General features: G+C 40.2%; 10 protein-coding genes across 17 annotated transcripts; 4 read left to right on the forward strand and 6 right to left on the reverse strand.

Moving 5' to 3' along the window:
• Window positions 1–8,678: 8,678 nt before the first annotated feature.
• LOC133125750 (protein shisa-like-2A) lies at window positions 8,679–11,595 on the forward strand. Its single transcript, XM_061237324.1, has 3 exons — window positions 8,679–8,860; window positions 9,759–9,895; window positions 11,411–11,595. Exons 1-3 carry the CDS (start codon window positions 8,679–8,681, stop codon window positions 11,593–11,595), a joined length of 504 nt encoding a protein of 167 aa, XP_061093308.1.
• A 6,459-nt stretch (window positions 11,596–18,054) lies between these two features.
• On the reverse strand, window positions 18,055–21,864 carry gpx7 (glutathione peroxidase 7). The gene is made up of 3 exons (XM_061238736.1): window positions 21,500–21,864; window positions 19,458–19,719; window positions 18,055–18,337 (listed from the first exon to the last, which is right to left on the reverse strand). The coding sequence occupies exons 1-3, from the start codon at window positions 21,629–21,631 to the stop codon at window positions 18,174–18,176; spliced, it is 558 nt and encodes a 185-aa protein (XP_061094720.1). The 5' UTR covers window positions 21,632–21,864; the 3' UTR covers window positions 18,055–18,173.
• A 2,572-nt stretch (window positions 21,865–24,436) lies between these two features.
• Window positions 24,437–27,895, reverse strand: prpf38a (pre-mRNA processing factor 38A). Of its 2 annotated transcripts, none has more exons than XM_061238735.1 (10): window positions 27,699–27,895; window positions 27,287–27,446; window positions 27,031–27,152; window positions 26,440–26,525; window positions 26,208–26,318; window positions 26,020–26,126; window positions 25,884–25,910; window positions 25,546–25,637; window positions 25,147–25,195; window positions 24,437–24,661 (listed from the first exon to the last, which is right to left on the reverse strand). In XM_061238735.1, exons 1-10 carry the CDS (start codon window positions 27,826–27,828, stop codon window positions 24,619–24,621), a joined length of 927 nt encoding a protein of 308 aa, XP_061094719.1. In that variant the 5' UTR covers window positions 27,829–27,895; the 3' UTR covers window positions 24,437–24,618. The 2 variants fall into 2 exon arrangements, with proteins under 2 accessions (XP_061094719.1, XP_061094718.1); XM_061238734.1 differs by having other exon boundaries at window positions 24,437–24,664.
• Window positions 27,896–28,105: 210 nt separating this feature from the next.
• On the forward strand, window positions 28,106–36,665 carry orc1 (origin recognition complex, subunit 1). Of its 4 annotated transcripts, none has more exons than XM_061239848.1 (19): window positions 28,106–28,471; window positions 28,814–28,924; window positions 29,107–29,234; window positions 29,369–29,538; window positions 29,630–29,996; window positions 30,393–30,639; window positions 30,967–31,080; window positions 31,531–31,596; window positions 31,685–31,774; window positions 32,397–32,637; window positions 32,764–32,870; window positions 33,179–33,280; window positions 33,439–33,610; window positions 33,937–34,044; window positions 34,211–34,360; window positions 34,770–34,889; window positions 35,020–35,189; window positions 35,299–35,386; window positions 35,563–36,665. In XM_061239848.1, the coding sequence occupies exons 2-19, from the start codon at window positions 28,827–28,829 to the stop codon at window positions 35,755–35,757; spliced, it is 2,733 nt and encodes a 910-aa protein (XP_061095832.1). In that variant the 5' UTR covers window positions 28,106–28,471; window positions 28,814–28,826; the 3' UTR covers window positions 35,758–36,665. The 4 variants fall into 4 exon arrangements, with proteins under 4 accessions (XP_061095832.1, XP_061095829.1, XP_061095833.1 ...); XM_061239845.1 differs by having other exon boundaries at window positions 28,107–28,471; window positions 29,366–29,538; XM_061239849.1 differs by lacking the exon at window positions 30,967–31,080 and having other exon boundaries at window positions 28,107–28,471; window positions 29,366–29,538.
• A 144-nt stretch (window positions 36,666–36,809) lies between these two features.
• Window positions 36,810–48,192, reverse strand: mpl (MPL proto-oncogene, thrombopoietin receptor). The gene is made up of 12 exons (XM_061239740.1): window positions 47,936–48,192; window positions 46,872–46,992; window positions 45,633–45,805; window positions 43,214–43,365; window positions 42,963–43,119; window positions 42,463–42,583; window positions 41,988–42,136; window positions 40,703–40,845; window positions 39,941–40,100; window positions 39,124–39,205; window positions 38,861–38,948; window positions 36,810–38,654 (listed from the first exon to the last, which is right to left on the reverse strand). Exons 1-12 carry the CDS (start codon window positions 48,045–48,047, stop codon window positions 38,181–38,183), a joined length of 1,932 nt encoding a protein of 643 aa, XP_061095724.1. The 5' UTR covers window positions 48,048–48,192; the 3' UTR covers window positions 36,810–38,180.
• A 3,077-nt stretch (window positions 48,193–51,269) lies between these two features.
• tie1 (tyrosine kinase with immunoglobulin-like and EGF-like domains 1) lies at window positions 51,270–70,546 on the reverse strand. 2 transcript variants are annotated; one of them, XM_061238607.1, is made up of 23 exons: window positions 70,349–70,546; window positions 69,316–69,606; window positions 68,830–68,940; window positions 67,972–68,127; window positions 67,755–67,886; window positions 67,444–67,584; window positions 65,571–65,699; window positions 65,336–65,481; window positions 65,062–65,206; window positions 64,790–64,948; window positions 63,268–63,408; window positions 62,700–62,984; window positions 61,998–62,288; window positions 61,435–61,628; window positions 60,888–61,098; window positions 60,663–60,773; window positions 58,427–58,617; window positions 58,022–58,135; window positions 55,209–55,279; window positions 53,661–53,701; window positions 53,052–53,148; window positions 52,696–52,795; window positions 51,270–52,556 (listed from the first exon to the last, which is right to left on the reverse strand). In XM_061238607.1, exons 1-23 carry the CDS (start codon window positions 70,389–70,391, stop codon window positions 52,485–52,487), a joined length of 3,372 nt encoding a protein of 1,123 aa, XP_061094591.1. In that variant the 5' UTR covers window positions 70,392–70,546; the 3' UTR covers window positions 51,270–52,484. The 2 variants fall into 2 exon arrangements, with proteins under 2 accessions (XP_061094591.1, XP_061094592.1); XM_061238608.1 differs by lacking the exon at window positions 62,700–62,984.
• A 7,791-nt stretch (window positions 70,547–78,337) lies between these two features.
• Window positions 78,338–84,143, forward strand: c4h1orf210 (chromosome 4 C1orf210 homolog). Its single transcript, XM_061238601.1, has 5 exons — window positions 78,338–78,435; window positions 81,569–81,685; window positions 82,035–82,494; window positions 83,033–83,110; window positions 83,471–84,143. The coding sequence occupies exons 2-5, from the start codon at window positions 81,584–81,586 to the stop codon at window positions 83,854–83,856; spliced, it is 1,026 nt and encodes a 341-aa protein (XP_061094585.1). The 5' UTR covers window positions 78,338–78,435; window positions 81,569–81,583; the 3' UTR covers window positions 83,857–84,143.
• A 513-nt stretch (window positions 84,144–84,656) lies between these two features.
• Window positions 84,657–99,627, forward strand: ap1m3 (adaptor related protein complex 1 subunit mu 3). The gene is made up of 12 exons (XM_061238600.1): window positions 84,657–84,862; window positions 87,406–87,562; window positions 87,828–87,895; window positions 88,110–88,240; window positions 89,414–89,561; window positions 90,564–90,690; window positions 93,480–93,622; window positions 94,156–94,227; window positions 94,615–94,773; window positions 95,779–95,904; window positions 97,483–97,558; window positions 98,243–99,627. Exons 1-12 carry the CDS (start codon window positions 84,821–84,823, stop codon window positions 98,263–98,265), a joined length of 1,272 nt encoding a protein of 423 aa, XP_061094584.1. The 5' UTR covers window positions 84,657–84,820; the 3' UTR covers window positions 98,266–99,627.
• Window positions 99,628–100,749: 1,122 nt separating this feature from the next.
• LOC133126407 (transmembrane protein 125) lies at window positions 100,750–105,067 on the reverse strand. 2 transcript variants are annotated; one of them, XM_061238602.1, is made up of 3 exons: window positions 104,939–105,067; window positions 103,151–104,320; window positions 100,750–102,262 (listed from the first exon to the last, which is right to left on the reverse strand). In XM_061238602.1, exon 3 carries the CDS (start codon window positions 102,221–102,223, stop codon window positions 101,558–101,560), a length of 666 nt encoding a protein of 221 aa, XP_061094586.1. In that variant the 5' UTR covers window positions 102,224–102,262; window positions 103,151–104,320; window positions 104,939–105,067; the 3' UTR covers window positions 100,750–101,557. The 2 variants fall into 2 exon arrangements, with proteins under 2 accessions (XP_061094586.1, XP_061094587.1); XM_061238603.1 differs by having other exon boundaries at window positions 103,151–104,475; window positions 104,939–104,973.
• A 16,459-nt stretch (window positions 105,068–121,526) lies between these two features.
• cfap144 (cilia and flagella associated protein 144) lies at window positions 121,527–123,972 on the reverse strand. Of its 2 annotated transcripts, XM_061237243.1 has the most exons (5): window positions 123,844–123,972; window positions 123,179–123,324; window positions 123,008–123,067; window positions 122,529–122,632; window positions 121,527–121,665 (listed from the first exon to the last, which is right to left on the reverse strand). In XM_061237243.1, the coding sequence occupies exons 2-5, from the start codon at window positions 123,306–123,308 to the stop codon at window positions 121,552–121,554; spliced, it is 408 nt and encodes a 135-aa protein (XP_061093227.1). In that variant the 5' UTR covers window positions 123,309–123,324; window positions 123,844–123,972; the 3' UTR covers window positions 121,527–121,551. The 2 variants fall into 2 exon arrangements, with proteins under 2 accessions (XP_061093227.1, XP_061093226.1); XM_061237242.1 differs by lacking the exon at window positions 123,844–123,972 and having other exon boundaries at window positions 123,179–123,475.
• Window positions 123,973–124,746: the final 774 nt, after the last annotated feature.

A 124,746-nucleotide genomic window follows, 5' to 3' on the forward strand; every position in this document is an offset into this window, starting at 1 on the left:
TCATTGGAGGGAATTTATTCTAATACTGCTTGCTTAACCAGTGCTGCCATTTTTTTTCTTTCCTAATATACATTGTTAATGCTTTATATGCAGTGCAAACAGGAAAATATCGCCTTTTGCATTAGAGTCAAAGGGTTAAATACTAAAATAGACAATTATTAATAGTGCTTAAATTTGCAAAGCGGTTGGGACGGATGGTGCAGTGGGTAGCACTGCCGCCTCACAGCAAGGACGTCCTGGGTTCGAATCCCCGTCAGCCGTGGCCTCTCTGTGCATGTTCTCCCCATGTCTGCCTGGGTTTCCTCCGGGTACTCCAGTTTCCTCCCACAGTCCAAAGACATGCGTGTTAGGCTGATTGGAGAGTCTAAATTGCCCGTAGGTATGAGTGTATGAGTGTATGAGTGTGTGAGTGTGTGAGTGAGTGAATGGTGTGTGTGCCCTGTGATGGACTGGCGACCTGTCCAGGGTGTATTTCTGCATTTCGCCCAATGTATGCTGGGATAGGCTCCAGCCCTCCTGCGACCCTGTTCAGGATAAGCGGGTTAGGATAATGAATGAATGAATGAAATTTGCAAACGCCCATCTCCTGATATGTAACAATGGAACATACTGTAAGCTTTTATAATGTTTTCATGGGAGTTAAATGTATCATTAAGGGTGCCGTATGATAATACAGTAAAAATAACGTAAAATCTAAAAAGTACAGTAATTGGCACTGCAATAACCAATGTTGTGAATGAGAATGGGGGGCAACCTATAGCTCCATTCACAAAACAGCACTTTTAGGAAGGTATAAGGAGAAAGGGCAGGACGGCAGGGCAGCAAATTAAATATACGTTGCTATGGTGATGTTGCTCTGCAACTGTCCTATGATACAATATAATATCATAATATATAATACAGCCAGTTTCCAACATAGATAGGAAAAGGAGGATTTTTTTGGTTAAGTTCTTTATCTATGTTGGGGAAAAAATCCCGAAGAATGATACGATCTGTGCAGCTGTTAGGCCATTGAAGGGAGGGTCACAAGTCCATACTGTATGTATTACAGTATGTTTTTCCCAAAGAAATGTAGGACAACTGTCACGTTTCATGCTTGTCATGTCATGTTTTATGTTTAGTTATTGTCTTGGTTATGTTATTGTCATGTCATGTATTATGTTAGTCTAGCATCACCATGTTTTTATGTTTCATGTCATGTTATGTTTCATGTTTAGTTGTTGTTGCGATTTCATTGTTAGTCTTGCCATGTCCTGTTATTTAGTTTATTGTCATATTTCGCACACTTGTTATGTCACAATTTATGTTTCATGTTACGTTGTACTGGTCATTGATTAGCATACACCTTTTCATGTCTTTCTGCAAATCTTGCATTCCTGCTTTCTCTCTCTCCCTTTCTGTCACTGACACCCTAATTGTTTCAATTTTCAATTGTTTCAACTTGTCTACTTACTAATCTACTAATGCTAGATCAGGATTGGGTAATACTAACATTCTAATCATGTGTTCATGTTACCTTATTTTCTTGTGCATGTCATTTACTAATTTACTAATGCTAGGGCAGGATAGATTTACTACTAACGATTACTAATTACCTCTTTAACTTGTCAATCCTCCACACCTAATTTCCATTCTCTTGCTGCTCTCAGGCTAATTGTCTACACCTGTCTTCACCTGCATATAAAGCTCAGTTTCATGTCTTTGCGAAATTGATTGCCTCCTGTTCGTCAGTGCAGCGCTTGAGCGGTTATACCAAGCCATTGTCTACCTGTTACGAGCCAAGCCTGTTTACCGACCAAAGATTATTGACTTCTGTTTTTTTGACCATTGCCTGCCTGTACCGTTACTTTGCCTGCTGTTTTTTTGTACTTTTCCCCCGCGGAGCAGATTTTGGTCTTGACTCTTGCGCCGTCATCGCCCCTAAGCCTGCCTACGGTCCACCTGTACTTCTGCCCCGCTGACAGCTTTCCTGGTTACCGAACTTCTTGCATGTGTACCGATTACGAGACTGCCTTCTCCCTCGGTACTGCGCTTTCGTTTTTTGGCTGGATATTACGTGTACGAACATTGCTTGTTTTTTGACTACGCTCTCTGGATTTCCCCGAATAAAGCCCTGACGGGACTTAACTACACCATTGTTTTAGAGTCGTGCATTTTGGGTCCAAACCCCCCACGCACCCGTCTCAACAACACTGTTTATCCCTCCCCCTTCTCTGTAAATGTGCTGACGTTGAAACGCCATTGGCTGTGCCAATTAAAACAAATTTTCGACCAATGAGTTTGAATTATTGTTCAGCAATACAATGTTTTGGTACAGAGTGTTGGCCTGTCAACTGTATATGTTGAAACCCAAATTTAAGGACTATAAGCACAGGCAGAGGGTGAGTGAACATGTCAGTGAGCCTTTTTCAATGATATTTTTTTCAAGGGATTCACAATGGTCTTGTAACAATGTTTTCACATGAAAATCTTACCTATTGTACCTTTAAGTGCTCAAAGTATAAGCACGCCAAGAAAAGATCATATAAATTCAGCCGCTCATCAAAAACCTGTGGATATCATACAAAAATAAAAAATGAAATGCATTGACTAAGCAATAGAATCAATATGGATTCACCCAAATTGGATTAAGCTAATGTTAGCTACCTAGCTAATTGATTTAGTTTACCAGTACAGCATTGCTCAACTTTGTAGTACAAGTCAAGTTTGTTGATAGTGACAGGGGAATTTGGGCTGTTTTTATTACCATAAGCACACAAATATGATACACTTCTCTCAATTCATGGCACACTTTTAAATTATACAAATACAGTACATGTTAAAACTAATTAAAATTACAATACAAAGTATCAAACATGATTTTGCAATGTAATGCTTTGATGCTTATATCTCGGCACAGGGCTATAGTACATTATTTTGCTTTTCTTGCCGTTAAGGTCCCACACACCCCTCAGCCATGAGAGAAGAGCTAAACCTTAGGACCTGCACCCATCAGCTAGTTTTATCTTCCCATGCTGAGGAGCTACTGAGAGATTCACCTGGAATTCCCTCGCTCTCAGAACTAATCAGAATGGATTGAGTGGAATGGAGTCAGGGAGCCATGGACTCTGACAGGGATAACCACACTCTCAGTAATAAAGTGACAGTGGAGTTAAATATTTGTTCTTCAAGGATCACATTTCCCAAATGTACCCTGAAAGTACAGTAATGTTCTCTTAGGGTACAAATGAAAATGTTCTCCAAGGAAAAAAAATGTACAAACGAGTATTGCTGGCTATGGGTGTTACGCACCTATAGGGCACTGCCTCAGTGACAAACATTTGTACCTGTTAAGGTACTTTCTGTAGCTTTAAAAAGCCATTAAAGAGCCTGGGCTTCTGCAAATCATAAACATACATTATTTGAAATGAATCATGGGAAATGTAATATATTGACCCTGCCACTCTGTATTTCAAGGTGGTGTCTTAAGGGTTTTGTTTTCCATTACCCCTGGAAGTCTTTCAGCACACTTGTTCCTGGTTATGGGTATGCACTTTTCTGTACGTCACTCTGGATAAGAGTGTCTGACAAATGGCAATAATGTTTAAAAAATTGTCATGTATTTAGATTTCAACAAGTTTAACACAGTATTTTGTGTTCTGCCCAGACCTGGGTTCAAATAGTATTTGTTTTGGATTCATATCATTTTCTGTGCTCTATTTATCTTGCCTGGTGCATGTTCATTTGAGCCTACAAGGTGTACTTTTGGGAATATGGAGCTAGGCAAGGTTAGCTAAATGCAGAAAGGTATTTGAATCCAAAACACATGCTATTTGAACCCAGGTCTGCTCCTGCCCTCATTGGCCAATAGAAACCATGCAATAAATACATTATTGGGCCATGTAATATTTGACTGATCAGTCACTTCCTCTGTTCACATTTCCTTCAACGTATCCTCCAAGGGAGGGTCCTGCCCTTTCTAAATGTCGAAAGGTTACTGTGAATTCCTTTTTCTCTGCCATTAATTCCACATCCTCTCACTCAAACTGTAATGTTTCTGTATCTGTCCTGTTTGTATTTATGTTTATTCTTGTTATTTATTCATTTTTCAACCTTGGTTATTGTTTTCCATTACAGTTCTCATTTGTTATCCCCTGTTATGTCTGCGTCTGAATGTTTACCAGCCGAGTCACTCCCCTGTCTGTGTGTCCCACTATTCAGGTGTTTATGGTAGTTTTGGGTTTTCAACATTCCTTCCAACCTCGCAATTCTTACTTCCTGCTTCTCTTGGTAGTTAAATGTTGTAAAGCACTATTCTTACTAACTACGACTAATCTGGATATTGTACAGTACTAATCCGATTAATACACTTACTGGGTCTCATTCATGAAACGTTAATAAGTCTATGTGCAGATTTGCACATAAACGTCCACGCTACTAAAAACCTACTCCGGATTCATGAACGCCGCGGGAAACTCGGATCTGATCGTAAACTCGTGTGTATGATCATGAATGCCAATCCATCGTAAAGTGAAAGCGCGCTCCCGGTAATCAGCAATTAGCATAAATCCCCGCCCATGAATAGACAATGATTGCCATATAAGGAGGTGTAGACGCATCCAGTCGACCTGTCAGTCATCATGGCGCAAACAAGGAAAGAGAGAGAAAGAAAGAAAAAAAATAAGAATAAAAATAAAATAAAATTTCCGAAATAATCTTGGGTGAAATATATTTTATTGAGTAAAAAATGTTTTATTTTCTTCTATCAGTAGTGGTGTTGTGACAGGGACAGGCAAAGCGAAGGCCTGGAAGGAGGTGACAGATGCTGTTAATGTTGCCTCTGTAGACAATAGAACCATATCCGAGGTTAAACGTAAATGGTTTGACATGAAACTGAAGGCAAAGAAACGCATAAGCGCACAAAAAAAACATGCATCAGCCACAGGAGGAGGAGGCTCACAGGCACAAATATCACCTGCTGACGAGCGCATCGCTGGCATTATTGGGGAGACCTCTCTGTTAGGAATTATACCGGACGGAGACACCGACATGCCTCCACTGGAGACAACATCAAACCCAGATGGTAAGGTGATAATTGTTGTGTCATAATACATTCTGAATACCATCACTGATAGCTTAGTGGTTAGTGTAGTTTAACCTAGGTCGTACAGTCCCACCAAACAAACAGAACATTTGTGGGGGTTTCTCTTCGGATTGAATGAAGTGGAAACGGGAAACCAGTAATGTTATATTGTGCGATATGGTGCGTAATGGATATCAGTGTCGGAATGTAGAGCTATTTAACATTCATTTCAAGAAAGGATACGGATAGCGTATAGCCCACTGCAGTTTTGTATGCATCGTCTTCAAATTATTTGAATCTTAATAGCCTAAAGCTCTGTTTTATACTCTACAGCTCCAAACAACTCTTCAAGGGTTCTGAATTTCTGTATGTTTACACTAGGACTCGGAACTGTACTGTCCTCTCAGGTCCATTTTTGCACGTGTTCTTGTGTTTGATTTGCACTTTGTTGTACGTCGCTCTGGATAAGAGCGTCTGCTAAATGCCACGTAATGTAACGTAATGTAATGTAAAAATAAGTCAGTCTGCAGCCAACGTAAATTAAAGATTTTTCAAATAAGATTTATTTAATGTTTCTTTCAAATTAAAAAAGAGCCACACATAAAATGAAAAAAAACAAACGTTGTGTCATATTTCTAGCTGGCGAGTGCTCCTCCCATGATGTGGCTCCACCACCTGCTGCCGCCGCTGCTGCTCCTGCTGCACCCAGGTACCGACGCCGAAGAGGTGATCCGGCTGTCCTTACGGATGAGGTCCTGAGGAATCAAGAAAGTCTACTTACAGCAGTCAACCAAATCAACACGTCCCTCCAAGAAATTAACACCAGCTTGAAGGAAATCTGCAAGGCACTTTTGCGTTCTCAACAATAAAGTGTTATGTTGTCAGTATTGTGTGATGTCTGTGTTTATCCTGGGAAAACACTTATTTACGACAAGATAATCAAGCTACTCTCTTTTACTCTGATAATTAAATATAGCCTATTTGTATACATTTTAAAGAGCATGACCTGAAAATGAACTGAGGTAGCCTACTGAAACAGGATGTTGTATATAAATATAAAACAAAATACAAATGAAACTAACTTTTTGCAAAGCTTGTCGGCCTGAAATGTGCACAGCTTATTCAGTCTTAGCAACACTTACCTTAAAATTGCTCTACAAGTCGCTGGCGTGTCTGTATAGCAGCCGCATTTCGAGGCCCAAGAGCTGGTTCCGGAGGCAGTCGTTCGTCTGCATTGGGGACTTCAGGCAGGGGAAGGCCCTGTTTAATGGCCACATTGTGCAGGACACAGCAGGCTAATATTATTTTGCACACCTTCACGGGTGCATAAAGAAGGGTACCACCTTTATTGTCCAGGCAGATCTATCTTGCCTTCAAGACCCCGTTTGTGCGCTCCACAACGGCCTGAGTAGCAGCATGTGCTTCACAGATCAGTTGCACATTAACGGAATTAAAGTTTTTCCGGTTTATGTAAGCAAATGCATCACGAAGAATGTGTAATCTATTGAGTTGATTTTCATAGATAATTCACAATCATGAACCTAATCTGGATCTTAAACCTGCTAATTGCCAACTAATTTAACTAAATGTATTATATTTTTAATTGTCATGTTCATATCACGTGTTTCAAAGGCATTTGCGTATTGTTTACATAACAGAGCACAATATGAATAAAAACGTAAATTTCCAATAGTGACAAGCATTATTTATGTGCATTCTTGAATTTACACAAGCACTACGCGTGGTCAGCAGCAGGTGTAGATTTTGTTAGTAGCTACGAAAAGATCGGAGCTACTAAAATATTGATGAATACCAAAAACCCGTAAATTTCCCTCTACTCGCATTTTACACACAAATTCGTTCAGCTCACGTTTCATGAATGAGACCCACTGTCTGTCTAACTAACTAACATTCACTTTTATTGGGTAGTAACTAATTCACTAACGCAATCTCTTAGTGTTTCTGCACTGTTCTATAACTCCGCCTCCCTATGCTATCCCTGATTACTCGCTTAGTTTCAGCGAAGTGTTCGCACCTGTCTCTGACTATCACTACGTCTTCAATCTATGCAAATGTCTACTCCCTAATCCGGAGCAGTATGTTTTACATGTTTGGTTACGTGCATCCAATCCGCGTTTTCGTCTCCCTCCTGTTATGATGTTCCTAAAGACACCCCTTTGACTTTGATTTTCAAACGTGCCTTGTCCTCTTGTTTTGTTTGTCCTTCTGCTTTCCTGGTTTTTGATTATCTGCTTTGTTTTAGTGACTTCGGTTTTTGCCCTCGCCCTTTTTTACTTTCGCCTTCTGATTTACTGGATTTTTGACCTTTTTGCCTGTTTTCTTGACTATTCTTTCGCTTTCTGTTTTTGTCTTTGTCTTGGATCTCCTGGCTTACGAATTCTGAATAAATAACTACGTTTTTGGATTATCCCCTGGTCTGCATCTGGGTTCTCAGTGCCGTACATAACACAAACACCACTTCCCCTCCTACTGCCTCTAATTTCTACAGTTCAGATTCTTGTAACTACTGACCATTTCAATTTCAAGTGTATGCATTGCCACTAAAGGAATAAGGAATGAGAGAGGAATGTTCCCTCAGTAATGTCTGAAAATTTCATCCTCTAATATACACAAAATACATTAAAAAAACAAAAATCTTTTTTTGCTCAATATCCACAGTATGTTAACAATACAAACTTTCAAAAAAAGAGGTACAAAATGAATTTATCTAATTAGGTGAATGTGGATCAATAGGCTCATAATTGGTGAAATTGTGAACAAATGACCTAAAACAAAATTTGCTAGAAAGTTTCGTTTCGCAATCTAGCGCAATAAGCATAATGTAAAAATTCTTCATGGCATGCTATTCCTGGCATAGTGTGGTTTGTGGTTGTAATAAAAACAAGCATTTTCTTTTTACAACGCTGCAGTTCCCCAGGACCGAGTTTGAAAACCATTGATCTAGACCGATTCAGGTGTTCAACTTACTGAAAGAACCTTTCTACAAATTTCAGCAGAACAACCGCAAATGTAATGCATAAAGAATGCTTAACCTATGGACATTGAAATAACTCGAAATCTGGGCTGAGTTAGATCAGAACCTTCAACAGCACTAAGACTTCTGGAGCATGTTATAATTAAGTTGATTAAATCTGTCAGTGCAACCCCGCCCTTTGTGTGTGTATATGTGTGTGTGTGAGAGAGAGAGAGAGAGAGAGAGAGAGAGAGAGAGAGAGAGAGAGAGAGAGAGAGAGAGAGAGCGAGCGAGCGAGAGAGAGAGAGAGAGAGAGAGAGAGAGAGAGAGAGACGCATCTTGGCTTTGAGGGAAAGCGGCGTGTTCTTCTTTTTGTGTTCAGAAAAAGCATGAGAATTCTGCAAAATAAGAATAATATACAGCATACCTACTTTGAAACACATGGCAATCCTGTGCTTGCATTAGCAAGCAGTTCCATGTGCTCGACATAATTTCAGCATTGAGGGAGAATGGAATATGAGAACTGCACCCGTGAAACTTTTTTCAACATGCAATGGGAAATTAAACTGCAGTACAGATGAATATTATTGGAGTGCGCTTGGTACATTTGCTTCGCTTCAGATCTTGGCCAGTTTTCTCAATATGACCGCGGACTGCACGAGTTACTACAATCCTGAGAAACTGTTTGTGAATGGGTTTACGTGTCCTAAACAAGATAGCGATGCCAGAGCGGTTTTTTGTTGTGGCTTTAACGATATGAAATATTGCTGCGATGACCCCAACAGCTTCTTTCCATATGAATATGGGTACATGTGGTGGCTGAGGTAAGACTTATTTATATATAACTATGGACATTGATTTGCTAACAAACCATAAATACTATGAATAATTTCTGTATAGTCAAAATGATCAATAGTTGATACTGGTGTTCAAGATGCAGCAGGTGCTGCCATTAATTCGGAGCGCAGAGAAAGGGCACGTTATTATTTAATTTATGTCATGATTATCAAAGAAAGGACCAGCTTAGTATACTGTTGGTATACTGCAGTAGGCTATAGCCTACTAAGCAAGGTAGACAATCAGCAAATATTCAGGAGTTGATAGCCTACCTACTTCCATTTAAATTTTTATGAGCTAAATTGTGTTTTGAGATTGAAACTTAATTTTACTGCATGGAAAGAGGCAACTGAACTTGGGAACAGTTAGCCTTCTATTGTAATGGAGGCAGCATGTGGTAAATGGCTTCCACACTTTCCTTCTGGACTTGATCGTTGATTCAATCTTCCAAGCAAATATTGAATAATAAAGATTCTTTATTATATTGAATTTGGACTGTGTAAATATTTTGGGAGGGAGCTGCTCCAATGCTGGTAAATTGTGTTGTGGTCTGTTGTGTCTTTAGTGGTCTGTAAAAATACAGCATTAATATATTGAGATCTTCTGCCAATCTTGTAGAATAAATTATATTCTGACTATATAAGCAACAATGGAATGCAATGAGTTGACTATAGCATCATTTTTACTTAGTCACACATCTAAACATTTTTATAAAAGAAAATGTGGTAGTAATGTAGATTTTTGCATTGATTGCACATTTTTGTGCATCGTAAAGTAAGTCAAGTGAAGTACTTAAGTCTTAACTACAAATGCATTGCTCTGAGGTAATATTAGGTAACATCTGAATTCTCTCTCTCCCTCTTTTTCTCTCTCTCTCACTCACAGTATGGGGGCACTGGTTGGCCTGTCCATTGCAGCTGTTGTTCTCTTGGCTTTCATCATTACCCTTTGTGTCCTCTGCTATCTTTTCATTGCCACCAAGCCCAATCAGCCGGACAATGGTTTACCACTACGAACACCAGGTATGTAGCCCCTAATATAGTGATCTTTGTACGCTGACCCACCAAAATAGGTTGGAAAATTGACAGATGCTGTGGCAGGACTGGAATCAAGCAGTTCATTCTCAAAAACATACTAATTGTAGTGTGGCGGTAGCGCACGGCTAAAGCAATGGTTCATTGCAGTTGCACACCGAGGACTGTTGCATCCACACCAACATGAATAGATAGATAGATAGATAGATAGATAGATAGATAGATAGATAGGGTACAATTGGCTACCAAATTGGGAGAAAACTTATAGAAGTTCTGCAAAGAAGAGATAACATTCCAAGGCGGTGCAACCAGTTATTACTTTCCCATGGTTGTTTCCATTAGATAAATGTTTGTGTTTACTCAGGTTTCTTTTGTCTGATATTGCATTTTCTCTAAAGATCTGAAACAATTTAGTGTGACAAATATGCAATAATACTACAGGAAATCAGGAAGAGACATAACTGTATAATACAGTATTATTCATACAGCCACTATAAGCAGAAAGTGACATAAAAAAAGAAAGAAGATTTTCCATTATTCAAACAATCATAATTCCTGCCATTTTGACCTAGGGACTTGAATCTTACCTCAACTAAAATGCTTTGGGTCATAATCTTAAATCTCAAACAAAGAATTTGTTGAAAAACCTTTAAAAGGCATCTCCTCAAACAGCATTTGATGTATCAACATCATCAAGAAAGTTGATGTTCCAGAAAACGTCAGCAGTAAACCAATAAAAATTCATTTGGCAATAATTTCCTCAAGGTTCAAAGGAAATTGATTAAATTTAGTATGTATATTGTCACTGTTTTACCCTAGATTTAAAACTTGCTGTATTAATTTCCCCATCTGGAACATACAGGGCTCTTTCCAATTGCATATTTTCTACCTCATTGCTTCCTTTCCTTTCTCCTAGCTCCACCCAACAGAGAAGGCAAGGAAAGTAAGTGAGGAAAGGGCACAAGGATTAATGGAGGAAATGTTTATTATGAGCCTCCTCTTTGGAAGTGCTATTAACCATTTCACTATGTTCCCTGTTTCGTCCTAACCACTTGAGTGATTGGCCATCCTTTTTGACATTTTGCAGCTAGTAGTTTGCATCTTTCAGGGTAGCCTCTATAGTTTTGTCAGTAATCACTGACACACCCACACCTGCCCCCAGGAGAGAGTGTTTCTGATCGGTCAGACAGCTGCTTTTCTTCATTATAGTGAAAATGGAATACAGCTACAATAGGGCTCTCTGCATTTAATATATTGTAATACAATTAATTAAATAAATTATGTATACCATGCTCTCATTTTTGCAATGTATGTCCCTTACAGAAAAAAAAAACATGTCAAGTAGTGTATAAATATCTATGAATGGCTGACAAACTGCAGAGCATTCAAGATGCTTTCAGCATCACAGCAAGTCAGGCGTGGCCTATGCAGTTTTTTGAAATATTGGGATGGGCACAGAAAATGCTGGTGTTCCATAGGAAAATGATTTCCTATGTGTTCCAGGGTCTGATCAGGGTGCCACAGGGGGACCCAGTATTTCCACTGCCCCGGCTGGACCACAAGGGTTCCGCAAACATTTCCTGAACCGTAAGCTGGACTGTGACAACCAGCCCCCAGATCCAGATCGGCTCTTTCAGAGGTGCTTCATGGCAACGGTCACCACAGTCAATGTGGAGGGACCCTCTTAGACCCTCCAAACAGCATCCGCTGCCAGATGGATGCTCACTACCGTCTCTTCAAATGACCAGTCCACTTTGATCAGGCTTTACTTAACACTTGTTCTATTCCACTGTAGAAGCAAGCTGGCCCAGCTTTTTAACATGCAGCTGATGTGATGTGTCCCTTTCCTCTACCTCTACACTGTATGTCGACTGTGAGTTACTGTGTTCGCTGAATTTGATCTATGACCCAGGCTGTGTTCGCTGAATTTGATCTATGACCCAGGCTGGGCGGGGGAGGGGAGGAGGAATCAAACTGTGCGTTAGTGTTTTGACTTTTTGTATTTGACTGATTTACAAGTGTGCTTTTGCATTGATGTTTGAAATTCCAGTGTGAGTGCCAAATGAAAATTGAAGTGTCCTTTGTCATTCACCAGCAGAAACCAGTGTCACAGGAAGTATAATATTTTGCTATATCTTCTTGTTATCAGCAGTTCAGATTTATCCAAGAGGACACTCAGAAAATGATTGGTGTCGTATTGTGTTGTTTGTTGTTGGCAGTTGGCTGCTGAATGTTTATGAATTTAAAATACTTTCTCGATCAAAAACCACTCATTTTCTAATACAGATAAAATTGCATTCAGTACAGTCCCGGCCAAAGGTTTTGTCGCATGAGTGGACAAAAGTGACAATTGCTAATTACCCAACTCTTAATGAGCTAATACAGTTAGGAAACAACACAAATTAATCATAAGTGTCTAAAGTTTATTTAGATACTAGCAAAACAAAAATTTAATAGATGCTTATAAGGTTTATTGCTTGATAATGATGAACAAGCCAGTTTCTACCTGGACAAAAGTCTTGTCGCGAATCAAATTATAATCAATAAATTTTATCTTTCTCAAAAAGTAAATAAAATAGTAAATGAAAAATCAGTCTAGTATTTCATCATGGACTATTAGTTAAGAAATGAATGTCTTGTATGGATTCCTTTGGCCTGCAGAACAGTTGCCATCTGGTTTGGCAGAGAGTCGTAGAGCTTGTTGATGAAGTCATCGGGGATGGCATGGCATGCTCAATAATATTCATATCTGGAGACTGTGCTGGCCATCCCTGAAGGACCTTGATCTTCTTCTCCCTGAGAAACTTCATAGTGGAACCTGAGGTATGGCAAGGAGCTCCATCCTGTTGAAAAATCGGACCCCTCTTATAGTTGGGAATGTACTGGGAGGCAAGAATCTGTTGATATTTGGCACTGTCAATGTTACCATCCCCCTTACATATCTCCCTGGCACCTCCGTATTGAATGTAACCCCAAACCATAATCTTTCCACCTCCAAATTTGACTGTCTTCTGGGTGAACCATGGGTCCAGACGGGCCCCAGAGGGTCGTCGACAATATTGGCAGCGCTTGGGATGGAGCTCAACTGACGATTCATCTGAAAAATCCATTTTTCGCCACTTTTCTGCTGTCCAACCTTCCGTCAGGCTGTGGGCCTTGGCATACGCAACACGTTTTCTTAGCTGTCTCTTGTTTAGCGCTGGTTTCTGGGCAGCAATACGACCGTGGAGACCATTGCGAGCAAGAATCCGACGTACAGTTCTTGACAAAACAGGTGTTGCTGGCGTCCACTCCTCCTGGAGCTGTGAGGCGGTTGACATGGGGCTGGCTTTTGACAGTCGGACCAGCAAGCTGTCGTCTCGAGCAGTTGTCTTGCGCGGTCTGCCCGACCTGGGTCTTTCATGGACATCGCCAGTCTCTTGGTAGCGCTTGCGAATCCTCTCCACCTGCCGTTTAGACACATTGAAGATGTCTGCAACTTCAGCAGGAGACTTGGACTTGAGATTCTTGATGATCAGCACTTTGGTTCATCTTGGACATGTTGACAGAAGCATTGTTGAGCATGAACTTAATGGCTTAAAGTGCTTAAAATTTCTGCTTTTATAGCTCAAAGTTACCTACAGCTGACTAATCAAGCCCCTTGTTTGTTTCTTCCTTATTCACTGTGGCCTAGAATTTGGAGTTGGCCATTGCGACAAGACTTTTGTCGGGCCAAAACTGGCCTGTTGATCATTATCAAGCTGTAACATTTAGTAACTATTTTGAAATGTCATTTTGCTAGCTTTTAATAAACTTTAGACACTTATGATTAATTTATGTTGTTTCCTAACTTTATTAGCTAATTAAGAGTTGGGTAATTAGCAATTGTCACTTTTGTCCACTCATGCGACAAAACTTTTGGCCGGGACTGTATAGTGGACCACATTCATAAGACTGATTTCAGTTTTCAACTGAAATACTATGGATTGAGAGGTACCAATCCATTTACAATACTCATGTAAATACATGTATTTATGTTGCATTTAGATTATTGTCATGAACTATCCAGTGTAAAAGCAAACTTATGGAATAAATACAAATCAATGCACAAAAAATCCTTGTAGAAGTTCTCTGTGGAAACTTTGGACTGCCAACTAATCTTAATCAAAATATATGACATGTATATAAATGACATGGACAATGGGCCTCGTGCAAGAACAAAATTGTAAATTAACATATGTGCATAATTGTGAATTGGCATATTTGACACCCCAAAAATGCCATATGAGGCTAAGTGTGTCTGGAAGATTCATTCATAAAAATGTCATCAAACCCCTTTCATTCATAAAGATATCCATAGGTGGGTAGACGGCACAATGAGATCAACAAAAACAGGAGCATAGTCTACCATGGACCACTGTCGGCACCTGATTGAGTAAAACATGTTTATGTTTTAATAAAACATAACAATATGCTGAACGTTACATTACATTACATTAATGGCATTTGGCAGATGGTCTTATCCAGAGCGATGTACAACAAAGTGCAAAGTGCATACCCATAACCAGGGATTAGTGCGCTGAAAAACCCTAGAGGGAAGTACAATTTCGAGTACAATTTCAACACAACAAAGATAAGGACCAGTGCCTATTTGATCATTGTTTAAAAAACATTTTATTACTTATTGTCATACCGCAACACGCAAATGTATGAACAAACTGCTTACCTAGCCAAACACTGCTTATCTAGCCAAACAAAACATCCTAATACACAAGTAAATATCACAGGTAAAGACAACAATTAAGGTTTAGAGGGACAGAGAGAGGTGCAGCTTGAAGAGGTGCATCTTCAGTCTGTGCTTGAAGATGGCAAGAGATTCTGCTGTTCTGACCTCCACGGGGAGTTTGTTCCACCACCGTGGAGCCAGAACAGATAGTTGTCGTGAACGGGAGGTGGAAGTTCGGAGAGGGGGAGGCGCCAAGCGGCCTGTGGTGGCCGAACGAAGAGGTCTGGCAGGGGTTTAGGGTCTGATGATTTTTTGGAGGTAAGCTGGGGCTAACCCCTTAACTGCTTGGAAGGCTAGCACCAATGTTTTGAATTTGATGTGAGCCATGACAGACAGCCAGTGGAGGGACATGCGACTGTTTGGGAAGTTTGAAGACCAGGCAGCTGCTGCATTCTGGATAAGTTGGAGATCGATTCTGAATAAGTCGAGCGGGTTATAAACTTTCTCTTATTCCTCCTAAAATACATTTCTGAAAACATTTGAGGCAAGAAATAAACAACATAGTTGCTTGATTTGATCTATAATGCCTTATTTGTAAGTTTGATCCAAGTTTGGTGAGCCAGGTGAGCTGCACTGGGTGCATTTTATTTGCATGTATGCAAATACAGAACCGTGGAACATACCACATCACCTGCTGGACATACCTCATCATACACTGCAAGCCTCTCCATAGAAAATTAATGGAATGCCTAGCTTACATTATTCGTACGACAGGTCGAGGAAACTAAATTTTGCTTCCTTAAAGAAAACATTCTAAATACAAGACAATTGGTGAATGCGCCAAGTTCTCTTAAATCACTCGTACAAGCGATTTAAGAACAGATCTGTTTGGACAAATGGTTCTTCCATGAAGCCCATTCATTTTAGGATACTTTTGTTTTACACAGCCATACTTTTTATTTTGAGTCCTTCAGTCAAGTTGGATTCAACCAAATAGTTATGGGTAACAAGCTTACAAGAAAAATGAAATATTTCTCTGCTTTTTTTTGTGAACATATGACTAACTTGTAAGATACATATCTAAACCATGCACAGACATTCAATAAGAATAATCAGCAAGGACACCTATATTAAAATATACAGATTGGCTAGTTGGTTCATGCAAGAAGGGTTTGCAATCTGCAGGCAATAATCTATGATCACTGTCCTTTTATGGATTAATCCCTAATGTAACCCTGATTCTAAAACTGACCCCAATTTTAACACCAACCCTAACATTAACCCTAACTCTAATTATAACCCAAACATTAACTTTAATTCTAACCCTAACCATAAATCCAACTCTAAACCTAGTTATGTCTGCATTAAGCATGGCCATATTAAACAAGCCTGTAATATTTTATATGGATTTGGATCCAACTGGCAACATGTTTCTGCTACCTTACTTAGTTACTATCTGATACTGTCCCAGGCTTACAGTATTTTAGTCATTTTTGTTTGACCATTGAAACAAACAGGAAATAAACTACTGAAACAAAATCACTTTTGTACCTACCCTCTGATGTTTAACCACCTGGTTGTATTGCCATCTGGTGATGATGGTGATAACTCAGTTTGAGGTCAAATCTAATGATCAAATTTGATGATCAAATATAACTCAAAATCATTCATACCACTTCTTCATTTGAAACAAGCATCCACACCCATGTTTACATCCAAAGAAGAGACCACACATTCCTGGCTGAGTATATAGTTATTATGATGAAATAAAAATAAAAAAAGGTTATATAAATGAGTTGCCAATTTCATAGATCAATAGTCTGAACCCTCATCACAACAAACATGTAACATCTATTTTCTACAAATCTAAAAAACTTGAACTTGGGATGGCATTGACAAGGACATGCACTATTCTCTTTCGTTATTCAGAGACTTCTCAGAATTCTGGCAGCTGCAAACCGTTATATATGCCACCCTTTTGGGATTTTGGCCACAGTAGTCTCTAGCATTCACATGTCGGTGAGTGTTCTTGTTCCTTTTCCTTTACATATTCACCCATTTTATGGACACTGGACAATTAGTTGTTGTTGTAAGAAGCAAACAACCTTGTAGCCCACAAAAGACCACCGTAGTGAATGACTGAATAAATCTGAATGCTTTCAATTCTGAAAGAAGCCCATCAAAGAAACAACTCAAGAGCAGGCAAAGAATTCAATGACTTTTTGAATTTGGTTGGATGTTTCTTGTTCAGATCCAAACAAATGCCTCAAAACTTACTGGATGGTGCTTCACCTTGCAGCAGGACAATGACCACAAATTTAATCTAATTGAACATGCATTTCACTTGCAGAAGAAAAGCCCCCAGACAGGAATTGAACATGGCTGTGTCAGACTTGTCACATACTCTTTACTGTATGTGAATGTGAGATGGGTCTTTGCAAAATGCTCATTTGTATTTGAATAGATATGACATAAAATAGGTCTGTTAAAAATTGTATTTGCCTTTGGAGGAGGTTTCTTTCATTACAATCAGTATTGGTACAGAAGACCTCCAAAACTACATATCATCATTGTTTATAATACTGTTCATTGTTTCAGTACAAATACACACAGGGATTGATATTGATGTGCTGATAAAAGATCTTAGTGGTCATTTTATTTTGTTTCAGTTCTTTAATATAGAGCTTCTTGTCCTTTTCAAGTTCAAGCTTTTATGGGCACATTCACAATTGACACACGTGAAAAGTAGGTGAAATTCTTAATGCATGACTCTCCAACAATGCTTTTCCATACCACTATTTGTAATTGTCTTCCTTTTGTCCACTATTTGAATGTAAGGATCACAAAAACTAAATTACTTAAATAATAGATTTCAATAAGCCTAATTCTCATTTAATTTAGTTAATTAAACCAAATGAGAACCACCTAAATTCCTATTTGATTTAGATTGTCTGAATTAATCAGACAGTTCTGTGTATAATATGTATATACAGAACAACATTTTGACATCAGTGAATTTGATATACCTTTAAGTGAAAATGTCTCCATATTCAGGTATCCATATCATTATCATAATTTTATAGATTCCTCTGACTTGTATTACATTAGAGAGTAGTAACATAATATAAAAAGCTCCATGTCATCGAATGAGGTGACAGAAGCCTCTTTATTTACTTATTGTAATGTAAACGTACCAAGATTTCACAGACTATGGCTGGAACCGTTTATAAAGCAAGTCAAGTGGCGAACACAGGTCTTTTCAGTGATAAAAGCAACAACTGCCTGTGGTCACACCTGTATCTGAAAATATCTGTATCTTCAATCCCAAGGGTGCTCTTGGACCACACCATATATTCTGGGACCCAATGTGTCTAACCAGAACTGTGACACACACATTATTTCCTTGCCCAGCAACTGAAAAAAATGTATACTTGGACAGATGGTGAGAAAAAACATATATTTTGAAAAGTGTGCCCTTTACATTGCCTGGGATTCTGTTGTGAATTTTAGTGGCTTTTATCTCATGGGATGTACCAGGTTGAGACTTCAAGATGTTCCACACTAAAGTTCATCTTTCTTCTTCAGGATAATCTGCCGGACCATATCAGTGATTAGAGGCCGGATTTCTTTAACGGAAACTGTAGGCCCCCAAGCATTCACAACTTTCCCATTCACATCTATTAGGTACTTCCAGAAGTTCCAGTCAGGCTCCTTCCCAAACGACTCTGTGAAAACAATTTGGGAGGGGATTTAAATTAGATATATAATAATCTCTAAAATGCAGAATATTCCTTTAATAAATGGAGTGCTGAATCATGTAAAACACCTTATTTGGAATACGTATATGACATACCGATAAATACACTCAGTGAGCACTTTATAAGGTATTAGACTTATTAAGTCTTCTGCTGCTGTAGCCTATCCATTTAGAGGTTTGACACATTGTCTGTTCAGTGATGTTCTTCATGTGGAAAGGACCTAGTTGATCCACACGGATACACTGTTGTAATGTGCGGTTATTTGCATTACTGTCACCTTCCTGTCAGCTTCGACCAGCCTGGCCCTTCTCCTCTGTCTCTCATTAACAAGGCATTTCAGTCTACAGAACTGCTGCTCACTGGATGTTTTTTGTTTTTCGCACCATTCTCTGTAAATTCTAGAGCAAAAATCTGTAAAAATCCCATCAGTAGTTTCTGGGATACTCAATCCACCCTGTCTGGCACCAACAATCATTCCACGGCCAAAGTCACTTAGATCACATTTCTTCCCCATTCTGACATTTGGTCTGAATAACAACTGAATCTCTTGACCATATATGCATGCTTTTTTGCATTTAGTTGCTGCCACATGAGTGGCTGATTAAATATTTGCATTAAGAAACTTAATGAAGTGATCACTGATACACAGATAAACCATACATCTAATAAACCTAATCTATGTAACAGAGAAGCCAAGGTTTATAGTTTCCTAAACAAATCTTGCTCATTCAGGGATTCCATAGGGTTATTCTACAAAATTCAGTCTTTCATGGAGCCTTAAAGCACATACACGGTTACAGTCTAAAACAATAACCTCAAAGTAATTTCTTGAAACACATATAATTGTCAGTTATCATAAAAATATTAAAATGATGCTATATAACGGTACTTTATTGAACTATACTATATATATATATATATATATATATATATAGTCAATAAAAAAACCCTTATATTGTGCCCTTTTCATATATTTTATGTTCTTCTCCACAGTAGTAATAAAGGCTGTCAATCAATCTTGGTGCCAATATATGTGTGCTTGTGTGTATTTACGGCCCCTTTATTGATCTACCTCAGTTCCACTCACCAGCCAGGTACCTGAAGACGTTATTGGCCCCAGTTCCAGTGACTGCAATTTTGCTGAAGAGAGGGAAGGACACACCATAAACCCGGCGCACAAAGCTGTCAATCTCCTTGTCACTGCCTGGCTCCTGCTGTCCAAACTGGTTGCAGGGGAAGGCTAGCACATTGAAGTGGTTGGGCCCAAAATCCCTCTGTAACTGTTGGAGATCCGTGTAGTGCTGTTCAGTGAAGCCACACTCACTCGCCACGTTCACCACCAGGGCCACCTATACAAAGGGAACCATTTCAGGCCACAACATGGAGAACAACCATAGGAAGTATCCATGAACCCATTAAATCTAATCTCCATAGTTTTATTGTTGTGTTGATAGTTTTCATAGTACCGACAATCTGTAAAACATCTAATCCAGATATACAGTATACGTCTATTCTAATTCAAGCTTCTGCCCAGTTATGCTTTACAGTCTTGTTCACCATCAGCCATTTCAGTAATCTTTGGCCTGGCTAGGTCCCCCTTTTAAGCCATTAAAAATGGTATTGTTTTGATTTTTAGTTTACTCTGATGGATATAATTTACCAAAAAAAAGCAAGCTGCCTCACCCAGAACAGCATTTCATGAAGTGTGCACTTAATCTTCTTCAAGGCTTCAATTTTCTCCATTTGAAAAATTCACATATTTAACATAACATGATGCTTTAATTATTGCTTTGCATTCAGGGATCGAGTTGAGCATTAGCAAGGAAAATCCTCACAAGAACCTAGGCGCTGGTGTTGTGCAAGTGCAGGTGGAAAGGACCTATACATCGATCTCAAAGGAGAAACTCAGGACCTGGACAAAGATCTTGTAATGGTACATGACTGTAATTTCGCTTGCACACAAATTAATTTAAATCCTGGATTTGATTGACAATGAATCAACCATGATAGACCAGGAATATTGAGCTGCACCAATACCATTGAGAACGTTTTCTTCCGTGGGTAATAATCATGCTTTTAAGATTTTTAAAATGTGAGTGAAACAAATTCTGAAATTGGGCTATAACTTTCCATTTAAATGTCTTTACTTCGACCATTTTCATTTTAAATATAAAAAAATAAAACGAAACAATAGGCATCGTTAGTTGATTAGCACAGATAACATTCAGAATGAAAGCGTGTAATTGTCAGAATTGGACGAGATTGGGTCATAGTAAGGTACTTAAGGTAAAGTAAATATAAAAGATGTTGCTATAAGGAGAAAAGTGACCATGAGAGTGGGAAATAACTCGAACTGTTATCCAATCATGACCTCAAGTGTACAATCACTGAAATCGCAAGTTTTTTATTATTGGAAAAATATACTTTGGCAAGCTTCTTATTTTAAAGAATCTACAAACTGATATAACCTAATGCTAATACTTATGTGGCCAGTTTCACAGACAGATTAAGACAGATTAATCCTTGACTAAATTGAGTTTTGGATGGAGAATCTCCATAAAAAATGTATTTAATCTAGCACTAGGCTTAATCTGACTGTCTGTGAAACATGGTCTCTCAAGTGGGATGCCGCCTTAGGCTACATTATAAAACAGTGAGGCTGCACATAAAGGATTGCGTGGCCTTTAACTATGAACATACACTTTCCCCTTCAAATATAGGGATTTACGTGAAAGCTATATTAACGGGTTTGTCTTTCAATCCATTTTAAATGTAAGCGTGGCATTACAACGGTACACACAAAGTCGTCCATACGAGTAGCCTAATGCCTGCCAGCAGAATCCCTGCCACGTATACAAACGGTGGAGACAAAGAATTCAGACTCTACGCACATTGTATCCTTAGTATTTTATTGTATTGAGAAGGATGTGTTTGACGTTAATACAACAGCATATACTGCACATGCATGTTTGCTAAAAGAAATGCAGCCTGGCAAGAGGAACATGCAACACCAGTAGTTTACTGTCCAAAGCTATATGTCGGATGCTCTGTAGGTTGGATATATTGCCACCCCCTTTAGTTTAGGTAAGTTAAGTTAGTTGTAGCCAATTAGAAAATTGACAAACTTACCGAGCCCCTGTATTTTTCCAAGGATACTAATTTGCCTCTACTGTTCACAACTTTGAAAGTATAGAAATCTTTCTGCTTGGCTTCAACGAAACTAAACAGGAAGGCTATGAGTGCAAGCAAAGCAAAACGCATTTTTGAGTCAACTATACTGGGGCAGACCGAATTCTTTCTCCAGATGATGCCTCTTCCTTCTGCACACGACGCACTGTGAGTGGCTAAACCACCACGCAAAGGAAAACGACTATTTCTACGCCGTTTCCATTTCCGGTCTTACCACAAATATTCAGCGAACCATAGCCGAGCCATAACTTTCTTTATAAAACGGGCTTATGATCAAATCGTATCTTAAAAGGTGGCATAGACAGAAAACTATTTCCTACTTTTATATATCTCGGTCCAGGGGACCCCCGTATATGCAGTTTCTTGTTCCAGCCAGTTGCAATCCCAGAATTTTAATTAGATGTTAAGTTTTCATAAATAGTAATTACTTACCCTCTGAAACCATATTATGACAGAAATAGCATGGTATGAAGAGTACAAAAAGAGTAAATTTTTTCACATTTATTGTACTGTTGCAAACAAAAAAGGTCAACAAAATGTGGCTTAATCAGGTGGTTTTCATGTCTAGAGGGATTATTTACCCTCTTAAGAAAAAATAACACCTTGTTGAAATTCTGGGATTGTAATTTTGGTTGGAACAAAAACCAGCATGCATTGGGGGTCCCCAGGATTGAGGTTGGGAACAACTGGCTTCCACTACACTGCAGGTTGGCAACCCTGGTCCCGAAGAGCCCCAGGCTGTGCTGCTTTTCGTTGCTACTCTGCACTTAGCAACTAGAGTGGTAGTTTAGCCTACAAAATAAACTAGCTTCACCTGGGGGGTATTTCACTAAGCAGCGGGGTGTAGACGCATTTCATCAAGCAAGATTCTTGTGTTTGCTCTATAACTCTGCTAAGTAAAACCTTGAATGGCTCTGTACTTCTGTAAATGTTTCAAAGTTGGAATGATTCTGGGTTTTGCTTAGTGCAGTTAGCCAGCTAACTCAGTAATCCTACTTTATTCCTGCTCCAGGAGTATCAAGTTAGCAGGATGGATAACCGCACTGAGAAAAAAACAGAACAATTTTAATGCCAGTCCATGTTCCAGATTTGGGAGGGATCCGGGTTTTACTCAGATGCAGTTACCTAGCTAATCAGCAATCATTAGTTGAGTAATCTTGCTTCATTAAACAGGGCCCCCAGCTACAGAGGGCAATGCAGTCAATATCCCCAAATCTACAACCCCAAGATGAGATAAAATTGCAACAATATGGGGATCATGATGTAAAATCAAATAAATACATCACCATACAATCCATTTCTGATCCATAGTAATCAAGATCCAAAGGATTAAATCATGTTTTAGAGCAGAGATCACTCACACACCCACTCTGCTGGAGTTTGAACATTATCTGCTGCTTTCACTTTTTTGGAATTATGCATTTAGAAAATGTTCCCAGATCAGAATTTGTGACGAGGCTATTTCTATACAGCTTTTTCGGTGGGAGTGCAACTCCTGTACCATTTTTATAGGTGACAGAATTTGGGGAATTGCAACATTGATAGGGCTTGAAAAGTCTTTATGTGTCAACCTGACTTGTCACCTAATTTCTGCCAGACCCCTAAAAGGTTCAGTAGTTGAAAAATGTGAGATTCACTTTCAAGACACCCAGTAAATCATCAAGAAATATCATTTATATAATAGGCCTTAGCCAGAGAATTATTACAACCTCAAATTACATAATTTCAATATTTTATTTTCAGAATTTAGGTGTGTTGGGAATTGAGCAACAGGACAGTTGTCTGTGTAAGAATATTTTAGATTAAAAATTGAACAGATTTATGTCTTACTGATGCTTGAGTGCGACTTATAATGACCTTCAGTCAAGTTTTTAGTTTTTAACAAGTTTCAAATTACAACCATTAAATTGTAACAAATACTATTAGACTATCATGATATGTTCAGCAGACCAGGACATGTGGGCAGGTATCCTGTTCTCATTAATATTAATTTTCAAAAGACAAGTCATATGCACACCATTCCTTTTCACTAGGTTAGAGCGGGTTGTTCTGTGCAGTCAATGCAGTTTGCGATTATGAAAAAAGAAGAAAAATGGCTACAGAAAGCTGGCGACCATCACATAAATGGCACCGTGCAAACACTGGTATTAAACAGTTACTTGAAGAATCAGATTCTGAATGCACACTCGCGCCAACAGGTTTCAGAATGGCGAGTCTGTCTTATCCTTTCATGCATTCATTGGTCAGGTGCACATTATTATTTTCCTACATTGGCTGATCAGTGTCCCTTGGCTTTGTATATTCCCACCTTTATAAAGATAAGACAATGGAGCTATTGTGCCACTAATGTGCCACCAGATTGACTGAAAATGTTACTGTTAAACACAATTAATGCAAATAAGCCCACTCTAGCCTGAGTATGGGCCAGTGCCAGTTAAGGTGCCAATAAATGACTCGTAAATCAACTGTCCCAGATGAATTAGGCAGCATAGGCTAGAAGGATATCCAATGGCACCTCATTTAATAATCTGTAGCATAAATGACTGGCAGGCGGCTTGTAGCGTAGTGATTAAGGTAAATGACTGGGACACCAAGGTCGGTGGTTCTAATCCCACTCTAGCCACAATAAAATCTGCACAGCCGTTGGGCCCTTGAGCAAGGCCCTTAACCCTGCATTGCTGCAGGGGAGGATTGTCTCCTGCTTAGTCTAATCAACTGTACGTCACTCTGGATAAGAGCGTCTGCCAATAATGTAATGTAATCTAGAATTATACAGACTGGTAAATAACTTAACTTGTAAAATTCTCCTTTTGAGAAATAAGACAAAAGCAAAATTCTAAATATGAAGGAGTTGCATTTAAAAGAGACTTGAAAACATTTGTTCAAAGCATTTATCTGATTTAATTACATATACACAGTATTAAAATGACAAATACAAGTTTACCCAACCAAAAAGACAGCTACTGAAGTCCTACACATCTCCTTTAAGAGATTGTGGGTATAACTTTGAAAAATAACGGTAAAGTCCCTTAAATCTGGATAAAAATGTTTTACAAAAATTATTCGTTTCCTCTTCGGCTTTTCTTGTGACTCTTCTTTGATCTGCTGAGATAAAAGATGATTTACAATCAACCACTAAAATTTGACATAATTTCTAGTACTTTGTAAGTATATACTGTATATACATCCTCAGTGGTCACTTTATTAGGTATTTATTACTTATTGTTTGAATTATTGTCCTTCTGCTGCTGTAGCCCATCCACTTCGAGGTTCAACATGTTGCGTATGCTCATTTGCAAACCACTGTTGTAACGCGTGTTGTTTTTTCTTTTTCACAACATTCTTTAAACTAGACTATTGTGCTTGAAAGTCTCAGGAGATCAGCAGTTTGAGATCCTCAAACCACCCCGTTTAACCCCGTGTTAATATACAACAATAGAGGAGGTTAGGACAGGGACAAATACTTTTTTAATTTCAAAGCACTGTGTGCGCGTATTTTTTTGGGAGTAGGATTCAATCAATTCCATTGCCTTTCCAATATTCCGCAAAAGTTTAGGAATTTCCCCCCAAGCTCCAGTGACACTAACCTTTCTGGAGACTTGGAATGACTGCGATGCCGATGACTTCTGTGGTGACCTGAAGTGAAATGCACACATCGCTAGATTACATTACTTTAATGGCATTTGGCAGACGCTCTTATCCAGAGCGACGTACAGTTGATTAGACTAAGCAGGAGACGATCCTCCCCTGGAGCAATGCAGGGTTAAGGGCTCAAAGGACTTGCAGGTACCAGTCATGTACCTTAACCACTACGCTATCAGACATGGGGATAAAGCGCGCAATACAACCGGTTACGGATAACTACCTGATAGAATTGGGGCAAATATAATAAATCAAGCAATGTAAAAATGCATTTCAGATTCATTTCATTTTAAATTTGAATCATTTTAACTGCAGGCACGCGTTTGGCATGACATGTGCGATACCTGGGGATTTGGAGCGGTGGCGCCGGTCCCTGGACCTGCTGCGGTGTCTGCGGGGGCTCTTGCTGCGGTGGCGTTCCCGTCTTGGGGAGGGACTGCATCAACAACACAAACATGCTGCTTTTTCCTTCAGCCCTCAATTTCAACAGGAGCTCCAATCATCTGGGTTCAGTTGACTCAATTGCTTCTACACTTTATTTGCAAGGAACACTGTGAATCTCTAATTTTCCAATGTAGTTCATTTGTATTCAGATAATCCAAATGCTGTTCCATTAGGAATCTCCCCAAAAAAATTTTATAATAATAAATATGAAAAAAACTGAAAAAAGAAAAATACTAACCTGCGTCTTTTTGGCGACCTGCTCCTCCTAGAATTGAAAAAAAATAAATAAAGAGAGAACATTTTGTAAAAGTTTCGAAAAGCTCCAATAATGTCATTTAATGCTGGCAAATATTTGTTGCTTGTTTTTTTTTTACCTCCTTGGTGAACGACTGCGTCTGTAGCGGGGTGAGGGTGAACGACGCGGCCGGTCGGTGTCACGGTAACCGCGTCGGTGTGGCTCTGGAGACGGGCCTCTCTCTGGCTGCAAGCGCCGGCAGGGAGGGTCAGGCCCAACAATGACACCAATTCACTCAGAAGCACTGAAACGTCAACGTGTCCCTACCTTCTCCTCTTCTTCATCCTCCTCTTCACTGGTTTCCACTTCATCCAAGTCTTCCTCCAGAGCACTTATACGTGAGTCCAGAAGCTCTGCCTCTTCTAAGACCTGCCGTTTCTACAGTGGGAAATGAGCATAAACACACACCAGCCGTCACTAGTCAGCTCTATTTCCATGTAAAAAATTAGTAATTATAATAAAGTAAATAAATAAAATAAAAATCACTGCACAGGCCTACCTGTAACCGGGGCAGGATAACATCACACACTCTTTCGGCATGAAGCAACTCATCTATGAACTCATCCACATGCATCAGTTCAAATTCTGCAAAAGAAGAATAAAGACTACGGTAAGGCCATTATGGAAGGGATTATTTCCCTCTTAAGAAAATAAAGCAAGATTTTCCCAGACCTTTTCAAAACGTAGGGAATGCATCAAGACGGCCACTAATTTCTGCCAGTTATGCACAAGTATGGCAAGAATATATATTAATTTAAAGTTATTATTAGCACCCTTGATAAAACTGGTCAAAACAAGAGTGCATAAACAGGTCATGAGCTACATTGTAAGATTAAAAAAATAAGGAAATTGTATACTTTTATGGAAATACAAACATTCAGAGAAAACCGTATCATGATTTTCATAAACCACCAAGAACACTATCAGCAATAATAAATCATTGCGCATATATGGGATATGGAAATGGAAAATAAGCCATTTAAAATAGTTGGTTTGAATATAGGCAATTTCTTCGTAAGACGAACAAACATTATGCACTTAACAAAATTACAGTTTAGTCATCCATGTGACCCAAAGGTAAAGAACTCACCTCCATTTCTGTTCTGGCTTTTGATTTTTCTGTAATCATTGTAAAGCGGTTCAAGGTATTTGTAGCAGTCCACTGAAGAACCAGTCAGTCTCATGTATGTGGCTCCAAGCAGACGGACATACCTGAAACAACAACAGCTATTATTGCAGCTTTCTGAACACATCTTCACAATGACGGGGCGGGAGGGGGGGGTATTGGACAACAACACTTCATGAAAACTTTTGCTCCAGTTCCATGCTCGCGGCCTAGCGCCTACTTGAAATCCTCGTTTTTTATGAACTCCACGATGATATCCTTTTCAGGTTGGATCTGTAGCATCTTCAGAGTCAGGCAGAGGAACGGCGTAGGCTTGATGTTCCCTCCATAAACACCACCAACATACTTCAATTCCATCGCTTTGTCCACAACCAGTTCAGCTTCATGGCACATACAGAAAAAGAGCAAGGATATAACCACAAAACCAGAACCAGTAAAACTAAATTAGCTCACCAATCAACAACGTACTTTAGCTAGTTAAATTGTAGATTATGTTGTGTTACTACCAGAACATTTTCAAGATACTGAAAACATATTATGCACAACTGACCGACTTGGCTAACTAGCTAGCATGCATGCTTGCTTGCTAACGCTACGTTGTCTTATTTTACATTTACCCTCTTTACACTTACCCGTCAGTCCGAAACACTCCTCTTTCCAGTATTTTGACTCATATATGCGTGTTCGTATAATTTTCTCAACTAAATACTGTGGGTTTGTACCGTGTATGCTATTAGCATCTTTCACAGTCCTGTTTGCCATTTTTAGAAAGCCAAACGTATGGTGGAAAACAATTCCGGTACATGATTATACTTCCTGTGTTAGAAAGATGTAAGTGGGCGTAAATGACCCTGGCCGGTGGGCGTGGCCTGTGCCTTGGGTGACACCACTACACTCTATGGGTGACACCCACACACGGAAGTTACTTGTAGCGTTCAAAAACAGCTGCAGTTGTTTTGGAACCAAAGGTGTGTAGATTACCTGTGGTAGATTCATTAGATGGACATTTTTTGAGAATGCAATAACCACGCGGACTTTTTTTTTGCACAATGGACAATGACACCTCACACTATCATGTACAGTCAGTGGCCCTCCCCTACTAAAGTTTGCTACGTAATCAGCGCGCGAAAACTTGCGCGAAGAGCCACGGAATGAATAGAAAGTATAGTACTACTTGTGTACTTCCAAAGTAAATGTATTAGGTTCACCCTATATGACGTACACTTATACGTATAAGTTCCCGCATGATAGCATCCGATATATATTTTAATTTTAGCTTAAACTGCTATACTTGTTTTTATACATTTTATTGTGTACCTAGTTACATTTTGGCTCGCTGAATGTTGTGCTACCGAACGTCAGCAATATTACTGGCTTGCTACGAGTAACCTTTAGTTCTGTTAATGTAAGTATTTCCTCTTATTTTTGCGGTGTCTAATTTTCGTATATGAAGATTAGATCACTTCTATCAGCAAGAGTGTTTTGAGAAACGGAATTGATTCAGTTCGATTTAGCTAATCAACAAAAGACTCAAGTTATTCACGAGATTAGAAAGACCGTGGTACGCAACAGCCTCGTTTGCCGAAGGTTTTCATCAGATTGCAGCTAACTGTTTTAATTTCAGATAATTTGTGTTTATTACTGGGTAAATTCCAGTTTAGTAAGCCAATATAACCTCAGTGCTGCTTGAAGCCTATTAGCAAAATCACCGAGGATGCACGCGAAAGTCGCTTTTTTCCATTCCTAGAAGTGCAATCATCATGAGTCGATACTTCACGAGACTACAAATGAGACGGGTTTACGCCTGGGTAGGAAAACCCACGACCGTCAACAGAAAATTGCGCACACATTGCTATGGGTATGTAGCTGCTGTATTATTTTTTGCACGTAGTCTACGCTTTGTTAAATGTGCGGGCTTATTACGGTCAATATACCGTAATAGGTTGTTAACCCTCACGCCCTGGTTATCTGTCTGTCATTTTATTCTACTTGTGTCCTTAAAATTACATTTGTTCTCTGACATTCATTTTGTTTGTCTAGGGCTCTCCACATAAGCATGGATGACAAGCCTGAAGCCAGTCTGATTAAAATTGGTCAGTACATCTTGATTGAAGGGGAGGATGATGAAAACCCATATGTTGCCAAGGTTCTGAACTTCTTTGGTGACGGTAAGGACCTATGTGTAGCGTTTGTGCACTAATACTTGTATACGTTCATCCACAGTCTCAGTGAAAATTTAAATTGTAGCCTGTATATAGGCCCAGACACGTGTCCTTGATTGCCTTGCTGTGATGTACAGAAGCGGGCAAGAACAAGAAAGCCACGGTGCAGTGGTTTGCACGTTTCTGTGAGGTGCCCCCCGGGAAGAGGAAGCTGCTTGGCAGGGAGCCCCACCCCCAGGAGATCTTCCTCTACCAAGATAGCTCGTGTGACACTGAGATCAGTGCAGAGACCATCATAGGCACAGTGCAGGTGAGGGCATACACACTCCAGGTCCTCTACAGCGACTGCCTCCATGTTGCCATTACAAGGCGTTTGACTAAAACATTTGGTTTTTAACCAGGTGGAGCACTTGCCTGAGGACGCCGTCTTCCCTGAGACGGGGAACAGGAACACGCTCTATGTCAAAATGTGTTGGGACAGGAAGGCTTTCAAGGTCATGGACAGCAAACAGATTGAGCAGCACGCCGTGGCCCCTGAGCCCCCGGCCCCGCTGCCTCGTGCTCTGCCCACCCCTGACCTGGCAGTGCTGAAGCGGGCTATGCAGGGGCCTCGGAGCCGGGTCTCCATGAGCACGGGCAAGCTGGACCCCAGCGAGGCCGAGTCGGCCCACTCCATCTCCAAACTCTCCGCTGCCAAGGACCTGAGCCACGTGCGACTGCGCCGCTGCTCCTCCACGCCCGGGGTGCGCAAGAAGCTGGAGCTCAATAGTGAGTGCGTCTTTGGGCTTCTCTTTCGTGCTGTAGAGCAGGGTCAGAATCATGGTCTGAGGACTGCTGGTTTTCCAACCTCCCTTTACCTGGTGTCAGATGTGAAGACAGTTTGATCAGCAGCACTAGTTGTTCAAAATTACCTGGGCGAAAAGAAAGCCAGGGCCGGATTTGAATTCGAGGTCCAGATTTGATGATGGCTGCTGTAGTAGTTTAAATATTTGGATTAACAGGGAATTTCATTATTTTAACTGCAGGAGTATAATTGTATCTCTTTATGGATGTTTACATAATGTTACTTTTGAACTCATCATATTCTCTTTTGATATATAGAATAAAATAAGATTGTTTCATAATTCTTGGTGAAACATCACTGACCATACAGTGTGTTCCCAGGCCCAGTGAAGAAACTAACCAGGGAGGAAGTAATCGAAGAGTTACTGCACGATGAGATCGAGACCCAGAAGGAGCAAATGAAAGTCAGCAAGCTGCCCTGTTCCACACCTCGAATTACATTAAGGATCAACCTGTCCACCCCGAAGTGTTCATCCGAGTCCCTGTTAGGTGTTAGGATAACCCCGCTGAAGCCCTGTCCGAGTTTACCCAGCTTTACTGAGCACCCACTGCAGGACCAGGACTCCAGGTGAGCTTTGGAGTAATACATGCTATACATCATGAAAATCACATAAATTGTGTAACATATTGTATTACATTTTCAGAGTGCATTGCATTGAAGGAGAGTATAATCACGTCAAGCCTCCATGTACGCCTCTGGTTACATTCAAGTACACACTTTCTCATATCTAGGGAAAATGAATCGTTTTGAATGTTCACAGCATTACATCCAAACAAATGCTTTTGTCCGCTTTAATATTCCAGGTAATATTTTGAAGGTTCATTATGGGCTTGTTACATTTTGGATGTGTTAAGCACTCAGGTGAGAATCATGAGATTCTCGGGCATGTTTTAGGGACTGGCTCGGTGTCTCCCCTCTGGAGGACGAGGCTGAGACAGGGGTCAGGGCAAGGTCATCAAAGACCCCCAAACGGGCAACCCCCAAAAGGAGCAGTTTGAGGGTGCAGAAGTGAGTGCCCCATGCACCCCTCTTTGGCTCATGGGTTGGAGATGAGCCTTACCACTGGTGATGGGGTGCCTGGGCGTCCATGGTGGGAGATATTTTGGGGTGTACCTGTTTCTCTCTCAACTTTTTTTATGGGTTACAAACCTCTCACGAAACACTCTGGACACTGGTTTTGTCACTTTGTTTTTTTTGTCACTGTTTTTGAGGAGATTTCCAGAAAGTATTGCATTTTATTTTAGTACTGCATCTTGCTGTTGTTGGTATATGTTTTGATGGCACTGCTAATGTTCATGATCCCCATATGAAAAAGGTAGCATTGAAGTCCTAATCGATTTGTGGCTTATTTGGGTGATAAAAATATGAACAGAAATGACTACTTGCAGTAAGCCCTTGTATTATGAAATATGCTTGCTGACGGTCCTCCGTACAACCTCGAACCTTGTTCTTATGCAGAGCTAGAACTCCGTCAAGGAGGAAGGACTCCTCTTCCACCATTAAGGAGCCTGCTCTGGGGGTGCTGTGAGTACTACTGAAACCAGTAAATCTGTGTCTGTGTCGTATGGGGCTCTGTGGCACGTCCTCCATGATGGTCCACTGTGTTCCGCAGGCCGGAGGAGGACGTAGGGCAGACGGCCATGACACCACGTTCAAAAAGGAAGTCTGCTCAGCTGGTCTCTGAACGCATCAGAAAACAGCTGTAAGTGTAGTCTTTGCATCCTTGTTGACTGTTATAATGTAGTGGAGGTCAACCCATATAAGCTTTTTTAGGGCCAGTGGCAGTGTTTCTGGTGGCTTTCACCATACTTTCTATTTGTGTATGTTTGTATCAGAGGTTGCTGGCAAACAACTTAATTTTATTTGCTAGCTTTATTCCACACCACAATATGATAAAGTATACAGTACCTACTGTATTTGTGCAAACTCTGTGTGATATAACCTCAGTTATTTAATGTAACTGTAGTATTGGTGTTGCCTTTTGGGATTAATTTTGATTTTAATTAGTCAAAACAGAAATGTAAAATTCATACCTACATTAGTAGTACTGATCAGTACTGATTTGATGGCCATTACGTATTTGGTGCCATGTGTTACACTATGTTTGTAGGGGTAATAATTTAGTTGTTAAAATACGGATTCGAGAGTAATTGTAGGTTTTATTTCCTTATTGCATACATAGAATGTTTCTACTCTAGAATCCTCAAACATTATCAGGCTTAAATTGACCAACCTCTATTGAGGCCAGAGACCAAAAAAATAATGCATATTGGTTAAAAAAAATCCTTGATTGTTCTCCCTCAAGCTGTAATGTTGCATTTTAGAAAGCTGCTTAGCTCCAGTCGGCATCTGGACTTGGACAGTGATGACAGTGATGATGCCTTTGTACCAGCGAAGAAGGACATGGAGATTAGCAGTGAGGATGAAGCGGAGGATGAGGAGGTGGGGAGTGAGGAAGAGCTTGTTGTGAAGAGGCGCAAACGGACCGCTGGAACCCACACTCCACGGTCCACTCCGAAAGCTCGTACCCCAGCCAGGACTCCATCCAAAACACCCAGTAAAAAGGTGACACTGTCTTCGGGCTTCCTTTGCCGCTCTGCATGCTGGGTTTGGTGAGGACAATGTGGCAGTGTGAGGAACTGCACTACAAAGCAAAGGGTCACGTAAATTTTTGTTGCTCCCTTTTCACAGGCTGTTCCCAGTACTCCACGGACGCCCCGTCATGCGACTCCTAGCATTCCCAGCAGGTCACTGCCAGCCCGGAATCCAGGAAATGTGCTGGAAGAAGCGAGAGCCAGGTGAAAAATGTTGTGTTTTTGATGTAATATTGATTTATTTTTTACAAAAATGATGACTGATGTTTTACAAATTGAGGTCATAATAACAGGTTCCCAATGTCTGTTATGACTCATGGATATAGTAGCAAGCCTATTCTTTCCTCTGCCAGTCTAATTCAATTGTTGTTTTCTATATTTAAGTTATGTAATGTCAAGATAATACCAAAAAATAAAAGTTTAGTGTAATTGAGTGTGTACTGGGAAGGACAGGATTTAGAAATAAGTTTTGTAACTGATTTGTGTGTTCTGATGTGGCTCTGGTCACCCAGACTCCATGTGTCCTCAGTGCCTGAGTCGCTGCCATGCAGAGAGCAGGAGTTTGAGGATATTTACAGCTTTGTGGAGAGTAAGATCATCGACGGCACTGGAGGGTAGGACAGCAGAATGTTGAACACTGATGCATGCTACCTGTCTTAAGATTTTGGCACCATTTCCCGGACCTTTTTTATCTTTTTATTTTTTGCTGTTAGAAAAATGTCAGAAGATTGACAATTGGGTGCACTAACCAGCTGTTTACGGTTTGGGGCAGGTGCATGTACATATCAGGGGTGCCAGGCACTGGGAAGACGGCCACAGTGCATGAGGTGATTCGCTGCCTGCAGCAGGCATCTGACCAGGATGAGATCCCCACCTTCCACTTCATCGAGATCAATGGCATGAAGATGACCGACCCACACCAGGCCTACGTCCAGATACTGCAGGTAACACTGCAGGGAAAGGTCACCAGAAGCCAGTTGCTTTTTTTTCCTCTAAATGTTTTTCTGTACATCCAAGCTTTTACAGTAGACTGTCCAGATATTTGTTTTAACATTTTTCTTTACAAATTTTACCATATACTACCATTAACAAAGAATTATGAAAAGGGCAATACATGACTTTTGATAAAACCTGTTAATAGTTGCGGCTTCATAACTGCAAAAATTGCATGATTTTAGTCTGTCTTTGTAATGAAGTGGCTTCATGAATTCCCACCTGATAAATGATTCTACTCTTTTCCATTTTCACCTAACTGTTTTTGTGTCACCAGAAACTGACTGACCAGAAAGCCACAGCAGACCACGCCGCCTCCCTGCTGGAGAAACGCTTCAGCAACCCCGCCCCCAGGAAGGAGGCGACCGTGCTGCTCGTAGATGAGGTAAGACCATGTGACCATGTCTCATAGGAAGGAGGGCAATCTCGGTGGCTGTTTCATAAGCTGGCCTTTTTTCCTGTTGGGGAAATTGGTATGTTTGACGATGCCAGTTTTAACACATGTTGTTTTGTCTTCTGAGGCTGAATTTTGTGGTTGCTTCTTTTCTCAGCTGGACTTATTGTGGACCAGGAAGCAGAATGTAATGTACAACCTGTTTGACTGGCCAACGCGACGCCACGCACGCCTGGTGGTCTTGGCCATTGCCAACACCATGGACCTTCCTGAGAGAATCATGATAAACCGTGTGGCCAGTCGGCTGGTATGGCACTTCATACATAGAACGTAGTATTGTTAAAAGTGGTTAGCAGGGCTTATATAGCCATTTTGTAAGTATCTTTATATTTGCTGCACATTCATATGTTCCTTTTAGCCAAAACAGTGCAGAAAAAACAGACCATATATAATGCCAGTCATGCCCATAATCGTTGATGACACCAGTGCTTAACTGAACTGAAGTGTGACTTGGTCTTGCCTGTTGTTGTTATTGAATAGTGAATCACCCTGCATAAGGTTGTAATACATGTAATGGAAGGAACATGTTCTTGAAAGGAATTTGTGATAGCAGAGGTGCACTGTACAGTTTGGCTATGTCTTGCTGTGAAGAAGCAGAATATCCTTTGGTAGGACCTGTGAACCCCTGACCTTATTATTCCTCTGTATGTCTGCAGGGCCTCACCCGGATGTCCTTCCAGCCATACAGCTTCAAACAGCTGCAGCAGATCATCACCTCCCGGCTGAACAGGGTGAAAGCCTTTGAGGAAGATGCCCTTCAGCTTGTCTCCAGAAAGGTAAGCGTATCATATTGATTCCCATGTACCATGTCCCATGCACCTACCTAGTCTTCCGTAGCATGGACGTCTTTCTCTGAACGTGTTTAAGTGCTGTGTTAAACACACACGTTCCTCTTGTCTCCTCAAGGTGGCGGCACTCTCGGGCGACGCTCGGAGGTGTCTGGACATTTGCAGGCGCGCTACGGAAATCTGCGAGCACTCGAGCAGCCAGCCCTCAGACACGGGACTGGTGGGGATGAGCCACGTAATGGAGGCCTTGGAAGAGATGTTCTCCTCCTCCTATATTACCGCTATAAGGTGAGGCTCGCTCGTTTCTGTGCTCTGTTGTTCTCAGTCGGTCAGCTTGTGAAAACTTGTCAGTGACACGGTGCCAACCATGACCTGAAGACCGCTGTCCCCTCGGCAGGTGTGCGTCGCTTCAGGAGCAGCTCTTTCTGCGCTCCATCATTGCGGAGTTTCGCAGATTAGGCCTGGAGGAGGCCACCTTCCAGCAGGTACGATGCCAGGGTCTCACCCTAGACTTCGATTTGGATCAAAATGGGGTTGTTTTGAATACTCCCCCTCTGTTTCTGTTTCTGTTCATGGAACGTGTTCAGCTCCATCTCAAAACTAAGACATTCCCTCACGATTCCCTCTGTCCCTCTTGTTGCCTCTGATCGTTCCTGCCCAGGTGTTTGTGCAGCACCAGGCGCTGTGTCGTGTCGAGGGGCTGCAGCCCATCAGTGTGTCCGAGGGCCTGGCCGTGTGTCAGCGTCTGGGGGCCTGTCGGCTCCTGCTGCTGGAGCCCAGCCGCCTGGACCTACTGCTGCGTGTGCGGCTGAACGTCAGCCAGGACGACGTGCTGTACGCCCTGAAGGAGGACTGAGCGCAGGAGCCTGTACTGGGGCTGTGTTTGTGTGCGCTGGTCGGCCAAGGGGAGCCCCATGCCCATAAAGGACTTCAGCAAGCCTGCCTGGTGGGTATACAGCCAAGAAATAGTCATTTCTTCATTAGCGCTCGTTATGCTTGTCCTCTTCTATAATGGTGAACTCTGCAGAACGGGCATAATCAGAGATTATAGAATCGTGCTGGGATGTATATGTTGACCGGTGAGAGGAAGGCTCATTTGTGCTTAAGAATTATGTATGGGGTTTTACACAACAGGGCAGGGAGGGAGGCTAAGCTATGTCCTACTGAGAGGTGTGTTCAGCTTCCCTGGGTAAATTACATTGTGTTGATTTGAGACCATTGATGTTTAATCTGTAATAGCACTGTACATTTACAGCAAGGCCTGAGAAAATCCCATCACTGTTCAGTGTTTGAACTTTTTGCTGTACCTTTCATTTTCTGTGTATTATCTCACCATTTTGCAGGTGACACACTTAAATATAATCACTTTTACCAATTCTCAGTGAAAGTTGTAAATGTCCATTAGAATTTGTGATATCTCATATTGTTTATAACATTATGGCAATGCTTTTATGAAATGTATAAGTTGGAGTAAAGTTTAAGTACCATTTATGGTGAATACAGAATCAAGATTTTTTTCCCATAGGCCAAGGGAAACATGGTGTCAATCCAGCATTGTAGAGAAAAATAAGGCTTCCAGAGACGTAATGTAAAACCATATTTGATGCACGTTGTTTACCATTGAAGCCAGACTACAGTTTTTTGAACTTCACTTTTAAAAAGGTTTCAGCCATGGATATATTTTTATACTCTCCTTTGTGCAAGTTTTAGTGTTGATGTTGTTTAATTTCAGTGCTTAATAAAATGGATTATTATTATGGTAAATGGTCTGCTTTTATGTAGCTTCATCCAAAGTGCTGTACAATTGATGCTTCTCATTCACCCATTCACACACTGCTCTTACCTTCTGTGCCAATGTCACCCCAAAATTGTATTTATTATTTGACAGGGGACATTTTAAGGAGGAAACATTGTTACACCATTCTTATTCAAGGTTTTAAATTAACTTGTTTGTATGCAATGTTATGTTATTGATTAAATTAACTTTGATAGTTCAACTAGGAAGGACATTTGGATTTGAATGATGTACTTTGATTTAGATTATGCACTTTTGCATACTTAAAAAAATTTTTTTTATTGCAAGCAAATGATACATTGTCCCAATCCCTAAGCAAGGTTAAATGCCATATGATGGTACAGCAGGAATAAGTTAAAGAAAGAGATTTACAGTTTCACAGACTCACACACAGCCGCACACAATTCGCCCGTAAATCCTACAGAACTTCCTGCATGGGTCATCTGTCATCTGTCATCTCTCACTAGGTCTGCTGAATTACTAAACTGATAAGCAATACATGATGAGTAAAATTGCAACAATGCCTTAAAACACAATTTTACACATTAAAAAAATGTAACATTATTTTTTTCTAATCAGGGCATATACACATGTACCACCTCTGGAGGCATAACATCGCTCTGCAAACTGTTGGAGTACTTGGATTATATATTTTTCTGTGAACCACTAACTTATACCAATACCCCTATAATACCCCTATAATAGTTTTAAAGCCATCATGTCATCAGAAGCTTCTTTTTATAAAATATTAGCAGTTGCACACAGAAACTGGGTTGATATAATACAACAATTATATCAACAAAACAAAGGAAGGTTAATTACGCGGAGGTACATCTTGGATATATTATATGTTTATGTACCAGTACTGTAAAATGACCCGAAGTACAAGGGACCAAAGCAAGAAGCACAACTCATTCATATGCATTGTAAAGGACTTCCAGACCCCCCTCCTCCCCTGTCAGCTAGTTCTCCCCAGTGATTACATCAAGACCAGTATCACAACGTTTTCTCCACAACAAATTATATTAAGTGCATTTTTCAAGGCTACAAATGCAACACAGAATTTAAACCAGCAACTACCTGGTGAGACAGTTTCCTGGAAGATCAGTTTCCAATGTAACCTACCGCCTCCCTATGCAGCCATTTAAATGACCCAATCTCTCCCTGAGATCTGGAAGAACTACTTCTTAACCTCATTTTAAGGGAGATGATCACAGGCATTCATTGGCTTTATTGAGTGAGCTCCACTGATTATCCTTTAGCGAAGCAGCAAGTTGCATTCTCTGGTAGAGAAATGGTAATATGAAAATGGTCAACCACAATTTGTAAAGTTGAGATCAAAGAACATAACTGCTGCCCAGGCACTAGGAAGTCCCTTTGGAGCTGCTAAGTGACAGAGGCTTTGAATGACTGGGGATGACCACTCCAGCCTGGATTTGTGTCTTGTTTGTAAAACTGAACTCTATTCAACATTTCCCATAGAGTCAGTCTGCAGGCGTTTGCTGTGCGGTGCTCTCCAGGTTGGTGTACTGGTTGGTGGCTCCGGCGGTCTTTTTGAGCAGAGGCGCCTTGGGCTGCCCCGACAGTAGGAGATAGGACTGGTTGAAGATGTCCGTGGAGGAGGGAAAGCTGGAGGTCATGGCACTGGAGCAGTGACACCTCATCTGGAGGACCTCCTCTCCTGTGCTCAGTGTCTTCCGTTGGTCGTACACGTACTCGTTTCCCCACAGGCACGGGGTGAGGCTCTCGCTATTCAGGGTCACGTAATCTTGACTGGACTCCAGGATCTCCACGCGCTCCTCAGCAGTCTCCCCCTCATCAGACTCCGGGTCGGAGAGGCATTTTGTGACTGGCTCCCTTTGGATTTTCTCACTGAGCATGGTCTCTTTCTCAGATACTATCTCCACCACTGAGGTGATGGTGTCGTCATAGCACTGCTTGATATTGAAGGATGGATTCTGAAGATAAAAATGAATATAATGCACAAATGGGCTCAAACTCAACATTTCAAAGCTGCTCAAAACTGAAGATTATTGCTATTTATTATCTGTACAGCCAACAACTACAAACTATGTACAGATAAGCATATGGAAACCTTATAAGATATGTTTTTTAGCCATCGTAGTCTTGATTAAAAGTGTTTTTCTTAAGGAGGTGAAATTACCTGGCAGTTTTGGTTAATGTGCGTGAGGAAACCTTCCATCACCTTATCTAGGTTTGGGACTGGGGGCCACAAGTGCTGTTTCATCTTCCTGGCAGGCACATGTCATTGAAATGAGTGATGGTAAGAGATATTGTTTTATAGAGTAAGCACAAATGTGAAGAGATTCAAGCACTCAGTCCTTTTATTCTGAACTGTTTGGGATATTGGAATGAGGGCATGAAAAATGTAATAGAAAACGGATATCCCCTATTCAGAGGTCATACCTGAAATGCTTTGAGAATGTGGCGAACAACAAAACTGGTATGAAGAACACCACGAATGGGACGCATGCAACCAGCACAGTCGCTACAGAGTTGATAAAGATAAATGAACATCAACACCACAGGAAAAAGAATGGTCAACCCAGATATGGGGAGTCGAGTCAGCGACTCAATTACATTTACATTTATATTTGTAAATCGGACTCGGACTGTAAATTATACTCGGACTGTAAATTATTTATATGAAAAAGAATCCTTGGTTAATCCTAGTTTGTTATTGACCCTCACCATTTACAAACCATTTACCATCTTATACTATAGGCCCATGGCTCACACATGAGTCACACAAAAAAGTTCTTGAAAAATAGAATGCCTATTTATTTTATTTTATTTATTGTTATATCAATGAACTACCACTCCAGGCCTGAGGTTTTGGCAAAGCCTTGAGAAAGGCTTTATGAAAACATTGGCTCAGGTGTGGCAGTTCATTGATATATGAATAAATCAATGAAATAAACATTATTTTTTGTGTGTTGTTAATAATGCTGTTACTTCAGTTGTCACATACACTTCATGTCATATACAGAATATATAATCTACACTTCTGGTTCCTATATCTTCAACTAGCATAGGAATCATGATGAATTTCTAGTCATACTGTTGGTTAGGCTGTGCCATTCTGGAGACTTGAGACTACCTCAGACTCTAGCTCAGACTTGAGACTTGGACTTGCATTTGATGACTTGTGAACATCTCTGGATCAACCTACAGTAGCTCAAAAATATCTAAGACAATATAATCATAGTTAAGGCATATTTACCAATGTTTGAGGGCACATTGACTTTGAGAGTACTAGACCAGTCACTCCAGAATCCGCTATATGTAGATTCATCTGGCTTGGCCCTTATCTGCATAGCGTACTGACTCCCTGCTTGGAAGTCGAGGCATGTGTTCGTTTCAGAGCTTTGCAGGGTCACAAGCTGGAGACGGAAACAAGGAATTATCAGCACAAGGTTCTAAAAGATTTTGTTTTCCTCTAAAACTGAGAAAAAAAATGGAGAACTCATTCAAGAACACTTCATTTTTGTGAAAGGAACAAGCATCTGTCAAATCGTTTATGTGCACTGAGTGCCACACTTTTTTAACATTTCGAAACCATCAGCTTTATTCCTCACACTTTTATCCAAAGCGACATACAGTAGAAAATCCCCCCTAGAGCAATGTGGGGTTAGGTGCCTTGCTCAAGGGCCCAACAGCTGTGTGGATGTTATTGTGGCTTGAACCACCAACCTTCTGGTCCCCAGTCATACATTTTAGCCACTAGGCCACAGCTACAGGCTATCCAGGCTGCATCTGGCTACATCAATCGTTTCATCCATTTCTTTTTAATACAAGTAAAAATAGATTATCGTTTCACAATTAAAGCAAGCCAATCTTTTCCCCAAATTAGTGTTTGCTGATTCACTGTTATTCTTGCAGGGAATTCACAGACAGGATTCACATTATTATGGCCTCTCATGGAGACAAAACAAGGACAATGCAGGGCTCTAATGTGACCACTGTCACTTTCCAGCTGGCTCACCTTCCACTGGCACTCTCCCTGGAGACAGTAGCGGATCTCATACATCAAGAATCTGGACAAATCATGGAGCGGGGGGTCCCACTGTAGACACAACCGGCCTCCTTCAGTCTCTGCTCTCAGCTTCCGTGGAGGGCCTGTTTTAACTGTTGGGGGGTGGGAGGTTATAATAACCACATAACCACAGACCTCTGCACCATATCAGTGAGCTACTACCATAAATCCTTTTATTTACATAGGCTGCACAAAGCACAGGCCTTTATTTGGGGCAGGCTACACTTAAAGTGGGCCAACACTGTTCAACACTTCCTGTAACCGTTCAGAAATCAATTAGTGTAGGCTAACCAGGAAACACCGTTTGGTATGTCATAGTGTCAGTCTTAACAGACTTATAACAGACAAATATTCTCAAACACAATAAATCACATGCAAGTCCAGAATCCATAAAATAACAACATGCGTTTTATTGTGAGACATGCGCTTCGTTTGGAGCAGCATGGAGGCTATCAAAAGATTTTCGCTTTGGTTTGGGATTTAATTTACTGTTGGACTGTTTGATTCTATTGCTAAATGTTGGGACTGATGGGCACTGAAATCTATTTGATGGTTCACTGTGAAGTTTTATGTGGTTGAAAGAGTGTCGGGATTTCCACCCGTCTGTTTATTGCGAGCCAAGGCAGCCGCTTTCATTCATTCATTGAACGTGCGCTGTGCTGTAAATATATGGAAAACCTATTGCGTAGCCAAGTAGCCTAAATTGAGTTAATTTTTTATTTTGCCTGATTTACTTTTTATTAAATTCGTAGGCTGTAATGCCTCGTGGCAACAATTGTGTTTAAATGTATACTGCTTCAGCCTTTGGCAAGCTACTTAGAAGGGGGCGGCAAGCGACTGGTAGCTTGAGAGCAAGGTGTTGGAGACCCATGGTGTAGGACAACGACTTTTCATTGGCAACAGTATTAAACCAACCAACAATATAAAATATTAAGAAGACCACTTTTATTTCATTGAGTTAAATCAAAACAATGTCTTCTAGTGCTCATGGACTGATAGCCCTACTGGTAGGCAATATTACCCGGCCTTGTATTCGGGGGCCGGCCTTTATTTGTCCGAATCGGCCACGCCCCGGCTATTATCGGAGGCCCGGCTTCAAATAGAATCCCGGACATGATTTGAGGATTTACTGTAAGTCATTATTACAGATAAAGAATGTGTTATTGCACATAAATGTCTTGCTCATTTCTCTTTCTCAGTACTGCATTTGTGATCCAGTGGCAGAGTGACTCACCACTGTCATTCATCCTGAAAGGCTTAGAGTAGAAGAGCCTGGCGTGTGGCCCACGATCAGCGATGTTGACGCAAATGGCACCGGACTCTTCTCCAGGGAAGACGCACTGAGTGGCAGTTTCTCTGCGAGTGCACTCTCGCCAGTGACCACTACCACAGCAAAAGACTGGTCAGGTAATTACCACAATTACCAAAAACTTAGTGCCTCTTAGTTCTGCTTTACATTGCTGAATGTCCAATCCTGACCACGCCCTGCATGTGCTGATTGTGGCTGGCAGGCCAGGAGGGCAACACAGAATTGGCTCTAGCATCGCAAGGGGTCTGCGTATCACCCACTCTGGCAAAAAAGGCACTGGCAATTCTGCCTGTTAAGCCATACATGAACCGTCTTTCTGTGACTCATGTTTGTGCAAGCCAGAGGAATGCCATGTAATCAAATATTGCCGTGGGCTACATCACAAAGCCATAACCATTACCTGGTTCTGGGACACAGCTTATAGAAGAGTTTGTAGTTTGAGCTTTCACCAGATGTTTGTTCGTTCCACTGACATTGAATATTGTGGAGATCAGAAGTATGGCACACTAAATCAATATCACCTGGAAAACAATAACATAACTTTGTTACATTTGCTATGGCTATACCTAGCTTAGTGGTGGTTTGCTGAGTTAGATGTACCTATTGTGAGTCTCTTTGGCTAAAAGCATTTGCCCAACAAATACTTAAATTGCAAATTGAGAAAGTAAATCTATTTTCTCTGTAGGATGATTCACAGAATGATCATTAAACATAGTCAAACAGTAATAAACAGATACCTTCCTCAAATGTATGGAACTTACCATGTTAAGGGAAGTGAAAATGTCTATACATTTGATCATTTCAATGTTTCAGTTCCTCCCAAGTGTCTTAAAAGGAAACCTTTTTCTATAATTACGTTGTGGTGTCCATACAGTAGACAGTGCTACTACATTGTCCTACCTGCACTTTGAGGCACCATGGCCATGGTGGGGTGAGACCAGTCGCTCCAATGTCCTCTGAAGCCATAGCCATCTGGAATGACTCGCATCTGCACATTGCACACCTTACCCGGAACCACAGAGTTCAATCTGTAGACCAGCGACTTTGTACTCTTTACCTAAAAAGGAGGCCACACGTGAGCATTAGTCCAGTTCTCCTCCATTGGTATGGTCTTTTTGTGGAAGTTCCGAAGGGAATGAATGGTTTATTACTGGTTCTGTTTTCTGCTCCAGGCTGGATGAGGAGTATTTTAACTCATAAAGCACTCTCTCCCTCCACTCTGCAGGCATGGACCATGTCACCTGCAGTTGTCCTGCTTCCTCAGTGACGTACAGAGAAACATTTGTGGGGGGATAAAGCAGAACTGAAAAACAGAAAAACAAGGGACAAAACATTGGTGAAAAACAGCATTGGTCAAAACATATTTCACACCTCTCTTCTCACCTCTGTTCTCACACTTCACATTTCTCTTTCTCTCTCGCAATCTATCCTTCAAAATGTTGTGTCTGTGTGTTTTTCGAACATAGAGCAACACACACAGTTTCTCTTAACACCACACATCCCCCTCAGCCGCTCACTCTTTCTCTTGCCCTCTCTCTCTACATTGGCCCCCATGAATATCTGATATCAGTGTGAGGTTTGGCAAAGTATCATAATATTTCTTAATCAGGAGTACAGTGAAATCAGCTATATCATCTTTGTTGTTGCGGCACGGATGGTGCAGTGGGTAGCACTGCTGCCTCACAGCAAGGAGGTCCTGGGTTCGAATCCCGGGGCCTCTCTGTATGGAGTTTGCATGTCTCCCTGTGTTTGTGTGGATTTCCTCCGGGTACTCCGGTTTCCTCCCACAGTCCAAAGACATGCATGTTAGGCTGATTGGAAAGTCTAAATTGCCCATAGGTATGAGTGTGTGAGTGAATGGTGTGTGTGCCCTGCGATTGACTGGCGACCTGTACAGGGTGTATTCCTGCTTTCACCCAATGTATGCTGGGATAGGCTCCAGCCCCCCTGCGACCCTGTTCAGGATAAGCGGGTTAAGCTAATGGACGGATGGATCTTTGTTGTTGGAAAACAACCAGATAATACACTAAGAGGACACTGACAGCCAATATAACCTGCAATTTAAACAATGCCATGCATGCTTTAATTTTCCAGTAACACCTTGTGTAGTTGACAATCTATGCCGATCACATCACTGTGTTTGCCAGACACTGAACAGGTAAAGCAAAATGTGTAAACATAGGCAGCCAGCCTTTTGTAGATACAAGTCCTTCTAGTTGCTTTCCATACTACAATTAGACCTACACCTGATGCTTGCTTTTATGAAATATGTTGTAATATTTCACTGACTGAAGTGAAAGTACCACTAAAATAGAAGTGATGCTCAAAGATGCTTTCAATGGTGGATGCCCTGCTGAAAGTACGTTTATGAAATTGAAACTCAGTCTTTCAGTCTATTCTTAGACTTCCTACCTTCATGCCCTTCACCACCTACAGGATGATATTTTTATATTCAGAGCTGTAGTATTAAAAGTTTAGATTTCCATTTTACAACAAAGCAAAAGTACCCAAGTAATCTTTATAAAAATATGAATATTCTTGGCTGAAACTGAATAATATATTGGTCAATGATGTGACATCCAAGTGCAATAGTTTTTTAATAAAAAGAACATACAAAAATGTATGTTTTGGAAAATAATAAACATATACGTTTTGTCTTATGAATCTGCATTCTCCTTATTGAACCACAACAGTCTTTATGGACTTCCATTTTTGTGCAAAACTATCATGCAGTATTTCTGCCTGTCAATCTAACAACAATACTGTTAAAATATTAAATACTATTTATGAATAGTTATGTCATTATTTTGTGTTGTGCGATGATACAACTATAGATTACAAGAGATTATATGTAGAAACCATTGCTTTGCTTGAAAAACCTTTGTTGACATTTTTTTATTTCACCAATGTCATTCAGTATAATCACAGAAAACACCATAAGAAAACACAATTTGGACCAAGTCACATGGCAGCACTGGATATGTATGTGACAGCATATTACATGACAAAGACCCCTCTGAAAACAAATTTCATTCAGTTTAAGCATTGAAATTCAGTGGAAATGTTGTAATATTCTATTTAATGTCAATGCTTATTGCACACATTTGAGCTCAAGGTGATGGTTTAACATACGTAGCAAAACAATGACCTGTTAGATTTGTTTGCCCAAGGTCTGTCAGTATGACCAAAATTCTAACTTTGTTTCATCAAAAATTCCAGCTATACCATTTCAATAGTTACACTTAAAGTCTACATTTGTATTTGTTTTAGGTGAACAAATCAAAGTTATATAAATTATGTATTTATGTAAATGTGTGTACTGAACATAAGAATATGTAGAATGATGTGATGCAAAATGCAGTGTGTGCCTGTTTTTTTACCATTAGGGTTTTTTGGATTAAACATCGTTATTAACTTGTGAAACATTGGATTTGCACAAAAAAAAAAAATTTGAGTGAGGCAACTTTCCAATGGGCTTTGGATTGGAGACAACAAATTAAAACAACATTTCAGTTGACTTCGGCCTCTTTGTTACATGAATATAACACTTTGGCCAAGGCCCTCACTGACCTTGATCTTCGACACTGATATTTCGGTGATAAATTGTGATGTTTGTGCTCGTTTCCACCACTCTGATGTCTATCACGATGAACAAGTAAACATCTTCAGAAGGGAATGAGCACACGTGAACCACGGTGGTGTTTTCCAGTTTCTGCTGTGTGAGACTGCACAGCTTCTCTTCACTGAAAAAAACAAAAAAACATTCAAAATTCAGCTTTTCATAACCACCCTACTTGTTTGAATGATATGCATCAAAATGTTCTAGTTTCTGTCTGCCATCTCAGTATTTTTTATTTAATGTCACATTCTATGAATGTAACAGATTCAAGGGCATCATATCTTGTTGTACCGTAAGGACAAAAATCTGGCTAAACTATCTTTTTTTTTCTTATATTTTTCATGGTGGATGATTTCCATGTAGTTTTTCCACTGATTCAAAGACCAACTGGCCAACCAACTATTTGCATATGCTGCAAATCACATTCCTTTAAATTGTATTCTGCATAGTGCCCTCCACTGTATATATCAAGGCAGGGAATATGCCATTTTCACAAAGAATGTATCAGTTCCAGTGAAAATACATGAATTAGATAGAAACCTTTATTTAAATTGAGAGCAAATATTTTTTTAATGGCACCCTACGAATACCTCAGTACAAATAATACACAACAATACATTCAAATACCACAAAAATAACATGTGCAGGAAAAAAACAAACAAGTGCATTATAAAAATCAAGTTCACGTTTCCTGAAAAACATCATTTAAAGGAACCCTGAAACCCTCAATGCTGTTCTATTTGTCAGAATTAAGTGTAACATGTAGCTGATTCCATTTAAAAGATGCATAGAAGGTGAAAGAAGTCTTTCCTTATTCAGTATTTATAGGGGGATATTATAGAGAGTAACACGTTCCTGAGAACAAGTATGCCGTTCAATAGATCTAAACTGAATTAAGGAACAGATATAAGATAAGTTTAACATTGCTTTGTAAGTGAATATTGGGCAGTAGAATTCTCTGAAGTGAGGTCAGGCTTACTTTCTCATACAATGTACAGTGAGTGATGTGTTCTAACAGCTGTAATACATCTGAGTGCACTATGATACATTGCAGCATCATATGTTACAAGCTCAATCAAAGTTTCAGGGTTTTGTTGAAGATGCTTTCATCAGCATTACCAAAATTTAACTGAAACTCTCTTTTTTCATTTGTAAATACTTCAATTCTGTTTGTGCATGCATTGACTTACTCTTCAATAGAGTAGAAGAAATTATAAGACTTGTTATTGGACTCTTCCCAAAAGCAAGTGAGTTCATATTGTGTCCGAGTGAAGCACTTCGGGTCTTCATCAGCAGCCAAGAGTACAATGTCTGTTTGATAAAAGCAAATGGAAGTTCACATGAGGTTAGGAATATTTCTCAATGATGGTTGGAGCGACAAGCAATGATTGCTTTATAAGTTGCTGTGGTGGTATGAAAAGACACCATTTTATTGGAAGTCATGGGAGCTCTATATTATTTATGTTTATTTTAATCATGGAAATGAAAAATAATATACATACCACATTGATTATGTCAGTAATAACAGTGATATATTGATGATTTACTTGGTTAAATAAACATATGGAGGCTAATTAAAGAATTCCAGATTCCACAGATCTGAGATTTAATATGCACCGTTTTGTTTGCGTATACTTTTTTCCTGTCTTTTTATATGACATGATTATTGTACAGTGATGCTATATAACTATTTGTATTCTCAATTTTAGCAAATGGTTGTAATTGAGAATCTCATTCTGAAACTAATAGCCGACAATATAAATAACTTGGTTCCCAAATACGTTTTAATTGTAGTACACATTAAGTTTGTGACTGCTTGATATTAGCTCTGACATGATCAAACACACAAGTATTCCACATGAACAAATGCTGGCATGCAAACTTACATTCAAAATGTTGTTTTGCCCTCAACAACACCCTGGGGGCAGATGGCTTTCAGATGGATTTCATATTTATTGTAGTTACGTTGTTTAAAGTGCACTGTCACAATTGTCATATTTTGAATACATTGTGAACAGTGCAGTTGAGCACAATGTTCAGAGAATTTGCTTTAGAAAATTCCACAGACAAAAATGACTGAACAGAATTCTGCAGCTCTAGTCATGACATACCTGATGTTTAGCTACACAGGGCACAACACCTGTAAATTTGTTGTATACAACCGTGGAATTTTTTGTCATTGTTTTAGTTTCAACTTTCAACGTTCCTCATTTTCTTTAGTGATAAATCTAAAATTAGCCTTTCTGTCTCTTACCTTTCTTGGACAGTTGACTGATGGATCCAGAGACAGAACCTAGCCCCGATCCAAAGCAAATCTGGGCCTGGGTCCAGATGTAGATTTTCCACCATAAGAGTCGAAGATCCATTTCATGCGCCGATGGGTACTATGCCATCACAGCTCTTTGGTCTCTCCTGTGTGTATATGTAAGTAAGTATGCCAGGCTGGAGGGAGCTTGGCTGCAAAGCAGGCACTATCTGATACAAGCCCAGTAGAGCAGGAAGTGTGTGGTGAGTGGATTGAAGTTAGAAACCCAGACAGGGGCCTCATTTCAAGCCCAGTACATAGACACAGTGTACAAGAAACAGAGCATCACCTGACTCTCAAACCATACAACAGCCTTGCAATGTCAACCGGAATATGTGTTGTGGTCAGCTGTTTACAGCTTTGCAACTTTGCTTATTCAAATGATGTAATATGCACCTAATTTTACCTGATAAACTATTTGACTGAACCCTTGATTCATTAACAACTGTTGTATCCTTCACAGAAAACATTGGAACTATTCAAGAGAAGATGCAATTGTTGTGCATAATAAGATTGAGACATGAGTCATTCCCACTAACTTAATATATCAAATATATATATAGACAACAAACTGCTGTAGCATAAGCTGCAGGGATAGAAACTTAATCACCCATCAAGCCAAGTTCCTCTCTTGCTACCCTTATCTGATTTGTCATGTGCATTTGCCACAGGCCAGTATCAGAGATACATTTGAAATATGATATTGCAAAATATAATAGATTATGTGTGATATGGTGGTAGTTCATATACTCAAACAGGAAATACTTTTTACTCAAGCAATACTTACAAAACAACAAACAAAATGATGTATGTGTGCAAAATCTGACATTTTCCTTCTGGGAGATGTAAGAAAGTTTATTCTGTGCTAATGCTGGCAGTGGTGTATTAATCTGCAAATGCAAAAAAAAAAAGAAAAAAAAATTATCCAGTGGAAGATTAAAACTATGAAAATCTCATTTTTTGTTGCTTACAATTTTGGATTCTGAGACATAACTTTACCTGAATACATTATGTATGTGCTGGTTGGTATTACTGGTAGATCACACTATTCTGTGATCTACCAGTCTATACTTGACATATTCCAGGACAAAACTTTGAGAACAAAGCCTCTCGTAAATTTTCTCAGGCCACTGCAAAACCTAGACAAGTAAACTCCCTCTCCCCCCATAGAAATGGTAAGACACACTATGGAGAACAAAGGCTAGCCACTGCCTTGACCTCCATGTGTGAGTGGCTTCAGGACATAGAGGCAGAAGGGGAGAGGGGGAGGTGGGGGTGGTGCTGCTGCTGGTGTGAACTTCAGGAAGCTGGCATGGTGCCCCCTGCGTGACAGGCATGAGCCTGTGGCTTGTTGTTGAAGGAAATCCTCTGACAGATCAGTGCACTGCAGCAGGGAAGAGGCCAGACCACAAGGCACACAGAGCCAGCCACACGGTTTGGCTGTGACATGGACAGTGAGAGTCCACAAGGCACTTGGTGCCCCAGAAACACTTATTTTTATCCTGGCAGTGAACTGTATCCTAATAATACTAACAATACAACTGCCCAGAGTGTGGAAGTTTGAGTAAATGTTCACAACATGAACTCATATTGCATTTCAAAGTATGCATTATGTGGTAATGGTGCTTTGACAGTCTATCCCACTTGTTCTTATGGGCTACAGAAGCTGACACAAGGAAAGAAGAATTGCAAAGAACAAACACTGCTTAGGCTACCGTGAGCTGACCACTTACACTTACAGTGTGATTTTCGTTAAAAAACATTCTGAGCCAACATAAGGCCAGAGCCGTTTGTTCTGCCGGACCTACTGGTGGTAAAGAAAAGGCAAGCTAAAGTGAAAATTAAATGTATATTTTTACATTATTTATGGAACTTATGGAATTTACTATACCATTTTGTGATTTATTAGAATTTCTTTTGGTGCCGAATCCAGTCAGACAGCTCTTTGCAGAATTTATGTGTGGGGCCTGGCAATTCAAAGAATCCAGCACCACCGCATTATAAAAATCATAAACAAATCATAAACAAATAGGTTACAAAGCTCACACTGTATTTGCCAATTAAACCCACATTTAACCTATATGCTTCCACTAATAAAGACAATATGGATCAGTCACACCATTGTGTGAGTGCACCATAGGATAGTGTTCTTCTTTTCACATTGCTTTGAGAAAACTCTGCTTGAGTTGGGGTTCATATAGCCTCGTAGCAAATCACATGATTTGCCTCTTCTTAGTGCATTGCACTAAAAAATTTCAATTCCTACAAACTCTATGAACTCCTCTCGCAAAGCGAGTCACATACATGGAGCTTGCAAGATAAACCAGCCTTTCAAAAAATGATGAACCCTCTGCTATGCTTATTCCAAAAACAAAGAGGGTGTGCACATTGAACCCAATATGTCCACAGGGAAAAGGTCACAGTTGAAGAACTTAGCCTACAGCAGTGTTTTTCAACTCCAGTCCTTGGGACCCACTTGCCAACAGGTTTTTGTTGTAACCAGGAACTATCATACCTGATTTAATGACTGAACAAATCAAACCACCAGAAATGCCCTTAGTAGTTCAATCAGGTGTGTGAGTTCCTGGTTACAACAAAAGCCTTCTGGAAATTGGGTCCCAAGGCCTGGAATTGAGAAACACCGGCTTACAGTATTTGCCATTAACAAAACTACATCATCGCTAATCACAAAACCACTGACAAATATATTTCAGAGTTAGCGGTTGTTCATAGCACAGAGGAGTTGTGGTAATTGCAGCATGTGAACCTCGGAAAGCAGATTCCGTACCACATGCATGTATAGGGCCGTGGCCCTTCATCCTGGTCCTGGAGAGCCACAGGATCTGCTGGAATGTGTTGTTACTCAGCAGAAGTAAAGCAGTTGATTACCAGGAGACCCTAGCTCTCCAGGACCCAGAATAAGGATCACTGATATATGGCAACCAGGGTGGATTGGATCACTGTTTATGATCTTTTTAAGATACCTCCACTTTTGCTAGTAGGCTAATGCTTGATGTTTGCTAGGCTATGGTGAATAGCTGGATAGTATGAATGAATGAATGGGTAAAATGATTAGTCGTCCAATTTACCACGTCAATATCAAGCTAGCAAAGAGTTTTGCCTTATGATAGCTCTTTGAAACTTCCGACCACTTAGTCATTACTTGTAGTCATTTTACCTGGTTCCCTGGTATTAAACTAAAAACCGCTATTCTAAACTGGTGTCATTTCATTTTTCTCCATCTCTGAAATCTGGTAGTGACACAGCTCTGTAGGTCCAGGAGTCCAGTCATCAATACTTCATTTACAAACTTATGAGAATATACAATATGTATTTTCTCTTTGATAAAATATGGAAAATCATATCTGGTTTAAGAAAGAAATATAGCCTGTTTGAATGATATATAAAAGACTTCAGTGCTGGAGCAAAGGCAGGATTGTCTGTACAAGTCTGTAAGGAGACTATATGGGAGGTATACAGTCACTGAACACTTTATTAGGAATACCTGCACGCCTACTTATTTGTGTGATTATCTAATCAGCCAATTGTGTGGCAGCACTGCAATGCAAAAATCAAGCAGATACGGGTTAGGAGCTTCAGTTAATCTTCACATCAAAAATGTGACTTTGACCGTGGAATGATTGTTGGTGCCAGACAGGGTGGATTGAGTATCTCAGAAACTACTGGTCTCCTGGGATTTTCACAACAGTCTCTGGACTTTGCAGAGAATGGTGCAAAAAACAAAAAACATCCAGTGAGCCGCAGTTCTACAGGCAAAAACATGTTGTTAATGAGAGAGGTCAGAGAAGATTATCAAAGATTATCAAAGCTGACAGAAAGCTGACAGGAAGGTGCCAGTCACGCAAATAACCACACATTACAACAGTGGTATGCATAAGGGCATCTCTGAACACACAACTTATCACACCTCTAAGATAGGCTACAGCAGCAGAAGACGAATAAGTAAAAAAAAAGTCTAATAAATACCTAATAAAGTGCTCACTGAGTGTATATACAAAAATTAAGAATACTGATATGAACAATACCGGCAGTTTTAAGCAGGTGGATGAATAACTGAAATATGTACATAGGGGTACATTAAATACAAGTGCCATCATTTTTCTTCTTTGTTATTGCAATCCTATGAACTTTTTCTTGTTTGAAGTTCTATTTTCAGAGAATGCGTATGTGTTTAAGAAAAATCTCATATAGTAACAGCACCCCAATATGATAGTCTGATAAAGTTCAGATAGCTGGGCATTCCAAGCATCCATGCAGTTGAAATAGCATCTGACTCACGACTGCCCCGATCGTGAAACGGAAGAGGAGAGCTGGGGCCAATAGGCCATGTCAACCCAAAGGCCTTTTCAGTGTCTTTTCACAGTTTCTGGAAGTCTCTATTCCAATGAGCCTCGGGTGGACAGCAGTAACGTGGTATCCTGCTACTGCGTGACTTTGTCAGACTACAAAGGCTACCAGGGTCTGAGGGGGCTGGTAGTCAGGCCTCTTCCGCAGTGGCATCTATTCCAGCATAGGTGAAGTTCTCAAAGAGCGCCATGTTCACATAAGCCTGCAGAAAGACATCATTGGAATTAGTTAAACTGATATTTTGAAAGTGAAAAATAGTTAGTTAATCTTCCAAAATATAAATAAAACTAAATGAAATATCCACATGAATATATGCGGGATCTATACTGTGAGTGCTTTACCTTCCTGGCCTCTTGCATCCGGTTGAGCTGAACAGAGATTTGGGAGAAAGGTGGTCTCTCATATGGCCGGTCTCTCCAGCATTGTCTCATCAGTTCATAACTGTCAACAAATAGAATTCTCAGACAAAACAAAAAAAAAAAATGTATATAAAAAAACTTTTTGCGGGCCCATTAAACCAGCTGCAAGGACATGTGACTCACACTGTCACCACAAGTTACAACTTGCCATGAGAATTCTCACGATCATGTATACTCAGTCTAGAGAGGGTGTATCAGGGGGAGGGTGGGGGTCATTACCATTCTCACAATGAAAGCAAGCCTGAGGCAGTTTATGAGTTTATGGAATGGATACTTACACCTCATCATCACAGTTTCTGGGCTGTTCCATCCTGTATCCCTGAGGTAGCTTCTCATAGAGCTCAGCACAGGTCATTCCACAGTACGGAGTTCCACCTGCCAGGCCAGAGAGTGTGGGACTGGCTCAGAGACTCACTGATGTCCCCAACATCAGAGTACACCAAGTACTAATACGTGCTTTTTGTGTGGAAGATGAGGCATGTAAGGTTTTTATATTATATTCATACAGGCGATGTAATGTAATGTAATGTATCTGGCTCATATCCCATATGATATGACTCAACGGTGATATGACTGTCTGCTCACCAAATTGGTCATTATGATGATGAGTTCCCTGTGCAACTAACAAAAGGGGGAAGATTTTGTGACTTTTCAGTACATTATCTACATTTTCTGCATTTATCCTTTCCCCTTCTACCATTTTTGCATATTGGAGCTGTGGTATTTTGATAAATTGATATGTTTGGTTTTGCAAGAAGCTGAGAGTAGTTTTGTGTTCTGCAGTCAATGTACTTTCAGAGAAGAAGCACTGGACGGTGACCTCATACGTACTTCTGCTTAAAACTTTTGCATCATCCGACACTATTGCACTGTTCAAGATTACTTACCTAAACTTACAATCTCCCACAGGAGCACCCCAAAAGACCATCTAAATGAAAAAATTAGACAATTGTAAGAATATTTCTGACCCAAACTTGTTGACTATCATTGGAGATTTGTATTTACATTGCATGGTACACCATAATTGTAGAGTACCAATCATAAATGAAGGCTGTTAAGTACTAATGTATAATATATGAGAATGGGATAAGAATGGGGTTTTGTCTGGATACATATGACTAGTCTCTTAAGAATATTGAGAAGTTTTTAGGTTATTGAGGCTTGGATTTTTGGCTTTTAAATGTATTCAGAAATGGTCCTTAAACAACCTTTGTATCGTCTGTACCCACTAGGACACAAAGTACTACACTGAGAAGAAAACAGCAACTATAACGGTTAGTCAGTGGAGGCTGTATGTTATCTCCACTGCAGTTTATTCTGTGGTGTAACAAGACAGTGACACCCAAGCTCTGGGGTCACATGTCAGGGCAAAGCAGAGATCTGGAACTAAGGGTAACACAACGTTTCCTCAGAAGAGCACTTTCCAGTCTTAATATTATTAGCTTGAATGCACTTAAAGTTTGTCAGGGTGTAAAAATAGAGCCTTCTGACAGGCGGGTTTTGGCAGACATTGCCTTTTCCTTTTGTGTCCTGGCTCATGTTATCTGTCCCTCTGCATTAACTTGTCAACAGACAATTGAAGGGGATATATGATTAGTTTTGTTACAGACTGTTGAGTATGTTGGACTGTGACTGCAAGGCATCTTGTCACCGTTTGCCTCAGATTATAGAAACATGACTGGATACTGTTAGATTTTGTTTGCCTTCATGCAAAAATCAAACATTTTTGAACAAAAGTAAATTAAGTTAAGTAATGCTGCTACTACTGCTCGTCTTTTGAATGATCCCTATATCCTGAAGTCTTCCTCATTTGACAAATGAATGCATGAATGCATTTTTTTAATGAAAGTTTTTTTCCTACTGTCTCATTCTGCTTCATATAGCCCATATTTGAGGGTAAATTAATTTTTAATGTATAAAAATATTTGGATTCGACCATTTTCCACTAAACCAAGATACTGTGTTTTCTTGTTTTGTTACAACCAATCTATAGGTAGAAATAAGTGCCATCTGAAATTGAATATGAATTGTACAAATTTGTATGGCAATAATTGAATTAGTTTATAATAATAGTTTTATTTGCATTCAATTTTGCATTCAAGTTAAAAATTCAAGTTCAATATACTTTCAAGTTCAGTTTCATTTTTGTGTGTTCAATTCCAGTTTTCTAGCACACATCTTGGTACTAACAAAAAGTACACAAGCAAAAATTCAGCCAACTGCAAACAGTGGTTAGCACCTCATTGTATTATCTTGTTATTGCAGGATACTGTAGCTACATTAATAGCTTGTTAAAAGTCACAGGTACCAATAATGCTAGGAATCAGAACCAGCATACAAACTGGATTCCTGGGTCCAGGAGTTAGGAACTAATGATCTAACTGACAGACAGACACTGTGAGCTGTGTTGAATGCTTGAACACAATCATACTTACACATCACTCTTTGTGGTATAGACACTGTAGTTTAATGATTCTATAGCCATCCATCTGACAGGCAACCTTCCCTGCAATACAAAATATAAAATAAGACCTCTAATGGCATACATTGCTAGTCATGCTCTGCAGAGGTTTACTGCATCATCAGTAATCCCAGTACATGTTTTTATGCTCATGATAAGTGTATAAATGTACCCTACACTCTTATCACATGCATGAAAACAGACTGGGCTTTACACATGTTTGAATGTGATAATGCTGCCACAATTAACAAGATGCTTTTTTAACCCTGAATCATTGTCCTTTTTTATTTATAACAATAATTGTACTTGACCACTCCCTTGGGCTAGACTGATGTGGTCATGTGGTTACTGAGTAATTCTGCCATATTACACTCATAATTGTGTGAAATCCTCACACTGCACAAAAGAGCATGTACACCATCTGAATCATTAAAGGTTTAATTAAATGTTAATGTTTCTCAAGCACAGGTGATAATTAACACGTGTAGATAAAATGACATGTACAGAATGTAATGGTATATATAGGTGTATACCTGGGGATAAGGTTGTAGGGCATTTTACATAAGTGTGCCTCTCTGCAGACCCCCAAAAGGAAACAGACTGTGTTGACCATGTTGACACAGGGTCAGCAAGGTTTGATGAAAAGATAGTACTCGTCAATACAAGACTATTGCTCCCATCATTGTGCTGCCTCTGCGCAATTCTGCCACCTCAGTGGAATGCTCCCAGAACTGATGAGTTGAAATAGCACTATATAAACCATGGGTTTTCCACATACAGTGTTTGGTGTCTTTAGATAGCTAAGGATGTGGGAAATTGGTATTGCACACCAAGCATGAAGACACTAGGAAATGTGTTCACCTAAGGATATTGTGGGTTCAATGCAGCTTTCAGTCAAATTTTAAATGTTTATATTATTCTCTGATAACATGATAATGATCATTAGATAATGCTTGTGGTTAGATCATTTATATTTTTGTTTTCTAAGTTAAAATATGTTTGTTGCTCAGCAACTATTTGGTTAGATTTATGACCTATTTAATAGCTCAAAGCCAGCATGCAGTTTAGCAGTTGCCTTTAGCAACTGACTTAAAGGAGAGTGCATGAGTGCACTATAGCCTCATAAAAACCTGTTACTAGATTCTACAACTCACCTCCCTCACCTCCCCCAATTTCCAAAAATATGGTTTAATGATGAATGAGTAATAATTGTGCTGTACCTACATCACATACATGTGCATGCTGAATATACTCTATTTAACATGCAATTCTACGCTCCGGTTTAATGTACGTTTCAGAACATATAATCAAAATAAAAAATAAATAAGAGAGATGAAGGAACAAGAAGAGGGAGGGAGGGAGGGAGAGAGAGGGGTGCAAGTGAGGAGACAGAGGAGACAGAAAGGTATTGGTATCAGTCCTGCATGTTATAGTTACACACATTTAATTTGCCTTTGCTGCTAAGAAGCAACACAAATATGTTTCACTAAGTAAGGTTGCGCGTAGTAAATAATGAAGGAAACCACAGAGAGATTAATGTTAAGTACTGGAAATACAGTCTCCGGCATTTGGAGAATGTTAATCCAGTACCAATATAACTGTTCTCCCAGATCAGTACATACAGGTTTGAGATGCTAGGGTTTTTATACATTTGGAGAGCAGAATCTGATTTGTGGGCATAATCAAGCTGTAGGGTCCAGGACAACAAAGTTAGAAACTATTGATCAGGTTCACATAACATGCCAATCACGTCATGAAAGGTATGTAGGAATCTACTATAATACATTTTCATGTGATAGACTGAAACTGTTCTCTCATATTGTTTGTTGTTACAGTATGGCTATCCTTTTAATAAATAAAATAATTGAATTGTTGTACTCTTAGAAATAAAGTGACAAGTGGTGGTACATTTTTGTTCTTCAAGGATCAAATTTCACAAATGTACCCTGAAAGTACAGTCATGTTCTCATTTGGTACCAATGAACAAAGCAAAAAATGTACAAATTAATTATATATGAATTACCTATAGGGTACCGCCCCACCTTTTTAGGCACTTTTCATACCTTTATTTCTGAAAGTGTGGATAAAGATATGAGGGTTTCTGTAAGACTGAAGGGATTGGGATCTTTCACAACTAAACCAGTGTGCGGGGTTTAATTTGAACCTGCATCCTCTTGGCTCGCACCACTGCACGCTTAGCAGTTTAGAGTCCTAACAGACATAGACAACCTAGGATACCTGCACCCTGTAGTCACTCGCCTGTATGCCAGTGCCGTCACAAGGTACATACTAAGTGTATAATTGTAGGCTATACAGGCCACAGGCACGTCCGCCGTCTATACAAATAGATAGCGATCATATAGAGCCACACTATTGGCGGACATTTGCAGTTCCTTTTGTTGAACTGTTAGAACAGAGGAGCAGTTGAACTTATCTTTCGGAGTCAGATAAACAAGAACAAAATTTAATTAACCCTGTTCCAATAGCATTGGTCAGACTACACATTTCCTTCACCTCTCGGATACTTACGCCTTTTGGTGTATTTGGGGGGTTTCTTACAAGGTAAAGTAGAGTAAGTTCATGCAAAATATGGTAAGGGACAGTAAATGAGGAGACTTCCAGAGACTAAATCTCATTCAGAATGGAGTAGACTTCCACATCTTCCTCTGTCATATATCAAATTATTCTCACATTAGCTAAAAGGTATTATTTAGGCTCAGAACAGCCTAGCTGATGAAAACGTCCAATAAGGAAATGTAAGGCATTTCGCAGGAGAGAAACACCCACCATGGTCTTCTTTACATAGACTTCTTCCCCTCTGGACAGTCCAAAATCAGCAATCTTAGCAATCAGGTTCTCCCCTACAAGCACGTTCCTTGCAGCCAAGTCCCTGTGAATGAACTAGTGGGGGGGGGGTTTGTGGGAAGGATAGAAGCACCTTGTCAAAAAAAATTATATTCATTTAGACAGAAACCAAATATAAAATAATTGAAATTCCAAAACCTTAAACGTTAAATCATCAGAATATTCATTCAAACCAAAGGTAAAAACTGATGATTGTCACCATGTCTTCAAATGATGATTAAAGTTTCAGAGTAAATAATAGGTTTTCAGTGCTGAACTACATTGTAAGAAAACGTGTAACGGATATTACTGCAGTTGTTTACTGTATGTTATGTCAGGGGGCTTTACCTGTTTGTCGCTCAGGTAATGCATGCCTGTGGCCACGTCTACAGCAAACTGCAGCAGCTGCTGTGAGGTAAGGGTAGAGGCAGTGCCGTGCTCCTTGGCAAAGGCAGGGTCAGTCTCCAGGACTCTGCTTTTCCTTAGGAAATCTAGCAGGTTCCCAAAGGGGGCATACTCGATGGCAATGTAAAGGTACCCTGAGGACAGGTTGGCCATTAGAATAATATCACAGTCAGTTATAATAATTTGCTCAGTTTCACCCAAAGAGTTTATAACCCTGACGATGATTATTACAGCAAAGAAGCCTGACTTTGGTGAAATACTCTCCAAGGGCAGTTAGAGTATTTCGATATCATACAACATAGAGTATGTGAAAACCCCTTTTGAACTGTTGAACATATCACTAATGCTTTTCAGGATGTAGGCATAGATTGTGGCAAAATAAAAAGAAGACTATATCAGCATAACCTCAGAGGTTGCCCACAAGATAAAAATCACTGAACCTCAAGAACAAAATGGCGATGTTAGAGTTAGCTAAATAGTACATTTAACAGATAGCACCATGAAAAACAGTATAGACAGATGTAAAGAGAAAAGTGTGGAGAAAGAACTGCACCCTCTCCACCTTATGAAACATGGTGGAGGTACCTATAGTGTTATGGCTTTGGCATGTATGGCTGCCACTGAACTGGCTCACTTGTCAGCAGCAAGGTGCATTCTGAAATGTGCAGAAACATCTTATCGGCTCAAGATGCAACCAAATGCCTCAAAACTCCGTTTTTCAGGGGCGAAAAGCAGAATGCTCTTCCACTAATTCCAATTCACCTGACCTGAATCGGAAACTGTACCAGGAAATTTTGGCAGAAAATCTTGGTAGCTCGGAAGCTGAGACTTGGTCAGAGGATTCCAAACATCATCAAAACCCACACAGATATGGTTAAGTGAAAACAACATGCATGTTCTGCAATGGTAATCTCAGCCAGCAGACTTAAATCCCATCAAAACCCTTGGTCTGAACTGGAGAGAGGGGGTCCATAAGCCCAGACCCAAGGATATCAATGCTCCAGAAAGGTTCTGCATGGAGGAATAGTCAAAAAGTCCTTTAACCTTATTATTAATTGTAGGAAAATACTCATGGCTGTCATCAGGGGTGCCAGGGGTGTTTGCACAAAGTATTGAACCTGTTTTTAGGAGAACTATTTTTTTGTATATATAATATTTTTTTGAAAAATGTAAGACTTTGGTTAATTCCATTGAATCGTCAATAAAGCGCACTACTTTACACATATTGGAAAATAAAGCTTATGTCAATAACTGTACTATTTTTAAGTTTACAGTATTTTGTGCATATTTAATAACAATTCTGGAGGCCAATGTATATAATGTACAGTACTGTGCAGAAGTCTTAGGCACCCTAGACTTTATTATATATATGTTTATTTTTTTGTGCGTGTTAGTATAAAAGAACACATGTGAGATTTCCAAATATTCATTTTCCAAAATATTAAATTTCACAGAGACATTTTTGTATTTATTTTTTAAAAGTAACATATTACTGGAAGAAATTTACTACTTTTTACATAAAAACTTCTGTCAAGGCTGTCTGAGATCAGAAGCTAGAAGCCAACCAAAGTCTGCAGAAGAACTGTGGCAAGTCCTCCAACATGCTTGGAACAACCTGCCTGGTGATTGTCTCATAGAACTGCAGGAAAGCGTTGGCTATCTCAGAGAAGTGATGCAATTTTAATGCTGAAGAGTGGTCACAAAAAGTATTGATTTGATTCAGTTTTTCACTATTCTGCCAAATTACTAAAATGTAATGTGAAAGGTTTATTTAGAACCTTTCATTGAATTTTTTTTGAAAGAATCATATCGGTACAGAATGTTATACAGGTGCCTAAGACTTTTGCACAGTACTGTATATAAAAACATAAAAGTCATGTAGTACTCTGAATGGCATATTATAAAAAAATAATTAATTCTTCATTCATGCCTTGTGGAAATACATTTTTAAAATGAATTTCAGTAGCACTTGCTGAATATCAACGAAGCAGAAATGTTTTAACATCATGTCTTCTGATAGAGCTGATGTGTCCAGTAATTTGTTTTTCAGGGATATGTCAAGTACAGGGATATGTTTCCATATATAAACATATACAGCATAAATAGCCTCTTTGACGTAATAAGTGCCTGCTGCTTCCAGTAGATAGCGCTGTCTCCACAGGAAGGCTGTTTTACTCACCCCGGTTTTCACAGGCTCCAATCAGATTGATGATGTTGGGGTGCTGGCCCAGTTTACACAGCACCTCCAGCTCACCAGCAAAGTCTCTGTGGTCATTTTCTGATGCAAACTCTGCATGGTAACAAAAAACGAGATATACTGTGATTCCTCAAAAAAGAAAATCTCTTTTATAATAAAGGATTCATCTATATCTTCATGTATTTTATATCAAGGATTCAATCTCACCCTTCAGCATCTTTATGGCAGCACTCATTTTATTGCCATCCTTCTTGATCATGGCCTTTATAACCTGTCCAAAGTTCCCCTCCCCGATGACATCCTCAAATTTGATGTCTTCCCACTCTAGTATGGGGTAGGTGAGGGGCTCGGGCTGTGGTTTGGGTCGGCGAGTCAGTGTCAGGGTCCCTGAATTGAACTGGAGGATGGTCTCCTCTCCCTGGGTAGAGAAGTATTGAAAAGATGAATAGACCTTCAGTAGGACCGCTGCTGCTAATATTATGAGACCTGATGACCACCAAAGAGTAATGCTTGCAGTACAAATTGCTTCTACTTTCAGAAATATGCAGTTCACTGTATGCATCTCACATCTCACAGTGTGGCACTGTGCTTAAGCTGTGGAAACTTTGCGTGATATATGCTAGCATATCACCACAGCAGAATTGGCCATACAACTTGCCACAATACGACATAACTAAGGAGTACCACAGCTTTTGGGAATCCCACCCTGTGACCCCTACTTTGACTGAAACCAAGAGTGAGGTGCACAACGTACCGATCCGGACTGGTAGGTGAAGGTTCTTCGACGATTGAGCATGGTTTTGCGAATGCAGAAGAGCCCCAAGAGGGCAAAGAGGATGGTAAAGCAGGTGACTGTTACCGAGCCCACCACAGCCATCAGCAACTGGAACCCTTCACTCCCCGGACGGCCCCCAACCCCCTGTGTCGTCGGGGTGAAGCTGGGTGGGCCTGTGCAGCAAGACAAGAGACGAAGCTAGATCTACAGAGCATCTGTGATTAGACCTTCTGTCTTATTCAGCAGATTTGGAGCAGTAAACTCAGTTTTAATGAGAAATAAAAGCACCTTGAGGATGCTTTCCAAATGTTTTGAAGAGATTTTACATAAAAATGAGGTTGGTTAAAATTAAAACAGCATAGTAAATTGAAAATAAATCATTCACATTTTAAATCAACACAATCTTTTTCATTTTACACTCACTGTTATCTGGCTCATTGTAATAAATTAATCATATGTAATAATCATTTAACATTAAATACATTTTTGAGATTATTTTACTCCACTCCTTCTTTTGTGGTTTTTTGGGCAGAATTCCTTACCATCAATCAGTGTGGAGGCCTGGACGAATGTGCTCCATTCGCCAGGCACTTTGGAGAAAGCACGGACCCGGAACTGGTAGAGTGTGCTTCCATTGAGAGCTGTGAAATCCTTGGTAGTCTTGTTGCCATCGTCTGTGTCAACCCAGAGGTGCTGACTACCCTGGCCCACAGACTGGTACTCAATTATGTACTTGACAATTCCACCATTGGGGTCCTCTGGGGGTTGCCACTTCAAACGAACAGCAGTGATTGACAGTGGGTCAGCCTGCACGTTGCGAGGTGAGGATGGTCCTTGGGAAAGAGAGAGCGAACCAGAATGGTTACCACATGCATGAAGTTCATAGATGGCCCACACCTTATTTTATAAGCCCATCATATTGAGTACTTCAGTTTGAATAACCAAAAAAACAATGTATTGAAATATTTCTACGAACTAGAAATTGAAGTTGCAATGAAATTGAAGTTGCAATGAAATTGCGACCCACATTCTATATTTAGGCAGATAAAATTACTTTGAATTCAAAGTGAACTTTGGCGAATTAAACAACTTTCAAGAACTTCCCAAGCTGAGGGTGCAGTTACGATGGAGAAAGACTACTTTGAACTCCCTGCTCTAGACCCTGTGATTTGTACAAGCACTAGAGGGGTGGGGGAGGTTTCAGGCACTGATAGATATTGGCTGGCTGCAAATGGAAAGGTTACCCTGGCTGTTGATTCGGATGAGGTAGGGTTTTGAGGCTGGTCCGAGACTGCCACAGTTGACCAGTCTGACGACCACACGGTAGTCACGGTGGTATTCCAGGTCGTAGAACTTGGTGGAGAGAACATTGAGCAAGCTGGTCTCCTCCAAAATCTTGTCCTCAGACGGTCCGTAGAGCTGCACTAAAAAAGCACTGGCTGTGCCGGGGCTCCCTGGCAATAGCCACCTGACTGTGGCATTACGACCCTCCAGCGAGCTGAAATCAATTTCCGGCCTCACCGTCGGCTCTAACAACACAGAACACCGAGTCAGGGACTATTCTCTATACCTCCCCCTCGTCCCCTAACAAATGGCTCAAGAGCTTTACCATCTCTACCATCTAGCACTCTATCTAGCTCGAGATTGGGACGGTCTTAGTGCCCTCATTTCACACTACTAGTACCTGGCAGTCTATGGCTCTCTAAAGAAATTGCTTTAGCTCTACTAGTACGTTCCAATCCTTTCAAGAATCCTCTCTCGTATGTCAGCGTAAGCTGAGAGGGAGTTATGTAGAGCCCTCCAGGAACTTACCTGGACAATCTGTCTCCATGAAGGCCTCAGGTCCAACTGGCCCCTCACCTCCATCCCCAGGACGAGTGAGCTTGACCTGGACAAGGTACCTGGTAGAGGGTTTCAGGTTCATCAAGGTGATGGGCTCCTTGCTGTTGTAGACTGCAATAATGACAGGGATCAGTGCCAGAAAGGTCAAAAGACTGTTCATCACCATACTGGATGATCTATGGTTCTCCTCAAGGATTCTCAATGACTCATTCTCATGACTGTCCCCCTGGAAGCTATTTTGCACATTTGTAGCCAGAATGATGATATTTTGCATTTGCAACAACATTCTCCATTGTTTCTTTAACCTCAATTCGGAATGCAAAGAACAAAAACAAGAACATGAGCATTCACTATTTTTTTAAGTACTCTGGTTAAGTGGAAACATACAGTGTGCTCCAGAAATATTGGCACCCTTATAAAAATAGAAAAAAAAGGCTGCATATTTTAATGAAGTATATTTTCCGTTCAAATTATATACTTTTATTTCAATACATTTACTCTCATGTTTCAATGTTCAACAGTTCCTTATTTTATAACATGTAGATGGCTAAACAAGAGTGGGGGGACCTCGCCTTCTCTGCATTTTGTAAATCCACATACTAAAAGAAATAAGGTAATGTAAGTAGCCTTTTCAGGGTAAGGGTCCAGCGAACCAAATGGATGATATTTTCTCATTCTAACAGCATGCTAACTTGGAGAAACGTTGATAGAATGTAAATTGTTTACTAAGAATATCTCTGGAGGAAGATCATTGTTGTCCGTATTGCTGTTGCATACTTCTACAAACGTACTTATACGCATGAATGCTATTATCCATGTTTTGTATAGGCTCTCTCGAACACTAGGAGCTTAACAACAACCATGTTCTGCAATCTCAGTCTCCAGACTTAAATCCCATGAAAAATGTGTGTACTGAACTGAAGAGGGGGGTATCCCAAGGATATCAATGATTCTGAAAAGTTCTGCATGGAGGAATGGTCAGAAATCCCTCCAAATCTACCTTATCACAAATTATAAGAAAAGACTGGTGGCTGTAATCTTTGCCAGGGGTGTTTGCACAAAGTACTAAACCAGGGGTGGCAATAATTGCAGAACAATTTTCTAATAAAAAAAATATTAGCATGTTGGAAAAACTTTAATTTCCCCCCCTTTCAAGCTGGGAAGGCCCTCTCTGGCATGCACTCTTTCCATTCAGCAATCCAGCATGGGTTGCAAAGTTACTGCATAAACTGGCATAGGAAGATTACAGGCATCTGATCAACCAATGGACCCCCCAGGGTGTGATGCATAAGGATGGAGGGAGGGGCTGGTGTCTAAGTACCCCCCACCACCCTCCTTGTGCATCACACCCTGGGGACTGTCAGCCACAGCTACCACTGGCGCAGACAAGATTTAATCTGTGCTGTGATGTGTGTCCCTTTACTCAGTACACTGTGCCATTGAGGAAGCCTCCTGTCCTTGTTTTGAAAAGACGTTATTCTTAATCTCTCACCTATGATGGAAGACCAGGAGGCTCCTGCTTCCATAGGTTTGTAGAGGAGCCTGATGGAGACAATGGGTCCATCACCTTTGTAGGTGCTGAGGGGCATAACCACCAGCTGCTTACTTCTCTTCTCCAGAAGCTTGGGAGCAGTTGTGGGACAGGGAGGTTCTGATGAAATGAATGAAAGCAGCTAATGACAAAAGACCAAGCAATCCTGATAGTACCCAGCTAGACCAAACCAGGAGTAGTACCCTATATAAAATAAAATAGTGAAATCTTACCTTTTACAGTCAGGTTGAATTTACGTGTGTCCTGTCCCCCATTGGTGGAGACTCTGCATTCCCACAAACCACCATGCTCAATGGACAGACGCGGGATCTCGAACTGGGCTGTGCTCTTGTTGGAATCCATGGTTGTGCGAGATGCCTAAATTATCAACGTCCATTTAAATATTTAAATGTCATGAAATAATTTAACATTGATCATTGATTGTATAAAAGGTTTGAAACATATTCATGTCATATTAACCAGGGGTCACATTATACGTCCTTTCACCTTGAGGACCGTACTGTCCAGCTTGCGCAGCTCGATGCTTGTGTGGCTTGGGAGGGGGTTGCCTGTGGCAGAGCACGATATCTTGGCGCTGGAGTCCCGATTCCACTCAAGGGTATTTGCCATGTCTAAGATCTGGGGTGCACGATCTGACAAGGAAAATCTTGATTTGGTTACTTTATTCTGTTCATCATGATCCTTTTTTTGTTTTTTTTGAAGATCAGTGGTCAGTGGTTACCTGATTTCTCACAGTTCTGCCCACGCCAGCCTGTTGGGCACTGGCAGCCACTGAAACGGTTGCAGACGCCCCCATTCTTGCACCTGCAGCTCAGCTTACAACCAGCTCCGTACATGTCCTTCTCACAGGCTGGTAAAGAGGCCAAAACCATGTATAAACAAAACTTGCCTCTCATTCTCCCCCCAAACATAGTAAGCTTATCAGCTTTTTTTTATCTCATTACATTACATGTTTTTGCTACTGGAAGCAATAATCCAGTAGCAAAAGTGACATTATTTCAGATTTTCTAAGATCTTTTATTAAAAAACACTGCAATACATTTGGATTTTCCCAAAACATTCATGCCCAAGGCTTGTGATGTATGTCCATTGGTGAACTGCATGTACATGTATATATACTAGTTTTCTTATTTGTCTAAATTACTGTATTAATCACAAAAAAACAAAATTTTATTAATTAAATTGTTCAGTCCTAACACTAACATCATCCTGCTCTCCATCAAGGTATCAGAACAGATCTCTGACAACATGCTACAGCCATGTACAATGTCAAACAACACCTCTCAAATAATTCAGAATCTTATCGTAGTGTTTTTCTAAAGCATGCTTTATTTCCAACGTGTCGGTGTGTCCTACTTGGCATCACTCCTTCACATAGCTTGCCCACAAATTTTGCCATAACATACAATTTTTTAACTAATGTGATTAATTGATAGATCCTGCAATTAAGTGTATATTGTAGAGTACAGACTGTATATTGCTATGATCTCATTCATACAGGCCTACTGTGTGTTGTTCTGGATAAAAGTGTAGAAGTAGATATATAGCCTACAATATGCATGTATATGGGCCTATACATAAGTATTCATATTGTCCAAAAGCTTTTTGTATGATATAAATATGAACACAACAATAATTGAGACTTCAATGACTCAACCACAAGGGGGAAAAGTTGATGGAGATAATTTCCTGTTTTATGAGGCTTTGAGCAAATGCAAACATATCACTTAAAACATAGGTTTTTCTGATTAAATTAATCTGTTTTTACACCAGGAGATTAAATTAGTACTTGATAGGTCACTGTAAATATGCAACAAAAATACAATTCTTGTCTGAGAACTAGCTGACTAAAGTACAGAAAATCCCATTCTGCATGGTATTATCTCGCTTGCGAGATTACATGTTCTCTCATTAAATGAGAAATATCCCATATCAGCCAGTCAGCTAGCTAGCGAGGTAGATCGCAAACTACATTTAATAGCCTAACTAGGCTAACTAGTTAATTAGCTGCCAATAAGACTGTCACTGGCATTTTTTTGTCATGCTAGAGCTAGTTAGCTAGCCCAGTGAACTCACTTTGTTGCTGTTTATGACTAGCCTAATAAATGAACACAGCTGGCGATTTAACTGTAAGTTTTCTGTTTATGTACGCCAAACTAGCTGGTCTCTTTTTGGCTGCCCTTGCTTTGGACAGTCAGGCTGCACTACTGTCTGTGTGATATGAAATGTTACCTGCAGGTGATAACATTGCTGAACATAATGGTCTCATGTATTGTTTACAACTTTAAATGAGCCTCGTTTATGTTACCATTGTGTCCCCCCATGAATTTTGAGGTCCAATTCAAATGTAATAAAATGTACAGTCATGAAATTAGAACAAGCACGTATATTCCGTAATTACCCACAGAATGGGTGGCCTCGGGATCCATTGGCTACCGTGCTCACTATAATACTATAATATTGTAAGTAAGTATGAATGTAGCTATGCATGTATGTTTGTGTAGATGTTTGGATGGTTAGTTTTAACAGAAGGTATGACAAGAGCATGATGTTCTTAGTCTCCTTGAAATCTTTACACCAAAGGCTTTACTCACGTTGGTTGCAGCGAGGCCCATGCCACCCACTAGCACAGGAGCAGCCATAGGGGTCAGAGAGGCAGAAGTTCAGGCCACTACAATTCATTTTAGAGTGGCATGATTCCAGGCAGTTCCGCCCAAACATTCCCTCCCGACAGGCTGAAACATCAGAGAAACACATATTTTTTTTGATGCAGTAGATTGTACTACTATGGATACCATCTGTTTTCCCCACCTCATCCAAAGACAACGGCCCATAAAAGAAATATCCCACAATATTTTTTCTCTGAGACTCCCCAGGATCTGTAGACGGGGTTGGCCCCACTCACCTGTCTCACAGCGCATTCCCATAAAGCCAGGTGGGCAGATGCAGTCCCCTTCCTTGTCATGGCACACACCCCCATTTTGGCACTCAGGACAGTCCTGGTCACAGTCAGATCCCCATTTCTTATCTGGACAAGCTGAAATAATACATAGACAGGTCAACCCAAAGAAACGTCAACTTCTCAACCAACTTTCACGTAAGGGCCAAAACCTTATCTTTACCTCGAACAATGAGCCTCATCCAGGCACCGTAGATTGGACTGTCTCCCATATAACAGCCACTGTAGAACCCGGCATGATTCTGCACTAGATTATGCAAAGTCATAACTGCAGTGTTATTGGTGAACTCGGCCCAGTGAGTTGTAGAGTAGTAGTTTCCTGAAAAAATACAAAATGAAACAACCAGACAGGAAGTAAGTTACTGTACATATTGAAATAAATATATATTTGAAGCATACTACATGAAAATGAACATCATATTATCAGCACCATATGAAACTTACCATATGAAACTTACCATATGAAACTTAATTGTATTACTGCCAAAATAGTACTTTGTTGAATTCATTATGCCATTATGCCATATATATATATATATATATATATATATATATATATATATATATATATATATATGGCATAATGAATTCAACTTTTTCAAAATTCAAAAGTTGAATTCAAAATCTATATTTCATTCAACATTTGAACACCTTTTGAACATTTTCCATATATATATAATATATATATAAATATAGTATATATATATATATTATATATATTATAATGTTCAAAAGTTGTTCAAAAAATGTTCAAATGTTGAATGAAATATAGATTTTATTGGATGGCTTAGTGTGCCGTGGTATCATTGGAGTTTGTTGTCAAGTGAGTTTATTTTAATTCCTGTAGCTCTCCATGCTAATTCTCAGTGGTGGAAAGGCCAGAGGTCGAAAAAGTCCTGCCATGTGTTTCATCCGTGCATGAACTCAGCCAGCTCATTTTATTAATTAGTTCTACTCCCTGGCTGAATAATTGTGCTAATTAGCAAATCAGTAGGCAACAGTCAACATTTCTCTGACATACCATTATATTTCCATATGACGTCTGTCTTTCGGGTGTCCACAATATCCATCGCCAGCTGCACAGTCTCTCCTTTGTTGGCCGTTACTGTGAGCTGCTTTGGTATAAAATGACCTGCATTGCACAACAATGACATCACAATCATTAAAATAATTTATAGCTACTGTTACTGTTGCGATACTATGACTGTCTTTTGACTGCATATGTCAGTGTGAACAAATTGTATGCTTACAGATACTTGAACTATATAAACTTCACCCAAAGTATGCTGAAATGTATTACATAGTAGTACACTTGAAGTAGCCTATAGCCAACATTTTTTTTTTTACAATTGGGTGTTTATTAGCATAATTGCATAAAAATTCCTGGGGAGGAAACATTTGAAACTAATACATTTATTCGGACATGACATGAAGTGCTTAATCACAGAAAAACGTATCAGCAGAGAAAGTTAAATGTTTTGATGTCATACAAATCGATTAAGCCTACCTCTCCAATTGTTGATTAGCGTCACTGTCGTGAGTAACGCTGAGCCCTGAACTGCAAGGCAGTTAAAAATGCCCACATTCTCATGGTTACCAAAGTGGTTGGCTCTAGCCTCTTGGGTTCTTAACCTGTGCACTCTGAAGCGCGGTGGAGAGGCAAGAAGGATGATACTGTTGTTTTTCTGGATGCGAAGGTCGAGTTTGCTGGAGTCGCGCTCCCCCGAGATGCAGGAGAGGAAGAATTCGGAAGCGGAGGTCTCAGCATTTGAGATCAGGGTTAGATCCATCACCGCACCTGTGGGCACATAGCAAATTAGGCATGTTGAAGATAAAGTAGTAGAAATAGTACGTCGCATAAAGACAACGGAACACGTGTCTAGTATTTCTGACATTGATCTGAAGAGGGAACAGTCAAACAATGGCAGGAAACAGTGATGGGCGCTCAAGGGGCGCATTGAAACACGCAACCTGACCATCGGTTTTAACAAATACAAGCAGATGGTTCGAAATGAACAACTCTAATATAGTTACATGTAAGATAAATACATGAATACAATTTTGTACTCCTTTCATTATGAAATATCATAATTAAAAGCCCAAGTCTACCCTATAGCCACTCGCATGATTTGCAGTCTAAATAACGTGACTCAACATTACAAGTAATACCGGAGTATTACTTGTAGGCTACAGAACGCGGTTCATCTGTTCATATGTAATTATCACATAACATAGAAATGCACTCATTCAAATCCAGACATGCTAATCCCAGCTGTTGGCTTCGGTGAATAACAATTTCTCTTGATTATGAACGACAACTCAGATAAAACTATTACTGAGCTATGTCGTTAAACATCTTTTTCGTTATGTGGGCCTATCTGAATAGATGATAGCCCCCATGGTGTCTTTCGCTTGTTCAAAGCCATCAACAATGACATATCCACGTTGCTGTTTGATAACGTTACGATTTACAAAATTAATTTACTGACTGACGTGGACACCAAATTATCTTCAGACAAAATACTTCAGTTACTCCATACCTGATACTGTGATAAAACATAAAAAATAAAAGGTGTCAATCATAATTGTAATCCTTTAAATGTAATCCTCAAAAGCGTTGGTCCTCGGTGGTAGGTTCGTTTGGTCAGAAGTGTCCGTAACCAAACGTATTATTAAAATATTCCCAAGAATAGCGCATTTCCATGAATTCCAGTTTCTGTGTTTCAAGTTCCCGTTCCTTTACTCCAGTCTGAGTTGTCCAGATCTTCCTAAACTCACATACTATGGGTGGGAAGGGAAGGAAAGGCGTCACGGGAGAAAATCTGAGATTGGAGGAGCCAACTCGCCAGTGCCGCTATACAGGGTTGCCAGCCTTATATAAAAATGGGAAATGTACATAGCTGTCATCCGAACAGCCAAAGTATTCATTTTACGTGGCGAAGTGAAGCCCATGAAACCCGTGAAGTTAAACAGATCGCTTATTCGGATAAATCAGCCGCTTGATAAACGACATACAACTATACATAATCATTTTTATCATGTTTTAAAAATAGAAATGTTACTTTTTGATGTAAAATTAAACAAGATAAATTCATGAAGGGATATTCATACACAAATAACCCAACCTACCAGTTTGCAACTGCACAGCATCAGTTACGGTACTACTACTTAATTTAACAAGTCCAATCTGGCGGCCATACGATGTAGCGAACTCCCACTTCCTGAACGGAGTCTACAGAAATTTTCTAAACAAGTCCATAACTGCTGTTGAGTTCGTCATGTTATGTTTCGGCATGATACCCAAGTATCATGCAGGTATATTGTATGAATGAGACATATCATTATATTATTTTTGAATAAGTTAAACAGCAAAAAGACAGGCTTCCTTATTTGAGAAGGTTGTAGCTATTACAATGTTTGATAATGCATCCCTCTTGTATGTCTACAGATTATACTGTATATTTGTAATTTTTATATAAAGCTGTCTTCTAAGCATGTTTTCTATTTCAAATGTGTGTGATATTACATTTTATGACCAATACTGAGATAACATTTTTTGAAAGTTTACGCTATCGCTGTTCTTTATCACAGTTTGCTGAAGGTTTGTCTACACATGAAACTTGTCAAAAATGTCAACTGCATATTACTATGCAGTCCTTTAAAATGTATGGATTCAAACAGATAAAAATATGATCTTCTCCTGTTATTAAGCAACATACAACAAGCATCACATTGGCTAAGTTGTCTCCAGGTCTTTGCGTTCATTGGACTCTTGCAGTGCAATGACCCTGTTTCAAGAAAGCTGGAAGAAGTGAAAGTGTGTTTTCTGTCATTCAACTGTAATTACATGGCAAGAAGCCATTACTTTTAGGAGTCACAACAAAAAACTGAGCACTCTTCCTCTATTTAATTTGGGTGCATTTTTTAAATGTTGATGAAATGTTTTCATTACATTTCCAGACATCCTCCAGCATCAAATGTACACACGCTTCACCATTGGTTACCTGTCCACAGCTGTCATCACCAGAGAGAAATTGCAAAATAATACTCAAAGAGTGTTTTTAAAGTAAACATGGTGAATAGAAGAATGCTTCCAGCATAATTCCCAAAAGATGTAATCTGAAACAAAACAATATAAATTTAATTGACACCTTAAATATCCTAGCATAGAGCACAATTCAGAATTAAAACATGCACTATCGTTAAAGTACTGTATTGCAAAAAAGAAAGCAAAAAAAAAGCAGCAACATATACCAAAATACTAGTATTGTGTATCATTGCAATACTCGTAACATAGTCTTTGTGAAAGCAGAATGGCCCTTTGGCATGTGTAGGCTGGGATTTACATGGAACATGGATCTAAATCCAAAGGCCACGTTATGCTTTTGCGAGCCATGATATAATGTGCTCATACCACCAGAACAATTTTGGCAATATTGCATTTGTACTTCCATTAGTCCTGCTAAGCTGCCCAATCTGGAACACAGCCGAAAATACTCATCAGTATGGGAGTCGTGTGGCCAGCAGCCCGTTCACCTTGATGCCTGAAATAGTGGGTCACTTCCTCTTTCCTGTCCTTACTAATTACTTCTTTATACTATACAAAACCCATCTGATTACAGCAGACATGTGAAGTCATACATAATCCTCACGGACAAATGTGCATCTAAAGGCGGAGGATGGGAGGGTCTGGCTGTAGAGTGGAGTCAGAGGGGGAGGAAGTCAGGGGGAAAAGCATGGGCGCTGTATCAACAGACGGTCCACTTTTTAGAGGGTGGTGGAGGCCTATGTCTGATCCCCCAGACATATTTTCCTATTGTCCTCAAAGCTGTTTACACTAAGATGTTCTACACTAATTATTTGTTGTGGCATGGTGGGTAAAAGTCTGACTATTACTCTATTACTCAGACAACATATACATCTGACAATGGCTTTTTACAATTACATCAAAATACCCAGATTAATTGTTTAATCCAATTAAGTTTATTTGCTTCATATAAATCCATAATAGCTTTATTACAACTGAATAAAATGCTACTTTTTTGTGATAACTTGCTTTGTGTTGCTGATAAACATTTGTTGTATTATGTTTAAAATAAAAAAGCATCACAAATTTTCTGGAAAATAATGTCACATTTTCTTCAGATTTATGTGAAGTAAAGGCTTTAAATATTGGGTGACCCTAAGCACCTTCTCTGTGGGGTGGGAAACTGAGACCTTGTGAGAAAGTTTGCATTAAATTCTCATTTCCACCCATTGTAATGGGAGTTGGCAGAGTTCCATGTAGACAGACAAAGTCCAGTAAGCCCTGTGAAATGGGGTCTAAACCCATTGCATGGGACCACAGACGTGCTGAGTGGCTCCTGGTCACTATTGGTCCCCTGATACCATCTCAGCCCTAGGACGGGCCACAGGAAATCCCTACTGATAAAGAGAAAAAAATATATCAGCATAGAAAACAACAGTTTCCATCTTCACAGTCTCAAAATTCTGTCATCTACTACACAGTTTTTGTGTAAACACAAAATATTTTGACTTCAAAATATCTTGGCGAGTGAAACCCTACACATATCCCTCCCTAGGTTTCCTTCTAAACTGGTGGAACAAGCCAGTCAACAGGACCACATAGTGTTGAAGAGTCATTTGGCAGCTCTCTTTGAAATAATAAACACTGTCTCACCATAATTGAAAAAAATGCCTGCGTTTTGACTTTGTCAGCGGGATTGGCAAGGGAGCCATCTTCATTATCACTGTGCTAGAAGACTGAAATAATGCAGACTACATTTTTCTATCAGGAATTTTTGCAATTTACAAGGTTCTATTCTGTTATAATGGAGTAAGTGGATGCGTACATTTTCTGCTGTGCTGATGTTTTGTTGAGCCCCTGTAAAGACCAAAATATGTTGTAGGAATCTATGCTACATTCCCATCTCAACCTCTCGATTTGTGCTTTATTATCTCATCACAGCTATAATCTGTGATGATCATTATGGCACAAAGAAGCTTCCATATGTCCCCTAAATGGGCATTAGATATTGTTGGGGGCTTAGATGAGTGTTGGGTATATGGTAAATAATGTGTGATGAGCTATTCAAGAATACATATATCACCAGCAGTTTCACAAAGAAAACCTTGAATCTCCAAAAAAACCGCTTCTCTATTATCCATTTACCAATATCACATTATGGTTTAGTTACCTTGGGATTGTGAATTTAGTTACCTAATGGTTATTGTCAAGTCTGTTGACAGAACATAGAGCTGGGTGAAAACTTGTAATATAGGCTATACTGTATTAAAAAACAAAATAATAAAAATAGGGGTACATGGTTTTTAATGACACTGACAATAGGCAACAATTGCTGAATTTAAAATGAATAATCATGCCAAAACATATTTAGGAAAAAGGTGGATGAAAGCTGGAAGATTAACATACAGTAACAATAGTAATTTCCATGTTTGTCTGCTGTCACAGAATACCATGTTTCCAGTTGTCGGCTCCTGTAGAAATACAACTGTGCTCATCAGCTCCAGAGCAACATCTGGAGCAAAGGGTGAAGGTGGAGTAGGGCAGGACAGTTCTGCTGCCAGGCCATTGTGGGTGTCAGCCATTTTGTAGGTATGCCAATAACACTGTGATTTGACCTGTGGTCACTGGCCTCTCCATTAAGCATTTATGAGATTTTGGAAGGCTTCAAATCAAAGCAAGGAAATGGATGTCATTACATGTGGTCAATTTGAATTTCTGTTAAATTATGTGCTGGTATTTGGCACAAGCAGCACTAAATTATGTACTAGAGTAGATACAATTATTGAACAGCAAATGTAATAGAATAAGTATAAATACTGCCAATATTATAATTGTGAATTATTGGACAGAACATTTCAACAGTGAAGCCAGTGATATAAACTGTATCAATAATAATTTTAGATGTCCCTACTTATAACATAAATCAATAAAAAGTGTTTTCACTTTGCCGTTGAAGCCATTGTTATTGCTTCTTCCAAAAACTACAGTACATTTCTGATTCAGTGGGTCCAATGAAAACTTCATATAGAAATGTTGCATATTTGCTTTGTAAAAAAATATTTTGTGTGTGCATGTATGCATGTTTGTGGCATAATTTCAGCTTTAGCCTGTTTACCGGTGTGTAAAGAATGGTTTTGAGGAACAATTTGGATGAAAATGGAACAGTTTTTCTTTGTCATCTGCAAAATGTCCTGTTTTTTCCTGGTGACCCTCAATATTTTTACCACAAATAGCAGGACACCATGAGAGGTACTTCCTATTTCCTGTGTACGCTCAGTCATCAACTCCCTCTGCTATAAAGGGCTCATCATATTCAACCTGTTTTCTGCTCATTACTTTGCTTGTATCAGCACTAATGTGTTTGATATTCTGGTTGTCAGTGCATGTACAGAGTCAGAGCATATACACAGACATCCATTTTGTCATTGTTTTGTTTCTTACTGTCATTCACAGTTTACATAAAAAGTGTGAGTCTTCCTCTGGAGTAGAACAACCATTCCCACAGAGTGCTAATGGCAAGGAGTGATCATTTTTTTAAGGATTTTTGAAGATACTTGCTGCAGCTGGGGGTTGGAGAGAGAGAGTGGCAAAGAGAGAGTGTGTGTGCGAGAGAGAGAGAGAGAGAGAGAGAGAGAGAGAGAGAGAAAGAGAGAGACAGAGTTAGTGAGTTAGTGGAGACTCCCTGGCAGGAAGTCCTGCTGCTGGAGCTGATATCTGACCAGGAAATCGCCTAAGCAGGAATCAAACAGTGGGCAGGCAGCAACAGGAAAGCCTGTGGGTCTCCTGTCTGCTGTCTGTTTGCTCAGTCCAGGCCTCAGTTCCCATGTGCCTGGTGGAAAACAGCTGGATCTGAGCACAACTGCCCAGCTACCAGCTCACTCAGTTTGTACTGGCTCAGGGAATGTGGCCGACCACTCACTGCCTCTGATTTTATTTTGTATGATGTGTGCATTCAAATAGTCATCTAAATTTCATTTCACTATAATCTGAGATGTTAAACTATTTTAGTAAAACCACATTTACATGAATACATTCTGAAGATACATTCAGTGCATTTAATTGATGTTGCATGGGCTTTTTATTTTATATTGTATATCTTACATATTATGTAATCATTTTACATTAGATCGATGTCTTAGTACATGCCTATGTAATCCATGGGGAACTCGTACAGTAAAAAAGTAAAAATTTAAAACACTAAAACAATTTTGTGGTTTATATTACATTTTGCTAGCCATTATATGCGTTGAATATAGGAAGAATAAACACACAGACGTAGATGGGTTAACCCATTTGGTTAAATAACAAGCAGGCAATACCTTTAAATACACACAGAATATGGAGCTAGATTTACATTTGTCATATGGGATGTAAATGCAATTAATGTAGAACAGTCAGTAACCGCTTAAAACAGAGTAAAAATGCCGGCCTGAGATTACTAACAGGGTCCATGCACTACTTCCAGCATTGTGTTTCACACAAAAATGTACAAGGGCAAATTATCTACAGCATTTCCCTATGTGTTCAACAAAGCCTTCCCCATTGTAATCTAACCTTGACCTCAACCCTTCATATGATGCATCACAGCTAATTAAATTAAAATGCAATACATTGATATTAAATAAAATAACATCTTATACTAACTTGCTGACTGTCAACATTTACAGTTCAAATTTATCGGGAAGGTCTTCCCACTCAAGATGATGACACTTGCCATATCTCAAACCTGACTTTAATGCCATCCTTGGTGATGTACTAACAGTGAAAGAACCAAACTGAATGTTTTTAACATTCTCATATTAGTTTGGTGCAGCTCATTCTAGAATGTCTATTTAAACAAATACCTGCCACTACTTTTTTGAGCCTCATGCATTAAGTTTGCTTATAAAGTCTCCTTGATAGGCTACCAGACGTGATGTCCATTGTTCTAAAATGGCAGTGTTGTGGTTGTAGCAATCATTGCCTTTGCAGTGGATATGTCTCTCTATCAGACTCATTGTTCAAATCTGCATGTTCACACACTCAGGGAAGCCAAGCCAAACACTAGGGATAACAATCACCAATCAGCACACCACTTGGACCAATTATATTCTTTTTCGGGGCAGTGGTTTCTTCTCGCTCCCATCATGAACGGAAATGTTCTGAAGTACAGGAAAAAATTTGTCTGGAGGAGAATGAAAGACCAAAATACTGCAATCAGAACAGATGACCTCTTTGAAAAGTCTTTGAAAATGACTGAAAACAATGGTGGCTTACATGGAAATATGCATTTATTTTATCTTCAAGTCAAATGATAAAAATTCTATTTATAAATCATAAAATAATGAAAATGTAATGGAATTACTCATGTGGTACAAACATAGCATACAATCAAACAGTTTTCACCATATTCTTCAAACCAGTCATTTACAACAAAGGATCAAACAACTCAAATTGTTTTATTGAGTGGTTTAATACTACCTTGCAAAAAGGTGGGGGTGTGGGAGAGTAGTGAAAAGGTCAGATATTTGGGAATGTGCTTAATGGCATCAAAAGCTCTGGATGCAAAGAGCTTTTGTGTTAAAACCGTCTCTCAGCAGTTTATTTGGAATCTCCTGTGTGTTATTTCCTGTACAGACGGAAGAAAGCCTTGACTGCCCCTCGCAAACATGGGACAAACAACAAACACCCCTGTCAATTGCGCTCGGAGAGCCTCTCGTCGCCAGTCTGCTGACCGGTGGCTTTTTCCCCCAGCAGGTGACTGCAAGCTCCCTGGGTCCCTGGAGAGAGCCAGCTGCACGTGGAGGGGATGAGTTCACGGCACGCAGGGGGCCGTCTGCTGAGATGGGAGGAGGAAATGACCCCATTGTCTTCAGGGCAGTACTGCTTTTCCTCCAGGGTCAGCGCAGACCTGTTTACTCACTTGAAGCTGCGCATTTAAAAACACCAGCCATGCTTTTCATTTTCCACTAGTCACTTTACGCCATGATTGAGTGGTGGACTGGACTTTGTTTAAACGTCTACAGGCTGAGAGAGAAGGTGCTCTAAGAGTGGGTTTACACTAAAGGTGGTTACAGTGAAAGAAGGCTTGAGGAGAAGACAGTATTTCCCTTGTGTGGCGATATCAATAGAGGCGAAAGACGAAATAAAGACGAAAACAATATGTTATAAAGATGAGAGAGGGATCAGCTATGAAAACAGAAGAATATAAAATAGCACAATGCCTTTATTTAAGTGTGGCAAATACGTTCTAAATAGGCATGTTTTTACTGTAACATAATTGTGCTTAAAGGGGACAGTCTTTTTTTAGAAAAAAACATATATCTAAACAAAATCTGCCAAGCTTTGCCAAGTTTAACTGCACAACCTTAACCTGAACTAGTTCTTCTTCTGAGCGATTGCATTAAAATGAGCAAACTGGACTGGTATATACACTTTAGAAGTTACTCATTAACCTGTCCTTCAGGAAAGGGATTAGCTTGCACTACACTCAACCTTTGCTCAACATGCCTCCATTTTATTTCAAAGGCAAAATAAACAAAGCCCACAATATTACTTTAATGTGAATACAGAGGGACACGCGTTTAACTTCCCTGAGTTTGAGTCACCTACAGGGTTCAGGTATGTAAGTCAACTGTTGTTATTGGTTTTAAAAATAACACATTTCACCCAAATTCGGATCTACTTTAGGTTAAATATAAGTGTGATAACGTGATTGGATAGGATTTACTGGCACAGCATTTGGTAATTCTCTGGTTATGATTTTCACTTTATTGTATGTCGCTCTGGATAAGAGCGTCTGCCAAATGACTGCAATGTAATCTAGGGTAACGTAATTCCTTACTCATATCTTCAGTTTTACTATATGGCTATATGTTTCCGCTAATATTCTATGAATACAATATAGTAATAATGGTGGAGGGAATTCATTCTGTGTGTGATTTATTCTTTTTCTGACATCAATAACAATATGGAGGAAAGTGACCCTACTGATATGCAATTGAAAATTACTGCTAATCATCAGAAATAAATGTTCTAATATAGATTTTTGATGCATGTCCATTCTTTTGATTCCCTGTATCAGTTCTTCCTTGCTGTTCATGGGCATATCAGAGTATTGATTCTGGCAGTGACTCTGAGTCTAAGTTCATATAGGGTACTCTTGTTGTATGCTTGAGGGATGTACCTCAAACCTACAACATGCTGTGGTGAATTATGTACCTGCTGCATGCTGAATTCTGCGTGCTGGGAAAACTACATACTGTTTTTTCATTTGCAATGTGCTTCTAGTACTAGTCAATAAAGGTAGTGAATAATATATTTGTTAAATGTTCTACACAAATTAGAATTGTTGTTCTTGCCAGTTCACTACAAGTTGTTGATTATTTGATTATTTGTTAAAATTCATGTGTATTCTTGTCATGTTCTGACAAACTTATTTTTCTTTCCTTGTCTACACCTGCACGATAGGCTTACTTTATCACTTACATTAGAAGGTTTCAGATCAGGTGAGAGGACGAGATTAGTACAACTGCAAAAATAAATGCAATGTCAATAGCAATGCAGATGCTTTGTTTGTCCTGAGTGTCTTGTGCAATAAGGCCTGGAAAGACTGTCGGGTACATTAGAAATTATAGGCACTTCCATCTAAATATTACACTTAGTAATAAAATAACTTACGTATAAACTTAATTAAGAAGAGCCATAAACCTATAAGATTAAATATTTGTTAAGAGTATAATATGGTCTCCTCAATGACCAGTTATGGCAGCTTTGGCAAATCATGATCTCCATTCACAATTTAATATTTAAATTGTAATATTTAAAGCTTGACTGTGCTTTTCCCAAAAGCCTCTTAACATAATGCGTTTCACAGCTCCATTTTATCATTATTTTTTATTTTAAAAAACGCTAATTTCCCAATCTCCCTCCCCAGCCACACCGCTCACTACCTTCCTCAAAACTCTGAGAGATCTGGTGCACGCCTTAGATAAACCGGGGTTGTCAAAAACCAACATAAATCACATGCATACTGACTTTCCGGTGCATTTCTCTCAAATCTCTATTTGTAAACACTCAGAAGTCTATAGGGTTTGAAAATGGGCTACATGCTCATTGAATATTGAAACATGCTTGCTATGTGTATGGTGTTTTGCCACAATGTCAGATTATGTACTGTAGGAGGGGGAAGCAAAAATGGTAGGTGTTCTCATAGGCTTGTGCATATGCACTCGAATGAAAAAGAACACACACCTTCCTGGGGTAGGGCAGCTAACACTGCAGCTGCATGACTGCAATTTAAGTAGGTGAAGCTTTGCAGGTAAACCTTATATTCATCTGTCAACTTCATGAAATCATTTTTTATTGACTGATATGGTCGATAGAGCTACACTGCTTTCAAGACTTCAATTTCATATTTAATTGAAGTTAATTTAAGGTCATTCCAGATAAATAAATAGATACAATTTGATGTAATATGAGCAGTTGGATTTGTTGAGCTGTTACAGTCAATAACAAAAGAAATGTCAATTGACTATCCTTCCTTTTATGTAAGCTGGTTCTAACTAGTGTTTGGAATTAGCATGTTCCATAGTAAAGCTACAACAGATGTGAGCTTCCTTCCTTTAATTGTCAGTCTCTCACATTAATGGAGAATGCACCCCTATAACAGTGCATCATTTACAGAACTCAGAGACTTTGTGTAGACATAGATGGACAGAGCAGGTTTCAAATAAAATGCCACGTAAGTGGAGAGGCCATCCCAAGGTGGCTTTTCATGCGACATATGCGCACACTTATTCACTCAGTGGGGAAGCCTAAAGCAGGCAGCACATTATTGCAGTGCTGGGGAGGTAACCCTTGGGTAGGGGAGGGGGGGTGCAGGGGGCTGGGCATCCAATCAAGGAGCCAAGCACCCCACACAAAAGGCCCCTCACCATGCCACCAGTCACAGCCCAGTGTGTTGTTATGCCCGTGCAGTGTGAGGACAGGAAGAGATAAAGAGGGCCCCTGAAGTATGTTTACAGCCAACAATGAGAAATTCAATAGCAGGAGAGGGAGAGGGGAAAAGGTCTAATAGCAGACTGGCCCTCTGTGAAAAACTGCCTCAGTGCCAAAAAGGACAGCAAACAAGCATGCAAATGTGAGAATGTACACTTACAACACATCTATACATCTATAAAATATATATACTTATACAAATTATTGAAAATAATCAAAATTATCTCCCAGTAGGGTAAAACTAAATTGCTTGATAAGATTTTGTGAAACAAGGAATATAATAAAAAAGCAATAATAAAAGTAAAAATAGTAAAATAATAATAATAAAAAATGTGTTTATGAAACCAGCTTGCAGTGTAGCCTGCTTCTTCTGTGCAATGCAGTTAGTTTCATACAAGGAAAATGCAAAATAAAGCGATTTCAGTACTATGTGTAATATCAATTTCAGCGTAATATTTTAGTTTGTTTTTCTGATCTGAGAAAGACAAGCAGCAAATGCGGTCTCTGCTGCATGACTGAATTTCCGTGATGCCAATGTCAAGTGTAGTGAGCTTGTAAGCGTCAATACAGTATGCATCACAAACAGAATTGTCCACAATTGTAAGACATCGCAGGGATAATGCATATTGAAGAACATAAATATTAACCATAATGTAAATTTGATGTGGCCCTATTTCATGTTGTAATGTAATGAAAGACAATGCCCCTCACTCTGTTTGTTGATATTTGTTTACCGAACGTCTTATTTCTGCAGGGAAATTAGGGAAGAATGGGATTGTTATGGGCCTTGAGTGTGATGATGTTTTTCTGGGGTACAGTTACTGGTAAGGCACCTCAGACTGTTGGCTCATGTGTTCATAGCACCAGAGAGGTAGGTGAAACTAACTTTGATCCTCTTGTTCACTTGAGCACAGAAATAAATACAACTCCAGACACATCCTGTTTGTTGGCAAACGCTTCCTGTTTTGCTGATATATTTGTAATGTGAAATAAACAAATCATGGTAACATTCTGGTTCCCTAAGCCTTCTGCTAATATTTATGTATTTATTGGTGTGATTATTTCTGCTTCTACAACTTTGTTTAATGTTATGAATTTCTGTATTTTGCAAATACATTTATTACATTTTGATGCATGTGATCAAAGTTTCTTACCACTTGATTTAAATTTGCGGAATAACATTTGAAAATGATTTTTCATCGGGATGGCACAACCTGAAGAAGCTCACAGGAAGTATTGGACAGACATGGCCCAATGCAACAGAGCTGGACTTCTCTCAGAATTGCCTGAACCTCACTCACTCCAAAAGCTTGCATCCAATTCAGAGGTTTGGCCGATTAGTCAAGCTGAATTTATCGGGCAACTATCTCCCCCTGCTGGAGAGAAACCATCTCAGCAGGCTTTCTGCATTGAAAGTCCTTGACCTCAGCAGATGCCAGCTTGTAGGCATAGAGAATGGAGCATTTCAAGGATTGCCAAACTTACAAACACTGCTATTGGGAGGCAACAAATTGCAAGACCCCTTACCTACTGCCCTTAAAGACCTCAGAGCCTTATCTTTCTTGGATCTCCATGGCAACGGACATATTAAGAATGATCCCCCGGACTGGATAAAAAGGGTACAGACCGTGTTTTGGCCAGGCAGCTCTGGGTTCATGCCACCAGGAAATAAATCTGAAGGTTTGTACTGCATAATTATTTGTCCTTTTTAAAGGCTGGGACTGTGTGTTTTAATGTAGTTTAAAGGCTGGAAACAGAAAGTAGACATTTGAATCCTGAGAATAAGTTAAAGGTCCAGGAAACTGGATTCAAGTTCTGGTTATATTCTCCAAATGACAATTGGTTGTTTTATTAATATTTCTTTAAAGTTTTTAACCCAATCACAACCATTAAATTGTGACAGCAAATTGTGACAAAATGAAAACGCATATTGTTTTTTCAGCATCCAGAGTAGGTGCATTGCTTCGCCTTTCCAGCTAGCTTGCTCGGACAAAAGCGCCAACAACATTATTTACATATTACAAGCAGAAAAGATTTCATTGGTCTTTGCATTTTAATGTATACTGAGCCCAGCTAACTCCGCCCACTGAACATCTGACTTTAGCCAAGAGGAAAAGCAAGCCAGGCTTTTCTAGGTTTTTTTTGCTAAAACACATCAGCAAAGAATTAATACATTTCAGTTCCTCGACCTTTAAATTAACACTCAATCGCTTTACAGGACAACTCAACATCCCAAGAAAATTTCAAAGGAAGCTGTTATCAGATTTGGAGGATCCTACCACAACAAGCATCAACAGTAAGATCTCTGGCAATCCACCAACTAACTTTTTATTTGATGTCTAAGGCAGCAGAATTGTTTCATTGGCATGGAAGTGAACTTACAACCAGAAGTGAATACCAGATGGGCACTGACTCTTAATTCTGCCAGAAACAAAGCACTTAATATCAAGTGTGTCATAAAGATGTACAAATGAATACAGAGTAATAAATATGAATTATGTAAGGCACTGCGTTTCTACTTTGAAAATGAATTACAATAAAAATTGATTTGTATTTGTGACTTTGGTAAACTGTTCTTGCCAAAACTGTTCTTTCACCAAACATAGCCAAATAGGGAAAAGAGTAACTTCAGCTCCAATCCTTCTCCGACTTACAGGCACAGAAACCAACAATAAGAGTCCCTCACACAGTTGGCAGTACCTCGTGGCTGTCTTGGTCACAGCCATCTTGATCTCCATCATTATCACGCTTGGGGCCAAATTCAAGGTCTTCCACCGTTACCTGGCCAGCTACCGGCACACTCTGCTTCCCGAGGGTGACACAGCAAGCCACTGCGACCCCATGAGCCTGGATGTAGGCTTCTCTGGACAGGACAGGATGGTCCGAGGCCCGCGCACTGTCGTGCCCGCTGAACTGGACGATGACGATGGCTTCATTGAGGACAACTACATCCAGGCCTGTGAAAGGGAGAGGGCCGAGAGAGCCGCGGAGGAGATGGAGGGTGAGGATGAGGACGATGACATTCAGTTTACCATCGGATAACGCCAAGGAGCAAGAAACAGCAAGGACAAGGAAGCAGCTGTAAATCTGTTGGCTACTGTGGTGAAATAATATTGTTTTTTTTCTTCTTTTTCCTCTGCAGATACAAGTTGGCAAAAATGTGTATGTGTGTTGAATGTATTGGTATTATGTTACATTAGTTAAGTGTGAATATTAGGGTCTAGAGAGCAAATTTACCCCTTCGGGCATTTTTCTTCCAGAGAGAAAACACTCCACCCATGCTCTAGGCGCATCAATATAATTCCCAATTAAATGCTACATAAAATTGATTATTCACAACTAAGGTTTGTTTTTTTCTAATCTCAATGAAAGTCACGTACTAATATGAATACACTTAGGCTAATTATTCAAGCAAGACTGTATTTTAACTCCATTTTTCTGAATTCATGAATAATTTGTAAATATGTGTTTTTAAAATAGCAATTAGAAAATAATAATAATTTTTTTTATTCGATTTCAACTTACAACTACTAGTATGTATGCTTAAAGTATCATAGGCCTGTATAACGTACGATCATTAAACACGGTAAATCAAATCAAGTGGCTACAATTTACTTCATTACATATCACTTCGCCTCGAAGAACTTCAAGTTCTGTCATTCAACAGTAGCTAATTAAAGTAGCTACGAGCTGACAGACATTTGCTCGCTTTTGGTAGGCTATAGTGCGGGAATAATATTTTTTTTAATGATTTGCTGGGAAATTGTAAAACTGACAGGATATTTTTAACTGAAGGAGAGAGTACTTCGCTAAACGAGAAGAGTTACATGCATGCTAATGAATGCTGTTTAGCAGGTCTCTGACGCCGAAATACCCGGAAGAGCGTTACAGTGAGAAGAGAGGGGGAAGAATATAGTTCTCCATTTAATTCATTTCGGACTGGCAATATTTGCTTACAGAACGTCAAAACCAAACCTTGCTATAACGTTGTCTTCTAATCTCGAGGATGTCGGCGTCAGCGATATTTATCCTGGATATTAAAGGAAAGGTAAGATGCAAAGTTTGTGTTCGATAACTGAATTACTATTACAGCCTCTTGCGTCTGCGTTGAGCTAATCGGACACAATTGGCGCAGGTAAGGTTAAAACATAACCGACATCAACAGGTGTCTGTGAGAACTGAAATACTGAGACAGGTAATTCCAGAAAAACAACCCAGTAACTATTGTACTCAATGAAAACTATTCGATACTGAAGTGCAACAGCGAGCTAACAGCTGGTTTAGACACAATACAAATTACATTATATTACTTATTTTTCTAGGCTAGTTCTTATTTGACGGTACTTGTCTTCCTTTTTAATATCATATAATGATATAAACTGACACAACTGGCTCTGCCGGCATAAGTGTCTTCGGCTCACATTAAAGTAAGGATATTCAGTGTAGCCTAAAATTTAACCGTCCATGGAGCACAAGTCACAGGTGCATGTAGCCTGCCGAAAACGCAGCCGAAAAGTGCCAGCAAACCCACGCATATTCTTCACGAGCATCAGTTTAGAACAACTGCTGCACAGGTTCTACTGGTTTCTACACTACATAGATGAGAGAAAATATGCATCGGGTGGGACGGATCAGCCGATCAAGACGCTTTGAATATCTGTGGATTTGCGCAGCACTGTCTCTGAATTGATGTCAGTGAATAATAACCCATTTTAGAACAAGCGAAACGATCTGGTGCTATGCCAAATACACGCCCTCACGTGTCGTCATAACCGTTGCTACAGTATACTTTTACACCGGCTAGATGGTAGACTGTCCACCTGCCTTACCTGAGGAGCAATAGCCACGTTTTGCCACTAGAGAAAATTGTATTATTCTTTATTGCCAGTGTGTAGGAGTGTAGTTTTCTCTCAGTTATTTGAAATAAACGAAATTGTGTTTTCAAGTGAGAGAACTTAAAATTTCAATCGTTTAAGGTCGTGTAATACAAATTATAGGCAATATCCGTGCTAACACTATGTGTAGAGTATGAAAATCCCTACTGATGACCCAGTATGCAAAAGCTGGAATGTACACTAGTGTCTGCTAATGTCTAGTTGGATGGAAAACTATGAGTGATATTTTGATGTAAACAAAATATATATTATAGTCTGTTTACAATTATCCATGGTCCATATGGTAGATTTATACACTTATTTAGCTTAATTAATTATAAATATTAAGAAATGGGAAACGGTATACAATATACTGCACTATACTGAAAGTCTATCTTAAAGCAATGGAATACAGGCTGCAGCTCTCAGTTTTTCTCCAGAGAGGCTTAAAGAAAGACCAAAAAGTCTCACCAGCTTTAGGATGTCAGTCATATTGATTACACACAGATATGCTCTGAGACTGTTAATAGTGCTGATTAAAGGGTTTGCTTTCTGCTCCTCAGAGCAATTCAAATATCTACCTGTAGGCATTTCCTCCACATTTCCCTGTACATTGGGCAATCTGTTTGCCTCTTTAAACCTCTGAGCTCCTGCTCATAATCGAATATGGACATATTATTCAGGCAAATATGCAATGGATTTCCAAACTATCTTCAATATTTTACTGCACAAATATAACTTACACTTTTACAACCTAAGTTTTAGGTGACTAAATTGAAACATTTAGTCAACCCATTTATATGTTAGTTTGATGTGCTACTTTAAACATAATTCACTTTACTTTATGTAGTCAAAACAGCAGTGGTCACCTTTAGGTATACATAGTAGTAGATGGTAGATATTTTCAAATGAAGAAACTTTGTTGTATTAAAATAGTTTATCAAATATGGATCTTATTGTTAATGGAAAATATTTAAATGTGCAAGTCTGATTAATGTCCAACAATAAAAAATTTAAAAAACAGAATTGGGTCGTGCAATATCACGTGAAATGACTTACAGGAAGTCTTGGTGGGCACTAAAATGATCCATATAAATAAATAAATTAAATTCTGAAAAAACTGCTGGTGACATCCGTTTGGTAAATTGTGCAAGTATTTGATGCAACTGGGAAAATATATGTGCCAATTTACAGATGCAACAGTGTTATAATCTACCAATAGATCTACCATAATCTACCAGTCTTCAGTGACTGGGAAGGTCATTGCTGAATCATTTCAGTATTGTCTTTTATTCTCACTAGTCTATTGTGAATCATAGGTTTATGTAAATATATACTATTTTGGCATTTCAGACCAAAATCTTGAATAAGACAACAATGTTCTTTTCAGTTTCATTTTCTTTTCTGTTTAGTAGTCCGTTATCTTTTCTGGATAATAAAAAGAGTTGTTCCGGCTTTTGCTCAGTATAGTTATCCAGCTCAGTAATCCTGTTTTGTGAAATACCCTCCTGTTCTCTGATGAAGAAACGGGGAGCATGATATTTCACAGTACTCACTGAACAGCCTTGCACAATGTTGGTAATTTCTGTTGCATATATCAGCTCAGAAATCTCACCTTCTGTTTTGCAGGCAGTTGGTATTGGTCCGTAAAACTTACGGTCCGTAAAACTTTTTGCGAACCAAAAAATGTAAAGCATCCCCCTGTGCTTATTCACAGGTGTTGATATGTCGGAACTATATGGGGGACATGGACATGGCTGAGATTGACCACTTCATGCCCATTCTGATGAGGAAGGAGGAGGACGCTGATGTTTCACCCTTGCTGACTCATGGTTCATCACACTTCCTGTGGATCAAGCACAGCAATCTATACCGTATCCTTTTTCGGGAGCCTTGTCCTTCACACTGCCACTCTTTCCTGTTGGTCAAGTTGGTAGAGCCCCAAGCTTTCCTCTGCTGAGTGAAGGGACTTGTGTTACTCAGGTCACATTTTCAAACACTCTTCAAAAGTGGTATTGATATGGCACCATATTTTCCTCTCTAAACTGTTTGATGAAAGTACTACTTTTTATACGGAAGATTTCTGTAAGGAAGTATTGAATGAGGAAGAGTTTTGTCCCCTTAACTTTTGCACTATAGTGGTGGCTATGACCAAGAAGAATTCCAATGCAGCACTAGTGTTTTCTTTCCTCTACAAAATAGTGCAGGTGAGAAAAGGCCGAATACATTGCACAGCTTTGTCATTTTCATGTTGCTAAACTTCATATTGATTATGTTAATGCTATTTTTTAAGCCTACATAATGTCATGCTTCCTAATTAATGCAGTCATCTGACTGTATTTTACTGCATACTATATTATACTGTGTATTTGCACGTTTCGTTCTTAAGTTTTGTTTCTTGCTTTTTGCTTGACTGCACAGGTGTTCACAGAATATTTTAAGGAGTTGGAAGAAGAAAGCATCCGGGATAATTTTGTGACTGTGTATGAGCTGATGGATGAGGTCATGGACTTTGGTTTCCCGCAGACAACAGACAGCAAGATCCTGCAGGAGTGAGTGCAGCCACATGCAGTCCTAACCAGACCTTCTTTTACAGTGTCCACTTTTGAGAAACTCAAATATGTGGGTACCAGTTATATCATCAAGTAATGTTTTTGCTTGCTTTTGGAGTGTACAGGGATACAGCACATATTTTGGAAATATTTTCTTTCCTGTCAGAAATATGGTTTTGTTGGCTTAGTGTCTGACCAGACGCAAACACGCTCTGCGTGCTGTAGAGGGCACAGGAAGCTGCTGGTCTGCAGCCCAGGGCAGCCTGGCAGAGACTGCCTGTCCCCACGTCATGGGCACTAAGCCCTCAGCTTTTGGCACCAGAGATCCGAGCGAGGTTCAAGCCTCCCTCCTCGAGGGGATCTCCTCACCACGGTCTCCCGCCTTCCTTGTCCCAGATTCCGCCCAGCTCAGCCTGGGCCAGACTCGCAGATGGGGCGTTTTGAAAAGGTTGAGCGCAATTCTGATGCTAATCCGTCTGTTTACCTCCGATGTTCCTCTCGTGTGCCTTCTCTCTGAGGCCGATGCATGTTCATTAGCATTCATTAGGAGCGTGCGGGCTAAAACACATGCACATGCTCGCTTGTGTTGCTTTTTATCTTCTCCCTGCCCCTTTGTGTGGCCTTGATCTATACAGAACATAAGGGCCTGTGTTTAAAAAACACTGGCCCATACAGAAGATACCAGCATGTGTGATGGAGCCCCTGTTAAAACCTGTTGGGGGTGGGGTTGATAAGGCGGTTGATGAGAGGGTGGGGTTCTATGAAGGCCCCCCATGTTTCTGAACAGTAAATGAAACAATGGAGGTTATTAAGTTCAGGTAGAATAGCTGAAGAGAAAGAAGAACGGTGGCTGAGTGCACTAGCGCCAATCCGAGCCTGTCGGTTACCTCTGGGCCTGTGCATACCCGGGGGAAAACACTGTCTCCCAGTCCCCAGCCCAGGAACAAAGGGCTCTATCTCTGCTCTGCAAGCCGGTCATGTTATTGTGTGGATAAAGACAGGATGCCTTAGTTTCAGGGAAATGCACATAACATATGGCAAAGTAGACAAAGGCAAAGCCAGGACAGATGAAGAGGTACCTCAGGCTTATTTAGATTAGGGTGATTTTTAAAAAATGGTGTCTCCTTTACTGCAGATGTCATGTCTAGCCTTTGATGCTTGAACTCCTTGCAGGTACATTACCCAGCAAGGGCACAAGCTGGAGATAGGCGCCCCTCGTCCCCCTGCTACAGTGACCAATGCCGTGTCCTGGAGGTCCGAGGGGATCAAATATAGGAAGAACGAAGTCTTTATGGATGTCATTGAATCTGTAAATCTGCTGGTAAGCAGGCTTCTCCTTATTAAATTCCTTGTCTGAGGTGCAGATCGATTATTAACGGTCTGCCAAATGCGCGTTTTCTACTGTCCGTCCAGCTCTAGTCAAGTGGCATAATTGCAGTTCCTCTATTGAAATTAATTGTCTGAAAATGATCTTGTTTTTTTGGCGAATATTGTCTGCCAGTATACATTCCTTGAACTTTCCATTGGCAGGCATTTACATACCTGTATTGCCCCCAATTATTTAGCTTTTGGTGGAATATTAAAGTTCCTGTCAAACAGCTCAAATACAGAATATAAATTGTCCTTACAAGAGGTGCTATGTACCGTCATAGTAATCTTTTTTCACCGTTTTACTGTCCTATCAAATATAATCTAATAACTATAAATGAATGATGTATGCAAAGTTTGACATCATTTATTTGCATTATATTCAGCATTGCCTCCATCTTTATGCAGCATAAAGCATATGGATTTGATTGTGTTTACTCAGTCAGGGTATAAATGCCATGTTCTTTCGGGAGAGAGAAGCTTCCAGAACCACACTTCCTTGAATTCACAGCTACAGGAAATAGTTCCCTGTTTCCTTTCTTACAACAAACCTTCAGTTCTCTCCCTACACATACACATACACACACCCACACCACTGTCTTGCGCATGCCTACAATTACAACAGGGTCAGAACCAGGACGCAAAGCTTCAAACTCACTGATTACAGGAACGAGACCCGATCTTTGTTTATTGTCCCCAAGTCCCTATTTTAATAAATGTTTGTGCTTGTGCTTGCACAAACTCTCTCTTCATTGTTTTCCAATACTGCTTGGCTTTTTCCCCTCCATTTCCTTCTTCAGTGTGAGCACCACCCCTTCTCCTCCCAGTTTTCTATACACCCTCCTCCTCTTTACCTTACTTCACTGCTTTGTCCCTTTTCAACTGCATTGCCATTTGCTTTTGTACATAATCGCCGTCTCACTCCCTGTCCCTGTTCTCTCTCTGTGTTCCCCAGGTCAGTGCAAATGGCAATGTGCTACGCAGCGAGATAGAGGGCAGCATAAAGCTCAAGGTGGTCCTCTCCGGCATGCCAGAGCTGAGACTGGGCCTGAACGACAAAGTGCTCTTCGAGATCACAGGGAGTGAGTCGGATATGTGCAGTGGCCCTGTGCGAGTCTCCTCTCACACTGACACACACCTGGCTGTACACACTGGGATTACATCTCCCTGTGGCTGCTGCCTATGTCTAATCCCTGCCCTGGGCTGATGCACACACATGAAAGTTCCCCCCTGGACAGGGGTATACATGGGGGCTCAATCAGTGAGAGTATGGCAGGGTATACAGTATAGAAAAAATAGAATGTATTGATAAAGGAAAAAAATCAATACTTTCTGTTTTTGAAAGCATTCACCGTCTTCCGACTACAGCAGTGGTCCGTACCCAGAGGTATGTGAATCCCATTCTTTCTTGCCTAGGGCATTTTCCCATGCTACCTTTGGAACAATAATTATGTTAAGAAATCGCTATATATACATATACATACTCCCCTGCCGTTTCATTAGCTATCTAGTACCGGGTAGGACATCATTTTGCCTCCAGGAAACCCTAAATTGTTTGTCCCATGGATTCAACAAGGTCCTGAAAACATTAATTCGGAAATTTGCTCCATGCGTACTCGATCGCATCTCTCCGTTCCTTCTGATTTTTCAGTCATGCGTTCATGCTGCAAACCACCAGTTTCACTTATTTTCCGAGTTGCTCTAGGTTGAGATCAGGGGACTGTGCAGACCATTCAAATAAACGGAAGTCATTAGTCATTGTTCGTGGAACCAGCTCAAGTTGATGCTTGCTTTGTGACATGGTGCATTATCCTGCTGGAAGTACTCATTTGAAAAAGGGTAGACTGTGGCTTTAAAGGGATGCGCATGGTCTGCAACAATGCATGGGTATGCTGTGGCAGACCATGCGCACCATGTCACAAAGCACGCATCAACTTGAGCTGGTTCCACGAACAATGACTAATGACTTCCGTTTATTTGATTGGTCTGCACAGTCCCCTGATAACACCCAATATATACCTAAAAATATTCCCCATACCATCAGGTAGGAGCCCCATTGAGAAGGTTTGAATCTTAAGCAATCTGTGTAAGGGGTGAGTACATGGTACTTGAAATGCAGTGGACATATACAGGGCTGTTGCAAAGCTCTGTGCTGATGCCTTGATGGAAAGTAGGTGGGTGTTATCATGCAGGCTGATCAGTTTAATTTCCTGTTTTTGAGGCTTTTGGCAAATGCACACTTAAAACTGTTTTAAAAAAAATGATGGTTACAGCTACATGGTTTGCAGGTTTACCTAATAAAATGGCACACGGTGTATGTTGTATACTGTGGATAACTACATTTGCCATTGTACAGTCCAGAGGTGGACGCTAGCACAGTGTAGGGAACTTTTCAAAGTTAGTTTTGGTGTAAGTATTTTTAAAAATGGGAAATAACCATAACCCTGATTATGAAGAAATGCTGAAATATTGCCCCACAGAGGGCAAGACTTGTAATTGCTGCTTTATTTCGACATTTAAATAGGCTGGGAGAGGTGCAGCATTGTATTTCACTGTCATGTGAAATTTTACGTTTTTTACTTGGAGAAATTAAATTGTTACTGCAGCCCAAAACATATAATGCAATTCCAGGTTTCAAATTTAAAATGTTGCTGAATGTTGAGTAGGATAGGTTTTACTATAAGTCCTTATGCACATGAAGGCTTATATCCCTTTTGATTAGAACAAATCGGGAAAGCTTACTTTTATTAAGGTACGCGAGACCCATAAAATCCACATTGACATTATTAATGTGTGACCACCATTTTGAAGCACCTGAATTAGCCCCTCTGCCGAATTAGGTGAGGCAGTCAGAAGTACACTCCTGCTGCTGCCAGTGACTCTGGAGAGACCGCCTTCAGAGGGTCTGGGACACAGGAGGACCGCCTGCACTCTGACCTATCAACTGATGTCATTATGTGGTCTTTCATTCCAGCCATGAAACGGCAGTTGCGAGAGTGTCCCTGCTGGGATTAGAGCTGCTGGGTATGCCTCTGATCTCCAAAGCCCAGGCGCTATGCTCAGACCCTCCCCGGCTGACTTCAAGAACACAGGGGCGCTTTTAATCTTCATTAAAATGTCACAGACTCCCGGTCATGCATTGCAGCGCTGCATTTCAACCGAGGCCCATTCTGAACCTGGGTCTGATAAAATTCCCTGTGGGTAAGGGAATTAGGAAGCAGCAGAAGCTAACAGGACCCAAGTCATTATGCTGATCTAAGCAGCCGCAGTCAGTTTCCCAATATCTGGCTATAACTTTCGGGTGGCTTTCCCTCTAACAGTGCATTAGAGCAGGAGTGGTCAGGTGCATCTAGCTTGTACAGTCCTCTTTCCGTGTGTCATGTACACAGAGGACACTGCTGGACTGCTGAAAAAAAGAAGGATCTCATGATTACTTCCCTTATTATATCCCTGATGCGCCACAGAGACAAGATTAGGTGTTGGTCCTTGGTGTTGGCAGTAAGCAGAAGCGAGTGTCTTCCCGGCAATATTTTAACACGCATGCATTAGCTCTGAACATTCCTACTTGCATATTCTATTCAGGCAGGTCAGCTTTTTCCATCGGCAACACATTTGACTAATTTGGTTCTTAGGTAGTGGCTGTACCTTAACACAGTGACAATAGTGCAACCTGCTATGTTTGTCCCCATTGCTGTGATCTTATACAGGAAATACTGTATATCCCTGTATAGGGCTTATGTAGTTTATGAAAGCCTGTTTCTGTGGATTTTTGGCAGGATTGAAGTAAACTGTATATGTGAAAGTATACCAATAATGTTTGAGCGAGGGGTAAACCTGGCTGACCTGCTCACCTGCTGCTTTGCTCTATCAGGGGAGAAGAGCAAGTCTGTGGAACTGGAGGATGTGAAGTTCCACCAGTGCGTCCGCCTGTCTCGCTTTCAAAACGACCGCACCATTTCCTTCATCCCGCCCGATGGCGAAAGTGAGCTCATGTCCTACCGTCTCAACACAGCGGTGAGTGGAGCAGCCTGCACTGCTGAACTCCCAGTTCCTTCAGTGGACTGGCATGCAAGTGCATATGGTTATGTGTAGTGAATGGAGTAGTCCATGGGTGAATGGGAAAGGATACCATAGAGTATAAACGCATCTCCCATGTATACCATGCTTGGTGTACATTTTATGGAAGAATACATTAGACCTCAATGTGTAATGGCAAATATGTATTATGTCCCACTTAAGGATAAATAATAGGTAATTGTATCACTAAGACAATATTCCCTCTGGTATAAAACATTTATGACAATTTTACAGGCACATTCCATAACAGACAATACAAAAAAAATCTTCAGACCTTAGATTTGTTTAATTATATTGGCAGTTTCTTCCCTGCCCAAATGTGCTTCATCTAAAGGACTATACTGAGTATAATCTCAGCTTCTCTTGCCTCATTGGAGAGCCAGTGAAGTTGTTGGAGAAAGCTCCTACATACATGAGCATAAGGGTTCAGTTTGCCTGACTGAGCGCTCCACTCTCTCGCTGTGCCCCAGGTGAAACCCCTCTTCTGGATCGAGTCTGTGATAGAGAGGTTCTCCCATAGCCGTGTGGAAATAAAGGTCAAGGTAGGCCCGTTGCCAGCCGCTCTCATCTTTCGCTTGCCGTGTGTGTTGACATCAGTCCTAGTGAGCCAGTGAGGATTAGTGAGAGCTGAGGGTCTGTATAGTTGCTCTCCCTCCAGACACAGTATGACATGCAGTGTCTGATTGTTCATTCATTATATATTCTTTCTGAAAAGATTTGGAAAACTATTTATTTATCCTCATTTTGCTGGTTCCCCTTGCCTTCACAAATGATTCAGTTGCAGGTCATCAGTCCACTTGGGCGTGAGTGCTATTGAAAAGAAGCCGGTGTCAGAAAGGTGAATGGTGTCTAATGAATGTCAGTGTTTTAATAGCTATGTGCTATATTGATTTATGTTTGTTTATGCTGCCTCTTGCCCCGCCACTCAGGCCCGGAGCCAGTTTAAGAACCGGTCGACCGCAAACAACGTGTCCATCATGATACCGGTGCCCAGCGATGCCGACTCTCCCAAATTCAAGACCAGTATGGGCAGTGCCAAGTGGGTGCCGGAGAAGAACGCGGTGCAGTGGAACATAAAGTCATTCCCGGTCAGAAACGCCAGCTGTCTCATTGTCTCACCTGCAGCTTCGCAGTCATGCTTTATTTGTATTGACTTTATCTTACCTTCAAAATCAATTACCCTGTGTGACACTATGGAGGGGACAGACTCAGACGTTATTGAAAATACTTTACAAAACACTGTTAAAACATGAGCATCTCCAAGTCTAATTAACTGCAACTGAGAACAGTAACAGGTGGAGGAAAACTGTCCTACATTACAAGCTTTTGTCCACTGCTCTGGTTGTTTTCTGACCTAGATCAAAAGCCAGTCTTTTGCCGTGATACTCAAATTATTAACGCCCGTGTGGTTTACACAGTTTCTCAGTTTCTGGAAATAACTACAGTGCAATTGCTAGTAGATAACTGGCTTATCTGATAGCTAGCTAGTTAGCTCTGTCAGCACCAGAGATCACAAATAATTCCATAACAGTAGGTAGGAGGTGGAGCTAAGATGACATAGATAATGTTTTTATTGACAAAATAAAAAAATAAAAAGAACATGTCTAACTAAGCTGATCTTAAGCTGATCTGCGCTGTTAACTTTCCTGTTCCTACAGTCCAGATTAGGCTCTGATGCCCCACAGAAGCTGTAGGCTTGCGTCTTTCTTGATTGCAGTTTAAATCGCAAAATGTTCACCAGCCTTTAACAGTCAATGTCCCTTTCAGGCACATTTTAAGGTGTGGTTACCACAGCCTGATAATGGTTTTTGCTGTTACCTTTTTATGACCACTTTTACTGTGGTCCTTAAACACAAAGAAGGGTGTGTGTGTCGTGTCATGCACTGTCAGGGCTTCTAGGTGCTAAATCGCCCTCCCAGAGGAAACACAATATTGCCTTTCGTTGTAATCACATTTTTACAGCCAACCAATGAACTCACTGATGCAGTGAAATTGTTGTGCACTGAAAAACCAACGAACAGACGAAACACTGATATGCTGACGATTTTACCTCGGTGCGTTGACCCTTTGCGCCTTGTGTGTCGAGGGTCTAGGGAGGGAAGGAGTACATGATGCGCGCTCACTTTGGGCTCCCCAGCGTGGAGAGTGACGAATTGGAGGGGAAGCCGCCCATAACGGTCAACTTTGAGATCCCCTACTTTACTGTGTCTGGAATCCAGGTGAGCCCTTTGTATTCATACCACCATTATCTAAACCACTGCTGCTTCTGGGTCAATGGCCTCACCCACTACTGATAACAAGACCCAGGAGCATCTGGACCTTGCTTTGCATTCTGAAACTGTAAGATAATCATGTACAGTGTGTAGTTCTACAGGAAAATGCTATCTGTGTGGTTGAGGGATGGTGTAGTGGGCACAGTAAAGTTCAGAGGCTGAGTGAATTAGTGGGAGGAGTATACATTTATGTTTTGTTAATGATGAACAAGAGAGAAACACCTTGGTTAAATGTCGAATACTTTTCAGAAAAGAAAGTTACAGTAGCATGTGAGCCACCTTTGGGCTGTGGAGAATCCAGCCAACACTAAACTTATTAATTCTGTATTGAAGTGTTTACATGCACAATTCAATGTATGTCTGGTCACCATTAACTACAACCATTTTTGTACTTGGGATGAATACACTGAGCTCCAGCTGGTGTCTTTCCACCATCCTAGTGTTGTTAATATGACTTGACTTTGCCTTGCTTTACTCATCACACTGTTTCCTTGATTTTACAAGGAAGGGTTTACACCGAGCCCAGTAGTTGAAATAGAAGTGTGAAAAGATTCATAAAGACTTACTCTAGCTCTATCTAGGCAGTGAAGATGTTGGATAAGCTTACAATGGGTGAAAAGCTTCATAAATAGAATCATTATCCTTATGATTCAGGATGAGTATTTAATTATATATATTTTCAACAAGATTTCCATTCAAGTTGAGTTTCAAGAGCATGACATTCCACTATCTAAAAAAAAAGAAATTGTGGCCGGAACTCTTTCAGGCTGAAAATTGTATTAATCTTCTAAGTGAAAGATTTGCTAACTGACAGTATTGTAATTGCAGCAGTTTTAGGAGGGGAATTTTTTCCCCAGTTAGGTCTTTAAAAAAAATTGGCCACCCACAGTTGCTGCTGGCACCCAAAATTTTCCTGTGCAAATGAACACAGCTGGCTGCTTCCAAGAGGACCCATTCAGAATCATCCTGCTGGGAATAGATAGAGTAGCATCAGCAACACCAATAACTGTAGCATGCATGCAGTTAGCATGCAGTTCAGTTAGTGAGCAAATAAAAATGTTGGGAAAAAAACATTGACTTTCATGGATGCTGGTCCAACTGGTCCCCTGATTTCATTGTGGAAACACTGGGGTGTGCACTCCATTGGAGGGAGTGGACTGTTAACGAAACCATTGCATTGGAATGTGAAAATGTGCTAATGATTGAGCCATTTACATTTCAGAAGATAAGTCATTTACATTTCTGAAAGCATTGCTCAAAGCATTTGTCTGGATATTTTCACATCATTTTTATGCTGCTTTGCTGTCCAAATATCTTGCATGTTTAATGTAGCTGCTATCGGCTAAAATGTATGCCGTGTTGGCAATAATTCCCCCTACACTGGTTGTTGCCCAGGAGTTGAAATGTTCGTGTGAACTGTCCCCCACAGGGACAAATTACTCTGGTTACCCCAGTAATCCCAAAGGAACCTTGTATTTGGAGTGTGTAATCAGTATGCATAATTTTTCTACTGTGTGTCAACAGGTGCGCTACCTGAAAATCATTGAGAAGAGTGGTTACCAGGCACTGCCATGGGTGCGCTACATCACACAGAGTGGAGGTGAGGTCCCCAGAGCCTGCTCACATTTCACGCTTTACAATGAGCAAGTGAAAGGGACAGGTTTGCATAACAGCCATGTTACACAATGGTAAAATACAGATTTGTCTAATCCGGATAATTGTATTATGTATTACTTTTAATAAATACAATGGCGTTAGAATCATGATTCACTTTGACATTTATATTTCGGAAGGAAAATGATTGAGTCATGACCCATTGAGTCATTGGTAATACAAGAATTTGGGAGTATTTTGAATTTACCGTCCACGTCTGATTGTCTACAGCATTTTGTTTTGTGTCATGTTTGGATAAACAGCAGGAGGTTTAACTACTTTTGTAAGACTTTGTGTATTGGAACATTTGATTTATATCTGTTGATTCTTACGTGCACTTGGCTTTGTTACTCTGAAGCTACAGAGCCTGGTATCACATGTACAGTTAAGCCATTAATTTCACAGGAGGAGAGTGACCTGTACATATGATAGCCAGTTCCTTTCTCAGCAGTGTTAACTTATTCATAAGGAATACTGAGCAATTATTTTAAAGACTTAAGCCGATTCCTGAGTTCCAAATAGGTTTTTAGATTATAGCTTCTTTATTTGCATTGTGTTTTAATTTGATTGTTTTTAAAATGGGTTATTGTCAAAGTACATTGATGGTTTCTTTTATCATTATCTTTGGCAGATTACCAGCTGCGGACAAACTAAGGGCAAGACTGTAAGACAAATTAGTCTTTATGCACTCTGGCACATTTTCTGCCCCTGAAATGGAGACAAGGTAGAGGACAAAAGGAGACGCTTCTGCATCTCATATGCTGCAGTCTGGTCATGGGCCTCTATTCTGCGCTGGTTCACAAACCACTCTTTCTACAAAGAAACAAATCCTTAGACTTGCAGTATACCTTTCATATAACAATGTTTTTCAAAGATTTACAAATATTTTTAAAGTGTTTTCCTGAAGACTGCATTTTATCAGAGGTCAGAACAAACTAACTCAGTCAAATGTGCAACTTCATGGCAGGTATACAAAACTTGTGGCTTATACAGTAACTTCCTTGTACAGCATGAACCAGCTGTTTTTATCTGAACTTGTCACCCCTGGTTATGCCTTTTATAGTCTCAATTCTAATTCAAATGTAATGAGCACCACATTAGCAAGGTAAATCATTAACAGAAGTACATTTTGTTACAGTGAAAAACTTGAAAGAATATTTGTTTTGTGTTTGAAGGCTGGGCTTGCAATGATTATTGAATCGTAATGAATAGGAAATCCTGTTACTCTCATTACACATAAGTATAAAGGTCATGTTTCTATTAGGTGTGAAATAACCGTGTAAGATCAAATGCAATAACGACTACCTGAATGGAAGTGGACTAACTGAATGTACGGTCATCTCATGTTTACGTTTTACATCAACGTGTTTATTCAAATTAAAAGATGCACAACACATTTTATGCTTGGGGAAGGTCATCATCCACTGTAGAACAACCCAGAAGGCCATTCACAGTACTTTACACCTGATTTATAATATTGTGCATCGAAGCAGAAGTTGTTGCTGCGGGAGTGTCCATTAATTTGTAACTTTGCTGAGGCTGCTGTAGAAACACCTGCTTAGAAGTGAGTGGAACGCGGATGTGACATGAAATGCTAGGGCACAGGGATCGTTATGGGCACAGCCCGAAATGTACACAGTGCACAGAGCAGTCCATTTTGAAGGCAACTGCTTACTAATGGGAATATACTTTTTACATGGCCTTTGTTGTTCATTACACTGTTTTCCATTTCCTAATTTATTTTGTTATTATTCCACCCTTGAACATACAAATCTTTGTCAGTGGCAAGAATTTGTTACCTTCTGTAAAGGGAAACAAAGATTTCTAGTAGTCCTGCATTTGACATATGTAAATTTGTTGAGGGGAAAATGGTTACTTCCTAATTATTTTGGGTTATCTGTAATTGCATATGTGCATCTTTTTATTCAGTTCCTGTCTTATTTATAAATGGCTGCACTGCATGACTGTAGGATACAATGTTGGTCCTTTTAGGAAATAAACTACTTTGCATTGGCAGTGTTCAATTTTTCCATCACAGAGAAAGGCAAGGTGAACTAACCCTTGAACAGAAGTTGAAAAAAAGTGACAGTGACATCTGAAATATTTGGGGAGTTTGACCGAGAAACACGTCTTGACCCCTTTGCAGTTATAGCTTGTACTCTTGGCCTGCATGGAGAATTGAATCTGCAGCTTGTTTGTTGTTTGATGCAAATGGGATGGTGCCAGCTATAGGACTATAGTAATCAGCTATAATCCTTGGGGCCAAACCACACATTTTATAAGCAAAAATCAAACAAATGATGACATTTGCAGGGACATGTTTGTCTGCCTCTTCCTGGCTTATCGGACCCTGCATGCGAGTTGCCTGAGGCTCGGCGACAATGCGCCACTGAGTCTGCCGTTGTCAGCGGGAGAGGAACAGCCGCTGGCAGACAATAGGCAAGCTGTGGAGCTCAGGAGCTGGCATCGCCCAGCACGGCCTGTGTCCCTGCCCTAAGTCTACGTGTGACTCAAACAGCACAATCCCAAACCCTTCACAAAGGGACACTCTCAGACCTGTGGCCACTACTTATCTGGTCAAAGGCATCTGAGGTTATGTCCACATGCATCAATAAGCTTACTGTGTTGTCCACTGAGGGGATGCACTTAAAGCACAGGGATATAGAGTATAGATGTATTTGATAGTACCATATGAGCCCTGGAGTTTGGAGTGTGCTCATGGTGAAAAGCACTCCAGTGTTTACTCTTGTAATTCAGAAAACCATCATTAAATACGAGTACACATGCACCCTCAGTGTTAATGCTAACAGTTATACTGATGGCAGTAGTTCAACATTTGCCCTTGCATGTTGTCACCGCATTTGACATATAAAAGACATATGCCACATGATGACAGATACTACATTGTGAACAAAATGGTGTCCGTTCTTGACATTTTTTTCAAATAACACATAGGACCGATGTGGCTGTTTTGTTCTAACAGTTCTAGTTTTTACGACATATTGGTAGAACTTGAAGAATTCCCTTTGCTCCAGTGATCTTTGTATGATAAGCCAGTCAGGAGGAGTCAGCCAAGTCAAATGGGAGACATTACCTTTTAAGGAGTTAAATAAAGCTCTTGTTAGATTATCACTAAACTTCATATCAATGGTAAACTTTTATTTGATCCAAGTGCTATACAGAACCAGGATAGGGCATAAGAGCACTGACATGCAAACTCATATGGGTAAGCTACACTATCAGTGTTTTAGACAAATTAGTGTAATCCTGGAAGAACAGCAGCTTGGCATGCGTTTGATCTTGCCCCCTTACCCAAATATCAACAGCTGAATACGAGGATGGAAGCACATGGTTTTACACATACATAGGTGTTTTGAGTCAAGATGGTATCGTTTAGAGTAAAGCAGGGCTGTGCTGGTTTAAAGCAACACAAACAGCACACCTCCACACACAACCCAACATTCATAGCAGTTTTTAGTGTGATTGACAGGACTGTACACAGCAGCTCTTTTAGAGAAGACTTTGTTCCAGTAGTTCCTTGGCTTATTATTAAGGCAATGCCAGTGAGGATTCACAGTTTAAACCTGCCTTTTGAAAATGTAATACAGTGAACAACATGGATGTGGCCTTTAGATGCTCCATTCAGCAGCCGAGTGGAGTATCTCTGTGCTTCTTTGTTCCCTTTGAGTGAGTTAACCCCTTTCAGTCCCCAGAGTGCCACATGGCACTCAACCGTGACTACCATAAAATACCAAGAGTGCCATATGGCACTTTCAACCAATCAAAATGACTGCTATAATATTGTTTTGAGCCCCTATTAAAACCCTACAAAATCTTCTCAGCTTCCTCAATTTTCTCAACCAAAGCCAGAACCCCTTGGGATCTGGGTGGAGCCACTTCATTCTGGGTCTGGGCCTGAAAGGGCGAAACAGTCCCAGTCCCAGTCTCAGATGAGGTTGGCCATGCTGGAGGTGGTCTCTCTCCGGGTCTCGTTCATCTGGCCGGAGATGGTGAAGACGCCCGCGGGCCGGGCCAACCTCTGTCCGGGCCTCACCCTCTCCAGGAGGAAGACCATGGCGGAGTAAACGGCCACCGCCAGCACGGTGACCCCGCCGCCGGCCAGCAGCACCACTCCGGAGATGAACATGTCGTTGAGGGCCAGGCCCGGCTGGGGCAGGCCGCTGGCCAGGGCCAGGTTGAGCAGCACCGTGCCGCAGATGAGAAGTGCCAGGCCGGTGATCAGGATGACCATGAGGTCCGACAGCCCGCCGCTCTTCAGGATCTCGATGCGGCGTCGGCTGCGCACGCAGTTCATGTCCTGCACGGCGGAGCTGAGCAGCTGCTTCAGCAGCACGGCCAGGGCCAGCAGGCAGAGCGCCGTCCCCACGCCCAGCCGCCACTCGCTGGACAGGCTGGTGGTGGTGGACAGCAGGCCCACTCCGCCCAGCCCGCAGCCCAGGATCAGCCCCACCGAGGCGCAGTAGCACAGCAGGGACTTGCGCGGCTCCCGAAACCACCATAGCTCCACCTGCTCTTCTAGAACGTTCCTCTGGATCTCCGCCGGGTCTGGCTGGTCGCGCGGTGGCGGTGAGAAGTCCTCCAGCTCTGGCATCTTCCCCTGCTCACCCGCCCGGGCTCCCAAGTCAGACACCTGGGGAAGGAGAACTCAGTGAGCCTTTGTCCTACACACAGGGCACAAATGAGCTTGTATGTCCTGATTACCAAAAAAGGAACTGATGAACCAAAAAGAAATAATGCTTCTTTTTGTAAACAGATCAAAAGTAAACAGATCGAAAAGCATTCCACCAGGATAATATCAGACCACATTTACGGTGTAAGCACTAAGCGAGGTTAATTTTGTTAATGTTTTTATTCAGATTTATGATGGCCTCACCATAGATATCAGTGCCTACAGTTTAAACATACAGTGCATTATGCACTCTCATCTGTGCCTTGAAAAGAGATGAAAGTCTCTTTCCACTGGCCCAAGTATTAATCCTTTTATCAATGTTCCGTCCCTGAAGTCTGAATGACCTGCAAGGTTGCTGCATAGACAACTTGTCTTTACAATCCCGTCAGCATCTTTACTACAGTCTCAATGCTGCTCGCTGACAGGAATTACAACTGTTCGGCTGGACCGTTTACACAAACAAAGGCCATCGGCATGGAAAAATAGTGCACTACAGTGCAAGCAGATAACCACTGATTAATAGTGTCCAATGGACCATTACCTGACTTATTGTAAACACAATATGCACACGTTATTTTACTGTCAAATCAACATTAGGTTGTATTTTCTACTCTGCCAAAATTGCATAGCTTGGCAACTGCGTTGTTTATTTGCTCATTAAAATGGGCTCGTTTAGCACGAGGTCGTTGCTCGTCATTGAAATTAATGCTGGTATGTGAGTAGGCCTGTAAGCTCAGAAAGAAAAGAACAATTGGCCAAAAGAGGCCTGCTGTGCCCCCAAACCACAGTACCAAACCACAGGTAGTCCAATTGAACAGTTTAATCAAATTAAAACTACTGTATACTTACCAGTAAGAACCAGCAGGTTCTCCTCCTCTAGGATTCTTTAATAAGACCACAGAGCAGACGGTTCTATTCCTCTGATCTGGTCAGCAATGTTGGTGATTCCGAACAAGCCAATTTCCCACACACGCACAAGGTCTTCAATCATTAAAAAATTATGGTGTTGTTCCCAATTCAGATATATAGCATTAACATCACATCTTCTTGGATTGCCTTAATGCAGAATTTTCTGCTTTAGTGCCCAAAGCATTTTCCTCAAGAGTAATAACTCAGGACTTCAATTAACTTCACGTAAATCCAATCACGCTGTCGGCTAATTACCATTTCAGTTTTAGTAGGCTCTGAGTTCAGCTTCTCTTAGTTTGTCCTTTTAAATACATTTCCCAATACGAGGTATCCACTCAAATAGGAATCCAGTACGGGACCTTCATGAAATGTAAATATGGGTAGATCAGACAGTACATCAAACATCCACGAAAAGCCATGTCTCCTGTTTTGTGCAAATGTTTTCATGATGCCAATCAGTACCATCTACCTGAGCTGTATTGCCGTTCCCCGCACTTCAGACCCTTAGCCCACCGCCTTTCCCCGATAGCAGCGATGAGACTTAGAAAGGCCAGCGAGCGCTGTTGTTGGATAAAGAGCCGGTCCTCTCAATAATTCATCGAGACCGCCAGGCCAAAAAAAGGGAGGAAGCGCTGGGGTGAAGTTTCTGTGGGCCTCAGCAAGTCCGTGAGCGCAGTCAAAGAGCGCGCACGGAGACGGGGGGATGAAGGAAACGTGGCGGCTGGAATTCCTGGAGTCCGCGACGCTCCGGGGATCGCCCTGGAGATGGGGGCCGCCCGCGGCGGCGCACAATGCCCTGGCTTCCTCCTCCTCCTCTTCCTCGCCTGCTCTTCCGCTCTCTCTGTGCCGTCGTTCCCAGGGCCGAGCAGAGGGGTCAGGGCCGGCATCCTCGCCGAAGCCAGGGGTCTCTGCCAAATGCCATAGGGGACTGGGGGGTTTCGCGGCGGCTGTCCGCGGATGGGACAGCGGCGTCCTCCTACTGAATGGGTTTATTCAGCTGCAGTCCCTGTCGCAGCTGGCACTGACTCCCTCTGCTCTACGCACAGTCAGGGACAATGGGACAAGTCAGTGCCTTTCCCCCTCACATGGACAGAGCAGCCCTCTCCAGCCCTGCAGGAAATACATCAACATATTGAAACTGGGTAATCCGGATAGGTTCTCCCGTGCTAAACGAGAGCGGTGACATCTTCATGTACGTCTCGGATAACAGCAAACAGCCAGAAAACAGTCTGTGTGCGATGGGCTGCAAGGAAGGGATCAGGCTTCTGGAGAAGGAAAACGAGAGACTATGATGACAGTGGAATTGAATAATGCCCATTTGTGACCAAGACAAATGGCGTAATGCACATGATCTAATCGGCTGGTTTGCCTCAACACAATCGGGCCTCTTTTTAAGCCCGGCTATGGTTTTACAAGTTGTACTGAGTTTATTTCACAGACCCCTGTTTCATACATAAACACCCTTAAGCTCCCAGTATTGTACTGCCAAACATTTACCTGACAAATATGGTTTTCGATTTATATTTTCATACATGAATAATACATAAATGTCGATTACATTTTCATTTTCACATTAAAATTTCCACAAAACAGTATGTGAATATGGGACAAGCGAAGCACCCACAAAAAACGGAAAGAACAGAGAAAGAACAGAGTTACATAAGATTATCTCATGAAAAACATCTATTATTTTTCATGCAGAGTGTGTAGACGGATTATGATACTCACACCAGTCTTTACTCTTCCCGCTGAGCTGTCCTCCCTCTACATGGCAGCAGCAATGGCTCTGCTCTCAAGTTACAGTCGGGCATAACCTGACTAATAAAAGCGCTGTGAGCTGGCCTTCTTACCTTTCCCTTCTCTCATTCTCTCCCTCCCTCCCTCCCTCCCTCCCTCCCTGCTCTCTCATTCGCTCTCCCTCCCTCCTCTACTCTCCTCTTCTCCCCGTCGCAATGGCCTTTAACAGCCAAGGAAGATATCCTGCCTGAAAAACAAAGTCCTTCCTCCCTGTGTGTTAAACGCTCCTCAGAGACCCACAGCCTTTAGCTAGGCGGGTGCAGTTTGCAGTCTGTCCAGGGCTCAGTGTGATGTCATTCCTGTTTCGTTATGACCAGAGTATCCAGAGGCCCACTGCTGAAGCGGGACCAGGTACTCCTGAAAAAAGGAACGAAAACAAACAAATGAACAAACAAACCGGACACAGGAATACAAGCCAGGACCATGGAGCTTCATGTCAGGGAACCCTCTTCTGTTTTTTTTTCATGTGGATACATTCTTATACAACACATTATTAATGATATGGTTTTTCATCAGGCATATCTTTTGCTAAGTCTGCCAATTCCATTCCACAGAGCCTTTGATGTAAACCTTCCTCTTTTCTGTTGCCGGTTTGCTGGTTTTTTTCAAGCACAGCTGCAATATTAAGGTGCTAATTAAATCACCAATTAACATGCACATCCCCCAGCGCCACACTGCTGACAAAAGAAAACGTGTTCACCTTTTTTCACGGGTTCAGCCTGGCCTCCAGCATATTTAAATCTATCTGCTGAGTGAAACAAGAGCCTGTCCACAACCTGATAGCAGCAGGGCAGTCTTCCAGCTCCCCTCCTTGTTGAACAGGGGCCCATTCTACTATAATCTCATAGCAACAACATACCTGAACCATTCCCCCACACTGTGTATATTTCACACAGAAGGTTCTGGGTACATTTGGTACTTCTTCAGATCTGAGAGACTTAAAAAAGGGTGGCAGAGCTCAACTGACATAACTTATTTATGTATATGCAGTCTAATCTCTCCACCATATTGCCAAAGACTGCATAGCAAGACATTAAAACTAAACAAGGGATTACACTTTTTAACGCCACTTATGCAACTACTGATATGTGCTGGCCAAAGGTGTCAAATGTGGTCCATTAATGTATTTGTGCACATCGGTGCCTTGAAGTCTAAGAACACTACCTGTATTACAGTGCACTCTGCAAGCATTTGAACAGAGACAAAAATGTGGCTTTTTGGCCCTGTAATCCAGCACATTGGATTTGAAAACAATGAATATGAGGTTAAAGTAGAGACTATCAGCTTAATTTGCGAGTATTAATATCCATATTGTGTGAATCATGTAGGAATTGCAGCCCCTTTTATACAGTAGTCCAAAAACCTACAGACTACATATTTTCTTACATTCTGACAATATTTCTTTTTTTCTGGAATGATAAGCACAGCATAATGTACCTTAGTTTCTGACCTTTATTGAGCCTATAAGTGGTGCCACAATAAAAAGTAGTTAAATGGCATGTAATGATTGCATTGTAAGTGATAAGGTTTACCTGTGTAAGAGTACTGCAGTGCAAAGTTCATGAAAGCTGTTGTTGACATAACTTCCTTTTCCTTATTTTCAGAATTAGACAAAACAAACCTTTGTCATTGCATAAACCAAATATTTTTATATCAGCCATCTTTGAGAAATATTAATGAAAATAGTGAATAGAGAACTATCATATGAGGATAAATACTAAAAAGATTTTAAAAAACTTGTGTATATCTACACACACACACAGCTTTTAGTGACTTATATAAAGTTTTTTTTTTGCAGTGGACATACACATGATTCAATTTCCACCATGACTTCCTAAATACTGCATTCTGGTGGACGTCTTACTCATATTTCTGACCAAGTAAGTGCACTTCACACTCTTGGTTCATTTCAGCTATAGGCTATGTTTCTCTTCAAGGCAAGTTCAGAGTGGTAATAGAATACGTTAATGTCATTTAGTTCCTTAAAGTATTCAGTAAATATAACCTAACCCCTTGGCGTTGAATTTGTAGTTATGTTACTCGTGAAACGTTAGTTTAACAAATAATGGTTGTTCAGCTTGAGGAAGTGGAACAGGGCGTGCAATCTTTAGCCAATGCTTTTGTTTTCTTTGAAGTGTTGATTAATCTCCTAGATACTTAAAAATACAACGCGTACTTTCTCTCTGCACTACTTCTATGTCTCGCTGAGTATAAATGAACAGAAAATAGTGACGGATAGTCACAACGAAGTTACCAACCAACTTTAGGGAAATTCTGCTACAGGTACCCCACCAGCCAGACTTCAACAGGTGAATAATAAAAAATAATAGCCTAAACATGTATAATAATATAATTTTACGGAATGGACTATTCTACATTGTAATATTTGGATTCATTCAATTGCCTTACCTTTAACGGCAAATCAGAAGCTGCGAACAAGGTATTTTCTTTGCTAGGTCGTCCTCCTGTCAACTGTTCTGCCGCTCTTATACGATCCTGGCATGATTATATCACAGCAATATAGTACCGTCAATTTACTGTGCAGGGTTGGGCTAAAGCGAAGTAGAAGCATTCGTTTTTGTTTACAAGTGACGTCGGTCCAGTTCGACTTGAAAATTGCAGACTTTCTAAACACATATTTAAATTCGCCTGCAGCGATTGTGTTTTAGCAGGTGTACGGGCAATGCAAGACTTTTCTGGCAGCAGGTGTGGCCGTGGCGATGCGCAGTTGACAAAGAGCGGATTTGCTCAATTTGTTGTGACCTTTCCAACGCGTCCCGCAGGGAGTCCCAGCGCAAATCAAAGACGTTCGGAGGACTTCCCCCCCCCGCAGAGATGAAATGCTTTATCGGTCTCATCCTGTTCACACACAACGTAAGTTTCCACTGTATTGTTCCGTTGTAGGCTACAACACAGTTGCTAAATTTGTACGTAGACTCCTGTGAGGTAGGCTGCTGTAAATGCATTATTTTTTAAATTGGTGAATTTGCGAGGTGCACACGTAGGATATGGAAGAAAATAATGGTAAAAATATGTTCATTAAAAACACATTAAATAATTTTGAAATTGTAGCTTTACATACTTATAATCTTCAAAACCCAAGCTTTTAAATTCAGTTTGTAAAAATTCTGACTATCTAGCCAACCAAGGCCAACTTAATCAGATGAATCGCTAGCTAGCTAGGTAGCTAGTTTCAAGCATTCTAAGCTAATTATCTTGACTCAAGTAAACAGTAGCCAGCTAGCTAGTGTGTACATTCCTTGAATATCTCCGCGTAGCCTGCCCCGGGTTATGCCAAGGGAAAATACCATCCTTCATGAGTTAATTTATATGAAAAACTGTTAGGAGTAGGCCTATTAGAAATGTATGGAATTATTACACTTCAAATTGGCAAAATGTAATATGGGATAACCAACATGCTGAATGCAAAAATTGTTAAAAATAAAATAGAAACTGGGTAAAATAGATCTCTCCATTGGGCTTAATTACAAGTGAAACTCGAAAAATTAGAATATTGTGCAAAAGTTAATTTATTTCAATAACTCAACTTTAAAGGTGAAACTAATATATTACATAGAGAAATTACATGCAAAGCAAGATATTTCAAGCCTTTATTTGTTATAATTTTGATGATTATGGCTTACATCTTATGAAAACCTCAAATTCAAAATCTCAGAAAATTAGAATATTACATGAAATCAATCAAAAAAGGATTTTAAATACAGAAATGTCGGCCCTCTGAAAAGTATAATCATGCATATGTACTCAGTACTTGGTTTGGGCCCCTTTTGCACAAATTACTGCCTCAATGCGGCGTGGCATGGATGCGATCAGCCTGTAGCACTGCTGAGGTGTTGTGGAAGACCAGGATGCTTCAATAGCAGCCTTCAGCTCTTCTGCATTGTTCGGTCTCATGTCTCATCTTTCTCTTGGCAATGCCCCATAGATTCTCTATGGGGTTCAGGTCAGGTGAGTTTGCTGGCCAATCAAGCACAGTAATCCCATGGTCATTGAACCAGGTTTTGGTACTTTTGGCAGTGTGGGCAGGTGCTAAGTCCTGCTGAAGGAACCATGAAGTGCTCTAAAATTTCCTGGTAGACGGTTGTGTTGACCCTGGACTTAATAAAGCACAGTGGACCAACACTAGCAGATGACATGGCTCCCCAAATCCCCAAACACTGACTGTGGAAACTTCACACTGGACTTTAAGCATCTTGGATTGTGTGCCTCTCCATTCTTCCTCCAGACTCTGGGACCTTGGTTTCCAAATGAGATGCAAAATTTGCTCTCATCAGAGAAGAGGACTTTGGACCACTGAGCAACAGACCAGTTCTTTTTTTCTTTAGCCCAGGTAAGACGCTTCTGGCGTTGTTTGTTATTCAGGAGCGGCTTCACAAGAGGAATACGAAATGTGAAGCCCATGTCCAGGATCCGTCTATGTGGTGGCTCTTGATGCATCAACTCCAGCCCCAGTCCACTCCTTGTGAAGCTCTCCCACACTTTTGAATGGCCTTTTCCTGACAATCCTCTCCTAATCCTCTCCAGGGTCATCCCTGCTGCTTGTGCACCTTTTTCCTTCCACACTTTTTCCTTCCACTTAACTTTCTATTAATGTGCTTTGATATAGCACTTTGAGAACATCCAACTTTTCTTGCAATTACCTTTTGAGGCTTTCCCTCCTTGTGGAGGGTGTCGATGATGGTTTTCTGCACAACAGTCAGGTCAGCAGTCTTCCCCATGATTGTGAATTCTACTGAACCATACTGAGAGACAATTTAAAGGCTCAGGAACCCTTTGCAGGTGTTTTGGATTAATTAGCTGATTAGAGTGTGACACTTTGAGCCTACAATATTGAACCTTTCCACATTTTCTGAGAATTTGGGGTTTTCATAAGCTTTAAGCCATAATCATCAAAAGTATAAGAAATAAAGGCTTGGAATATCTCACTTTGCATGTAATGAGTCTATATGATATATTAGTTTCACCTTTTTAGTTGAATTACTGAAATAAATGAACTTTTGCATGATATTTTAATTTTTCAAGTTTCACCTGTATGATATTCTATCAACATGAAGTCTACAAATAATAGTATTTTTAGGCTTCAAAGCCCTTTGTCCCAGCATTGCAATTGGATCAAATTGATATAACATTTCATTTTGATAAATCATTAAACAGGATGTGGCATCATACAGACCTTCTGAAGGACCCCCAAGCTGTGGTAAAAGGTAGGTCTCTGTTAAAAAAAAATTCTTTACCATTTTTACTGAGTACTAGATGCTACTATGCGTAATACTAGATAATACCTTAAAATAATTTATAATGATCTTTTCATGGGCATTTATTTATTTGATATGAAATTACATTTTTAATATACAGTGCCGTCTATAATGTTTGGAACAAAGACCCATAACTTATTTATTTGCCTTTGTACTCATCATTTTAGATTTGTAATAAAAAGACCCATGTTCCCGGTTGAAGTGCACATAGTCAGATTTTAATAATTTTTATACATTTTGGTTTCACCATGTAGAAATTACAACCGTGTTTATACATCTATGCAGTCCCCCCCATTTTAGGGCTCCATAATGTTTGGGACGCAGCAATGCTATGTAAATGAAAGTAGTCATGTTTATTATTTTGTTGCATATCCTTTTCATTCAAGTCTGTGATTCATAGACATCACCAGTTGCTGCCTGTCTTCTCTGGTGATGCTCTGCCAGGCCTGTATTGCAGCCATCTTTTGCTCATGCTTGTTTTGGGGCTAGTCCCCTTAAGTTTTCTCTTCAGCATATGAAAGGCATGCTCATTTTGGTTCAGATCAGGCGATTGACTAGGCCGCGCAAAAAGGACATTTCTTTAGCTTTGAAAAACTTGTTTGTTGTGTTTGAACTCACGGCCAATTCCTTTTGAGGCATTCACTTGAACTTGAGGAGATAGGATGTATCGATACACTTCAGAATCCATTTGGCCATCTACATCAGCAGTTATATCATCAATGAAGATAAGTGAGCCAGTACCTTTGGCAGCCATACATGCCCAGGCCATAACACCTCCACCACCATGTTTCACAGATGAGATGGTATGCTTTGGTTCTTGGGAATTTCCTTTGTCCTCTATACTTTGCTCTTGCCATCACTCTGGTATAAGTTAATCTTCATCTCATCTGTCCACAAGACCTTTTTCCCGAACTTTGGGTGCTCTTTTAAGAACTTGGCAAACTGTACCCCGGCCATCCTGTTTTTGCAACTAACCAGTGGGTTCAATTGACAAACTCCAATAACAGGCTCCAGAGGCAGAAGCAGCTGAGAAGCCAGCTGTCCAATTACTCATTTTCATCATGAGGGAGGTGTTTCAAGTTCTGTCATACAATAAAGCAGTGAATGCAAGGCCACATGTTGTGAGGTGCAGTTTTAGGGATTGTAGCTCTGCATTATATGAGCTCCAAATGAGTAGTAGGCTCTGACCATCCTCTACTCTAACACAGTACTGTAATTAGATATGAACCAGGGTACAGTGTTTTAATTTTAATTTATTGGCAAATGTGACATTAACGTTAATGTTGTACACTTTTTTAAACTGTCAAACATTAAACTATTGGGTAAGACTATCATTTCATCATGTATTTATTTTGTGAAGACAGCAAGAGCAATACAGTTTGCTTTGCTGATAAGTGACACCCAGTGGTTAGAAGTGTTCTCTATCTTTGTAAACTAACTGTCTAGAAGGATGCTGTTGTTGAAAACCCAGGAGGTTTGAGTTTGGAAGAGAAAAAGGTAAGACCTTGTTCAAACAATGTTTCCTTCGGTGTATTTTCCTGGTTAACTAAACCTACAGTAAATCAGTGAAGTGCGCAAAGAACTATACTAATTTCACGTTAATGTCTGAAATATGTCAACTATATTCAGTAAAACTAAGGAAGGGCAATAAATGGGGTGATATCCTGATATGATATGAATACTCAAATAGGTTGTAGTTTTGCCATGTTAAATATACAGTCACTGAGCACTTTATCAGGTAGACCTGTACACAAGCTTGTAATGTAAATATAAAACACTTCATGTGGCAGCAACTAAATGCATACAAGCATGCATACATAATCAAGAGGTTCAGCTGTTTTTCAGACCAAATGCCAGAATGGGGAATACATGTGATCTAAGTGACTTTGACTGTGAATTGGTTGTTGGTGCCGGACAGGGTGAGTATCTCAGAAACTGCTGATCTCCTGGGATTTTCATGCACGATAGTCTCTAGAGTTTGCAGATAATGGTGTGCAATTACATGTCCATGCCCCCCACATACAAGAAATGTGCCTTTCTTATATATTTGGCAAAATGTACGACACATAATGTACGTGTTAATTATGTTAATTTTGCTCACAGTTGTGTTAAGCACGTTAGATGTGTTTAAGCAAATGTTTAGATGGACCATGGCCTGAGTTTCAAGAGCCTGCTCACTCAGCTCTCCCACTCTGTGAGTGTCCACCCCACTAATATCCACACTCTATCAACATGTTTTAATCCATTTATACCCCCTCACGTTCATCCATTGGTTTTAAGTCCATCCATTTCCATGTCAGCATGTGCCATTCAATGTAATCACCACACAACTGGTGGGTGCTGTACTTCCTTTACACTTATTTACACATTCATGGAGGTCACTGGGATAGAGGAGGGAAGAGAACGCTGGGGTCACATGCTCTGTGGCTCCATGCTGGTGGTCTGTAGGTTCTTTCTCAGCCCTGTGATGGCCGTCTCCTTCTTATGCTTGCCCGAAGGCTGCGGTTCACCCTGCACCCACCCACTGAAAAAACAATGTCCATTGATTTCATTCTGCTTATAATTAGTGTTAATCAATCCCTGTTAGAGTGCATTGAAAGCTGATTTGTATTCATGTTAAAGGCACAATGCAGCATGGTCAACCTTTCTGGAAGCATTATTTGCATGGAATTTACATTTTTTAATTTTTCAAGGTACAATCAGTCATATATTGTATTTACAAATATATGAATAAGTACTTTGACTGTGAAGGGCTGTTGATTGCCTTTAAAGGTCTAATGTGTTGCATTGTAAGTCATATTGTCAGTTTCTTATTGTCAAGGAATTTAATTTCAAATAAACACAGTAGTATCTTTGATGGTAATGTTTTGTTTTTTCAGATATTGCTCTGGATATTTATGCTGATGTCTGCCCTGTTGATGAGCTGTGGGCTTTTGCTTCTAGGATTTAGATATTGAGCTCTTTGATTACATTCTCTGTGGGCTCTGTGACTTTTACAGTCCAGAAAAAATTGATTTATTTCATTCAGGGTAGCTCTTCTAAAACGTATCTTCTTGAAATATATGCATTTGATCTCTGGTGTGTATTACTGGCTTCATTTAACAACTTTAACATCAGATTTGTTTTTGTGTGTATTGTGGTTTGAACTGTATGAAATAGTTCACAAGATTATGTACAAGGTTGCCTGTTTGTAAAAAAAATAGCTTCATATGATTAGCAGGTGTTTATATATGATTGTTCAAAAAATATATGAAAGTAGACGTAATTTGTAGTGTAGTGTACACTCATGATAATTAAGTATGAAAATTGTTCTCATAGCCTTTGAGAGCCCAATCTCCCATTTCAATATTTGGTATTGTTTTGAAGATGTGTTATATTTAATCTGAGCCAGTTATGAACAGCTCTGTCTGATACTTAAAGTGCCAATAAACAACAAATATAGCTCTCCCGGGCCTGGGTTGTAAATATTATAAGAAATATTTAGAGACCTTGTGAAGCTTTGACTATGAGCTTCACTGAATTATTTTTATTGTATGCAGTCTAATTTCAAACACTGTGGAAAAGTCTGCAGTAAAGGAATCATTGATAATGCAACCTTATTGAAACAGAATAAATCTTTGTTTTGGAGAGGGAAATGAAACAGGTGTCCCAGAAAGAGCCCACATGCTGATGCAGCTTGATTATTCATTAAACAGACAGACTCCAAGCAACTGCTGGGGAAAGCTCCTGCAGCAGGTCACCTTGCAGGATGTGAAGGTGAGGCAGCAGTAGTACAGTAAAAAGCATGGGCTTAGACTTTACACATGAAAAAGCCCAGAGAGGAAACGCATATGATCACATCAAAAGAATCTAATGAGGCTAAAATCAGATTTTATATATTTTACGACAGAGCAGTAAAAAATGGTTTATAAAAGCTTTACCAGTATCACGGCTTTGCACTGTGAGCTATTACTCATTTCAGGTACCGGTGAAGAAGAGTGATATTCATTTATTTGCATATTTTTTTCTTTTTTCTTTGCTGGTAACTTGTCCTATGGTTGGTAGGTTCTGGAACTACCGTTCTATGATGTAAGAAGGCAGAGGGAATAGGGAAAGATTTGTGTAAAAATAGGTCCGCTGGTGCACGGATGGTGAAGTGGGTAGCACTGCCGCCTCACAGCAAGGAGGTCCTGGGTTCGAATCCCCGTCGGCCGGGGCCTCTCTGTGCGGAGTTTGCATGTTCTCCCCGTGTCTGCGTGGGTTTCCTCCGGGTACTCCGGTTTCCTCCCACAGTCCAAAGACATGCACGTTAGGCTGATTGGAGAGTCTAAATTGCCCGTAGGTATGAGTGTGTGAGTGAATGGTGTGTGTGCCCTGCGATGGACTGGCGACCTGTCCAGGGTGTATTCCTGCCTTTCGCCTTATGTATGCTGGGATAGGCTCCAGCCCCCCTGCGACCCTGATCAGGATAAGCGGGTTCAGATAATGGATGGATGGATAGGTCCGCTGGTTGTGGCTATTGCTTATCGACTAAGCAAGGAATAGACAATGCCATAAAAATGACAAGACTTTTGAGTTGTTCAGAAAAGGTCTTGTAACCCACTTCTTTGGCACCAGTCTCATCCTGCTTTTTTGCAAATGTGAGACAAGCATTGATTGTTTCTCTTGGTTAGCAGTGGCTTCCGCCTTGCTACTCTTACATGAATCCCATTTTTCCCCAGTCTCATATTGTGGAGTCATGAATTCTGACCTTAGCTGAGGCTAGAGAGGCCTGCAGTTCTTTGGATGTTCTGGGATCTTTTGTGACTTCTTGGATGAGTAGTTGCTGCACCCTTGGAGAAATTTTGGCTGGCCGGCCACTCCTGGGAAGATTCACCACTGTTCCAAGTGTTCTTCATTTGGATATAATGGCTCTCACTGTGGTTTGGTAGAGTCCCAGAGCCTTAGAAATGGATTTGTAACCCGTTGTAAGCTGAATCTAATCAATTAAATGTGCTTAATTAGTTGATTGAGTAACTATGGGGACACACTTTTTTTTCACATGGGTGGCATGGGTGTTTGCTAACAGTTTTCATTAAATAAATGAAGTAATGAAAAAATGTGTTTTGTGTTCATTCAGTTTCCCTCTAACATTTTGTCCGAAGATCTGGAACCATTCAGTGTAATCAAATCAGGAAATACCTTTTCATGGCACTGTAACTGTGATAATTGACCTTGTTTCAAGGATCTCTGAATACTGATAGGCATTATTGCCATTTCACTGTAATAAGATTCATTTTACATCCAATTGAAAGTGAGATAATAAGGTGATTATGCAAGGCCTTCATTGTGTTGGCTCCCCAGCCCTCTCCCGACCAGTTCATGCTAATGGAACCTGACATCGCATTTCCTTAAACATTCTGAAAATGTCCTCGGTGGAGAACCTTGTTCCTTTGATTGATTTATCTGTTCATTTTTAATCTACATCACAGCAGGGCAGCCACATGTTCTCTGCACTTTCTGGCGTGTCCATTCGGCAGAGAGAGCTTGCTGTCTCGCCCAGATGCCCACACCTGCTCTGGCACAAGGAGCTTCTCCTGCAGTTGCCTACAGGTCGAGAGTTGGCACCTCCAGTACCTGTGTCCTGCTCTCTTCTGTTCTATGCATCTAATGAATGCGTTCCTGCGATCTGCTTAGACGTGCACAGAAATCCCATTTACTAGTGTCCTAGCATCAGCTTCTGTGGAAGGTGTCATCATGTGAGGATATGAGCCCCGTGATGCTAGGACCATCCCTGCCACCCTTCTTGGGAATCCTTTTATGTGAAATGTTGTCTTTGTATATAATGCACAGCAGCTGTGACAAAGGCAAAATTTCACCCTAACAAGATGTTTGAAAGAAAGAATGAACTGTTTTCAGTTCAAATATTTCAAGGCAGATATGCTTTTCTGACAAATGTGGGGTGGCTTTAGGATTTGATCCAGTCTCGATCCAGGACAAGAAGGGTATTCGACAGCCTTGTGATCTCCGATTGAGGTGCCAGAGAAGAGAATTGAAGTTTGAGCAACGCACAATGACAGTGTTAATGGCTGCATTGTCAGCTGGCGCCTCTCACTGGATCTGTCAGCAGAGAGGAATCGGCACTGCCGCTTGTTTTTCATTAAGGGAGTAGCATGCAGAGCGGGAGCATCCATTACCATTCTTAAGCCTGACAAAAATGGAAATAGTCAAGTGAAGTATTGTCCTTGTTTGGAAGCCAAAGTTGTGCTCGCTTCATTGCCATTTTAAATGAAAGTGCACAGAGAGGAAACCCAGAGAGCTGCTGATCTGCTCAGTGTTTCTGTCTACAAAATGGACATATTTCCGAGGGGTTTTTTTTAAGCTTCAGTGGCCAAAAATAATTTAAAGAGGCGCTGACAGGCTGTTATGTTTGTCTCCGCAGGCTGTCAGGAATAGAGCTCGAACCACTACATGAAACAATACTGGTGAATTTCATGGTCTCTCTTACTCAACTGAATATGATGGCAAATCATGAATATGATAAAATGGGCAGTACTGAAATTACCATTTTGGTCAAATGAATAGAATACGTTCATACTCTTCAAATGGATTTCCAAAACCTAATTTTCCAGAAGAGAATAAATAAATCGAGAAAATGTATTTTGTACCTTGCAAAGTTGTGTATGTCTTTTCTGTCCATAGAGTACATGTGGTGTTGATATATAATTAATGACACAAAAACCCTCCCCTTTATTGTTTTTCAGACATTGAGTAGGTCATTCATGAAAATAGTTTGAAAGACAACTGACTTCTTGTGTTGAAAAAGACCAAGTACTAAAACACAAAACAATTTGTGACCATTGACATGAAGAGCACCAGTGACCTTCCAGTCTAGCCTGAGACTTCAGTTTCAGACAGAAAAGCCATGTAGGACTGCCTGCTCAGCACTTCCTCATGTTCTATAGATGGCAACCATCTTGCACTTTTTTGACACTTCCAGGTGCCATTGATTAGAGCTGTTATCCTCCATGTCTGTCAGCACTGGTAGGAATGTATGTGTTTGACATACCTGAAAATAGAGAGAACAGGACAGAGAACTAATTATGTTAGGTAATGTGTTAGGTAAGGTCAAATAATTGATTGAAGCTTCATGGAAGTGCCACCAAACATGTATCTACTAATTGTACAACCTGGCCATTTTCTGTAATACCATCCTCAGAGGTATCCCTATTCAGCTATGTCTGGCAAAATTCTGGACAGGATATTCAAAATATATGTCAAAATTCTAAATGACTGTATACCAGCTTAATCTGAAGTCCATAGACAGAGCAAGGATGAGCCACAACATACACAAAAATATTTTTATATTTTATCATATCAGAACCAATGGGTCACTTGATAATACATACAAACAGATAATTATGTGGTCAAACTCTGAAGAACTCAGCTGCAAAGAATTCAGCTCAAAGAACATATTCAGTCTGATTTTACAATAACTACACCAGATGCAGAAGAACTTGTTGTATGTTGTAGTCAGAATAAAAACTTTGATTAAAATCATTATTGCTTAGCAATAATTTTGGTTAAAATCGTTTTCAGAAAAAATGAAATGTATGTATTGAAATTGAAAAGTATATTATATTGAAAAGTTTCCCCATATGTTTGAAAATGAGATAGATCATTATCCATGTTTATTATATGCAGCCTATTTTCTCAATTTTCATTAAGGTTGCCAATCATTCTGGAGCCCACTGTATAAAGATTGGGCCGGATTAGTCATTCGGTAGCTAATGTTAAGGGTGAACTAAATGCACTAAGCTGCAAGGATTTGCAAGCAGTTTTTAGACAGCTACTGTAGATAATTTTCTCACTAAAGACACCTTTATTCAGTCTTGTTTTTGGACAAACCAGTACTGAAACTGCACTAGTCACGGTAATGATATTCAAATGGTTATAGATAGGTCACTGTTCTTATTCTGATAGATCTCAGTGCTACATTTAACACTGTGGACCAGAAGATTTAGATATGTTGACTTGGGTAGGTCCCTCAGAAATCAATTCAGAGCACTATTAAATATCTCACAAAATTTCTTCATTTGAATGTGGATCATTGAGGTCCTTATCATTGGATCTAAGGCCCAGAGAGAATGAATATGTAAGAACATACAGTAATACCTCTTGTGTCAAAACATAAACCTAAACTTAAGAATCTAAATGGTTGGCATTTATATAGCGCCTTTATCCAAAGCGCTGTACAATTGATGCTTCTCATTCACCCATTCATACACACACGGCGATTGGCTGCCATGCAAGGCGCCAACCAGCTCATCAGGAGCATTTGGGGGTTAGGTGTCTTGCTCAGGGACACTTCGACACCGCCCGGGCAGGGGATCGAACCGGTGTAATGGTGGTCATGGTGTAATCTTAAGTTCCCAGTCTCATACGAGAAATGTAACAAGAGTGGACCTTTTTAATTTGAGAAACATTACCAAAGTACAGTCAGCAAGCTGTGATGTATTCTTATTGTGATGTAGTTATGTATTCAAAAAATAAATAAAGTGGCACCACTCTTTAAAAGCCTTCTGAAAATGTAATTCTTTCGGTTGGCCATAAATGATTGTAATCACTTGTCTTTTGCTTTTATACATTTTCAAATATACATTTTCTGAATGAACATGGTACTCATCTGTCAGTGTATGAGTCAAGTATATATTTTACTGTTTCTAACTTACAGCCTTGAGCTGTTGTGGTGGTGCCTTCTTCTAAAACACTCTTATTCTAGACAGTGGCATGTCTAAAAGCCTGGAAATATACCCGCCACCACACCTCCACCAGCTGTAGCCAGCAGCCCCTTGGTGTACAGTGTAATAAGTACCTATTGTCTAAACACTAAACACGTTTCATAGGACAGGATATGTGCACTAGTCTGCACTTTCCTGATTTGATTATGGTAAAAAAGAAAAAGAAAAAAAGAAGTAAAAATAGGATGTTTAAAGAAACTGCAAGATAAGTTCAGTACCTTAGGATGTGTGTGAGATGTGATGGCAGCACAAAATGGAAGCAGTGTTCTTGTCACTGAGATTATGTCATGCCTGTGTGCCTGACAGACCGGATTTCCTGGACTGTGCTCAGTAGAGGGAAACGAAAGGACCTTGAGTGCCCAAGGCAGTGGTGAAGAAAACAGAGCAAAGCTTCTTCACAGCGATTTAGACACATTCAATTTAAATACACACATATGCTGCTCTAACTGTACCCAGGATGAAAAGGAACATGCTCCCTCATGCAAAAAAGGCAGGACAAGAATCTGAGGCTTTTCTTTGTAAGGCCTCCAAATGGAATGGCCAAGGAGAGCCACCGTGATGTTTAGAGATTCTGAAGCAGGGTTACTGGTTTTGAAACATGCTGTAGGAGGCATTATATTTTATAGACTTCAGGTTCAAACTCACAAAATTAGTGTGTAAATGCTGTAGGCAGTTCTTTCAATCAGAGTATTCTTAGGCACCAGATTTTGAGCTCATATTGTATGATTGCATATACTGTATGGGTCGTTACCTCTCTCAGAACTTTGTCATGATTTACATGTGCTATTTTTCTGGCCTGTGACTTGACGTGACCAAAAGAAGGTATGATACTGTAGGTATTCCCCCTCTCAAAAAAACTGATCAAACACTCATGTCTGTGGTGATTGAAAAATTCTGCTTAGAGAAGTGAGATAGACAAAAAATGAAACACAGAAATAACAAGCAATGCGCTAGCAAGCAAGCATGTACATGTACATGTACGTGCATTTATATTTTAGCCATTTAGTAAAACACTTCTAACCAAAGCCAATTTTATTGCATGAAGTAAAGGCCTAAATTACCAAAATCATAAATCACCAACAAGAGTGCAAAGGTAGATGACACACAGATAGGTAATCTATTGTCACTGGAATTAACATGCGGAAAGGAAAGTCGTGTTTGGGTTATTATAATTATAGTCAGGGTGGAGAAAGGGGGGAGAGGTATTTCCTGACAGATGGGTCTCCAGATGACACAAGAAAGTATGGAGGGACTCTGCTGTCCTGGCTGAAGTGGGCAGGTTGTTTCACCATTAGGGAGCCAGTAGGGAGAAGAGTGAAGGCAGGGAGAACCAATGAGCAGGTCATCACAGGGAGGGCACAGTTAGGCACGCAGTAGCAGCAGAGCACAGTTTGGGGTATAGGGCTGCAGTGTAGGTGGTTCAATTCTGAAGCACAAATTTAGCCTATTGTGCATGTGTGAATTTGTTTTTATTGCACAGTCCATGGCACTTTCCTTTCACCAAATTCTTTTACTGTAATTGGTTTGCAAAAAATACCAAAAGAAAGTCCAAGACTAAGCACAAAATCACATCAGTGACCTAAGGTGTGGTCTTCCTTTCAGATTCCGTTAGTACTTGTGTGGTAGAAATAGTGCTTTAATAACTGCCATTTACTTTATTACTGAAGTGTGAGTGTAATGAAAATTGAAGATTTTGATACATAATTGATACATAACTGTTAGTTAGAACTACCTTCCCAAACTGCATAAGTCCATATGATATGTAATTGGGTAGGTTTGAGCAGCCTCTATTTCATGTTCTCTTTATCTGTAATTAATATGAAAATATGAATGTGTATTAATTATTATATTGTGAATATCATACCATAATGGAATTTTTAATGCAGCATTTTAAAAAGTATTTAACCCTGCATCATCTAAATTATACTATAATTACACATACTTCAGTCAAGTCAACTTTGTCTGTTCCCAAGCATGTGCGGTGTATTTACCAGGAGGTATCGTCCCTGAAGTGGAGCTTTGTTGGTCTCCAGCAGCCAAGTTCCAGCAGATGGAGCCAATTCACTGTCAGACACATGGATACTGCAAGCCCAACTCGTCTTCCCCTTAGCTAAAATTAACGCTCATAAATATCATAACTGCTAACTTGCCTTTTGTAATATATATCACAGAAAATACATTACTGACGAAATTCTGCATCAAATCTCGATCTCATTCAGTTTTACTACAAATTGGTTTGCTCTAAATCAATACAATTATATATCCATAAGGATGTATCAGTCCAATGCAGCTTTGAATTTATTTCCTCATCTTCTCTTTTGTTATTTTTGGTTACACTTTTATTTGAACCCCCCTTGTAAGCAGGTCCATAATGGTAATTATATTACACAATCTTTTGGTTTCCTGCCCCATTGGGATAAATGCAAACAGTACCTCTGTTGTGTAATAAATTGTTTATTTCAATTTGAGGGTCCTGAGAAGTTGGCAGTACATTACAATAATGGAAACTCTACCCAAGGTTCTGCGTCTGTTCCTTCAGACGCCATGCAGCGTCCATGTACTTGGTAATTTCTGAATTTTGGCGAGAGAAGTTGAGTCTCCGGTCACTGCGATCTGTGACGATCTGAAAAACAAGCCAATATTGTTGATGAAACTTCCAATTGGCAACAAGAAATATAGCCTACTATCCTAAGATTTTGTTAAAAACTTTAAGTAGTTAATTTAGATTTAGATTTGTCAAGTATATAAACACCAACAAAAACATTTTGTCATTTCTATTTCACAGGGTATTTCATGTGGAAAATTAGCAAAAAAAAATAAAAAAGAATTTTAAGGCATATATACATTTTTAAAAATATAATTCATCAACACAACAAATATTTGAAAAGACCCTCTGTAATTTCCCAGGTATTAAGTCATCTGTCGCATTTAAATAAAAGAATGTACCATGGACTTAATTATTTATAGAACATACACTCAGTGAGCAATTTATTAGGTAGACCTGTACACCAGCCAATCATATGGCAGCAACTAAATGCATAAAAGCATGCAGACGTGGTCAAGAGGTTCAGCTGTTGTTCAGACCAAATGTCAGAATGGGTAAGAAATGTGATGTAAGTGACCGTGGAATGATTGTTGGTGCCAGACAGAACACAACAGTCTATAGTTTCCAGAGAATGGTGCTTCCAGTGAGCAGATGTTCTGCAGGCAAAAATGCGTTGTTAATTAGAGAGGTCAGCGAAGAAGTGCCAAAGCTGACCGGAAGGTGACAGTAATGCAAATAACCAGGCAATACAACACTGGTATGCAGAAGACCATCTCTGAACACACAAAGCGTCAAACCTCTAAGTTTGGCACAATCCATGGAAAAGTGTAGGCCAACAATGTTTTCACATCCCATTCAATTGATGTCCCACTCAAAGACCATTCTGAGCTCAACTGCAACTAAATTTTCTGGTCTCACTATCAAGTGTGATAGTTTCTTACCAGGGGCCTTGATATCCAACCAATCTCTTGGCTCTCCGTCTGTGGATGGATGTACTTTTTTGTGGGTTCCAATCGAGCTCCGTGAATAATTTTCAAGAAAGTGGCTGGAGGACAAATTATTGACATGAACAATTTACACTGTTAAGGTATCATAGTCTAATTGGCGTGCAATTGGGCTCTCTACACTTGTGTGATAGTCTAATTAGTGTACAATTGGGCTCTCTACACTTGTTTGGATAGTCAGTGTATTTCATTTAATTTGTTAGACTAAATAATCCATTTTTATATACAAATCCAAATCAATTTGCCCCAATAACAGCCTAACAGCAGCAAGAAAGTGGGCAGCAAAGGTTTTTTTTTAGTTTGTTTTCTGTTTTCTGTCTATTTTGTTCATAAAACAATGCAATTTGTATTATCACTCACTATTATTTAATAGTAGCTTACTGTAGGCTTACTGTACAAATAAATATAAAGCTTACGGTCTTCCTCCTCGTGCTCATTTGTTTTCCTTGACATAGGCTTATCGGCCAAAACATGCACTGCAGGAAGAAAATGTCGAATATGTAATTACTTTCTTCACTAAAAAATAATTTAGGCAGTTATTTTTGATAAACATGACAGTTATTTTAATAACAAGATTAGTTACTCACGTTTTTTGAATGGATTAATGCTGAACTCAGTGTACAACTTCTGACTCATTTGCTCTTTCTTTATGGTCTCACAATGAATTGCGTTTTGGTGAACAAGATCCACTGGACTCTTGGGCTTTGCACCTGCCATAACTGGTAGCCCTCGACTTGGTATCAAGACACGATAATTACATATATTTACCTCAAGGCAATCGGTTTTCAGATTATAGGAAATAATGGAAAAGGTCTGGCTGTAAATGTTCCCAGCTTCCTCCGTTTTGTCACATAGCAACCGTAAACATAATTTAGCATGGCCATTTCCACAAGATGGCGCACAAACCACGTGATATTATTTGGTACCAAACATTTAAAAAAATTCTGAGAGGAACATAATTATGAGTTGAACAGTGCTTAGTGTGAAAAAGATCGAGATTTTAAATGGCCTGATGCAAAATGATAAAAGTATGTAAAGTAGGCTATTTTTTGAGCCTTGAAACATGGATTCATCATTGAGCATATTTAATGAATCATTAAAATTCTTAAAAAGTGTCTCCGCACAGAAACATAACATAGGCTCTTTTTACTAGCGATTACGATATACGACAGTATGGATTCATGTGGTAATAGTTTTGTTTCCCTTAGTAGTCTACAGCTGTTTCTGTTTTGTTTCTGGACGGTTAGCTTACCTTAGTGAAACGTCAGCAAAAGCTCAGTAAAGTAACATTTATAACGATGAAAATCTAAATAAAGCTTTAGGATCTACCTAAGCCACTGCATTTTTGTATTGCAATGGTTCCGAATTTGTTCATTTCTGCACTTGATAGTGTGTTACGCTATCAGACCTCCACGCAACCGAACACGCAAGCGAGCAAACGGCAACATACAGTAAGGCAGAAGGTTCAAAATATGTTACTGTTTGTGTAACGGAGCGAAGTGGCCTATACTTGGCTATCCTAATTACTCAATTTGCCTATAAGGCATAGGTGACACTAGTGCGCGCTGACAGCTGTTGCACAGTTGATAGGCCAACTAATATTGTGAATAGTAGGCCTTCTAGCCTACCTGTGCAATGTTTTCGCCTTTCTCGTGCTGCTCAGTCACCAGGGAAAGACTGATTGACGACTCAAACTAGAGTTGTTAAATCGATTTGAACTTTCAGTTAAGGGCATTAGGCTATATGAATTTGTGGAATGAAATATCATAGCCTGAACACAATTTACCACAGTGCGTTTTTGGAAGTCATTTCAGGTCCATAATGGATAACTAATTGAGCTTAATAGATCAATTCAAGGAACGTCTCGTTGAAATGAATAGACTATCATATACTATTATATTTTAATATTTTAATATGAGCTATTGTAAAATATAAATAATGTTGGATAGTGGTCCATACCCCATACCTGTCGTTATTTATCAGCACTATTGGCCACAGTATGCCTTAATACTGAACCACAAACGTTTTGCGGGTAGAGGATTGGTCCACATTTGACTTAAACTTTCCATGCTGAAAATTCCAAATAAAACCAGCTGGGATTATAAAATGGTTTAATCTGTGTTTTGACACTTCTACCTGTTCTACCTGGTTATGG

Source organism: Conger conger, chromosome 4 (genome assembly GCF_963514075.1).
Source record: "Conger conger chromosome 4, fConCon1.1, whole genome shotgun sequence".
Lineage (NCBI taxonomy): Eukaryota > Metazoa > Chordata > Actinopteri > Anguilliformes > Congridae > Conger > Conger conger.

Coding starts and splice junctions, on each gene's coding strand:
- cfap144 (XM_061237243.1), bottom strand. CDS start 123,308: ATGGCAGGTGCAAAGCCCAAGAGTCCAGTGGATCTTGTTCACCAAAAC. Junction 123,068..123,178: donor CATTAATCCATTCAAAAAAC/GTGAGTAACTAA, acceptor TTCTTCCTGCAG/TGCATGTTTTGGCCGATAAG. Junction 121,666..122,528: donor GTTGGATATCAAGGCCCCTG/GTAAGAAACTAT, acceptor CTTGTTTTTCAG/ATCGTCACAGATCGCAGTGA.
- mpl (XM_061239740.1), bottom strand. CDS start 48,047: ATGGATCTTCGACTCTTATGGTGGAAAATCTACATCTGGACCCAGGCC. Junction 46,993..47,935: donor CAGTCAACTGTCCAAGAAAG/GTAAGAGACAGA, acceptor TTTATCAAACAG/ACATTGTACTCTTGGCTGCT. Junction 40,846..41,987: donor TTTCAGGATGAATGACAGTG/GTGAGTCACTCT, acceptor ACCCCCCAACAG/TTAAAACAGGCCCTCCACGG.
- gpx7 (XM_061238736.1), bottom strand. CDS start 21,631: ATGCGTTTTGCTTTGCTTGCACTCATAGCCTTCCTGTTTAGTTTCGTT. Junction 19,720..21,499: donor TGGAAAAATACAGGGGCTCG/GTAAGTTTGTCA, acceptor CCCTTTGTATAG/GTGGCCCTGGTGGTGAACGT. Junction 18,338..19,457: donor CGTCTTCAGGTACCTGGCTG/GTGAGTGGAACT, acceptor TTGTTTTCACAG/AGTCGTTTGGGAAGGAGCCT.
- prpf38a (XM_061238734.1), bottom strand. CDS start 27,828: ATGGCAAACAGGACTGTGAAAGATGCTAATAGCATACACGGTACAAAC. Junction 25,911..26,019: donor CGCAGTCGTTCACCAAGGAG/GTAAAAAAAAAA, acceptor TTTCAATTCTAG/GAGGAGCAGGTCGCCAAAAA. Junction 25,638..25,883: donor AGGTCGCCAAAAAGACGCAG/GTTAGTATTTTT, acceptor TTGTTGATGCAG/TCCCTCCCCAAGACGGGAAC.
- c4h1orf210 (XM_061238601.1), top strand. CDS start 81,584: ATGGGATTGTTATGGGCCTTGAGTGTGATGATGTTTTTCTGGGGTACA. Junction 82,495..83,032: donor ACCAGGAAATAAATCTGAAG/GTTTGTACTGCA, acceptor ATCGCTTTACAG/GACAACTCAACATCCCAAGA. Junction 83,111..83,470: donor TACCACAACAAGCATCAACA/GTAAGATCTCTG, acceptor TCCGACTTACAG/GCACAGAAACCAACAATAAG.
- LOC133125750 (XM_061237324.1), top strand. CDS start 8,679: ATGACCGCGGACTGCACGAGTTACTACAATCCTGAGAAACTGTTTGTG. Junction 8,861..9,758: donor GGGTACATGTGGTGGCTGAG/GTAAGACTTATT, acceptor TCTCACTCACAG/TATGGGGGCACTGGTTGGCC. Junction 9,896..11,410: donor TTTACCACTACGAACACCAG/GTATGTAGCCCC, acceptor TATGTGTTCCAG/GGTCTGATCAGGGTGCCACA.
- LOC133126407 (XM_061238602.1), bottom strand. CDS start 102,223: ATGCCAGAGCTGGAGGACTTCTCACCGCCACCGCGCGACCAGCCAGAC.
- orc1 (XM_061239845.1), top strand. CDS start 28,827: ATGAGTCGATACTTCACGAGACTACAAATGAGACGGGTTTACGCCTGG. Junction 32,638..32,763: donor CCAAAACACCCAGTAAAAAG/GTGACACTGTCT, acceptor CCCTTTTCACAG/GCTGTTCCCAGTACTCCACG. Junction 32,871..33,178: donor CTGGAAGAAGCGAGAGCCAG/GTGAAAAATGTT, acceptor CTGGTCACCCAG/ACTCCATGTGTCCTCAGTGC.
- tie1 (XM_061238607.1), bottom strand. CDS start 70,391: ATGATTGACACCTTTTATTTTTTATGTTTTATCACAGTATCAG. Junction 65,700..67,443: donor TGGGCCTCGCTGCAACCAAC/GTGAGTAAAGCC, acceptor CCTCTTTACCAG/CCTGTGAGAAGGACATGTAC. Junction 52,557..52,695: donor GGATGCAAGAGGCCAGGAAG/GTAAAGCACTCA, acceptor GTCTTTCTGCAG/GCTTATGTGAACATGGCGCT.
- ap1m3 (XM_061238600.1), top strand. CDS start 84,821: ATGTCGGCGTCAGCGATATTTATCCTGGATATTAAAGGAAAG. Junction 93,623..94,155: donor CCTACCGTCTCAACACAGCG/GTGAGTGGAGCA, acceptor GCTGTGCCCCAG/GTGAAACCCCTCTTCTGGAT. Junction 95,905..97,482: donor TTACTGTGTCTGGAATCCAG/GTGAGCCCTTTG, acceptor GTGTGTCAACAG/GTGCGCTACCTGAAAATCAT.